The sequence below is a fragment of the Oncorhynchus tshawytscha genome, linkage group LG09 (genome assembly GCF_018296145.1).
Source record: "Oncorhynchus tshawytscha isolate Ot180627B linkage group LG09, Otsh_v2.0, whole genome shotgun sequence".
In the NCBI taxonomy this organism is placed as follows: domain Eukaryota; kingdom Metazoa; phylum Chordata; class Actinopteri; order Salmoniformes; family Salmonidae; genus Oncorhynchus; species Oncorhynchus tshawytscha.
The window spans coordinates 54649860-54794038 of NC_056437.1; the positions used below are offsets into that span (position 1 = coordinate 54649860).

At 43.6% G+C, this 144179-nt stretch overlaps 2 protein-coding genes across 7 annotated transcripts; both read right to left on the minus strand.

Moving 5' to 3' along the window:
• Positions 1-25419: 25419 nt before the first annotated feature.
• On the minus strand, positions 25420-60927 carry nsg2 (neuronal vesicle trafficking associated 2). Of its 3 annotated transcripts, none has more exons than XM_024432553.2 (5): positions 60713-60927; positions 60139-60306; positions 47811-47927; positions 27094-27204; positions 25420-26744 (listed from the first exon to the last, which is right to left on the minus strand). In XM_024432553.2, exons 2-5 carry the CDS (start codon positions 60265-60267, stop codon positions 26553-26555), a joined length of 549 nt encoding a protein of 182 aa, XP_024288321.1. In that variant the 5' UTR covers positions 60268-60306; positions 60713-60927; the 3' UTR covers positions 25420-26552. The 3 variants fall into 3 exon arrangements, with proteins under 3 accessions (XP_024288321.1, XP_024288322.1, XP_024288320.1); XM_024432554.1 differs by having other exon boundaries at positions 60139-60267; positions 60702-60927; XM_024432552.1 differs by having other exon boundaries at positions 60702-60926.
• Positions 60928-65321: 4394 nt separating this feature from the next.
• LOC112258285 (cytoplasmic polyadenylation element-binding protein 4) lies at positions 65322-93071 on the minus strand. Of its 4 annotated transcripts, none has more exons than XM_024432556.2 (11): positions 92972-93071; positions 92603-92673; positions 90598-91752; positions 83934-84024; positions 77830-77853; positions 75037-75207; positions 71708-71797; positions 71324-71442; positions 70945-71059; positions 70440-70621; positions 65322-69296 (listed from the first exon to the last, which is right to left on the minus strand). In XM_024432556.2, the coding sequence occupies exons 3-11, from the start codon at positions 91705-91707 to the stop codon at positions 69069-69071; spliced, it is 2130 nt and encodes a 709-aa protein (XP_024288324.1). In that variant the 5' UTR covers positions 91708-91752; positions 92603-92673; positions 92972-93071; the 3' UTR covers positions 65322-69068. The 4 variants fall into 4 exon arrangements, with proteins under 4 accessions (XP_024288324.1, XP_024288326.1, XP_024288325.1 ...); XM_024432558.2 differs by having other exon boundaries at positions 92617-92673; positions 92972-93066; XM_024432557.2 differs by having other exon boundaries at positions 92617-93038.
• Between the last annotated feature and the right edge of the window lie 51108 nt (positions 93072-144179).

Below are 144179 nucleotides of genomic sequence, written 5' to 3' on the forward strand. Positions count from 1 at the left end.
TCTTACGACTAGCTTGACTTTCACTGTTTGCTTAGTCTCTCTGTTACTTGGTGATATAAGGGCAATTCCATGGTAGCAGAGAAATGCTCATACTCTGATGTTTCACTTCAAAATGTTTGACTAAAGGATGACATTTAACAATTTCCACAGAAAATTTTACAAAAACACATTTACTTGAAGAATCAATCAAATTTCAGTCACATTTATTTATAAAGCCCTTTTAACATCAGCAGATGTCACAAAGTGCTTATACAGAAACCCTGCCTAAAACCCCAAAGAGCAAGCAATGCAGATGTAGAAGCACAGTGGCTAGGAAAAACTCCCTAGAAAGGCATGAACCTATGAAGAAACCTAGAGAGGAACCAGGCTCTGAGGGGAGGCCATTCCTCTTCTGGCTGTGCTGATAGAGATTATAAGAGTACATGACCATTTATGCTAGATTGTTCTTCAAGATGTTCAAACAATCATAGATGACCAGCAGGGTCAAATAACAATCACAGTGGTTATAGAGAGTGCAACAAGTCAGCACCTCAGGATTAAATGTCAGTTGGCTTTTCATAGTTGAGCATTCAGAGGTTGAGACAGCAGGTGTGTGTGAGAGAGGGGGGTCGAAACAGCAGGTCTGGGAATAAGGTAGCAGGTCCAGTGAATAGTTCAGGGTTCAATAGCCGCAGGCAGAACAACAGAAACTGGATCAGCGGCACCACCAGGAGGATTGGAGACGGGGACAGACAGGAGTCGCCAGGACAGGTATGCCTGAGGCATGGTCCAAGGGCTCAGGTCCTCCGGGAGGGGAGAGAGAGCGTAGAGAGAGAGAGAGAATTAGAGGGAGCATACTTAAGATCACACAGCACACCAGCTAAGGCAGGAGAATTACACCAGATAGGACAGACTGGCCCTAGCCCCCCGGCACATAGACTATTGCAGCATAGATACTGGGAACTGAGACACGGGGGGTCGAGGGACACTGTGGCCCTGTCAGGGCAAATCAGGCAGGATATAACCCCACCCACTATGCCAAAGCACAGACCCCACACCACCAGAGGGATATCAACAGTCCACCAACGTACTACCCTGAGACAAGGCGGAGTATAGCCCATGAAGATCTCCTCCACCACACGAGCCCAGTGCAGATGCAAAGTTTGGTAACAGAATTATGGCACCAACAGCACAAACCATCATTATGTTACCAAACTTTGCATATGCACTGTTCTTCTTCATGTAAATTGTGTTTTGTAAATTGTTAAAAGTTGTCCTTGTGCATAGGGTTGTATAGTTTAACTGTTCAATAAGTTTTGTTTTAGATACAGTACATTTTAAAGTAAAAACTCTGAGTCTCAGCATCACTCTGTTACCATTGGAATTACCCATCAATTCTATGGCTATCCTGTGACGGCCTACGTGTCCTGTCATAAGAATACAATTAATCAGAATGCAGTTTCTTAATCCACTGCAAAGTTTTATTGGCTTAGCATAGCATTGTATATGATTTATCCTGTGTTGGATACTCATTATTCAGAAGGCAACACTTAGTGTATTTTGCAGTATGTGTCATCAGTGACTGCAGTCAGTGTGTCAGCATACTCGGAGTTATTTAATATGATTGACATGACCACGGGATTATCCCATGACCCAGTTTCACGGTTAGCACTTAGTCTACTCTGTCTGTTTGCAATGAGATACATTGAAGTTGTTTTAACTGAATGTGCGCATACGCTAAATAGAATTAAGCTGGGGAATGAGCCATTAATTCAGTATGATCAAATTATGAATTACCACTATGAATATAGACTATTACTGGTAATTACATAAGCCTTAGTTACCAACCGGAAAATAGCTAACTGAAACATTTGCTCCTTTAAATTCTGTTGAAAACAAAAATTTGCATAAAACTCGCTTCCAATTAACAATACATTACAAGAAAGGTCCTATATAATGAACCGAGGTGTGTGATTTATATTTAGTTTCTGACGCAAAAAGTGTTGGCAAGCAGACACAAGCAGGCAGGCCGGCAGGCAGACACTAGAGGGAATGGATGGAATCACCATTACAGGTTTGTGTTGCACTCAGGCTCTGCACTAGGTACAGTATGTTTCAGCCGTCGAGACAGGGATTTACATGTCCTCGCCAGACACATTTTCTAAATAATTAAATGATTCTTCATGCTTTGAATATTGCATGTACCAAACTGAAGGGGGGTCCCCAAAGCACACCAGTGAAGAACTGTACAAAGCCTGATTTAAATGTCTCAAAATAAACTAGGCCAAACCTAAATTACACACAACCCTTAGGCTTCCTCAGGGGACCCAGCCAACTCTCCATTAAGAAAGACCAGAAGACTGAAGGAAGACTCACAGGTCAGAAAACTCTGTGTCCACAATGACAAACAGACTATCATTCTCTTGTTCGATATCCTACTCTAACACCATTAAACGGTCTAAAAGATGGCGGCATACTGTACTTTTGCCGTTTATCTTTACTTCATTGGCACAGAATGTATCCGCTACCATTTCTTATGATCGACAAGAACCTTTGAACATCAGTTCGGCAGTTACTAACCTCAATTCCAGCTTCAAATTTGACTTCTACTCATCTGCCCTGGGCTCTTTGTGTACCTCCGACCCAATCTTTGGGCTACCCAAAAGGAAATGCCAGCGAAAAAGAGGCAGGAGCATAAAAGAGGCAGGAACACCAAGCCATGCCTGAGAGCCCCCGCCACCCCAGAGAACTGGGTGATCCTTGCTCTCGAGGATGACATGAGTAAGGCAGACATCTTCAGTCATTTTCAGGAGAGCGGGCAACCTGGTGAGACTAAGGCAAAGGGAAAACTAGCCCCACTTCCCTCCATTCTATGGGCCACTCTATTAGTCACTTGAGAATAAGATAAACGGGCAACAGTCTATTACAGATTACAAGGGAAGTCCTAGCCGAGATCTTTCCAACAATGCCTCTCTATCAGACGAACTCAATGCATTTAATGCACTATTCGACAAAAATAACATCAAGCCATGCATGAAAGCCCCCGCTGTCCCAGAGGACTGGATGATATTGATCTTGAGGCCGACGTGAGGAAGAATTTTTAGCGGGCATCCTGGTGAGACTAAGGCGAAGGGAAAACTGGCCGCACTTCCCTCCATTCTATGGGAAACTGTTTGTCACTTTATCATAAAATGGGTGACCTCTGAACGCAGATTTGCTATCAATGGGACTCTCTTAACTGCAAATGTTCCCTGTTTTTCTGAAACAGGCTTTTGGAAAAGATACCCCCCATGGCTATCCAACTCGAAGGATATTGGATTCAGGGAAATCCAGAGGGGCAGGAATATGTCTCTTCATCAACAACAAATGGTGTGCAGACTGTAGTGCAGTAGAAGTCTCAACCTATTGTTCACCCATCTTGGAATATCTGACGGTCAAATGCAGACCCTTCTACCCTACCGAGAGATTTTTCATCTGTTATCAAAACTGCTGTATATATTCCACCTCAGGGCACCAACAAGCTGGGATTTAACAAACTGTATGAGGCTATAAACAAGCAGGAAACCATGCATCTGGAGGCTGCTTTTTAAGGGCTCCCAAGTGGCGCAGCATTCTAAGGCACTGCATCTCAGTGCTAGAGGAGAGAATTTGTTCTTAACTGACTTGCCTAGTTAAATAAAGGTACAAAAAAACAAAAAATTTTTTTTATTGTTGCCAGTGATTTTAATTTTGCATCACTAAGGCACGTGATACCCAACTACTATCAACACATCTCCTTCGCCACTAGGGGTGAACAGAAGCTCAAACAGGAAGTACCCGTGACATGCTCCAGGACAGTTTTGCTAGCCCTGACTGGAATTTGTTACGGGACTCTGGCAATAGCATCGGCGAGCAATCACCTTCGTCACCAGCTTAATGAGGAAATGCATCACTGACATTGTCCCAACAGTGAAGGTTCACTGCTTCCCCAATCAAAAGCCCTGAATTAACACCTACAGTACCAGTCAAAAGTTTGGACACACCTACTCATTCAATATTTTTACTATTTTCTACATTGTAGAATAATAGTGAAGACATCAAAACTAAGAAATAACACATATGAAATCATGTAGTAACCAAAAAAGTGTTGAGCAAATAAACATTTATTTTAGATTCTTCAAAGAGCCACCCTTTGACAACTTTGCACACTCTTGGTATTCTCTCAACCAGCTTCACCTGGAATGCTTTTCCAACAGTCTTGAAGGAGTTCCCACATATACTGAGCACTTGTTGGCTGCTTTTTCTTCACTCTGTGTTCCAACTCATCTCAAACCATCTCAATTGAGTTGAGATGGTTTGGTGATTGTGGAGGCCAGGTCCTCTGATGCAGAACTCCATCACTCTCCTTCTTGGTCAAATAGCCCTTACACAGCCTGGAGGTGTTTTGGGTCATTGTCTTGTACAAAAACAAATTATATTCCCACTAAGTGCAAACCAGATGGGATGGCGTATCGCTGCAGAATGCTGTGTTAGCTATGCTTGTTAAGTGTTCCTTGAATTCTAAATAAATCGCCAACATTGTCACCAGCAAAGCACCCCCACAACATCACACCTCCTCCTCCATGATTCACGGTGGGAATCACACATGCAGAGATCATCCGTTCACCTATTATGCATCTCACAAAGACATGGCGGTTGGAACCAAAAATCTCAAATTTGGACTTATTGGACCAAAGGACAGATTCCACCAGTCTAATGTCCATTACTCATGTTTCTTGGCCCAAGCAAGTATCTTCCTTTTATTGGTGTCCTTTAGTAGTGGTTTCTTTGCAGCAATTCAACCATGAAGGCATGATTTCAAGCAGTCTCCTCTGAACAGTTGACGTTGAGACGTGTCTGTTACTTGAACTCTGTGAAGCATTTATTTGGGCTGCAATTTCTAATGCACTTATCCTCTGCAGCAGAGGTAACTCTGGGTCTTCCATTCCTGTGGCGGTCTTCATGAGAGCCAGTTTCATCATAGCGCATGATTATTTTTGCAACTGCACTTGAAGAAACTGACCTTCATGTCTTGATGATGGGTAATGATGGGCTGTCGTTTCTCTTTGCTTATTTGAGCTGTTCTTGCCATAATATGGACTTGGTCTTTTACCAAAAAGGGATATCTTCTGTAAACCACCGCTACCTTGTCACAATACAACTGATTGGAAAGAAGAAAAGAAATTTCACAAATGAACTTTAAATGGAATGCATTCCAGGTGACTACCTCATGAAGCTGGTTGACAGAATGACAAGAGTGTGCAAAGCTGTCATCAAGGCAAAGGGTGACTACATGGAAGAATCTCAATCTCAAAAATAAAATATATTTCAATTTTTTTATTTGTTCAATACTTTTTTGGTTACTACATTATTCCATATGTGTTATTTCATAGTTTTAATGTCTTCCTATTATTCTGCAATGTATAAAATAGTAAAACAAATAAAGAAAAACCCTTGAATGAGCAGGTGTGTCCAGACTTTTGACTGGTATTGTATGTATTTACAATCTCTATATATTATATAATTCATGGATTGTTTTAAATGCTCATAAAATATGGTAAATACTTACTTCCTCACGTGGGACAATATGTGCTCTATCAGGTACAGATTGAGCTAACGCCAAAAGCAATGTAATTAACTTGTAAATAAATATTCATAACAGTCATGGAAAACTGTGCCCGATAAACCAGATGACTACATCCAACAAGAGTCAAAGGACAGAGGGATATACTGGCTAGAACCGTTTCATTGTGGATCTGGTAGGGCAAAAAGCATGGCCAATTTTATTGTTTCCCACCGATGTTATTTGTAAGGTTCTATTGTAGGTGAAAGGGCAACATGTTGTGTGGACTAAAACAGCATACAACCGAGTGTATCCCAAAGCATGACCAAATGAATTTGCCAGCTACAGTAATCCTGAGAAACATTGAGACATTCTTGGTTAAATGTTTTGGTCAAATTAATCAGTTAGCTCTCTACCTTTGATAAACAGCTAGTTAGCTATAGCTAGCTGTTAACTTGCTAGCTAGTTAGCTCCCATGCCAATTTCAACTCTTTCTAAGCTAATATCTAATGTCATACATTTGAAGTTATTTCAGAATGAACGTTTACTGACTAGAGCATCATGCTTTGTGACATTATGTTAGCTAGCTATCCCCAGTTAGATCATGTGTTTTCACTTATTGCATGTGCATGCTTGTTGCATTCTTCCTGGTGCACTCGTTCTTTCTTGAGCTGGATGCTCGTTCTTAAATAGTAATCTGTTCAAAACAGTGGCAGCATGTGCAGGAGTTGTCATTCGGTTTTTGAAATGCAAAAGTGAGATAGGTGTGTTTATGCTGTTGTTCAAATGCACAGATCACTTGATATATATTTTCAAAGAAACTACCGGTAGTTCGATAACTTAGCATCATATTTCTGTTATGATGTTTTGTTGACTCCAACCACCTCACGTCCCAGGTATTCAGACGGTCAGCGGCCGCCGCTGAGCTTTTCAAATTGAATAAGGTACTGGCATTGACCTGTATATACCTGCACTCTCCTGTTTCTTCAACCTGTCTCGTACTTCTTGTGTGTTGTTTTAAATTCTATTTTCTATTATTATCTACCATGTATTATTGTTATTACTGAATTGTTTCGAAAGAGCTTTCAAGGTAAAAATTTCACTGTACTGTTTTACACCTGTTGTAGCCTGTGCATGTGACAAAATTTGAAACTTAAAAATAGTAATAATAAAATAAAAAAATACTAAAACAAGAGTCAGGCAGCAGGGCTATGGGTAATCCAATTCTTACAGTTTCAGAGACCTGTTCCCTGTTTTCTATTTTTCAGTGGATGGAATGAATTTATTTGTCACAAATCAGTCCTTAAATAGAACAGAATAGAATCCTCTGTGGTGAACAGATCCCTGGTGACCTTTACACACATTTGTCAGCTCAACAAATGAGGCTTCAACTTTAACTGCCTCACAGAGGTCAGGACTGTTAAAAGTGTCAAAACTTAATAAAACATTAGCTGTGTCTGGGGGGTGGGGGGGGGTGCACATGTCTGTGTGTGTGTGTTTGTGCGTGTGTGTGCATGTCTGTGTTTTTGTGTGTGTGAGTGTGTGCATGTTATGTGTATGTGTTCTGTTTTGACCTTGTTTACTTAATGTCTCCCCTGGTGCTTGTGTCCCCCTGCCTGGGTGTCCAGCTGAGCTGCAGCCTTTCTCTGACAGCACGACAGCAGGTGGAGGAGATGAAGGTGTAGACACACAGTTTGCATCTCAAATGGCACCCTATTCCCTATGTAGGGCACTACTTTTGACCAGCTCCCACTGGTCAAAAGTAGTGCACTACATAGGGAATAGGGTGCCATTTGGGACAGAACCCCACAGATGGCGTACAGTGGGTAAGTCCTACACAACACTCCTCTAGCAATGCCTACGAGCAGCATACAATGTACCTGAATCATTGGCATCTCAGTCTGGAGCCACTCTGTCAAACAAGCAGTCTGACAATACACCTTGTTGAGATTACGCCACCCACTTTTCATATTCAGCCTGAAATATTGAAATCTGGAAATGGTGCTCTATGCGCTCTAAAAACTCACCAAGAAATCCTGAGGAAACGAGGAAAGAGTTTCTTTGAAAATGAAGTCTGTTCAATTAAAGATAAAGCAAATAAAAGAGAGAAGGAGGGAGAGGAAGGTGGGGGTACTATCGGCTAGCATTGAAAACAACCAATCAAAGCGTCAGTATTAAAATTGGTGTTTTAAACATGGCTGTTTCGGTGAGAAAATAAATGGCTGTTCATTTCCACGTGTCAACAGTAATTCACGAGGGTGCCAGTCAGTGCTAAGGCTGCATAGCCCTCTAGTATCTCCTGTCCTGCTCTCTTCAGAGATAGTAAAGACTGTCCACAAAGACAAAAGGCATGTCTCTAACAGTGACTTGACTAGTGCAGGGTTTATTGGGTTTGATAAACCTGGACAGCCTAACAATTGAGGCTATTTTCAATTATGAAAATCCCCATTTAGGAATCAATCTTTGATTGAGGTAAATATTGGTTCAATATTAACAATCAACCCTCTCTTAATAAATTAACGAAAATTGCTGAAAACATGTTTTTTCTTCGTCATTATGGGGTAATGTGTGTATATGGGTGTAACATTAACAAATGAAATACAAAAATATCTCATTCACATAAGAATTCACACCCCTGAGTCAATACATGTTAGAATCACCTTTAGCAATTATTACAGCTGTGTTGTTCTGGGTAAGTCTAAGAGTTTTGCACACCTCGATTGTAGAATATTTAGACATTATTCCTTTTGAAATTCTTAAAGACCTGCCAAATTGGTTGTTGATCATTGCTAGATAACCATTTTCAAGTCTTGCCATCGATTTTCAAGAATCTGTCACTTGGACACTCAGGAACACTCAGCAACTCCCGTGTAGATTTGGCCTTGTTTTGGGTTATTGTCCTGCTGAAAGGTGAATTCGTCTCCCAGTGTTTGGTGGAAAGCAGACTGAACCAGGTTTTACTTGAGGAGTTTGCCTGTGCTTAACTCCATTCCATGTATTTTGTATCCTGAAACCCCCCAGTCCTTATCGAATACAAGCATATCTATAACATGATGCAGCCAACGCTATGCTTGAAAATATGGAGAGTGGTACTCAGAAATGTGTTGTATTGGATTTGCCTCAATTATAACACTTTGTAATCAAGACATGAAGTTAATTGCTTTGCCACATTTTTTGCAGTATTACTTTAGTGCCTTGTTGCAAACAGGATGCATGTTTTGGAATATTTTTTATTTTGTACAGGCTTCCTTCTTGTCAATCTGTCAATTAGGTTAGTATTGTTGAGTAACTACAATGTTGTTTATCCATCCTGTTTTCTCCTATCACAGCCATTCAACTCTGTAACTGTTTTAAAGCCACCATTGGCAGTGAAATCCCTGAGCGGTTTCCTTCCTCTCCGTCAACAAGTTATGAAGGACGCCTGTATCTTTATAGTGACTTGGTGTATTGATGTACCATTCAAAGTGTCATAACTTCACCATGCTCAAAGGGATATTCAATGTCTGCTGGTTTTATTTTTTACCCATCTACCAACAGGATCCCTTCTTTGCGAGGCATTAGAAAACCTCCCTGTTCTTTGTGGTTGAATCTGTGTTTGAAATCCACTGAGAGACTGAGAGACCTTGCATGTAATTATATCTGTGGGGTAGAGAGAGGAAGTATTCATTCAAAAATCATGTTAAACACTATTATTGCACACAGTGAGTCCATGCAACTTAATGTGACTTGTTAAGCAAATTTTTTTCTCCTGAAATTATTTAGGCTTGCCATAAAAGGGTTGAGTATGTATTTACTCAAGACATTTCAGCGTTTCATTTTTTATTAATTTGTAAACATTTGACATTATGGGGTATTGTGTGTAGGCCAGTGACAAAAAAAACTCAATTTAATCCATTTTAAATTCAGGCTGTAACACAACAAAATGTGGATAAAGTCAAGTGGTATGAATACTTTCTGAAGACATGTAAAGGAATGTGCTGTATCTTGCTTGTATTGTCCCTGGAGTTATTCAATCATCCTGTTTACTGATATTGTTCAATGTTTGTGCAACAAATCTCTCCTGTTTCACGTTGCCTCTGCCCTATGAATATCTAATTGCATGTGTTTTCCCAGCTCCTGGTTGCGTTTTGATCTGAAATCTGAATCTTGACATTCAAGACGTGTCTGAGGTTTCCCGTTGTGAGCATATGGGGAGCAGAGAGCTCAGAGAAGAAGTGCTAATTAGAACAGTAGATATAATAACCCTGTCAGTCACTGACTCTCTGCAGAGACAAAACACACAGCCTCCCTGTGAGGCAGCAGTAACAAAGAACAGGTAAGGTATTACTGTACTGTATATCTGTACCTATAGTACAGCCCTGTGATATGCATGGTGTACAGTGGTGGAAAAAATACCCAATTGTCATACTTGAGTAAAAGTAAAGGTACCTTAATAGAAAATTACTCAAGTAAAAGTGAAAGTCAACCAGTAAAGTCCTTCTTGAGTAAAAGTTCAAAAGTATTTGGTTTTAAATATACTTAAGTATCAAAATAAATGTAACTGCAAAAATAGAGTTAAGTGTCAAAAGTAAAAGTATAAATAATTTAAAATTCCTTATATTAAGCAAACCAGACGGCACGATTTTGTTTTTTAATTTACGGATAGCCAGGGGCACACTCCAACACTCAGACATAATTTACAAAGAAAGCATTTGTGTTTAGTGAGTCTGACAGATCAGATGCAGATGCAGTAGGGTTAACCAGGGATTTTCTCTTTAAATGCGTGAATTAGACAATTTTCCTGTCCTGCTAAGCATTTAAAATGTAATCTTTTGGGTGTCAGGGAAAATGTGTGGAGTAGGAAGTACATTATTTTCTTTAGGAAAGTAGTGGAGTAAAAGTAAAAGTTGTCAAAAATATAAATAGTAAAGTAAAGTACAGATACCCCAAAAAACGACTTAAGTAGTACTTTAAAGTATTTTTACTTACGTACTTTACACCACTGATGGTATATCTCTGGATATCTGTTCCGTTTTGGTCTGAACTGTTTCAGGTATTCCCAGGTAGAATATGCTTATATGACCCTGTGATGCACATGTTGGACTAGCTCTGTATGCACTTTAACCATCATACTACCAACATATTTTACATTCTGTGTCACAGGTAACTTGGTGCGTGAGGGAAGAATCAGGCGCAGAGAGCATATAGTTCCACAGGAAGACGTGCACTTTTAATATCGCACAGAAAATAATGACCAAAAAAACGGCACGGAAAATGTGGACCAACCCAACACAACACAACACAACACAACACAACACAACACAACAGGGTACCAGGTCCACGAACACCAAAAAACCATACACACGTAACATATGAGTAATCCCGCACGAAACAAGGGCGGGTAAACGTACTATAAATAAGGAAGCCAATCAAGCACACAAATAGACAGGTGCAACTAATAAGACAAAACAAACAGACAACGAAAAAGGGATCGGTGGCGGCTAGTAGGCCGGTGACAACGACCGCCGAGCACCGCCCGAACAGGCAGCGGAGCCAACTTCGGTGGAAGTCATGACAGTACCCGAGGCGCAGCTCCCGTAGCGCGCCCCACCGGCCTCAAGGGCGACCCGGAGGGCGAAGCGCCGGGCGATCCGGGTGGAGGCGGTGGAAGTCTCTCAGGGGGGAAGGATCCAAAATGTCCCCCACCGGTACCCAGCACCTTTTTTTATTTTTTATTTCACCTTTATTTAACCAGGTAGGCTAGTTGAGAACAAGTTCTCATTTGCAACTGCGACCTGGCCAAGATAAAGCATAGCAGTGTGAGCAGACAACACAGAGTTACACATGGAATAAACAATTAACAAGTCAATAACAACAGTAGAAAACAAAGGGGGAGTCTATATACAATGTGTGCAAAAGGCATGAGGAGGTAGGCGAATAATTACAATTTTGATAGCTGATAGCTGATGTTTGAAGTTGGTGAGGGAGATAAAAGTCTCCAACTTCAGCGATTTTTGCAATTCGTTCCAGTCACAGGCAGCAGAGTACTGGAACGAAAGGCGGCCAAATGAGGTGTTGGCTTTAGGGATGATCAGTGAGATACACCTGCTGGAGCGCGTGCTACGGATGGGTGTTGGCATCGTGACCAGTGAACTGAGATAAGGCGGAGCTTTACCTAGCATGGACTTGTAGATGACCTGGAGCCAGTGGGTCTGGCGACGAATATGTAGCGAGGGCCAGCCGACCAGAGCATACAAGTCGCAGTGGTGGGTGGTATAAGGTGCTTTAGTGACAAAACGGATGGCACTGTGATAGACTGCATCCAGTTTGCTGAGTAGAGTGTTGGAAGCCATTTTGTAGATGACATCGCCGAAGTCGAGGATCGGTAGGATAGTCAGTTTTACTAGGGTAAGCTTGGCGGCGTGAGTGAAGGAGGCTTTGTTGCGGAATAGAAAGCCGACTCTTGATTTGATTTTCGATTGGAGATGTTTGATATGAGTCTGGAAGGAGAGTTTGCAGTCTAGCCAGACACCTAGGTACTTATAGATGTCCACATATTCAAGGTCGGAACCATCCAGGGTGGTGATGCTAGTCGGGCATGCGGGTGCAGGCAGCGATCAGTTGAATAGCATGCATTTGGTTTTACTAGCGTTTAAGAGCAGTTGGAGGCCACGGAAGGAGTGTTGTATGGCATTGAAGCTTGTTTGGAGGTTAGATAGCACAGTGTCCAATGACAGGCCGAAAGTATATAGAATGGTGTCGTCTGCGTAGAGGTGGATCAGGGAATCGCCCGCAGCAAGAGCAACATCATTGATATATACAGAGAAAAGAGTCGGCCCGAGAATTGAACCCTGTGGCACCCCCATAGAGACTGCCAGAGGACCGGACAGCATGCCCTCCGATTTGACACACTGAACTCTGTCTGCAAAGTAATTGGTGAACCAGGCAAGGCAGTCATCCGAAAACCGAGGCTACTGAGTCTGCCGATAAGAATATGGTGATTGACAGAGTCGAAAGCCTTGGCAAGGTCGATGAAGACGGCTGCACAGTACTGTCTTTTATCGATGGCGGTTATGATATCATTTAGTACCTTGAGCGTGGCTGAGGTGCACCCGTGACCGGCTCGGAAACCAGATTGCACAGCGGAGAAGGTACGGTGGGATTCGAGATGGTCAGTGACCTGTTTGTTGACTTGGCTTTCGAAGACCTTAGATAGGCAGGGCAGGATGGATATAGGTCTGTAACAGTTTGGGTCCAGGGTGTCTCCCCCTTTGAAGAGGGGGATGACTGCGGCAGCTTTCCAATCCTTGGGGATCTCAGACGATATGAAAGAGAGGTTGAACAGGCTGGTAATAGGGGTTGCGACAATGGCGGCGGATAGTTTCAGAAATAGGGGGTCCAGATTGTCAAGCCCAGCTGATTTGTACGGGTCCAGGTTTTGCAGCTCTTTCAGAACATCTGCTATCTGGATTTGGGTAAAGGAGAACCTGGAGAGGCTTGGGCGAGGAGCTGCCGGGGGCGGAGCTGTTGGCCGAGGTTGGAGTAGCCAGGCGGAAGGCATGGCCAGCCGTTGAGAAATGCTTATTGAAGTTTTCGATAATCATGGATTTATCGGTGGTGACCGTGTTACCTATCCTCAGTGCAGTGGGCAGCTGGGAGGAGGTGCTCTTGTTCTCCATGGACTTCACAGTGTCCCAGAACTTTTGGAGTTGGAGCTACAGGATGCAAACTTCTGCCTGAAGAAGCTGGCCTTAGCTTTCCTGACTGACTGCGTGTATTGGTTCCGGACTTCCCTGAACAGTTGCATATCACGGGACTATTCGATGCTATTGCAGTCCGCCACAGGATGTTTTTGTGCTGGTCGAGGGCAGTCAGGTCTGGGGTGAACCAAGGGCTGTATCTGTTCTTAGTTCTGCATTTTTTGAACGGAGCATGCTTATCTAAAATGGTGAGGAAGTTACTTTTAAAGAATGACCAGGCATCCTCAACTGACGGGATGAGGTCAATGTCCTTCCAGGATACCCGGCCAGGTCGATTAGAAAGGCCTGCTCACAGAAGTGTTTTAGGGAGCGTTTGACAGTGATGATGGGTGGTCGTTTGACTGCGGCTCCGTAGCGGATACAGGCAATGAGGCAGTGATCGCTGAGATCCTGGTTGAAGACAGCGGAGGTGTATTTGGAGGGCCAGTTGGTCAGGATGACGTCTATGAGGGTGCCCTTGTTTACAGATTTAGGGTTGTACCTGGTGGGTTCCTTGATGATTTGTGTGAGATTGAGGGCATCTAGCTTAGATTGTAGGACTGGCGGGGTGTTAAGCATATCCCAGTTTAGGTCACCTAACAGAACAAACTCTGAGGCTAGATGGGGGGCGATCAATTCACAAATGGTGTCCAGGGCACAGCTGGGAGCTGAGGGGGGTCGGTAGCAGGCGGCAACAGTGAGAGACTTATTTCTGGAGAGAGTAATTTTCAAAATTAGTAGTTCGAACTGTTTGGGTATGGACCTAGAAAGTATGACATTACTTTGCAGGCTCTCTCTGTAGTAGACTGCAACTCCTCCCCCTTTGGCAGTTCTATCTTGACGGAAGATGTTATAGTTGGGTATGGAAATCTCTGAATTTTTGGTGGCCTTCCTGAGCCAGGATTCAGACACAGCAAGGACATTAGGGTTAGCAGAGTGTGCTAGATCAGTGAGTAAAACAAACTTAGGGAGGAGGCTTCTGATGTTGACATGCATGAAACCAAGGCTTTTTCGATCACAGAAGTCAACAAATGAGGGTGCCTGGGGACATGCAGGGCCTGGGTTTACCTCCACATCACCCGCGGAACAGAGAAGGAGTAGTATGAGGGTGCGGCTAAAGGCTATCAAAACTGGTCGCCTAGAGCGTTGGGGACATAGAATAAGAGGAGCAGGTTTCTGGGCGTGGTAGAATATATTCAGGGCATAATGCGCAGACAGGGGTATGGTGGGGTGCGGGTACAGCGGAGGTAAGCCCAGGCACTGGGTGATGATGAGAGAGGTTGTATCTCTGGACATGCTGGTTGTAATGGGTGAGGTCACCGCATGTGTGGGAGGTGGGACAAAGGAGTTATCAGGGGTATGAAGAGTAGAACTAGGGGCTCCATTGTGAACTAAAACAATGACAACTAACCTGAACAACAGTATACAAGGCATATTGACATTTGAGAGAGACATACAGCGAGGCATACAGTAATCACAGGTGTTGAATTGGGAAAGCTAGCTAAAACAGTAGGTGAGACAACAGCTAATCAGCTAGCACAACAACAGCAGGTAGAATGGCGTTGACTAGGCAACGGGGCCGACAGATAAAACATAAACAAGCAGAATGGAGTACCGTGATTAATGGACAGTCCAGCGTGCATCAGCTATGTAGCCAAGTGATCAGTGTCCAGGGGGCAGCGGTGGATGGGGCAGGGAAGCTGGACTGGTGAGTGTTATCCAGGTTGAAAAAAAACTAACAATGACTAAATAGCTTGTAGCTAGTTAGCTGGTTAACTTCTGGAGGTACTTGAGTGTGTTCTAAAAAGTAAAAATAATAGCGATTCCGTATCACATTGGGCGAGGCAGGTTTCCGGAAAGGTATAAACAAATTAAAAATCAAAAAGAGATAGAAAGTAAATATGGGTCCAGTGAGTGTTTGGGACGCGGCGATTCAGACAGTTAGCAGGCCTGTGCTAACAAGCTAACAGTTCGTAGGCCCGGGCTAAACAAGGTAGCAGTTAGCGGACCGGAGCTAGACACGCTAGCAGTTAGCAGGCCGAATTAGCAAGCAGGGAGATAGCGAGGGCTAGAGAGTTAGCCTTTGGGGGACGTCGCGATGGGGTGAGTCTGTTTATTCCTCTTCATGCGGTGACATCGATAGACCGGTCGTGGGCCCGGGTATAGTAGCCCAGGAGTATGCTACGGTGGTAGTACAGGGGCTCTGGCCGGGCTAGCTTCGAGCTAAGTGGGTGGAAACGCTAGCCAGGAGTAATCATCCGGGGTTGCGGTTTAGCTAGATAGCTAGTTGGGAAGATCTAGCTGAAAAATGTTCCGTTTGCGGTGGGAATCCGGGGATGAATCCGGGGATGAAAAATAAATAGGTCCGTTATGCTCTGGTTAGAGTCGCGTTGTTCGAACTGGCGAGAGCTTTCCGAGCTAAAGGTTAGCTGATGACCGGTTAGCTGAAGACCGCTAGCATAGCTGGTGGTTAGCTGGCTAGCTTCAGTTGAGAGATTCCGGTTCCGAAGTAAATATAAATACTTTAGGAAAAATAGCTACATTGGGTGAGGCGGGTTGCAGGAGAGTATTTGGAAGCTTAGGTTTAGCAAAATGTTTTTAAAGAGATATGCAAAGAAAAATATGTAAAAAACGAAAAAGAAACGATATATACAAGGGACACGACGCGACAGGACGACTTACTGCTACGCCATCTTGGAGACAAGTCCTCTCCTCCGGACCGTACCCTTCCCAATCCACGAGGTACTGTAGGCCCCTCACCCAGCGTCTCGAGTCCTGAATGCCACGTACTGTGTACGCCGGGGACCCCTCGATGTCCAGAGGGGGTGGAGGGACCTCAGGCACCTCACCTTCCTGAAGGGGACCAGCCACCACCGGCCTGAGGAGAGACGCATGAAACAAGGAGTTAATACGATAATACCTAGGAAGCTGTAACCTGTAACACACCTCGTTTATTCTCCTCAGGACTTTAAATGGCCCCACACACTGCGGCCCCAGCTTCCGGCAGGGCAGGTGGAGGGGCAGGTGGAGGGTTGAGAGCCAGACCCCGTCCCCCGGTGCGAACACGGGGGCCTCACTGCGGTGCTGGTCAGCACTCCTCTTCTGCCGCCCCCCCGCCAGTCTCAGCGACTCCTGGACGGCTTTCCAGGTGTCCTTTGAGCACTGTACCCATTCCTCTACCGCAGGAGCCTCGGTCCGGCTCTGATGCCATGGGGCCAGGACCGGCTGGTAACCCAACACACACTGAAACGGGACATGTTTGTTGAGGAGTGGCGGAGGGAGTTCTGAGTGAGCTCAGCCCAAGGAACATACCTCGCCCATTCACCTGGCCGGTCCCGGCAATATGACCGCAGAAACCTGCCCACATCCTGGTTTACGTGCTCCACCTGCCCATTACTCTCGGGGTGAAAACCCGAGGTCAAGCTGACCGAGACCCCCAGTCTCTCCATAAACACCCTCCAAACTCCAAACGTGAATTGGGGGCCCCGATCAGAAACGATGTCCTCAGGCACCCCATAGTGCCGGAGACATGGGTAAACAGAGCCTCCGCTGTCTGCAGGGCCGTAGGGAGACCGGGCAACAGGATGAGTCGGCAGGACTTAGAAAACCCATCCACAACGAACAGGATTGTAGTACTTCCCTGGGACAGGGGAAGGTCGGTAAGAAAGTCCACCGATAAGTGTGTCCACGGCCGTTGTAGAACGGGAGGGGCTGTAACTTCCCTCTAGGCAAGTGTCGAGGAGCCTTGCTCTGAGCACACACTGAGCAGGAGGAGACATAAAATCTCACGTCCTTAGCCAACGTGGGCCACCAGTTTCTCCCCCTAAGACTCCGCTCTGTCCTCTCGATGCCAGGATGACCCGAGGAGGGTAGAGGATTAGTTTATCACGGAGCCCCCTTGGCACGTACTGAGCCCCTGCTGGACACTCAGGGGGGGCCGGCTCTAACCGTGATGCCCTCTCTATCTCCGCGTCCACCTCCCATACTACCGGTGCCACGAGACACGAAGGTGGAATGATGGGGGTCGGCTCAACGGACCGCTCCTCGGTATCATAGAGGGACAGCGCGTCGGCTTTGGTGTTTTGGGAGCCTGGCCGGTACGAGATGGTGAAACGAAACCGGGTAAAAAACATGACCCATCTAGCCTGACGCGGATTTAGACTCCTCGCTGCCCGGATATACTCGAGATTACGATGGTCAGTCCAGATGAGAAAAGGATATTTAGCCCTCTCAAGCCAATGTCTCCATACCTTCAGAGCCTTGACTACAGCCAACAACTCTCGGTCCCCCACGTCATAGTTTCGCTCCGCCGGACCGAGCTTCCTCAAAAAGAAGGCACAAGGGTGGAGCTTTGGAGGCACGCCCGAGCGCTGGGACAGCACGGCCTCGGACACGTCCAACTCCACTATGAATGCTAAAGAGTGGTCCGGATGCGCCAACACGGGCGCATTGGTGAACAGCTCCTTCAGACGACTGAAAGCTCTGCCCGCCTCTGCTGACCAACGCAAGCGCACCGGTCCTCCCTTCAGCAGTGAGGTAATGGGAGCAGCCACCTGACCAAAACCCTGGATATACCTCCGGTAGTAATTGGCAAACCCTAAAAACCGCTGCACCTCTTTCACCATGGTCGGAGTCAGCCAATTACGCACGGCTGTAACGCGGTCACACTCCATCACCACCCCAGAGGTGGAAATACGATAACCCAGGAAGGAAACGGCCTGTTTGAAGAACACACATTTCTCGGCCTTGCAATACAGGTTCATGCTCCAGCAGTCGCCCAAGTACCTTACGCACCAGAGACACGTGCGCCGCGCGTGTGGCAGAATAGATCAAGATGTCATCGATGTACACTACCACTCCCTGCCCGAGCAGGTCTTGGAGAATCTCGTCTACAAAGGATTGGAAGACGGCTGGAGCATTCTTCAACCCATATGGCATGACGCGGTACTCATAATGGCCAGATGTAGTACTAAATGCAGTTTTCCACTCATCTCCTCCCCGGATACGCACCAGATTATACCCACTCCTCAGGTCCAGTTTTGTGAAGAAGCGCGCCCCGTGAAATGATTCCACCGCCGTAGCGATGAGAGGTAGTGGGTAACTAAACCCCACTGTGATAGAATTTAGACCTTGATAATCAATGCACGGACGCAGACCTCCCTCGTTCTTCTTCACAAAAAAGAAGCTTGAGGAGACGGGTGATGCGAAGGGCCGAATGTACCCCTGTCCCAGTGATTCAGCAACATATGTCTCCATAGCTACTGTCTCCTCCTGGGACAATGGGTACACGTGACTCCTAGGAAGTGCAGCGTTCTCCAGGAGGTCTATCGCGCAGTCCCCTCAACGAAGGGGTGGTAATTGGGTCGCCTTCTTTTTACTGAATGCGATAGCCAAATCGGCATATTCAGAGGGAATGTGCACGGTGGAAACCTGGTCTGGACTCTCCACCGTAGTTGCACCAACGGCAACTCCTATACACCTGCCTGAACACTCCTCTGACCACCCTCAAAGAGCCCCCTGTCGCCAGGAAATCACCGGGTTGTGCTGAGCTAGGCAGGGAATTCCCAACACCACTGGAAACGCAGGTGAATCGATAAGGAACAGACTAATCCGCTCCTTATGACCCCCCTGCGTTACCATGTCCAGTGGCACCGTGGCCGCCCTGACCACTCCTGACCCTAATAGTCGGCTCTCCAAGGAGTGCACGGAGAAAGGTAGGTCTATCGACACCAGGGGAATCCCTAGCCTTAACGCGAGCCCACGATCCATGAAGTTCCCAGCTGCGCATGAATCAACTAGCGCCTTATGCTGTAGAGAGGGAGAAACCCCAGGAAAAGAGGTTAACACAAACATATGACCGACAGAAAGCTCTGGGTGAGTCTGGTGCTGACTCACCTGGGGTGACCGAGTAGTGCTACGCCTGCCTTCCCGACTCCCAGATGAGCTCCTCCAGCACCGGTCGGCCGTGTGTCCTCGCCGACCACAACTGGTGCAGGAGGAGACTTACTCCTCCGGTTCCCCCTCGATGCAGCCCCCCCTAACTCCATGGGGATAGGAGATGGAGGGCTGGGGGGTGGAAACAACAGGGCCTGTTCCAGACGCCTGCGGGCAGCCAGCAGGTTGTCAAGACGAATGGACATGTCTATAAGTTCATCCAAACTGAGGGTGGTGTCCCGACACATTAGCTCCCTGCGGACGTCCTCCCTGAGACTACAGCGGTAGTGGTCTATCAATGCCCTGTCGTTCCACCCCGCGGCCAAGGTCCTGAACTCCAGGGCAAAGTCCTGCGCGCTCCTCGTCTCCCATCGCAGGTGGAACAGCCGTTCACCCACCGCACGACCCTCTGGTGGGTGATCGAACACTGCTCGGAATCGGCGGGTGAACTCAGGGTAATGATCCCTCGCCGAGTCTGGGCCATTCCACACTGCGTTCGCCCACTCCAGGTCTCATCCCGTCAGATAGGAGACGAGGACGCTCACTCTCTCCTCCCCGGAGGGAGTAGGACGGATGGTCGCCAGGTATAGTTCTAGTTGGAGGAGGAACCCCCGACACCCAGGTGCTGGTGGAGGGGGTGCTGGAGATGAGGTGGGAAGGCCACTCCTCTCCCATCGGTCCATCCTCTCCATCATCAGATCCATGGCCGATGCGATACGGTGGAGAATGCTGGTGTGGTGGAGGACCCTCTCCTCCATCGACGGGAGAGGAGGTGCGGCTGCTCCTGCTGATTCCATTCCAAACGTGCAGGATTCTGTCACAGGTAACTTGGTGCGTGAAGGAAGAATCAGGCGCAGAGAGCATATAGTTCCACAGGAAGACGTGTACTCTTAATATCGCACAGAAAATAATGCCCAACAAAACAGGGCGCGGAAAATGTGGACCAACCCAACACAACAGGGTACCAGGTCCAGAGCACGATCACCAAAAAAAACATACACACGTAACATATGAGTAATCCCGCACGAAACAAGGGCGGGTAAACGTACTATAAATAAGGAAGCCAATCAAGCACACAAATAGACAGGTGCAACTAATAAGACAAAACAATCAGACAACGAAAAAGGGATCGGTGGCGGCTAGTAGGCCGGTGACGACGACCGCCGAACACCGCCCGAACAGGCAGGGGAGCCAACTTCGGTGGAAGTCGTGACATTCTGTGCATGGGTTACAAACTGACCCAAGAAGAAACTATTGGAAAAAGCAATAATCATTGCAAAATATCAACTTAATTCCTATCAAAATATAATTAGACGTGTACATAATATTATTTTAGCACAATTAGTCATTTGCATTTTCTGTCAAATGAAAATATACACTTTTCCCTTACATAATGTGCAGCTTTTTTTTCTCCAAAGTACAGTTGTGGCCAAAAGTTTTGAGAATGACACAAATATTAATTTCCACAAGGTTTGCTGCTTCAGTGTCTTTAGATATTTTTGTCAGGTGTTACTATGGAATACTGAAGTATAATTACAAGCATTTCATAAGTGTCAAAGGCTTTTATTGACAATTACATGAAGTTGATGCAAAGAGTCAATATTTGCAGTGTTGACCCTTCTTTTTCAAGACCTTTGCAATCTGCCCTGGCATGCTGTCAATTAACTTCAGGGCCACATCCTGACAGATGCCACATGCTTTACTGTTGGCATGACACAGGACTGATGGTAGCGCTCACCTTGTCTTGTCCGGACAAGCTTTTTTCCAGATGCCCCAAACAATCGGAAAGGGAATTCATCAGAGAAAATGACTTTACCCCAGTCCTCAGCAGTTCAATCCCTGTATCTTTTGCAAAATATCAGTCTGTCCCTGATGTTTTTCCTGGAGAGAAGTGGCTTCTTTGCTGCCCTTCCTGACACCAGGCCATCCTCTAAAAGTCTTTGCCTCACTGTGCGTGCAGATGCACTCACACCTGCCTGCTGCCATTCCTGAGCAAGCTCTGTACTGGTGATGCTCCGATCCCGCAGCTGAATCAACTTTAGGAGACGGTCCTTGTGCTTGCTGGACTTTCATGGGCACCCTGAAGCCTTATTCACAACAATTGAACCGCTCTACTTGAAGTTCTTGATGATCCGATAAACGGTTGATTTAGGTGCAATCTTACTGGCAGCAATATCCTTTCTAGTAACGCCCTTTTTGTGCAAAGCAATGATGACGGCACGTGTTTCCTTGCAGGTAACCATGATTGACAGAGGAAGAACAATGATTCCAAGCACCACCCTCCTTTTGAATTTTCCAGTCTGTTATTCAAACTAAATCAGCATGACAGAGTGATCTTCAGCCTTGTCCTCGTCAACACTCACACCTGTGTTAACGAGAGAATCACTGACATGATGTCAGCTGGTCCTTTTGTGGCAGGGCCGAAATGCAGTGGAAATGTTTTTGGGGGATTCAGTTCATTTGTATGGCAAAGAGGGACTTTGCAATTAATTGCAATTCATCTGATCCCTCTTCATAACATTCTGGAGTATATGCAAATTGCCATCATACAAACTGAGGCAGCAGACTTTGTGAAAATTAATATTTGTCAAAACTTTTGGCCACGACTGTGCAGTCCACATTAGTACTAAAAAGCTGATTTACCATAATTTCATTGTATTATTATTTAGTTTTTAGAATGTTGAAGTAAATATGAACTCTGCCATATTTATGTGGTAAAAATGACTGCAATTTAAAGGGGCGGTACACCAAAATTTGAAATATAAGTAATTTTATTGACAAAAAGTGTTTCATCCATTGATCCTGAGAAACAATGACCAAACATATGGCTTAGTTTTCTTTATTTACTTACCCCACAGTCAGCATACCCCACAGTCGCCGCTAGTGACACAATGGGATTGGTAGTACCTATGGCAGAATGATTCAGTAAGCATGGCCAAATCCTCAAAGTCACTTAAAAAATTTTGGTATAGCAAACAAAATATCTTAACAAATTGCACTTAGGGCCCAATTTTGGCCCGAGTTAAGAGCACATAAATGGAACGTAATTCCCTTTTCTACACTTTTGTCTCTATGCCTATTCTGACCTTGAACTTAAGCAATTAAATGAAAGTGTGGTGGAGGAGTGTCTACAAATAGGTTGTATTCTGACCTTGACTTAATACCACCGCCTTTACGCGGGAGGAAACTATGAAGAAGGTTTAGCGCAGAGTTTCCTAAACTCGGTCCTGGGGCCCCACCCTGGGTCGACATTTTGGTTTATGCCCTAGCACTACACAGATGATTCAAATAATCAAAGCTTGATGATGAGTTGGTTATTTGAACCAGCTGTGTGGTGCTAGGGCAAACACCAAAATGTGGACCCAGGGTGGGGCCCCAGGACCGAGTTTGGGAAACCCTGGTCTAGAGAACCTATCGGTTCCAAGTGGAAAAAGCATCTACTATATTTTTTCAGATATAAATAATACCATTCTCCATGCGCTGTAATTTACAACTTGATGAAAGCTATTGATATGAGCTACGTAAATGAATAATCCATTTGGATGAGGGAATTGTAAATATAAATGACATTTGCTTTAGATATATTTAACCTTATAATCCCTGGAGACAGATGTGAAACCAGACATATGGCAGCAAACTGAAGCATATTAACATATCAACGGCCTTGGGATGGGCACTCTCTTAATGTCTTAATTATAGGCTACCCGACATTCTCTGTATCCTATTTCTAACTTGTTAAATATTAACCACTGTCAGTATCGACTGTCAGTGGGCCTAATAACAACACAGATTCAAATGCCAATTTACTGTTAGTTACTTTCAGTTGTTATAGCCTACATGATCATTCCATTTAATTCCATTGTTTCGTTTAGCTTAATTTGCTTCCTCTTTAACACTGTCACGGCCATGTGGTTGTTGCTGAGGATCATTAGCAACAGTTGATAATATAAAAAAAGACATGTAGGCTAATTAAATTGTTATGGAGTGGAGCGCAGACCAAGCCGTAACAGTTTAAACACGACACATGGTGCCATACTGGGCTGTGTCATCACACAGTTCCATGGTTAGTGCAGGCAATTGACACCCTATTCTCCCTATTATAATTGTACATGTATATATGTACACTAATCTTCCAACATTACCATGGCTTAAAGAACTGAAGTCCATATCGATACAGAAACACAACACAATTATTCTGATTTATTAAGAGCAAGTTGATTGACAAAGTCATGAAAAGTTGGAAGAATTTAATAAACCACTTTTGGGATATCATTAAAAAAGCTCAGTGACCATAGGGTTCTTGGTCACCTCCCTGACCAAGGCCCTTCTCCCCCAATTTCTCAGTTTGGCCCGGGAGGCCAGTTCGAGGAAGAGTCTTGGTGGTTCCAAACTTCTTCCATTTCAAAATGGAGGCCACTGTGTTCTTGGGGACCTTTTTTGGCACCCTTCCCCAGATCTATGGCTCGTCACAATCCTGTCTCTGAGTTCTATGGACTATTCCTTCGACCTCATGGCTTGGTTTTTGCTCTGACATGCACTGTCAACTGTGGGACCTTATATTGACAGGTGTGTGCCTTTCCAAATCATGTCCAATCAATTGAATTTACCACAGGTGGACTTCAATCAAGTTGTAGAAACATCTCAAGGGTGATCAATGGAAACAGGATGCACCTTAGCTCTCATAGCAAAGGGTCTGAATACTTATTCAAATGTGATATTTAAGTTTTTTTATTTGCAAACATTTCTAAAAACCTGTTTTTGCTTTTTCATTATGGGGTATTGTGTGTAGATTGATAAGGGAAGAATAAATAAAAAAAATCAATTTTAGAATATGGCTGTAATGTAACAAAATGTGGAAAAAGTAAAGGGGTCTGAATACTTTCCGAATCACTGTAAATGTGATATTTCCGTTTTTTATATATTCGCAAACATGTATAAAAAAAACCTTTTTTTGCTGTCATTATGAGGTATTGTGCTGTCATTATGAGGTATTGTGCTGTCATTATGAGGTATTGTGCTGTCATTATGAGGTATTGTGCTGTCATTATGAGGTATTGTGCTGTCATTATGGGGTATTGTGCTGTCATTATGGGGTATTGTGCTGTCATTATGAGGTATTGTGCTGTCATTATGAGGTATTGTGCTGTCATTATGAGGTATTGTGCTGTCATTATGAGGTATTGTGCTGTCATTATGAGGTATTGTGCTGTCATTATGAGGTATTGTGCTGTCATTATGAGGTATTGTGCTGTCATTGTCATTATGAGGTATTGTGCTGTCATTATGAGGTATTGTGCTGTCATTATGAGGTGCTGTCATTATGGGGTATTGTGCTGTCATTATGGGGTATTGTGCTGTCATTATGGGGTGCTGTCATTATGGTTATGGGGTGTGCTGTCATTATGGGGTATTGTGCTGTCATTATGAGGTATTGTGCTGTCATTATGAGGTATTGTGCTGTCATTATGCTGTGCTGTCATTATGAGGGTATTGTGCTGTCATTATGAGGTATTGTGCTGTCATTATGAGGTATTGTGCTGTCATTATGGGGTATTGTGCTGTCATTATGGGGTATTGTGCTGTCATTATGAGGTATTGTGCTGTCATTATGAGGTATTGTGCTGTCATTATGAGGTATTGTGCTGTCATTATGAGGTATTGTGCTGTCATTATGAGGTATTGTGCTGTCATTATGAGGTATTGTGCTGTCATTATGAGGTATTGTGCTGTCATTATGAGGTATTGTGCTGTCATTATGAGGTATTGTGCTGTCATTATGAGGTATTGTGCTGTCATTATGAGGTATTGTGCTGTCATTATGAGGTATTGTGCTGTCATTATGAGGTATTGTGCTGTCATTATGAGGTATTGTGCTGTCATTATGAGGTATTGTGCTGTCATTATGAGGTATTGTGCTGTCATTATGAGGTATTGTGCTGTCATTATGAGGTATTGTGCTGTCATTATGGGGTATTGTGCTGTCATTATGAGGTATTGTGCTGTCATTATGGGGTATTGTGCTGTCATTATGAGGTATTGTGTGTAGATTGATGAGGGGGGAAAAAGTGAAACATTGACTTCAATTGAATCACACTACAACGCTGATCTTCGGCGCTACAGATTGAATCCAACCACTACTGTACAGATGTGGACCAGGATAATGAAGAGATTTGAAGTCCGGAACATTGAAAACAACAGGACAAATACTTTTTGTACAGGTCACAGCTTGCTTTATTTTTCATCTCAAACCTATGGGATGCACACTGAGAAACTACTCCAGGCTTTGCTACATATTATCTACCAAAATCACAATAATTCAAAAAGCGTTTTTTGACAACATAAAAAAAAAATGGTAACAGAACAAAACTACGCAGAGAAGCTTATCTAAAAATGTATCTAAACATTGCAGAACCATGAGTTTTAGCAAAGACAGTGATATGCACACTGTTCCCCATAATCTCCACGTCTTGGGTATTTATCCCTAGCTAGGTCCACATATTCATGTTGTGTACAGTATCTGGACTGTTTTCTAAAGCAAAACATAACTGGCAATAAGGCCATATTTTTTTCTCCCATTGAATTATTTTTAAAAACGTCATGAAACCTAGCTACAACAATGCACACACAGAAACTAGCATGAATGCATTGGGCTTTATACAGCTTGCCTCAATGACGGAACTATGACATACAGTACAGTACCTTGAAAAGTGTTCAGTTATCAAACCGTCATGATAGAGAATACTTAGCTAGCTTTGCTCAGATAATTCAGGAAATCTATGGTATACTGGTGTTCATGTTCAACTTCCATAGACGTACAAATCGATACTCACTTGGGAAAACCTTTTTTATAAGAATGTATTCCAGTATGATTATGCACAGAGTGACATAGATAAGCCTGGACTTGAATCAGAAACATGTTCCTAGTGTTTATCATTACATGCCTTCCACTACACACAGTCATGACACTACAGGAGGCCTAGCAGATAACAGGCGCACACATCTGAAAAATGAAGTTTGACTCTTGTTAGTAGCAGCTCAGAAAAACTGACTCTGAGTGGATTTCAACATTGACTCGTGCCTTTGTACAAACAGTTGTTTGATATCAAATACAAAACAGCAATAACAAGTTTAAAAAAATAGTGATGATAAATAATAAATACATAGAGGGATGAGAACAGAGACAGCCGGGAGAGAAGGGAGATTCAGATACGGGCAGGAAGGCGGGTGTGAGAGTACTCTGAGCCGAGCAAGACACTGGGGAGACAGACACTCCCTGTTAAAAGCTTGGAATGGAGACGGGCAGACGAGGTGGGGTTGGTGGGAGGGTTGGGCAGGCAGACTCAGTGCCCGTCTGTGTTGGGCGGCTTGGCGTCGTGTGGGGCAGCGCCAGCAGGGAGCCAGGGAGAGACGGAGCGAGAGGTGGTCTGCTTGGCCATGCTGTAGTGGCTGATCACCGTATAGAAGCGCCCTCGGGAGTTGGCATCCTGAGCAGTGTAGTAGGCCTCCAGAGAAGCAGGGATGCACCGCTTATGCTGCAGGGGGGAGAGAGGGAGAGAGTGGGGAGGGTTCAATATCATACTCTCTTCATTTACACACTGTTGCACAGCACTAAGGGCTTTTTCTGGTGAAGAGATTTTTTTTTCCTCTGGAGAGTGCAGTGGCTGTGTCTAAATTAGATCTACTTCAGCTAACATGCCTGTAGTCCACAGCAAAAACCTCTAAAGGTGACTGTACAGACAATTAACCAGTGTAGTTGTAACACTCTGTCCCAAATAGCACCCTATTCCCTATGCAGTGCACTACTTTTGACCAGGGAATATATGGCTCTAGTCAAAAGGAATACACTATATAGGGAATAGGGTGCCATTTGGGCCCACTCACCTTGTATATGAATCCGTCTGGGCAGCTGTGGTCGTAGGTAAACGCCTTGTACACCACCAGGAACACTATGCAGGCCAGGAAGGCCAAGGCCAGGACTATGAGGATAGTGACCTGCGAATGAGAGATACACACCATTCAATTTAATAGCTGCCGGCGAAGTCAGGTTTCCTGTCAACGCGGAGATCTAAAACATCTTAAAGCAAGGTTCTGTTATTTAATAGATTCGATGGAGTTTGACACTATAATATCGGTATATGTTCAAAAGAGCACTCAAACAACTACTACCATCATTTGTCTGGGGACAAGGTGAGAGAAAACAAGTCAATTTGCAGGATATAACTCATCATTTGTCTCCAGAAATGCCATCTGAGTAGAGGTAGAACGTGTTCATTGCCTGCTATATTAAGCCCAGTGTAGACGAACAGATTCAATAAACACCTTCACTAATTACATTTTTCACAACCCAGCAGCCAAATTGGTCACAAAATGCAGTTGAAGCAGACAGACGCTGGAAAAAAATAGCTCCATAACCACATTCCTAAAAAAGAATCCAATATGTCAGAATACATTACTTTCAATAGAGTGATCCAAATAAGTACATCTATATAACTACTTGATGTAGAAATTTGGTGCTTCAAATGTGTATTTCCCTGGTAGACAAGATGATTTTATAGTGGGAGATTAACATATAACAGGACCGATTTTCTCCTGTGTTCCTCCTGAATCTATGATTGGTTAATTAACATTATGCAAATGTGTGTCAAATGATAGCTGAGAGATGTTAGAATGGTTTTGCAATCTGATTACTTTAGAGAGGAGTGAAAGAACGTGTACACACGGCAAAGCTCTACCATAATATGTGGTGGTAGTACAGTTAAACTCTGGTTTAGTACAGTGTCAAATCAAGTGACCGAATGGCTATTTTCATCCTCACTTCCACAATTAATCATAATGCACCATAAAACCATTTCCCCGTTTCCAATGGCCTCCCTCCATATCGCCCATCACGCCACCTCGGCAGGATGCTAGGCTAGGGGATTTACATGTAGCTAGCGTGCTGATCAGCAGAGATCAGAGTGATTTGTAAAAAGGGGAGCACAGAGGCTAAATGACTATTGACTTAGGTGTTAATGTGAGGACACATGTTTGGTTCTGTCAGAATGTTCATTAAATTACATTTGCTTACCACACACCCTGAACATGTGAAATGGCTGCTTAAAGGGTATTAGGGCTTTAACGGCAGTTATCCATATGACGTATAAACACATTATTCCAGTACGGGAGTGTTTAAGCATTCAATTGATAGCTTTTAACCTAGATTTGTAGAGTATTGATAATATTGACAGAAGCATGTGGTCTATTAATATTAATGATGAACTTTTTACATTATTCATAAACTCAATGAACCCTAAACCTCACAGGATTTGGTTTAATGCCATAACACTAATTTGACATGCGTAGATATTGGATTTTCTTTATCTATCTATATGTCCATATCTACAGTACCAGTCAAAAGTTTGGACACACCTACTCTTTCAAGGGTTTTTCTTTATTTTTTACATTGCAGAAAAATAGTGAAGACATCAAAACTATGAAATAACATAATACGGAATCATGTAGTAACCAAAAAATGTGTTAAACAAATCTAAATATATTTTAGATTATAGATTCTTCAAAGTAGCCATCCATTGCCTTGACAGCTTTGCACAATCTTGGCATTCACTCATCCAGCTTAATGAGGTAGTCACCTGGAATGCATGTCAATTAACAGGTGTGCTTTGTTAAAAGTTAATTTGTGGAATGTCTTTCCTTCTTAATGCGTTTGAGCCAATCAGTTGTGTTGTGACAAAGTAGGGGTGGTATCTAGACGATAGCCCTATTTGGTAAAAAAACAAAACAATTCCATATTATGGCAAGAACCGCTCAAATAAGCAAAGAGAAACAACAGTCCATCATTACTTTAAGACATGAATGTCAGTCAATCCGGAAAATGTCAAGAACTTTGAAAGTTTCTTCATGTGCAGTGAGGACCGCCACAGGAAAGGAAGATCCAGAGTTACCTCTTCTGCAGAGGACACGTTCATTAGAATAACCAGCCTCAGAAATACAGCCTAAATAAACACTTCAGAGTTCAAGTTACAGACAGATCTCAACATCAACTGTTCAGAGGAGACTGCATGAATCAGGCCTTCATGGTCAAATTGCTGCAAAGAAACTACTACTAAAAGACACCAATAAGAAGAGACTTGCTTGGGCTAAGAAACACGAGCAATGGACATTAGACCGGTGGAAATCAGTCCTTTAGTCTGATGAGTCCAAATTTGAGATTTTTGGTTCCAACCGCCGTCTTTGTGAGACGCAGAGTAGGTGAACGGATGATCTCTGCATGTGTGGTTCCCACACATGGTGGGGGATGGTGTGATGGTAGGGGAGTGGTTTGCTGGTGACAGTGTTTGATTTATTTAGAATTCAAGGCACACTTAACAAGCATGGCTACCACGGCCATCTGCAGCGATACGCCATCCCATCTGGTTGCGCTTAGTGGGACTATCATTTGTTTTTCAACAGGACAATGACCCAACACGTAACATGATGTCTGACGAGTATACACTTGCAGGGCAAGGGGCGAGGGAGGGAGGAATTATTTTTAAATGGACCACCCTTGGCCATAAATTCATCACTCGTTCATTCCGCAATGATTGTGTTTTCAGCCACCGGTAGCTTCTGGTTGCTTTATATGCGCTTCAGTCAATTATGACTGCATGTCTACTTATATTAAATATATAATTACGAATATACACCTAATGTGTGATAGCTAGCATATTAATTAGAGAACTAATGTTAGCCTGCCTAGCTGGAACTTCTGAAGGAAAATGTTTTATTTCTACAATTTCCAAAAGATAACCAAACAAAAACATGTACTTTTTATGGGACATGTTTGTGCCGTCATGTGCATAAGTAGCACAACTTATTTGCATTTGTTTTTACTTACACGTGTATGTTGACTTCTGCAATGATGTTGTTTTTAAGGTTTCAGACTTTTCTCAGCGGATGTACAAATGTCCCAAATTGAATTATGGGGAGTTTCAGGCCCGGAGTGAATATAATTGTACACTTGCAAAGCCGACTAAAAACGAGGGCTGAGGGGCCTTACGTTGCAATCTTCCCTTGCTTGTCTAATAATTTGGACCACCCTCCAAGATGGCGACGGTTATTCTCCCAAGGGCATAAGGCGAGGGTAAGTGGACGAGGGTGTGTCTTTTAAGCATTTCAAATCAAATCAAACTTTATTTGTCACATGCGCCGAATACAACAAGTGTAGACTTTACCGTGAAATGCTTACTTACAAGCCCTTAACCAACAGTGCAGTTCAAGAAGAGTTAAGAAAATATTTATCAAGTAGACTAAAATAAAAAAGTAACACAATAAGAATAACAATAATGAGGTTATATACAGGGGGCACCGGTACCGAGTCAGAGTGCGGGGGTACAGGTTAGTTGAGATAATTTGTACATGTAGGTGAGGGTGACGTGACTATGCATAGATAATAAATAGCGAGTAGCAGTAGTGTACCAAAGGGATGGGGGGGGGGAAATCGATGTAAATTGTCTGGTGGCGATTTTATTAATTGTTCAGCAGTCTTATGGCTTGGGGGTAGAAACTGTTGAGAAGCCTCTTGGTCCTAGACATGGTGCTCCGGTACCGCTTGCCGTGCGGTAGCAGAGAAAACAGTCTATAACTTGGGTGACTGGAGTCTCCGACAATTTTCTGGGCTTTCCTCTGACACCGCCTATTATATAGGTCCTGGATGGCAGGAAGCTTGGCCCCAGTGATGTACTGGGCCTTTCGCACTACCCTTTGTAGTACCTTGCGGTCAGATGCCGAGCAGTTGCCACACCAGGCGGTGATGCAACCGGACAGGATGCTCTCGATGGTGCAGCTGTAGAACCTTTTGAGGATCTGGAGACCATTGCCAAATCTTTTCAGTCTCCTGAGGGGGAAAAGGTTTTGTCGTGCCCTCTTCACGACTGGCTTGATATGTTTGGACATGATAGTTCGGTGGTGATGTGGACAGCAAGGAACTTGAAACTCTCGACCTGCTCCACTACAGCCCCGTCGATGTGAATGGGGGCCTGTTCGGCCCGCCTTTTCCTGTAGTCCATGATCAGCTTTGCTCACATTGAGGGAGAGGATGTTGTCCTGGCACTACCCTGCCAGTTCTCTGACCTCCTCCCTATAGGCCGTCTCATCATGTTGTGTCGTCAGCAAACTTAATGATGGTGTTGGAGTCGTGCTTGGCCACGCAGTTGTGGGTGAACAGGGAGTACAGGAGGGGACTAAGTGCACACCCCCTGAAGGGCACCAGTGTTAAGGGTCAGAGTGGCAGACATGTTGTTGCCTATTCTTTAGCACCTGGGGGCGGCCCTTCAGGAAGTCCAGGAGCCAGTTGCAGAGGGAAGTGTTTAGTACCAGGGTCCTTAGGTTAGTGATGAGCTTTGAGGGCATTATGGTGTTGAACGCTGAGCTGTAGTCAATGAACAGCATTCTTACCATAAGTGTTCCTTTTGTCCAGGTGTGAAAGGGCAGTGTGGAGTGTAATAGAGATAGGATCATCTGTGGATCTGTGGGGCGGTATGCAAATTAGAGTGGGTCTAGTGTTTCTGGGATAATGGTGTTGATGTGACCTATGACCAGCCTTTCAAAGCATTTCATGGCTACAGACGTGAGTGCTACGGGTTGGTAGTCATTAGTTAGGCAGGTTACCATAGTGTTCTTGGGCACAGGGACTATTCTGGTCTGCTTGAAACATGTTGGTATTACAGACTCAGACAGGGAGAGGTTGAAAATGTCAGTGAAGACACTTGCCAGTTGGTCAGCGCATGCTCGGAGTACACGTCCTGGTAATCTGTCTGAATGTTGACCTGTTAACCTCTCTGGGATCGTTTGGGACGCTAGCGTACCACCTCGCCAACAGCCAGTGAAAGTGCAGGGCGCCAAATTCAAAACAACAGAAATCTCATAATTAAAATTCCTCAACCATACAAGTATTTTACTCCACTTTAAAGATACACTTTTCGTTAATCCAACCACAGTGTCCGATTTCAAAAAGGCTTTTCGGCGAAAGCAAAACATATCATTATGTTAGGTCAGCAACTAGTCACAGAAAGCATTCAGCCATTTTCCAACCAAAGAGAGGTGTCACAAAAAGCAGAAATATAGATTAAATTAATCACTAACCTTTGACGATCTTCATCAGATGACACTCCCAGGACTCAATGTTACACAATAAATGTATGTTTTGTTCGATCAAGTTCATATTTATATCCAAAAACCTCAGTTTACATTGGTGCCATGTTCAGAAATGCCTCCAAAACATCTGGAGAAATTGCAGAGAGCCACATCAAATAACATAAATACTCATCATAAACTTTGATGAAAGATACATGTTTTACATAGAATTAAAGATTTGAATTATAGAATTAAACTTGTTCTTAATGCAACCGCTGTGTCAGATTTCAAAAAAGCTTTACGGCAAAAGCACAATAATTCAATAATCTGAGAACAGCGTTCAGCCACAAAAGCAAGCCATACAGTTACCCGCCAAGTTGTGGAGTCAACAAAAGTCATAAATAGCATTATAAATCTTCACTTACCTTTGCTGATCTTCGTCGGAATGCACTCCCAGGACTCCCACAAGAAATGTTTGTTTTGTTCGATATTTATGTCCAAATACCTACGTTTTGTTCGCTCGTTTAGTTCACTATTCCAAAGGCACAATGCGCGAGCGCAAAATCCAGACAAAAAGTCAAAAGAGTTGCATTACAGTTTGTAGAAACATGTCAAACAATGTTTACAATCACAATATTTTTTATAATACATCTTCAATAATATTCCAACCGGACAATAGCGTATTCATTACAGAGGAAAAAGAAGGAACGGCACGCCCGCGTGACCGCGCAGTAAACAACTGATTGGCCACAGCCTAGTCCACTTGTTGAAACAGCTGTTATTCGAGCCCCTTCCACAAGTGCAATCTGGCCCCATAGACACAGCATATTGGATAGGCAATCACCTAAATGAAACTACACACCTCAGATGTCCTACTTCCTGGTTGGATTTGTCTCAGGTTTTCACCTGCCATATGAGTTCTGTTATACTCACAGACATCATTCAAACAGTTTTAGAAACTTCAGAGTGTTTTCTATCAAATATTACAATTAATATGCATATATAGCATCTGGGACAGAGTAGCAGGCAGTTTACTCTGGGCACGCTTTTCATCCAAACGTGAAAATGCTGCCCCCTATCCCAAACAGGCTAACTAACCTCCAGACAAGCTTCAATGCCACACAACTCTCCTTCTGTGGCCTCCAACTGCTCTTAAATGCAAGTAAAACTAAATGCATGCTCTTCAACCGATTGCTGCCCGCACCTACCACCCGTCCAGCATCACTACTCTGGACGGTTCTGACTTAGAATATGTGGACAACTACAGATACCTAGCTGTCTGGCTAGACTGTAAACTCTCCTTCCAGACTCACATTAAGCATCTCTAATCCACAATTAAATCTAGAATTGGCTTCCTATTTCGCAACAAAGCATCTTTCACTCATGCTGCCAAACATACCCTCATATAACTGACCATCCTACCCATCCTCGACTTCGGCGATATAATTTACAAAATAGCCTCCAACACTCTACTCAACAAATTGGATGCAGTCTATCACAGTGCCATTCGTTTTGTCACCAAAGCCCCATATACTACCCACCGATGTCACCTGTACGCTTTCGTTGGCTGGCCCTTGCTTCATACTCGTCGCCAAATCCACTGGCTCCAGGTCAAGTCTTTGCTAGGTAAAGCCCCGCCTTATCTCAGCTCACTGGTCACCATAGCAGCACCCACCCGTAGCACTCGCTCCAGCAGGTATATCTCACTGGTCACCCCCAAAGCCAATTCCTCCTTTGACCGCCTTTCCTTCCAGTTCTCTGCTGCCAATGATTGGAACAAACTTTAATAATCACTGAAGGTGGAGACTCATATCTTCCTCACTAGCTTTAAGCACCAGCTGTCAGAGCAGCTCACAGATCACTGCACATAGCCCATCTATAAATAGCCCATCTAACTACCTCATCCCCATACTGTATTTATTTATCTTGCTCCATTGCACCCCAGTATCTCTACTTGCACATTCATCTTCTGCACATCTACCATTCCAGTGTTTAATTGCTATATTGTAATTACTTCGCCACCATGCCCTATTTATTGCCTTACCTCCCTTATCTTACCTCATTTGCACACACTGTCTATAGACTTTTTTTCCTACTGTATTATTGACTGTATATTTGTTTATTCCATGTGTAACTCTGTGTTGTTGTATGTGTCAAACTGCTTTGCTTTATCTTGGCCGGGTCGCAGTTGTAAATGAGAATTTGTTCTCAACTATCTGACCTGGTTAAATAAAGGTGAAATATATATATTTAAATAGAGTTGGTTGAGAGAGGTCTTAGTGCCAGCTTCATTCTGTGGTGGTAAATTGACAGCTAGGAACTATATAAATGAGAACTCTCTTGGTAGATAGTGTGGTCTACAGTTTATCATAAGGTACTCTACCTCAGGCAAGCAATACCTCGAGACTTCTTTAATATTAGACATTGAGCAACAGCTGTTGACAAATAAACACACACACCCCCCACCTCTCGTCTTACCAGAGGTAGCGTCTCTGTTCTGCCAGTGCATGGAAAATCCTGCTAGCTCTATATTGTCCGTATCTTCGTTCAGCCACGTCTCGGTATAACATAAGATGTTCGTTTTTTTCTTCACGCAAAAGGTGGGAATCTGGGCCTGTTCCGGTGAAAGCAGGATATCCTTATGATGTCCAGAAGTTATTTTCGGTCACAAAAGACTGTAGCAGCAACTTTATGTACACAATAAGTAAAAAAATAAATTATACAAAACGCAAAAAAACTAACAAAACAGCACAATTGGTTGGGAGAATGTAAAACATCTGCCATGCTCTTCGGCGCCATCTTCTGGACAGCAGACTCTTGTCTCACAACGTACCCAAACCAGCTGTGCGCAAATGTATTTTGTCCCCCCACACAAAACGCGTTCAAGACACGCAGGTTAAATTTCAAAACAAACTCTGAACCAATTACATTAATTTGGGGACAGGTCGAAAAGCATTAAACATTTATGGCATTTTAGCTAGCTAGCTTGCAGTTCCTAGTTAATTTGTCTTATTTAGCTAGCTTGCTGATGATAGCTAATTTGTCCTAGGATATAAACATTGAGTTTTTATTTTACCTGAAATGCACAAGGTCCTCTACGCCGACAATTAATCCACCTATAAAACGGTCAACCGAATCGTTTCTAGTCATCTCTCCTCCTTCCGGGCTTTTTCTTCTTTGCACTTTATATGGCGATTGTCATCTCAGTTACCACGACGACCGACCAAACTCAGTTCATCTTCCAATCACCCACGTGGGTATAACCAATGAGGAGATGGCACATGGGTACCTGCTTCTATAAACCAATGAGGAGATGGGAGAGGCAGAATTTGCACCGCGATCAGCATCACAAAAAGAACCGACTTCTATTTTAGCCCTTGGCAACGCAGACGCTCGCGAGCAGTGTGGGTGCAATAATTGAGTAACGTACATGTTTAAATTTGTTTTGCGAATCGAGTGGTGTGGTCAGCATGTCAATGGGCTACTATTATGGTATTAAAGAAAGTCATTACACAGCCATATTAACAGAGAAAACATTTATTATCAATTCAGGAGAATAAGCCATTTAATGAGGCGACCAGTTCAGGAGTGGGTGTAATTAATGATCAGATTCAGAACATGACATCGAAACCAGTCCAATAATGTTAATGAACAGTAACACATACCCGTGTTTAAAATCAAAGAAAAAAAACAATCATTAGGATTTGGTCATCATAATTACCATATGAATAGCTTCACAACCTTGAAACGGTGTATATTTTTAACTAGTTCAATAAAATGTAATATGAATGTCAGAATTAATTAACAATAATAATTAACATACTGAACAATAACTAATTTATCTGTTTAGTTATTGCGTGTGTGTGTGGCCTATCAGTGGGAATCCTGGGGGTGTTTCTTCAGTTTGATAAGTTTATTGATGTCTGGGCTGATGGTTGACAGGGCAACTCGGAGGTCATGCTTGCTGTCCAGTTTGTTTCTGCTTTGTGCCGCTGTGCGCTTTGTTGATCAGATTCTCAATCTCGAAATCAGCATTGGGGAAACATGTCAATCCTCCTGTTGGAAATATGATTTGCCCAAACGGTAAGCTTCATCTTGAAGGCATCCACGTTGTCCATCTGTTCAAATTGATTGTGCCCCCATCCCTTGCTTTGACACATTGAGCGAATTCAGATTCTTTAAAAAATCCGCCAGGTAGTCAACCTTCGTGAACTACTCCTCTCAATCGAAATGGTCAGCCCGAGGTGGGTATGTGAAGTGGGTATGTGTGGGTATGAAGTGGGTATGTGTGGGGTGAGAACGTTATTGTTTTGGTCAGTGAGTATGTGCAGCACGAAAACCCTCTGAGTCCGAACGTAGCTAGCCATTTCATCACTGTGGACGTTCTGCACGTGCAAAATCAGCAACAATAAGCCGTACAGCGCACGCACGCCTGTGTGTAGCAGTAACGTTCTGTAAAGTCAGCAACAATAAGCGGTGCGGCGGTATCCTTTCAAAATAAATGTTGAGGTGCGGCGGTTACCGTTCAAAATAAAATCTATTTTTTATATATTCTTGCACAAGTCTTGCGACCCCTTCAAATCATTGACCCTCCAGTTGAGAATCACTGTTCTAGAGTACACTACAACATTCTATAGTAAGTACTACACATGATCAAGGGATACTACAGTGTGTAGTATACTATACAAGGGGAGGGTCTAATCCTGAATGCTGATGGGTTAAAACCGTATTCCAGTCAGTTTTTATTCCAGAAATTACCACCGGCTAAATCTATGACGTTGAAATGCTTATTTACTCTGTTCCATCTGACTGCGCAATCCACTGTCTCATCAGCCCAGCCAGGCAATTTATGAACTATAAAAAAAAAAAAGTCTTTACATTATCTCACATTTCTTTTAGACTAACATTTAGTTTTCAACAGTGGAGATTTATATAAACCTTGCTGTATGTCTCTCCGAAATTTGCAACATTGTTTCAATATTCAAATTCGATCACCAGCTGTCCCATAGTAATGAATGTGTCAGGAGTCAGGAGTCGGTATGAGACCGATAAGCAAGCAGCTTTTCTCAGCCAGTCGAAATTATGAATTAGCATCATTTTTATGGATATATACAAAGAACTATCAATAGAAAACATGTAAACGAAACAAAGTGCAGCTAGTTTGCAGTCTTTCCAGCTTCAGTTTGAAGTGATTGTGTTAGCTGTGTTGTTGGCTAGCTCCTCTGAACAACAGTGTCCTGACGAATGAGCACATTTTCTGCGCCAGGCGAAATCACACATCATTAGCTCATTGTTTTGGATGTATCCAAATAAATGTCACTAGAAAGCAGCTTAAACAAACGCAAATGCAGCTACTTTGCTGTTAATCTGGCTGCAATGTTTGATGTGACTGTAAATTAGCCGTAGTTGGCTACCTAGCAAGCAAGGGATAAGAATGTTGCCAGCCAGTATGGCAATGGAACATTTAGAACGAAAGACTGGGCCGCATCCCTAGATACAGAACAACACTGAACGACTGGGTCGCTTCTCTGGCAACCGAACTGGTATAACGAACGACCAGCCGGGTTGGGTAGCAACCCTAGATTTGTGTCAGGACTATATCTTGTGGAAGGATGAAAAAGTATAAATAAATGAATATGAAATATGAAAATATGCCAATCATTATTTAAATATGTTGGTAACCTGTTGTATAAAAAGGTTGACTTAGTCTCGGGCCTAACAACACCCGTGCCAATATATCCTCCAAACACCGGCTTCTTGGGCATTATCACTTAATTATTCTACAGAATTCTGGAGGAAGTACTGTAGTATTCTTCAGTAAACTGTAGTATTTTTTCGTGTGGTTATTGGCAGATGTGTGCTCCACGCTGACACTGGGTTAGTTGAGAATAGGATGACCTCTATTTTGCCTGGACTTGCTTGGACTGTAATGGGGATTACATTGGTGTGCAGTGACAGATGACCCTGTGCCATCAAATTGGCCCATTTGAAGTGCTGGTATTATTTCACTGGGATAGTCAGGTGTCTGGTATCTGTACCGCCATGACACCGTTTGTTTTGATCTGTATTTTGATTAAATACACACGGTTTCATTTTCGAAAGCTTTTTTCCGGCTAGTGGCAATGCCAAAGTGTATTTGTCCTTGTGCCAATTGTGGGCCTACATGAACATTCCCTTAGCACTTAACTCTTCAATGAGGTCAGGGAGGGACGTCATCAAATGAGGTCAAATTTGCCCCGAACATTGCAGCTCTAGTCTAGTTAGTGCAGACAGACATAGGCGAGACATTAGACCATCTGCTCGCCTCTCCTATGCCAGCACTGTTTCTCCGCCTGCATGTTAGTTTATTACTTTGCCCTGCTGCTGAGGCTCAAGGTTGATGTTTCTACTGCTGTTGTTGTTGTCGGCGTCATAATCTGACGTCAGTATAATCCATATAGACGTAGGCTCATAATCCCCCAGCAGCAGTGGGATTTATTCACTGGCTAAACATCCCTGGAGTGCAGCAGGGTGGATGTGTTAAGGTGCTACAGTAACAATACAGTCAGAGTGGTACAGTACAGAGAGGGTGTGTTCTTCAGCTGGCCACGTTGAGGAAACAAAAGACAATCCAAACAGATTAAGGAGTCAGACGTGATTGTGTCGCTCTCCCTGAGCTGAGCCCCACTGCAGATGTCCATACTGTGGATGGCTGGACATCTCAATGACTCCGTTAAACGCCCACAACAACTGCTTGTTTTAATTTTCTCACTCCCTTCTGTCTATCACCCCTAATCTCCTCTCCCCCACATGTTGTTCAGCAGTTCACTGAATCATCTGTGGCTTTTTGTGTAATTAGTTGCTGTTCAAATCTTGATTTATTGTAGGTTCCGAATGCAGGGGAAAATGTCAGCATATGGCTGCTATGTTTCTTCAGCACCATTTCTGTCACCATCAGACATATGGTTTTGCTATACAAGTGTCAGTTTTATCTACCCTTTCCTTCCTAACGCTCGCCCAGCCTTGTAATTCCAGTCTCCATCCCGTATGCTGTTAGAACGCCACCCTCACAGCAAGACCACTTTCCCAGCCATATGTTAGAGCGAAAACTCTTACAGTCGCTCCAGGGGGGAGATAGTGAGAGGCAGAGAGAAAGCTAGAGAGAATCTGTTCTTCTTCCTCTAGGACCAGGTTGGTGCTGACAGAACAATGGGAAGATAAGTCCTAAGTAAATCAATAGGCCCCTGATTGAGGAATAAAGGCCCATTGTCTGTGTGTCATATTCTTATTATGAGCCAGGCACAGAAAATAAACCATTTTCTTCTATTGTAAGCTAAATAACACGAAGAAAATCATCTTCGTCTGCCATTTTCACGACAATGACCAGATAACTGCATCTCCGAGTCTAAGGCTTCGTAAAATGGAGGGAGCTTTGTAAGACTGAGGGAACTACAACTGTCTTTTTTTTTCTTTTCTAGGATGTAATCATCTTAGATTTCCTGCCAATGCTCTTATAAAATGGTTTCAGAGGAGTGAGCAACATGGCAACCTGCAGGGGAATGCCCACTAGGGCATGGTACTGTAGTAGCTGAGGAAGGGAAGAGGAGGAGTGTCGCACAGGAGACGTGCCAGGGGAGAATGGATGTCCCATGCGGGTTGATTATCCTGTGGAGGTAACAATGTCTAGAACAACCACAAAGTACAAACATATTCTCTCTTGTTGAGATGTCATCTGACTCTCGGGTCAGCTCTAAACAGCCGCACGTACATCTTCAATGCAACAAAATCAGATTTCTGTACAGTACAATCTGTATGACAACTATGATACCGACAGTCAGGTCCATAATTATTGGCACCCTTGATAAAGATGAGCAAAAAAGGCTGTATACAAAACAATATACAAATACTGAGCTATAATGTATGCTCCAAGAAATGTGGAAATTATTATTTTATACTAATACAATTGCTCAGAGAAAGAGATTTTGTTTAACAAGTAAACAAATCTAAATACTGTAGCACCCCTTGCGAGGATAACGACACTGAGCCTTTTCTAAATTGTTTTATGAGTTGGCGAACACATTGGGAGGGATCTTAGACCATTGCTCCACACAGAAACTTTCCAGATCCTCGATATACTTCATCTGCTCTTATGGACTGCCCTCTTCAATTCAAAGGTTTTCTATGGGGTTCAACTCCAGAGACTGAGATGGTCATTGCAAAATGATAATTTTGTAGATTTGATTAGTGCTTGCGGTTATTGTCTTGCTGGAAGATCCACTTGCGGCCAAGTGTCAGCCTCCTGGCAGAGGCAACCAGGTTTTGGGCTAAAATGCTCGAGTACTTGGTAAAGTTCATGATGCCATTGACCTTAACAAGGGCCCCAGGACAAGTGGAAAGCAAAATAGCCCCATAACATTAAAGGTCCACCATAATATTTTACCGTAGGTATGAGTTACTTATCTGCATGCGCTTCTGTTTTTCAATACCAAACCCACCACTGGTGTGCGTGGCAAAAGAGCTCTAATTTCATGTCATCTGACCACAGCACCGCTTCCAATTCCAATTCGAAATGTAATTCCAATTCAAATTCAAATCCAAAGGCAGTGCTATGATCAGATGAAAATGCACACCAGTGGTGGGTTTGGTAAAAAGAGAAGAATATGCAGAAAAGTACCTCATAACTTGCATCTACAGGTCCTGTTCTCCAATGTCATAAAACATTCTTAGAAAAAGGCTCGGTGTCGTTATCCTCGCTAGGGGAGGATGCTAGAGTATTGAAAACGGGTGACAATAACATTGTCCCCAATCTTTTTTGTATTTTTTTGTATTACTTGTTAAACTAAATCTCGTTCTCTATTCTAAGAGTATAAAATAATATAATTTCCCAATTTTCCGAGCATACAATATAGCTCAGTACTTTGTGTTATTTATTTTATACAGTCTTTTTTGGTCATCTTTATCAAGGGTGCCAATAATTATGGACCTGACTGTATGTGCATAATGATCAACACACAATTACACTGACACACAAATGCCAATAGAATGCCACTTATCCATTAGAGAAAGGAAGCAGTGTCATGTTCAGTATGAGTTCATTTCTCATTATGTTAATGTTTCCCAATTAGGACAGGTCTCTCAGGAGATAGAACTTCAAGGGTGTGAAGGAACACACTGCCATGTCTAATAAGGACAGTCCCTGGCTCAAGATTATGAACTTAGGGACACGATCTCGATTTTTATTAGGGATAACACTCGGAAGACTTACTGTAGTGGCATCTATGAATATCAGCATGCACAGAGAAGAGGACGTGGAGTAAACCTCAGAGACCGGAGCTGAGCCTCATCTTCTTCCTGGCAGCATGGCACTCATTCAAAACGAGTGATGGCATTTTTTCTTCTTTTTTTTTTTTGCGATTAAATGAGTGGAATCCTGGCCATCTACCTGTTCTGAGTAAACACACCACTAATGAGGTTCAGAGGATATGCAAACAAAACCAATTTGATTAGCTAATAAGCAAGCATGTCAGAGACATAACGTTGCTGAGGAGAAAGGGGAGATATTAATGCTGATGTGTTCGGGGCTCGGGAAATCTACCCGACAACACCCCATAGGCTTGGTAAAGAACAACTAAACAGTCCTCAAACCTCCTCTTTTAACATCCCTTAGACATTAATATCTTCGGGTCACTCAGTCTCCAGCGTCTCACACACACACACACACACACCTCGTATGTGCTAGATGTAGGGAGAGGAGGAGCAGCTTGATGAGGAGATGAAGAGAGTTCCACATGGCCCTATGTGGACCCTGCCTGCCTGGCTGTGTGCTACCAAGTGCTTAGTTAATTGTACCTAATGCCTACTCCACTGAGTCACTGTCTGAGAGCATCATCGGCGGCACAACAACAAGGCTGGTGCTCCTGGGCAGTGGCTCCCCCGCCACGGTGCCAAGGGATCCTCAGGCCAGTTGGCCGAAATGTAATGATGTACATTACAGAGAGAAAGAGCAGAGATAGAGAGTAGAGGAGAAAGACGAACAGATATAAATCTAGAGAGATGGAGAGCCCAGCGAGTGTCATACTGTAATAACACACAGAGAGAATTGGGGAGGCGAGAGAGAGAGAAAAACAAAACCTGTTCTGTATCTGGAGCCACTAATTGATCCCCAAGCTCACCTTGCCAGGCCAGGAATGGAGGCCCCCTGAAGGTAGGTGCCCCGGGGCGCCAAATGCCGTAGTCTGATGGAGGAGAGCGCTCTGACAGAGCACAGCAGTCTATGAGAGTCCCACTGTTTTCGTCATGGTCTCACAACATGCACAGTGCTTATGGAAAGTGTCAGTCACACTAACCAGAAACAAACCACAGCATCCCTGACATGGACTGCTTGGATCACAAATAAGATACCTATATGCTACTTCCTCAATGTGAGCATCGTTCTATTCCCACATCATGGTAGATCAAATGTTCCAATCACTTCTGCAGGGAGTGAAAAACATGACAGAATGTAAACCTGGTAGAGTTGACGGAAAATTTAACTCATCCTGAAACTTTATACAGAATGTGTAATCATTAGGGACAAAGTTCATTGGATTTAATATTAGCTCTATATTCAGATGTAATGATTGTGAGGTATTGGAGGCAGCTGAGAGGTGGGATTAATCAGTGTTAGAACAGAGAAAAAGCCATCTGGCTCTATAAATCATCTCAGGCATTGTTCACACAAAAGCCCTTGTCCCCCATGGCACCTCAAATACGCTGTCCTTTTTGAAATGACAAATCACAAAAAGAAATTGCCCCTTTGGCGCACACACTACTAACCGTCTTTTGTTGTTATTTTTGGTCCAATGGAACAGTGAATAGGAGTCATAAATTAGCATATCGTATTTCCCATCTGTAGCCTGTTTGTATATGTGTGAGTGGCAATAATGGGGAAAGCAATTCATTGTAACACTTTCTCCACATGCTCAATCTTAGCTATCAAACAATGCCTCCTATCTACTCATGCCATAACCATTAAAAGTTTAACCTCCCCATGCAATGCCATGTTGATCCAATCAATGGCCAGCATTCACCATGAAGGTGTCTCTAATTGGCTACCACTAGGACCTGGCAGTGTTTCCATGGCTACAGGGTGAGTGGGTCAGAGGGTGAGTGTTTGTATTTACTCGCTGGTCTGCAGCACTCCTACTGTGCAAGTGACAGACTGACAAAATTGTAGAGGACTGGTGGTTGCTGCTGGCCAGAGGCCATAACATAGCTACTGACTGTATCAAAGGCTGATTCATACTGGCCATTGACATGCCTCAGTTGTGTGGCAGAGCTGAGGAAAGCATGTTAGTCAAATATGCACGTTGGGGACGCTGTGAGCTAGTGCATTACTTATTGTCAGTCTGAAGGGCTGTCTGAATACAGGGAGAATAGCCTCTGTTACATTCCCCAGTGTCTGTGTTGTTGTGAGTTTGTGTATATGTATGTGCGTATTTCAGGAAATGGCTTCCTGGATTCCAAAGCAGCTGATTGGTCGGCCCATCACTAATTGGAGCTCTGACCCCACCCTCTCGTCAGGGGATACAGCTGTCTACAATTACCGACTCCTTCTGCAGCTTGAAAAGCGAGTGTTCCTTTGTTTCGAGAGAGAGTGTCTTTGTATGTCCTGTGTTTTGTAGCCACTCCTGTAGAGGTACACCATAGTACCTAGTGTTTTTGGTTTATTCAAATTGTTCACTAAGTTTGGTGAATTATTTTGTTTAATTTATTCCCGGGGAAGGCACCTTGGGAGTGTTTAGGCAAGAGGACTGCTAGCATACATATACCCATAGTATTTACTATGTCTATGCACACTAGGTAAGACCTGGGCGGACCACCCCCTGTATTTTGGTTAGCGCGCGAGGTTGTGCTAAGAATAGGTAACCAGTGGGTAGGTAGGAGAGGAACTTTATTTTTTACTTCCTTTGCTTTGGTTCCATCCAGCCCCTTTTCCCCACCTTACCGTGTGAAGGAAGAATAAATTCCCTGTAAACTGTAATATTCTCTGTCATCCTTACCCACACCTACAATCACATACTTTTTTTTCACTCCCCAGGGAGTTGAGTTGTAGCAGCGTGTTGCGTTCCCCCCTCCTAGAGGCGTACGTAACAACCTCTACATGGAAATGATACGTTTCTTTGTAACATATTTAGAGTTCCACAGAGAATCCATGTAAATCAATGTGATGCCTCACAATCCAAAACATACACTCACTGGTCAGTTAATTAGGTCCACCACCACGTTGAGTTACGGTGGCCGTGACTTGCTATATAAAGCAGGCAGACAAACATCAAGGCATTCAGTAACTGTTCGATTGAATGTTAGAATTAGCAAAACAAGTAACCTAAGCGACCTTGAGCGTGGTATGATCGTCAGTGTCAGGCGTGCCGGATCCAGTAACTCAGGGTTTTTCACTAACGACAGTGTCTAGGGTTTACCAAGAATGGTGCGACAAACAAGAAACATCCAGTCAGCGGCAGTCCTGTAGGGCAGAAAAAGCTTGTTGATGAGAGAGGTCGAAGGAGAATGGCAAGAATTGTGCAAGCTAACAGGCGGGCCACAAACAGACAAATAACAGAGCAGTACAACAGTGGTGTGCAGAACGGCATCTCGGGAACGCACAACTTGCCAATCCTTTTCATGGATGGGCAATTGCAGCAGACGACCACACCGGGTTCCACTCCTATCAACTAAAAACAAGAAGAAGCAGCTCCAGTGGACATGCGATCACCAACACTGGGCAATTGAGGAGTGGCAAAACATTGCCTAGTCCGACGTATCCCGGTTCCTGTTGCGTCATGCTGATGAGTCAGGATTTGGCATAAGCAGCATGAGTCCATGGACCCATCCTGCCTGGTGTCAACGGTACAGGCTGGTGGCGTAATGGTGTGGGGAATGTTTTCCTGGTACACATTAGGTCCCTTGATACCAATTGAGCGACAAACGTTTCCAACCCCTTGTAGAACACATGCCAAAGAATTCAGGCTGTTCTGGAGGCAAAGGAGTGTACCACCCGGTACTAGATGAGTCTACCTAAAAAAACTGACCGGTGAGTGTACGTTGTCTCTTAATAAAGAGAACACCCACACCTGCACAAACAGTTTTTATAAATTGCGCTGCTTCGCATTGTATCCCGACTCTCTACTCCATCTCTCTCGGTGTCCACTGATAAAATGGCAGACAAAACAGCATCGGGGTCTAAACTAGCAGTATTGTTGAATATGTGGAGATCTCTCTGCAAGCCGAGACACCCAGCCAGCGCCTGTCCTTCATTCTCATTCTGCAGCCTGCCGGCTTCTCTAGAGGACGAGTCCCTTGACAGAGAGAGAGGCATCTCAGCTCAGATCTCTGCACTTTCAAGTCATTTTCTCTCTCCTCATGTGCACATGGGAAGAGCCTAGCTAGTGTTGCAGATGAACCAATTTTCCTGTGTGCGCGCATGTGTGCGTGCCTAACAAAAAATGACAAAATAATCACACACAGAACATTCTGTATGGCAGCATTATCCAACTGAAACAACTGTGTAGGTCACATGCTGTTTGTAGAACATCCGTGACCTCCAACCTGTTAGAACACGAACACTTCGGTGGAGTGGAGCATTACTTGCGACAGGCCTTTTTATCTTCAGATTTAGATTTCCTCAGAAGATAATTATAGGATAATTGCTTTGGATGAGTCTCTCTGGTTGTGTGGTGTGGGCAGGACTCTGGACGTGGCTGCTGCTGTGTGCTCTACTTGGCAGGTTGTGTGTGTCAAACATCCTGCCTCCCTGCCTGGAAAGAAAAGAGAGAGCAATAACCTGCACTCCGAGCCCCAGCAGCCTGCTTAAACCCCGTCCACCTATCCATCCACCCACTCATCCATCCATCCCTCAATCCGCCTCCCCACTTTAATTGAGTCCTTCTAATTCCCCCTTTTATTTCGACATGATATGTTAATATGTTCCGCTTTGCTGCATCAGATACCAAGAGACCTCCGTCTTCTTTTGTTTTGTGTGTTTAATGAGGGAGAACGTTCCTCCCCTGTTTCCCGGATAAAGTAACTAGGGGGAATTTGGCTGCGCTCATCAGGGAGCAATCGCACGGAGAACTTCATCCATCAACACAATCTGCACAGCTTTGGAGGGGATGTGCGAGCTTTCGACACAGATCCGTGTCTCTCTCCTCAGTCAGCGCTGGGCCAGGTTCATCAGTCACGCAAGGCAGGCAGCCCACCCCAAAAGTCCCTACAGCACACAAATCAGGCTGAGTAAAAAAAAAAGTCTCATTTGAATTCCCTTCCACCCAACAGAAGTTGATAGCTCACTGCGCCTTGCAGTCTGCAAGGGAGGGCCCTCCTTGTTTCCGGGTCATATGTCTCCGTCTCATCTGCCGGTGTGGGAGGGAAGGCCAGGCATGGTCGATCAAGCCTCTCCACTCTGCCACGGAGGGAGCAAGGCAGAAGATATCCGCCTCTCAGTCAGTCACAACCCCACTCAGACAAGCTTCACAGCCTCTGTTTGTGTTGAATATCTAATTCTCTTTCTTCTCTGCTGGCTCCTCAAATGACCTTAACGGCAAAGCCAAACTTCCCCTCTCTCTGCTCTCCTTTCTCCATCTCACATTAATTATAGTCAAACACTCTGCAGAACTCTCTCTTCCATCAAAATGTAACAGTACCAAATGGTTATAGCCTCACTCTCATCGACTGTATAAGGAATTGCAGCTCTTTGATTTGAGGTGTGGAGGGGACAATGACCACTGCTATTGACATTCATCAAGCAGAGGGTGTGTTAATTATGGATGAGGTCAATCCATTTCACTCTATGCTCTGGGTCTCCACTCACTGTTCGAGACAGAGCTGCTCTGGGTAAGATAGTAGTGCATCTTGGTTTGAATATCATCCTGGAAATCTAATTTGTATGTAAATAATGTGATAAATTCAGATGATACAGACAGAATTTACTCAGGTACTGTGGATCGCACACTGTAATATTCATACAGGCATTCAGTACAAGCTTGCTAGCTCAAGTATTAGAGACTCTCATGAGTTTATGCATGACTTCTGGCTACCATGACAACCAAATTACCATTTTGTTTCCCATAGAGCACCTAAGAAATTAAACTACCATCCGGATCCAATGAAGTTGATGCTTTCCCAAAGATAACTCCTCATCAGGAACGATGGTTATGTGCTTAGGACCAGAATTATAATACTGAAAACGCCAGCCGCAGCCAGGGGGGGCTGGTGGGAGGAGCTATAGGAGGATGGGCTCATTGTAATGGCTGGAATGGAATTCATGGAACTGAGTCAAACATGTGGTTTCCATATGGTTGATGTGTTGGATGCCGTTCCATGAATTCCATTCCAGACATTACAGTGAGCCCATCCTCCTATAGCTCCTCCCACCAGCTTCCTCCGGCAGCAACGTAGCTGTTTAGCACATCTTAGCACTGAGGGAATAGTTGGTACGTCTCAGTGAATGAAGAAATAAACTTCCCTAGTACCTTGATTCTCTCTGATACTCCATCAGTGAAGCTGATGGTGAACTCCTCCACCTTGGGCACCTTCAGCTTGGTTTTCTTCTGGTCCGTTTGGTACTCAGTCCGTGTCTTCACCACCACCTGCAGGGAGAGGAAAACAATACACAGTCAGTCGGTTACAGTGACACAGCACATCATCACTAATGGGTTGGCTGGACTTCGGTTAGACACAGCCATAAGCCATCATACCACAAAGTCTTACTGTTACGTCATCACTGTGTTATATATACAAAAGGGCAAAGGCAGAGAGGAAAACTAAAACCTCTGCCAAGCAACTGTCAGGGGGTGGCTATTTTAGGCACTGTCCCGTATGATGCCCGCCAATCAGAGCCAATCAACTCTCTTTTAACATGATGTAGAAGAACAGAGAGCTGGGTAAGCAGGGGTCTGTCCTAGTAATGTCACTCCGCTATTCTTCACTGAAATTGGCTCAGAATTGCAGTCAAAATACAGAGGGGGAGAGAGAGAGATACAAATGTGCAAGTGTGAGCCTCATTTGGCTGCTTGTATGAATGTTACACCTAAGGTGTCGGCAGAAAGTACTATGCAGTAAATGACTGATGAATTCAGCAGTTTGTACTGCTGGTTCCTTATCACTTCTACAGGCCACTGTACTGTTTCTCTCAGCTATTAGACACTATTCACCTGAACCTCTCTAACTTGACAAAAGCACAGGAACTGAGTGACGCTAGCACTTCCAGTAATGATGGATCAAGGAATATATTTCCAAAATAATTACGCCTTCCACAAACCCCTGGTACCTCCACTCTCCAACTCACAATCTGGAATGAATGGCATTATATTATCCTGAAGTCTCCAAGAGGAGACTCGGCTACTGCAATTACAGCCTCTCCGACTCCCTCCCGATCACTTTGACATTTAATTTTCCCCCCGAATTACCAGGCTGTCTGCACCCATTTTTCTCTCCATGCTCCCCTTTATTATTTGAGAGACCCTGTTATCATTACCACTGTCATTTCATTTCTCATTCATAGATAAAAGCAATGGTTAGGCTACCCTTGGGTGAGGACCTGCAGTTTCCCAGGTAGGTAATTCTAGTCAATGGAAGTACTAGGAGCTTCTCCTGAGTCATATAATCCAAAAAGGACTGTATTTGCATTATGATTTACATGGATCAAAATGGCTAATAATAAAGGATGGGCACGGTTATTCAAATATCCAAACGGACGTTAGTATTTGAATACTTGCAAGAGTATTCATTTTTTGAAGAGAAAAAAAAATCATAGACCTATTTTAACAATGAAAAGGCTTTATTGTCTCAATTAAATAAAAATGTTATGTGACATTGCTACACACAATAAAACAACAAACTTTTGAATATAGTTCTTATGACGTGGGCCCCATAAAAAGACAAGAGCTGTGTTCGAATACCCATACTAACAAATTGTATACTACATACATAATGAATATATACTACCTTCTATATACTATTAGTTCATTTTAGCATACTGTAAACGAACGGTATCCCTTTCAGTTGAGCGTACTAGCACTTCGCCTGTCTACCGGAAGTTGATGCTGATGCTATTGTACAATGTATAAAATAGTAAAAATAAAGAAAAACCCTTGTATGAGTAGGTGTCCTAAAACTTTTGACCAGTAGTGTATAAATATTTTTTTGGGGGGGGCTGTTTTTGCAGGTTATTTTGGCATTTATGTGTGTCACATATCAGTTTGCAAACAATGTAAAATAAGTATATACAGTTGAAGTCAGAAGTTTACAAACACCTCATTTAAACTCAGTTTTTTCACAATTCCTGACATTTAATCCTGGTAAAAATTCCCTGTCTTAGATCAGTTAGGATCACCACTTTATTTTAAGAATGTGAAATGTCAGAATAATAGTAGAGAGAATGATTTATTTCAGCTTTTATTTCTTTCATTTCTTTCAGGCCTCTTTGCTCACACACGCTTTTTCAGTTCTGCCCACAAATTGTCTATAGGATTGAGGTCAGGGCTTTGTGATGGCACTCCAATACCTTGACTTTGTTGTCCTTAAGCCAATTTTGCCACAAATTTGGAAGTATGCTTGGGGTCATTGTCCATTTGGAAGACCCATTTGCGACCAAGCTTTAACTTCCTGACTGATGTCTTGAGATGTTGCTTCAATATATCCACATAAAGGAAAATTATCTATGGTGCCATCTATTTTGTGAAGTGCACCAGTCCCTCCTGCAACAAAGCACTGCCACAATATGATACTGCCACCCCTGTGCTTCACGGTTGGGATGGTGTTCTTCAGCTTGCAAGCCTCCCCATTTTTCCTCCAAACATAACGATGGTCATTATGGCCAAACAGTTCTATGTTTGTTTCATCAGACCAGAGGACATTTCTCCATAAAGTACCATCTTTGTCCCCATGTGCAGCTGCCGTAGTCTGTTTTTTTATGGCGGTTTTGGAGCATGTGCCCCATGTGCTGAGCGGCCTTTCAGCTTATGTCGATGTAGGACCCGTTTTACTATAGATATTGATACTTTTGTGCCTGTTTCCTCCAGCATAATCACAATGTCATTTGCTGTTGTTCTGGGATTGATTTTCACTTTTCGCACTAAAGTACGTTCATCTCTAGGAGACAGAAAACAACTCCTTCCTGAGCGGTATGACGGCTGTAAGGTCCCATGGTGTTTAGAAATTGGAAATTGCTCCCAAGTATGAACCAGACTTGTGGAGGTCTACAATTTTTTTTCTGAGGTCTTGGCTGATTTCTTTTGATTTTCCCATGATGTCAAGCAAAGAGGCACTGAGTTTGAAGGTAGGCCTTAAAAAAGATCCACAAATACACCTCCAATTGACTCAAATGATGTCAATTAGCCTATCAGAAGCTTCTAAAGCCATGACATAATTTTCTGGAATTTTCCAAGCTGTTTAAAGGCGCAGTCAACTTAGCGTATGTAAACTTCTGACCCACTGGAATTGTGATACCGTGAATTATAAGTGAAATAATCTGTCTGTAAACAATTGTTGGAAAAATTACTTGTGTCATGCACAAAGTAGATGTCCTAACCAACTTGCCAAAACTATCATTTGTTAACAATACATTTGTGGAGTGGTTGAATAACTAGTTTTAATGACTCCAACCTAAGTGGATGTAAACTTCCGACTTCAACTGTATCATTGAGTTAATAAAGTCACATTCAAGCATGGTCTCTTTTTTGTTTTCTTGAGTAAGGCAGCTCCAAAATGCAGGTGTTTCAGACTAGATCAGTGCTTTCTGTGGTGGTGGGGCAAACCAGCAGAAAATACGGAGCGTTGCGCCGTGATTGGCTCAGTGTTCTGTCACTCATAGGTATACTACATCACCGCCAAGTCTAAGGGGAGACATCGAAAATTCGAGCCCCTTGGGTGCTGCCATAGAGTTACATTAGAAGAGCCAATCCAAGAAGGCTCAGGGTCATTGGCCACGGATAAAATGACGTCAAATCACGTTATAGGTACAGTAGCTTTGATTGGGCTGATCATGTCAACATCATACTTTCAAAACCTTAGCTAGCAGTCATCATCATGAATCAAGTCGACAATCTACTAGAAAATCATTTTTTATCCTTGTCATATGAAGAGAAATAATAAAGAGAAATTATAGATAAAACGTATCGGTGCTCAACGGCCATTGGACATAAATTCAACAATGAGTGATGGTCCCAAATTTGGTATTAAGGGGCTCTTTTTCAAGTTTAAAATGATAAACGTTCAACATTGGCCATGCGGTCAATGAAGCATGATTTGTGTCGCGCTCAAAACAACTTTTAACTCGGAACTGCGAAAACTTCACTTCAGTGAGTTCAAGACAACTGGAAAGTCGGAAATAAACAAGCTCCGACCCAGAAAATATGTTTTGAACGGTCACCCAACTCAACTTTCTAGAGCTACGACCTAAAGATCAATGACATCATTATTCAACCTTGTTTTTTTCAGAGTTCCCAGTTGTTTTGAAAGCACCATAAATCCAGAGAATGCCAGACTTTGATGACAAAATTTGCCCACGAAGGACCGCTGCACCACCTTCCTGTTCAAGTGAGCACAGCACAACAAGGTGTCCAAAAATGTATTGTATGCTGCTGCATAAATTATGTAATATGCCAGGGGGATATGTATACTTTAGCTATGAAAGTAATACTAAGTGTATGTTGTGTAGTAAGATGTTAGTAGCCCATGTGCCTCACCCTAATAATTTAGTAAATTTACCCCTCTTAATTTCACCTACTATTCTGACTTGGTGGTACATGTAGCCTATAACCTGTTTTAGAGAAATGTAATCAAAGATTTTAAGAGCTTTCATTGTCTGCTTTTACGCCCCCTTTAGTTATCCTATGGTTCTGACTTGGTGTACATTTGGTGTACAGGGAGAACACTGTAAGAACGGCCCATGTTTTGAATTCTGTCGCTGTACATTTCAAAAGTGCTAAACAAATAGTTATATTGACTACGTCCGTCCTAGCTCGCTCATTAATGTCTTAATTGAAATTACAGATTGCCTCTTATCCGCTTGTTGTCCCCTTATGCCATAGTTTGTACATCTCAATTGTCATTAGAAACCACATTTGCTTAAGCAAGTCAGCCATATCAGCTATGTTTTTTTTAAGGCAGTATATGAGGCTGAATTAACTGTTTTGCTGCCAGACAAGGCTCCGCTGATAGCCAGATGTAGCAGTGGTAAGAGGTTTGGACTGCTGTTGGGACGGTTTTATGTAGGCCCTAACAGTTTGTGGGCACCGTTTGTCACCGTTATATTGCAATTAATGCATTGTTTAGTGTTGTGTAGTGTAGTAGCTTTGCTGGCATTCATCCCACTTTTACTTAAATTTGCCCCACCAATATTTACATTTTAAAATCACCACTGGTGACGTCTTATTCTAAATCTACAATCTACACACACCAGCCCATAATGACAAAGCAAAAAACAGGTTCAGACCTTTTTTTCCCCCCATTGTTTTACTAATTAAAAAATAGCTTATTTACATAAGTATTCAGACCCTTTGCTATGAGACTCCAAATTGAGCTCAGGTGCCTCCTGTTTCCATTGATCATCCTTGAGATGTTTCTACAACAAATGATTGGACATCATGTGGAAAGGCACACACCTGTCTATATACGGTCCCAGGGTTGACAGTGCATGTCAGAACAAAAACCAAGCCATGAGGTCGAAGGAATTGTCCATAGAGCTCCGAGACAAGATTGTGTTGAGTCACAGATCTGGGGAAGGGTTTCAAAAAATGTCTGCAGCATTGAAGGTTCCCAAGAACACAGCGGATTTATCATTCATAAATTGAAGAAGTTTGAAATCACCAAGACTCTTCCTAGAGCTAGCTGCCCAGACAAACTGAGCAATCGGGGGAGATCACTCTGACAGAAATTCAGAGTTCCTCTGTGGAGATGGGATAACCTTCCAGAAGGACAACCATCTCTGCAGCACTCCACCAAGCAGGCCTTTATGGTAGAGTGGTTAGACAGAAGCCACTCCTCAGTAAAAGGTACATGACAGCCCGCTTGGAGTTTGCCAAAAGGCACCTAAAGACTCTCAGACCATGAGAAACCATGATTGAATTCTTTGGCCTGAATGCCAAGCTTCACGTCTGGGGGAAACCTGGCACCATCCCTACGGTGAAGCATGGTGATGGCAGCATCATGCTGTGTGGATGTTTTTCAGAGGGAGGGACTGGTAGATTAGCCAGGATCGAGGCAAAGACTAACAGAGCGAAGCACAGAGAGATCCTTAATGAAAACCTGCTTCAGAGCGCTCAGGACATCAGACTGGGGTGAAGGTTCACTTTCCAACAGGACAACGACCCTAAGCACACAGCCAAGACAACACAGAGTGGCCTCGGGACAAGTCTCTGAATGTCCTTGAGTGGCCCAGCCAGAGCCCGGACTTGAACCCGATCGAACATCTCTGGAGACACCTGAAAATAACTTTGCAGCAATGTTCCCCAATCCAACCTGACAGAGCTTGAGAGATTCTGTAGAGAAGACGCATGTCTGAAAATGTGGCCACAATCATAATGTGGACAAGTTCAGGACACATTAGAAATGCAGGTGTGCCAAGCTTGTACAGTGGTGTCATACACAAGAAGACTCGAGGATGTAATCGATGCCAAAAGTGCTTCAACAAAGAACTGAATAAAGGGTATACTTAAGTACATTTATGTTCTGTTTTTTTATTTTTAATACATTAGCAAAAATGTCTTAAACTATTTTTGCTTTGCCATAATGGGGTATTGTGTGTAGATTGATGAGGGGGGGGGGGAAAAACAACTTAATCAATGTAACCTAGCAAAATGTGGAAAACGTCAAGGGGTCTGATTACTTCCAGAAGACACTGTAGGTAGGGATAAAGTGACTAAGTAACGGGATAGATAATAAACAGTAGCAGATGCGTATGTGACGTGTCAAAAAAGTTAGTGCAAAAAAGGTCAATGCAGATAGTCCGGGCAGCTATTGGTTAACTATGTAACAAACTATTTAGCAGTCTTATGGCTTGGGGGTAGAAGCTGTTCAGGGTCCTGTTGGTTCCAGACTTTCTGCAACGGTACCGCTTGCCATGCGGTAGCAGAGAGAATAGTCTATGACTTGGGTGGCTGGGTCATCCTCTGATACCGCCTGGTATAGAGGTCCTGGATGGCAGGGAGCTTGGCCCCAGTGATATCCAGACAATGCCTGCCTGACTACCTCCAGAGGTGGGCAGGAAGATCTGATCACAATCAGATCACAATGAATCTTTTGATTGTCTACACTTGTCTAAAAATGTTGGCACAATCAGAATGTGGACAAGATCAGGACAAAGGTTGCATGTTAGAACCAGTTTTAAAAGGAGCTAGTGAGTTCTACTCTTCATATATTCAAAGACGACAAACCAAGTAGCCTATTCAAACCATCTGATTTCCTTGTGTTTCTTGAGCCATGTAATTTGCCATGTTCAGCAAACACAGGACCACTGTAAACACGTCATGAAATGAGCCTTAACTCTACTGTTTCAAATGTCAATAATTCCGCATTAAAAAACTAAATCTTTGGTATTTTCCAAGGCTGTATGCCCAATAGTCTTTATCATGCCCTACATTACTCTTCTCATATGTATATACTGTACTCTGTACCATCTACTGCATCTTGCCTATGCCGTTCAGGTATCAGTCATTCATATATTTGTATGTACAGTGGGGAGAGTATTTGATAACCTGCAAAATCGGCAGTGTTTCCTACTTACAAAGCATGTAGAGGTCTGTGATTTTTATCATAGGTACACTTCAACTGTGAGAGGCAGAATTTAAAACAAAAATCCAGAAAATCACATTGTATGATTTTTAAGTAATTAATTTGCATTTTATTGCATGACATAAATATTTGATCACCTACCAACCAGTAAGAATTCCGGCTCTCACAGACCTGTTAGTTTTTATTTAAGAATCCCTCCTGTTCTCCACTCATTACCTGTATTAACTGCACCTGTTTGAACTCGTTACCTGTATAAAAGACACCTGTACACACACTCAATCAAACAGACGCCAACCTCTCCACAATGGCCAAGACCAAAGAGCTGTGTGAGGACATCAGGGATAAAATTGTAGACCTGCACAAGGCTGGGATGGCCTACAGGACAATAGGCAAGCAGCTTGGTGAGAAGGCAACAACTGTTGGCGCAATTATTAGAAAATGGAACAATTCAAGATGACGGTCAATCACCCTCGGTCTGGGGCTCCATGCAAGATCTCACCTCATGGGGCATCAATGATCATGAGGAAGGTCAGGGATCAGCCCAGAACTACACGGCAGGACCTGGTCAATGACCTGAAGAGAGCTGGGACCACAGTCTCAAAGAAAAACATTAGTAACACACTATGCCGTCATGGATTCAAATCCTGCAGCGCACGCAAGGTCCCCCTGCTCAAGCCAGCGCATGTCCAGGCCCGTCTGACGTTTGCCAATGACCATCTGGATGATCCAGAGGAGGAATGGGAGAAGGTCATGTGGTCTGATGAGACAAAAATATAGCTTTTTGGTCTAAACTCCACTTGCTGTGTTTGGAGGAAGAAGGATGAGTACAACCCCAAGAACACCATCTCAACCGTGAAGCATGGAGGTGGAAACATCATTCTTTGGGGATGCTTTTCTGCAAAGGGGACAGGACGACTGCACCGTATTGAGGGGAGGATGGATGGGGCCATGTATCGTGAGATCTTGGCCAACAACCTCCTTCCCTCAGTAAGAGCATTGAAGATGGGTCGTGGCTGGGTCTTCCAGGATGACAACGACCCGAAACACACAGCCAGGGCAACTAAGGAGTGGCTCCGTAAGAAGCATCTCAAGGTCCTGGAGGGGCCTAGCCAGTTTCCAGACCTGAACCCAATAGAAAATATTTGGAGTGTGCTGAAAGTCCGTATTGCCCAGTGACAGCCCCGAAACCTGAAGGATCTGGAGAAGGCCTGTATGGAGGAGTGGGCCAAAATCCCTGCTGCAGTGTGTGCAAACCTGGTCAAGAACTACAGGAAACGTATGATCTCTGTAATTGCAAACAAAGGTTTCTGTACCAACTATTAAGTTCTGCTTTTCTGATGTATCAAATACTTATGTCATGCAATAAAATGCAAATTAATTACTTAAAAATCATACAATGTGATTTTCTGGATTTTTGTTTTAGATTCCGTCTCTCACCGTTGAAGTTTACCTATGATAAAAATTACAGACCACTACATGCTTTGTAAGTAGGAAAACCTGCAAAATTGGCAGTGTATCAAATACTTGTTCTCCCCACTGTACATATTCGTATTCATTCCTTTACACTTGTGTGTATAAGTTAGTTGTTGTGAAATTGTTAGGTTATATTACTTGTTAGATATTACTGCATGGTCGGAACTAGAAGCACAAGCATTTCGCTACACTCGCATTAACATCTGCTAACCATGTGTATGTGACAAATAAATTTGAAATTTGAAATTTTTTTCTATTTATCCAACCACCTTGGGGAAATCTACTGGCATGGCACCTAGTCCACTTCAACAACTCCATCTCCAAACAACCACAAAATATGTACTCATCTGACCCTCTACATGGTATATCTTAAAAACAAAACATTTAGAGGCGTGTATCAACCCATTGAGATGAGGAGTCAAAAAAGTTAGTGCAAAAAAGGTCAAAGCAGATAGTTAACCAATAGCTGCCCGGACTATGTAGCAAACTATTTAGCAGTCTTATGTCTTGGGGGTGTAAGCTGTTCAGGGTCCTGTTGGTTCCAGACTTGGTGCAACGGTACCACTTGCCATGCAGTAGCAGAGAGAACAGTCTATGACTTGGGTGGCTGGGTCATCCCCTGATACCGCCTGGTATAGAGGTTCTGGATGGCAGGGAGCTCGGCCCTAGTGATGTACAGGGCCGTATGCACTACCCTCTGTAGCGCCTTGCAGTCAGATGCCAAGCAGTTGCCATACCAAGAGATGATGCAGCCAGTTAAGATGCTCTCAATGGTGCAATACTTTTAGGGATAGGGCTTGGTCAAAAGTAGTGCACCAAATAAGGAATAGGCTGCCATTTGGGACGTATCCCATGACTTCCTGTCTGAATAATGCACATGAATCACTGCATCACTGCTACCAGGAGTAATGAGGTGAAACGGAAACTCCTAAGGAAGAATACCAAGATACAAAGCACCCAAATATGCTCTTTACGTTTGCTATATTCTTTTTGATGTTTTGATGTGTTCACTTTACTAAAAAGCACTGCAGTTATATATTGACTAATTTATACTGTACAGAGTAACATGGCATCCCTCATCCAAAAGGCTCTCAGATCTCTGGGCCAAGTGATAAGTCATCCAGTTCACTTTGGCAAACAGCAGCTTGTTCTTGAAAGAAGTGCAATAAAAAGGCCCGGCCTGGAGCCTCAATTCTTAAGATAATGATTTATTCAAAGTGCTGCATGTACCACTCTCCACTACACTCCGCAGGTCAACCATTTCTAGTCAAGCTCTGCTAGTTTCCCTGAAATCACTGTCCATCCAATCAAGATATTGGTGCCCCTGTAGGCGCATCCCCGGCCGTCCAGATGGGATCAAGGCTAATTCCTCCCCATTCCCTCAGCACTGGCCTACTGAGGATTGTGTTTATCAGGCACGTTTGTCTCACTGCTGCCCAGTAGCCCTGTGTAGCCCTGGTCCCACAGCCAGCAGTGGTTAGAACAATAAAAACATCTGTAGCTCACTGACAACTCCTCCCACACAGGATGACAGAATGGACTTAAACCCACAGTGTTCTTTTTGAAGGTACAATGTGTATATTATTCGGAGGGAGAGTAATGGTTGACTTTCCTTTTCGTCTATTTCAAACATCTTTTTTTTATACATCCATCTGAGAAATGTTTAAAGGTAATACAGGGACATTATTTTCATACAGCCAAGAAACTGAGAAAACATGGTACTGTAGCATCACCTCAGGCTTGGGAGACTTTTTACATACATGAGGGTGAAAATAGAATCTGCGTAAAGCAGAATGTGAACTGTTTCCACTGCTATGGCTTATCTGTATAGCCCAACGAAACCACCCTGTGCCCACTCTACTCACACCACTGCCCCCAGAGCTCTGAGAGCCTGCATGGACCACCTCTCAATCTCTGACAGGGATGAACTGGATACAAGAATGACCGTTCTTTGAGTGGAATCTGGAGACTGTAGCCTCATTTATATCCGGTTCTAATGTGTCCTGATCTTGTTCACAATTATGATTGTGGCCACATTTTCTTATCTGCTCCACTGTGTCCGCATCCCTCCCTATATGCAAGTTATTTGACATTCTTTCGTAATATTTATTTTGACACATATTGATGCCATAAGTCAATGATTTTAGAGGGTGGAATAACGATGATTAAAATGTTTTTACTGTCCAGATCCATCTACACTTGTAAGATATCCAGACACAATGCCTGCCTGACTACCTCCGGAGGTGGGCAGGAAGATCTGATCACAATCAGATCACAATGTATCTTTTGATTGTCTACACTTGTCTACAAATGTGGGCACAATCAGAATGTGGACAAGATCAGGACAAAGGTTGCATGTTAGAACCAGGTTTAAAAGGAGCTAGTGAGTTCTACTCTTCATATATTCAAAGACGACAAACCAAGTAGCCTATTCAAACCATCTGATTTCCTTGTGTTTCTTGAGCCATGTAATTTGCCCTGTTCAGCAAACACAGGACCACTGTAAACACGTCATGAAATGAGCCTTAACTCTACTGTTTCAAATGTCAATAATTCCGCATAAAAAAACTCAATCTTTGGTATTTTCCAAGGCTGTCTGCCCAATAGAGTCTTTACATGTTTTCTTTCTCCAACCACCTTGGGGAAATCTACTGGCATGGCACCTAGTCCACTTCAACAACTCCATCTCCAAACAACCACAAAATATGTACTTAGCTGACCCTCTGCATGGTAAATCTTAAAAATAAAAAATAAACATTTAGAGGCATTTATCAACCCATTGAAACTCCTGAATGGTGCTCCAATTCCTCCTCGGGGCGGGCATGGTTAAGACAGCAGAATCCAAGACGAGGGCTGAAGCACCACTCTGCAAAGGTGCCAGGGCTCTTCCCCTAATGTTTACTACAGAGGGTTCAGCCTGCATGGGGCCATGGGTTCTTCTGTGCTGCTGATCAAATAAGCCAAACAAAAGCCTTATGATAAGCTGGGAGCTGACAAATAAATCACAGAGGAGCATCATTTCAGCATATCAGCATTCACTCCTGAAGACAAACATGCATGAAATGACTTCAGTAGGTACTGTAGGCCTTGTGATAACACAACAAAGGATCTGTCCTTCACTCCTATGGAAAAAATAAATAATCTAAACTACTTTGATCATATGGAGCTGTTTTGATTGAAAATCGCTTCAAAGTAAGATTAAATTATGTGCATTATTAAACAATTAGAAATATCATCACTCATATCAATCACATTAACATATTCAGTTCAGTGAGGCAGCACTGGAAATGTAATAATCGAAACTGTTATATGGCTTTAGTCAATTCATGAATCATCTTGTGTAATAAGATGCAGCAGTCTGGTTCAAAAATAATTAGGGATGACATGTTTGCTGGTTTCCTAGAATGGATGATGTGCATCCCAGTTATAAACAACAAGGGCTTCTTTAATCTGCGCTTTAAACAAAGGAGGCAACAGGGCAATTGAGATGACAAAGAGATGGGTTTGCTGTTTTATTATGTAATGGCTTTGGCCATAAATCAAGGAGTGTGTGTGAATCAGAGGAAATCTCAGCAGACAGACAGTCCATTTTACCTTGTCTGGGGCTCCATACTGGAGATTACCGACATCCAGAGGGGTGATGAGCGGCACGTTTTGGAAGCCATCCTCCACACTGACCGGTTTAGCGCCTTTGTCTTGTAGATTACTCCCCAGTTTAACCATCTTTACCAATAGAAAAATAGTGCACTTCTCAAGCAGATGCTGTAAATATGACAGACACTGTTGGTTAATTGTACATGTCTAATTTATCAAACAATAAACATCTACTGAGCACGCAAATCAATGTGTTTTCTTTCAACATTAAATGACATACATCGGATTTGAATTTCAACTTTACAATTATACTTTTTTTTTTACAGTCTAATAAAACGCTCTTGAAACCCCGTTTTAATTTTCTAAATATTGGATAAATTAAATATTGGTGGTAACAAAAAAAAAGGTGGAAAATCGCATTTTCCAGCGCCATAGAGCAGGCGTCAAAATAAATTCTATATCCGTTCATAGGCTAACTGCATAGGGATGCACCTGCAGTAGCCTAGCCTAGACCATTCTTTTCGTCCAAAAACAAAAGAGCTCAAACTAAAACATCTACTTACGATGGACGCACTTGTATAAGTCCTTTTCGTTTCTTCGTCTGCTGTTTTGTTATATCAAAGACAGGATGCAAGGAGCAGATGCATGCAGGCAGACCGGGCAGAGTTGCAATCAAAGCTCAGCGATGCTGATGCAGGGAACTAGACAGCCCGATCGCTGCAGAGACTAGCGGGCTCCGTAGGCAACCCAGAACCCAATTCCAAACACTGCCTCCTCGCTTTATGCTTGCATCTGGCGCCGCTAGGGGGATTTTTGAATGAAATCGCACATTTGTTATGCCTGACTTGGAAAAAGACCACAAACCGCATTTAGTTGTGTTTTTTTTAGTCTTTATCGCCACCTAGAGACAAAGTTAGAACTGTGCCGTGTCTGTATATCTCCCTCTGCATAATAGTCTATCTACTGAAGGCTACATAGGCTTGGTAAAGAAGGACTAAAGTGCAAGACCGTAAAAAGGGGCATTATTGCACTTCAAAGTCCAAATTTGACAGATGTTTTGAGACATCAAAAGTGATTTAATGTCAAGAAAGGTCCACGTCCCAAGCCATCTGTTTTGTATATCCAGCCCCTATGCCACAATTAATGGAAAAGATAATCAGATGAGAAAGGCAATGATCTGTCCATCATCAAATATAAATCTAGTGCATTGAAAGTGTTAGCCTATGTTTTATCTGTCTGTACGTACGTTATATTAAAGGGCTGTATTGTCCACCTGGTTAATCTGGCCATCAATACCAAAATCTGTTTCACTAAACACCACAAGAGGGCGCAAATATAAATGAAAACATGCATCCATCCCATCAATCTACTGTTTGAACAAGTAAAACATGTGGAATTGGGAGCTGGGGGGGGGGGGGGAGACCTATGGGCGGGTTAGGGTTAGGGTTAGGTTTGTGCTTAGCATTACAGCTGTAGGGCCATTGCAATACCCTTTTAGGGTTCGGGTTTGCTGTTATTATTACAGCTTTAATGCTAACCTCAAACATAACCCTAACCCTAGCTCCATTTGTCCCTTACCTCGAGAAACAAACTTCTGCCCTCAGAATAGCCTCAATTCATCAGGGCATGGACTCTACAAGGTGTCCAAAGCATTCCACAGGACGCTGGCCCATGTTGACTCCAATACTTCCCACAGTTGTGTGAAGTTGGCTGGATGTTCTTTGGGTGGTGGACCATTCGTGATACATTCAGGAAACTGTTGAGCGTGAAAAACCCAGCAGCGTTGCAGTTCTTGACACAAACCGGTGCACATGGCTCCTACTACCATACCCCGTTCAAAGGCACTTATATAACTCTTTTGACCCGTTCACCCTCTGAATGGCACACATACACAATCCATGTCTCAATTGTCTCAAGGCTTAAAAATCCTTATTTGACCTGTATCCTCCCCTTCATCTACTCTGATTGAAGTGGATTTTTCAAGTGACATCAATAAGGGATTATAGCTTTCATCTGGATTAATCTAGTCAGTTTATGTCATGGAAAGAGCAGGTGTTCTCAATGTTTTGTACACTCAGTGTACTTGTTGTACTGTAGATAAAAATAGTGGATGCATCCAAGAGCCTTTAGAAAATAATTAAATAGACTTCATGAATCATTGTAAAAAGTATGGGAAATATAAGTAAAGTACAATTGAAAAGAAGTAGAATTGAAAGAGAGATTTCTTTTAATAATGACACTTGATGTGGTGTACAAATCCCCCCCCATTTTTTGACAATGTCTTAATTTTTCTAAACGCACATGCATGGTTCCGGACAAACTCCCTGGAAAGACATGTATAGCATTCTTGAGGAAGCTTGGAGTTACCGATGGCGACTTTCAGCTTGGACTGAGGTGCCGGAAGAGGAGAGAGACTTGGGGCTGTGGTCGGAACAGATGGAATTAGCATCCCAACAGGGGGATAGTGAGACAGTTGGTTACATACAAAGCCCAGGTTAGGATGACGACTTGGTGTCTCTGGACGGCTCCAGGAGTTTCTCGGATGAGGAAGAGGACTTGGTTCTGGGACAGCCACCTCCTCATGCTACGGGAGTAGCAGGGGAAAACATAGTTTACAATGCATCGTTCATAGAACTGCGTTGCAGGGTAGCTATGCGTCTGGAGGTGACCGAAGTCAAACACCACCGACCCCTGTTTCTGGATTTCATCGAAGAATTGACAACAACCTGGTCCAACCTACATTCAGCTCAGCTGTTGCTGCATGGGTGCGCCCCCTTCTGGAAAGGATGAAAGGGCCAGTGCTGGATCACACACCAGGGCATTGCTAATGCGAATCCTACGCTCCCTATCAAGCCCTGTTCAGTGCACTACTTTTGACCAGGGCACATAGGACCAAAAGGCACATAGGACCAAAACAGTGTTCAATAACAATAATCTAAGGAGATTTCAAATTCTTGTCCTAGAGTACTCTTTCTTATAAATGTACTACCTAAGGGACGATATGTCCAGGGCAGAGGCTTTTCCTTGCTATGAGTCTTACCAGACACCACGGCCTAGCTGTGCTTAATCCATATCCATATCCATGTCCATATCTCTGTGACCTGGTTGCTGGCTGCTACAGAGGCAGAGAGAGAAAGAGAGAGAGGCAGGCACCCGGTCACAGAATGGATTGGATCAGCAGAACCTTTGTCTCCACTGTCAGAGAGACAGGCGTGATGTCATCTGGATCTTTCATCCAAGTTTTTTGTCACTATTATTCTATACTGAACACAAATATAAATGCAACATGCAACAATTTCAAAGATTTGACTGAGCAACAGTTAATATAAGGAAATCAGTCAATTGAAAAAAAAATATTAGGCCCTAATCTATGGATTTCACGACTGGGCAGGGGTGCAACCTTGGGTGGGCCTGGGAGGGCATATAGGCCCACCCACTTGGGAGCCAGGCCCAGCCAATCAAAATTAGTTTTTCCTCACAAAAGGGCTTTATTACAGACATAAATAGTTCTCAGTTTTGTCAGCTGTCCAGGTGGCTGGTCTAAGACTATCCCGCAAGTGAAGAAGCCAGATGTGGAGGACCTGGGCTGGCATGGTTCCACGTGGTCTGTGGTTGTGAGGCCGGTTGGACGTACTGACAAATTCTCTAAATTGACGTTGGAGGCGGCTTATGGTAAAGAAATTACATTCAATTCTCTGGCAACAGCTCTGGTGGACAGTCCTGCAGTCAGCATGCCAATTGCACATTCCCTCAAAACTTGAGACATCTGTGGCATTGTGTTGTGTGACAAAACTGCACATTTCAGATTGGCCTTTTATTGTTCCTAGCACAAGGTGCACCTGGTTAATGATCATGCTGTTTAATCAGCTTCTTGATATGCCACACATGTCAGGTGGATGGATTATCTTGGCAAAGGAGAAATGCTCGCTTGCAGGGACATAAACAAATGTGTGCCCAAAATTTGATTTGAGAGAAATAAGCTTATTGTGCATATGGAACATTTCTGGGATCTTTTATTTCAGCTCATGAAACATGTGACCAACACTTTACATGTTGTGTTTATATTTTTGTTCAGTATATGTACACTTCCTGCAGCGGTATATCCATGCAATGCCATCCGAGAACAGGGTCGGGGTCCATATTGTCTGGAGCCCAACTACTGTTTTTGATGCTGCCTCACGAGGAAATGTTTTCCCAAATGCACCGCACAGCCCCAGGGACCTACAATTTTTCTCTTGCATTACCTATTTTGATGATAGCAAGGTAATTCATGGTTTTGCCTACATTGAAGGAAAATTGTATGGCTTTACACTTACTCATGCAATGTGAGTGCTGCTACTTACGGTACATAAGGTCCCAAAGTTAGTGAGCTAATGGTTTTTTTTCCAGGTTTGACACAGTACATTAGAGTGAATTCTGAGTGGTGCTTTATATTGGTAATGTACCAGTCAGCAGGCAGGTGGAGCTGCTGAGTCTGATGAATATGATCACGTACAGTATGTTTGTAGACTGACATTAATCACATTCTTTATCCCAGGACATTTCTGCAGGATTATCAATACCCTGACATGTGTGATGATACATCTATTTTGAATGACTGGTTTCATCAGCTACGGTTTGTATAAAGCAGGGGCGTCAAACTCATTCCATAGAGGGCCTCATGTCTGCTGGTTTTAAATTTTTCCTGTCAATTATGACCTAGACAACCAGGTAAGGGGAGTTCCTTAATAATCAATTACCTGAATTCATCAATCGAGTACAAGGGAGGAACAAAAACCTGCAGACACCCGGCCCTCCATGGAACACGTAGCATTATAGTGACATTCTTTGAAAGGATCCAGTAACGACTGGCATACAAACACACTGACTCTTAGCCTGGAAAAGGTAATAATGGTTGCAAAATAACTGCTCATAAAATATGAATGGTTAATCTGATACTGACATTTGCAAAAGCTGCTGGTGGTCGCCATTTTAACACCCTCTCTCGCTCACACACAGCATAACGTTCAAAACTCGTTGCGACCTTATTTTCTTGTATGCAGTAAAGATATCTGAATTCATTCAGAGGTTATCAGCCAGGGCCCAGCAATGGCTGCTGCCTAGCTTTATGAAAGCAGCAACCAATGAACATCTACAGAAAACGCAATACACTTAACTGTCCACACAAAGAAAAACACAATGGGCCTTGTCACAGTTAAGTTTTATTCATTCAACATTTCACATTACAAATATTTAAAAGTTATGCATACTGTTATAAATAGTTGGCTGCAAACAATTAAATAACATTAGATCTTTTTCATTTCACTAGCACTTTTACAGACCAACTCCTAGAAATATGGACATTTTGTATTACATAACTTAATTTGAAAGGAAAATACAAAAATAGTAACTTATAAAGTGAAATGACAATAAAAATTATGGTGATATCTTAAGTAAAAAAAAAAAATATTAATAAATACAACCTTCCCATACACAGTTAAAAACTATTGACATTTTGCCATTAAGTAACATCATTAACAGACCAATATTTAAATATTTATTTCCTTCAGAAAATGTGAACCATATATTGTGGAGCACAATATAGCAATTAGTAAAAACTAGACACTAACATATTAAAAGCTTCACCTCAAAAATATAACAAAAATCTGATCAAAATTATAAAAAATTATACATTCCAATTAAAAATATACCAATAAACAGCTAAATACATTATTGACCTAATAATTACAATGCAACCAATCACAGTAGCTTGAAATAAACAAATTAAGCAAATGAGCACAAAACCTTTAAATGTTTTAAAAAATAACTTCAATTATTTATATTAGTACAAATAGTTTGATTTCTTTTTCTTTTCTTTTTTACAAACACCAGCATGAAAAGGATTACAATAACAGTAGAAAATGACTGTGAAAAACATATTAACATCTTCTTTAAATGTCTGCAATTAAAAACGGCATTAAAGAATTACATTGCAAAGTCTTATTCTGGAAAAAAGTTCAAAAAAAGTATTGCACATAACAACTCGAAGTTAACTTGCAACATTTACCACATTCAAGTCTTAATGTTCCCCTTCCTCCAACTAGGTTGATTTGCCTCAACAGACAGTGGAGATGAGTTATCAAGTCTTTTCAACAGTGTCCTAAAAGATGCTCAAGTCTTGCACTGCTAAAATATATTTTAGAGTTTTTTTTCTTTCTTATTTTCTTGTATATTTTTCTGTGCATCCTGCAGAGGTCTGAGTATGGGGAAGGCAAAGAGATGAACACATGGGAGGGGAGTGAGGTGTGGGGGTGTCCTTAATAAATTAAAAGTTGTGAAACATCTGGTGCACTACAACAATTAATTTCAATAGCTAATTCATGTACTTCTTTTTTTTTATCATGCATGCTAAGGATTATAATAGGAGCTAGTTGGCAAGTTCAAGAATATACATTTTCCAATGTTAAAATATCTAAACACCAAACATCCATTCTTGTGATACGAGATTCAGCCTAATTATGAACCATCATTTGCATTCTCCTTATAATTGTTACATTCCAGCTATGGAGAGAGGAAACCAAAAACAATAGAAGTTACCATTTTCCAACTAGGGTAGCCATTTTTTTAAACATTCATTTTAAATGACAACGTTTTCTCACCATGCTGTTAAGATCAGATTTTTGTGAAACATTTAGTGTATGAGATCTAATACCTTAAGCAATACACTTTCATCATCCCTCTGCAGTTTTGAAGTCGCATCAACACAAGTGTGCACTTAGTTGTAAAGATTCCTCAGCACTGAAATGTATAATAAAAGCATAATTGAAAATAATATATTGAAATCACTCAACTTTTTTCTTTAAATTAAAATTTCCATATATGCAGATCTCTCAGTAACAAAAGTACAAAAGCTACCTTTCACAATGTGAAAAATTGAGGTATTGCAAAAAGGACTTTTCCCATTTGTGAAAAAATGTGCCTAAAATGACTGTTGAAAAAAATGTTTAGAAAAGTAGTGCATAATAAATGTTTATATGTGCATGACAAAATAATTTAGCTAGAAAACACTGTACCAAAAATCAGCAGGCCATGTATAAAATAATCTTTTTTCTCATTAACAGCAAATTCTTCAAAAAGGGTTTTTAACTTCTATAATGTTCACCCACCACACCCAAGCTAAATTCATGGTGCAGAACTGGTGCATTATCACACCATCAAGCCAACACAAGGATACGTATTTCACTAGTGTATTAAGTTATATTTTAGCACTTACTCCCTGACATATTTAACGCTAGTAGATTCAGATACCGTATGACTATATTAACCAGACCAACTGTGAGTCTTTGTTTACCTTTTTGTGTTACATTTCCAAACCTTTTGCAGATCTATCCAAGTTACACAACTGCCTAGCAAGAAGCTTCTCCATTTTGACCTTTGGAAATGAGCGGATTGACTGGTGAAAAGGCCTGGGTGCTTGTAAGCTCAATAAATCCAGTTGTTTTCACTAATGTTTTCCTGGATTTTGACTGCACTGTTATCTATTCAAGGCCAATCTTTGGTTTACTGGTGTCCATCTGGTCTTCTTAAGGAAAGGGTAGAAATTATATAAAAACGAGAATGAAAACTCTTAAGAAAAAAATAAATGAGCTAGTATTACTCACTACTGCACAGCCGTCTTTGCTTCCCTAACGAGTCTAGGTATAAACTATTTATTGCAGTCTTGAGTGAAAGAACTGCATGTGGGAAGCACATAGTAGAGCACATTACATGGAGGATCTTCATTTATGCTTAAAACACTGGCTGAGTTAGCTCGGCTGGCACAGGAAAAGAGGTCTGCTGTTCTAGCTATATCAATGACTCTAGGGGTAAATGTGTGTTGATGACAACCCCCAACTTTTCTAATTAATTTCTCTTTTCTTTTTAAGGGGGGTAAAAACAAAATAGGATTGTGGATAAAGGCTTGGGAGATTTGCACACCTGCATTAATAATAATAAATGAAAAAAAACAGGGCTTTCTGCTCACATGCAGCCCTGATGAGAACTAGACCCTAGCCCCTCCTCCTCTCCGAGCTAGCAAGACCACAGACACAGAGAGGGGGGTTCACTTATTATCCCGACACCGGCCAGCACTCAGGGCCTCTGGGACCTCCAACGCCATACATTCCTCAATAAGATGCTCTGTTCATTCTTACTACAACCCTGGTTGGATTACAAAAATAAGGAAGTGACAAAGCAGTGTCTAGAAAAGTGTGCCGTTTCCCTTTGATTGTGGTCCTAAGGGAAAGGTGGAGACCAGCTTCTTTTCTTTAACTTATTCGGCACATTAGCAGCTAAGCTTGAGGTATTAGTTTTTGCATGTCAAAATGGAGATCAAACTCAAACGCCTGTTGTGAAATCGATCTTGTCAAGTAACATCAAATATTAGCATGGTCTTAAACATTATTTCAAACATTTGATCTGTAGTCATTTCTTTTTCAAACCAATTGAGATTAAGCTTTGGTTAAACTACTGGGATTTTATACTGAATCATCTGCACTCTAAAGTAAATAAATAAGTGCACTCTTCTTTAGCGACACCTTTTATATTCACATTTGCTCTGAACTACAACTGAACATACTGCTTTAAAATTCATGGTCAATGACACGCCAAATTGGATAGCAGAGTGACAATTGAAAGCCCTTTTTTTTCTTCAAATGTCTATATGCACTAATAAAATATAAAATCAACTGAAGTAAAGAAAAGAATGGGATTTAAACATTTTCTTTTCCTTCCTTGACATATCGGGATATAATTCCAGTTTCTCATCTTTAAAATAAATATGAATTTAAAATTAAACATTTTTTTCAAATTAGAGCTAAAAAGTAACCAGCAACTGAAAAGTGCATTTATTTGTACAATGATTTGCGACTCCGACTCCCCCCTCTGCCTCTGCCTCTTACTCTGTGTGTCAGTCAGTTCCAGCGGAAGGAGATGTGCCTAGGCCGGTCCCCTCCTTCCTTTACCAGTGGCTTGTGGAACTCCCGGCCGGCGCGTGAGTGAATGGCCGCCCAGCAGTATTCACAGTAATACTGAAGACAGGTGACGTTGGCGCAGAAGAAGGGGGCAAACTTGCCCCCACACCGGGTTCCCTGACACTCATCACACAGCTGGTCGTCCAGGACGTATGGCTTCACTTCCACCTGTAGAGAGAGATAGAGAGAGGAGAGAACTCTGTTAGACACCCACTAGAGAATAAAGTTAGGATTCATTTACATTAATGTACACTACATCACCAATTAGTGAGGTCAGGCACTGATGTTGGGCGATTTCTGTACAGCACTTTGAGATATCAGCTGATGTACGAAGGGCTATATAAATAAATTTGATTTGATTTGATTGGGCCTGGCTTTCAGTCGGGGTTCCAACTCATCCACTACGATCTCAACAACCCATTTCTGTATGGACATCCCCAAACGATTGCCACAAAGTAGGAAGCACAGAATCGACTAGAATGTAATTGTATGCAGTAGCGTTAAGATTCCCTTCACTGGAACTAAGGGGCCTAGCCCCAGACAATTATTCCTCCTCCCCCAAACATTACAGTTGGCACAATGCATACGAGCAGGTAGCATTCTCCTGGCATCCGCGAAATCCAGATTCGTCCGTTGGGACTGCCAGATGGTGAAGCGTGATTCATCACTCCAGAGAACGCATTTCCACTGCTCCAGAGTCCAAAGTTGAAAGTCACCGAGGTCTTCAGTAAGGCCATTCTACTGACAATGTTTGTCTACGGAGACCGCATTGCTGTGTGTTCGATTTAATACACCTGTCAGCAATGGCTGTGGCTGAAATAGCCAAATCCACTCATTTGAAGGGTGTCCACATATGTTTGTATATTGCTATATAGTGCATCTTCAAAGATTTAACACACAACACATAATTGTACTGACAATTACGCACGTCATCCTTTTTACAAAAACGCTTTATCTACAAAAATTCTCAAGTCACTACAAAAATAGAGACATGTTGGCTTGGCACATACGAATGTGTGAACAATTATTCCAGTGTGACCGAGTGAAATAGCCAAATTCTTCTGCAGGTGGCAGCTGGTTAAAGGTACAAGGCATTTGTTTTCTGTCCTCGTACGCCCCAGTCAAAATGCCAACAAATATTTTGCTTTAATCTTTTAAGACCAGAACAATAAAGAACAATTTGTCCTTTTAAAAAAGGACAAATTGTTATCTGTTTTGTACAACATTTGTCCTTCCGCATATTTGTGTGTGTAATGCTGCATTTTCCTGAGAGAGAAGAGAAAAAGAAAAAAAAAAAAAGTCTTCACCAACCCGTTTATCGATTTCTCCATGCTGTAGTTGGACAAAACGAGCGCTGATAGCAGCAATGTAGCTCTGCTGATTAGAGAAGGCGACCCGCCCTGCTCCCTTGGGGTACTTGAGCTCGGGGTCTGTATCGATACCGGCGTAGCACACCCCTCCATACAGCCTGTCCATGATCATTGCTAGCTCCACTGTGAAAGGAGGGAAACACAGGTTACGAAAGGGTTCAAATGCAGCACAGTTCCAGGATCTAGCCTCAGATTTAATGTGACATTCCGAACTTGGCCATAATATTCCAAATAGCTGTACGAAATTCCCCCCATTACACACATGCTGATGTGATGAAATGCAACTCTCATCTAACCGGTTTTTAATATACCATAGAGGAGCTAGGGCTGCATCCCAAATTCCCTATGGGCCCCCTAGTCAAAAGTAGTGCACTATATGGTGCCATTTGGGACACACCCCAGGACTAAAGTGCCAATGGGAGTGTGGACTACGGTCAATAGGTTACCTGCACGGAGAGGGCGTGGCACCCCACCCACAAATATGGTCTTCCTGGGGTCCAGAGGCTGGGAGCCGTCCATCACAAAGTCACTGTCGTTCAGGTTCCAGGGGCGGATCTGGACCTGTTGCACACATACACAGGGAGACGTGTGTATCACAACATGTTACGTCTTAACGTTTGTCATGTCCACCATGTTACGCCAATTTCACAAAGAAGGGTGGCTGCTTGGTTATTCACTTGGTCAGCCACTAATCGAATGGGCTCACTAAATAATAAATGAGGCAGTAAAACGCTGCTGTGGCGCTGCATCTTGATAGCTTTCACAATAGCATGAGAGAAGGGGAGAGAAGATAATAGCAGATGGGTGATGTGGCAATCCGCTCACCGGCTTGTCTTTGATGGTGGGGCTGGACACACACAGGTAGAGCTTGCCGTCCTCTTCAATACAGGCCTCAATCAGGGCCTGCACAGAGCTCTCATCCTGGAACAGCAGGAAGGCATAACCTACAGAGCAAACAGAGGGACAAGGTCACTCAAACCACCTACACGGAACAATGTCACAGAGATTACAAGAGGACTTACCTCTACCATTTCATTCTCTGTCTGCTGCTGGAAATGACTGTCAATGGTAAGACCGCTCTGCTCACGAGTTTGTTTTAATATTTCAGACTATTTAGGCCTCAATAGTCAATTCTGATAGTACATTTTGATGGCAATGCTGTATGTGGCTGACGATAAGGGCAGTAGGTTGACTTAAAACGCGACTCACCTTTCGGGGGAAAGTAAGATTTGCTCTCTGCCTTGTGAGGCCAGTCCACAAAGAGGTGTCCAAAGCGACGGAAACTAGCAGTTATCTCATCTAAAAAGGCGAAAAAGAAAAACATTCAACTATTGCTTCACAGTGGTTATACTGTGATATGGTGCATGTGTGTAATATCAGATGCCTGTTCTTAGTGGTGTAGACTACAGGGATATATGTGAGTCCCTATTACGTTGGGTGTAGATTGTAACGGTAAACAAGGAGAATAAAGCAGAGCAGATGGTAGCATCAAGAAAACAAGCAGGGCCTCAGCTGTTCTCTAGTCCCCTGCCAGCAACACCAATCTGACACGAGATGTCCTCCACTCCTTATTCTAAAAGAAAATACACAGAGAATGTACTACAACTATGCCTACTTAAGAGCCAAAACCCTCAGGAAGCAATAAGAACCGGGCAGAAACTGAACAAAATAACACAAGATGTTGTGTTATGCAGTGAGAAAAATGACAAGAGGCTTTCAAATCAAATCAAATTTTATTTGTCACATACACATGGTTAGCAGATGTTAATGCGATTGTAGCGAAATGCTTCTGTATTGTCGGAACTAGAAGCACTAATAACCAACAAGTAATGTAACTAACAATTCCAAAACTACTGTCAAACACAGTGTAAGGGGATAAAGAATATGTACATAAGGATATGTGAATGAGTGATGGTACAGAGCAGCATAGGCAAGATACAGTAGATGGTATCGAGTACAGTATATACATATGAGATGAGTATGTAAACAAAGTGGCATAGTTAAAGTGGCTAGTGATACATGTATTACATAAGGATGCAGTCGATGATAGAGTACAGTATATACGTATGCATATGAGATGAATAATGTAGGGTAAGTAACATTATATAAGGTAGCATTGTTTAAAGTGGCTAGTGATATATTTACATCATTTCCCATCAATTCCCATTATTAAAGTGGCTGGAGTAGAGTCAGTGTCAGTGTGTTGACAGCAGCCACTCAATGTTAGTGGTGGCTGTTTAACAGTCTGATGGCCTTGAGATAGAAGCTGTTTTTCAGTCTCTCGGTCCCAGCTTTGATGCACCTGTACTGACCTCGCCTTCTGGATGATAGCGGGGTGAACAGGCAGTGGCTCGGGTGGTTGATGTCCTTGATGATCTTTATGGCCTTCCTGTAACATCGGGTGGTGTAGGTGTCCTGGAGGGCAGGTAGTTTGCCCCCGGGTGATGCGTTGTGCAGACCTCACTACCCTCTGGAGAGCCTTACGGTTGAGGGCGGAGCAGTTGCCGTACCAGGCGGTGATACAGCCCGCCAGGATGCTCTCGATTGTGCATCTGTAGAAGTTTGTGAGTGCTTTGGTGACAAGCCGAATTTCTTCAGCCTCCTGAGGTTGAAGAGGCGCTGCTGCGCCTTCTTCACGATGCTGTCTGTGTGAGTGGACCAATTCAGTTTGTCTGTGATGTGTATGCCGAGGAACTTAAAACTTGCTACCCTCTCCACTACTGTTCCATCGATGTGGATAGGGGGTGTTCCCTCTGCTGTTTCCTGAAGTCCACAATCATCTCCTTAGTTTTGTTGACGTTGAGTGTGAGGTTATTTTCCTGACACCACACTCCGAGGGCCCTCACCTCCTCCCTGTAGGCCGTCTCGTCGTTGTTGGTAATCAAGCCTACCACTGTTGTGTCGTCCGCAAACTTGATGATTGAGTTGGAGGCGTGCGTGGCCACGCAGTCGTGGGTGAACAGGGAGTACAGGAGAGGGCTCAGAACGCACCCTTGTGGGGCCCCAGTGTTGAGGATCAGCGGGGTGGAGATGTTGTTGCCTACCCTCACCACCTGGGGGCGGCCCGTCAGGAAGTCCAGTACCTAGTTGCACAGGGCGGGGTCGAGACCCAGGGTCTCGAGCTTGATGACGAGCTTGGAGGGTACTATGGTGTTGAACGCCGAGCTGTAGTCGATGAACAGCATTCTCACATAGGTATTCCTCTTGTCCAGATGGGTTAGGGCAGTGTGCAGTGTGGGTGAGATTGCATCGTCTGTGGACCTATTTGGGCGGTAAGCAAATTGGAGTGGGTCTAGGGTGTCAGGTAGGGTGGAGGTGATATGGTCCTTGACTAGTCTCTCAAAGCACTTCATGATGACGGAAGTGAGTGCTACGGGGCGGTAGTCGTTTAGCTCAGTTACCTTAGCTTTCTTGGAAACAGGAACAATGGTGGCCCTCTTGAAGCATGTGGGAACAGCAGACTGGTATAGGGATTGATTGAATATGTCCGTAAACACACCGGCCAGCTGGTCTGCGCATGCTCTGAGGGCGCGGCTGGGGATGCCGTCTGGGCCTGCCGTCTGGGCCTGCAGCCTTGCGAGGGTTAACACGTTTAAATGTCTTACTCACCTCGGCTGCAGTGAAGGAAAGTCCGCATGTTTTCGTTGCAGGCAGTGTCAGTGGCACTGTGTTGTCCTCAAAGCGGGCAAAAAAGTTATTTAGTCTGCCTGGGAGCAAGACATCCTGGTCCGTGACTGGGCTGGATTTCTTCTTGTAGTCCGTGATTGACTGTAGACCCTGCCATATGCCTCTTGTGTCTGAGCCGTTGAATTGAGATTCTACTTTGTCTCTGTACTGACGCTTAGCTTGTTTGATAGCCTTGCGGAGGGAATAGCTGCACTGTTTGTGTTCGGTCATGTTATCAGTCACCTTGCCCTGATTAAAAGCAGTGGTTCGCGCTTTCAGTTTCACGCGAATGCTGCCATCAATCCACGGTTTCTGGTTAGGGAATGTTTTAATCGTTGCTATGGGAACGACATCTTCAACGGACGTTCTAATGAACTCGCACACCGAATCAGCGTATTCGTCAATATTGTTATCTGACGCAATACGAAACATCTCCCGGTCCACGTGATGGAAGCAGTCTTGGGAGTGTGGAGTCAGCTTGGTCGGACCAGCGTTGGACAGACCTCAGCGTGGGAGCCTCTTGTTTTAGTTTCTGTCTGTAGGCAGGGATCAACAAAATGGAGTCGTGGTCAGCTTTTCCGAAAGGAGGGCGGGGCAGGGCCTTATATGCATTCACTACGCAGCGCTGCTCTTACGGCAGAAATTGGTCAAAGGGAGACATCTTTAACCTCCGTCGTGGAACCCTAGACTACAGCCCATGAAGACATGCACATTCTAGACCTCCACCCCATCAACCAGGTGTCCAGTCCAGTATCATCCTTGTGTTCACAGTTCATTGCCTCCACCTACGTAACCGTCGTCAGCAGTATTTCAGTGAAGCAGTTTATATTTTTTTGAAATTATAACATTTAAAATCAAATTTAAAAGGTTACCTTCATCAATATCAGGGGGGAGACCGCCAACGAAGACCTTGCGTGAGTAGCGCTCCACTCGCTCACCGTTCTGGTGGGGGAAGCAGTGGGGTGAGCCTAGGCCAGGCAGGCTCTGCTCGCCACGCTCGTCGTCAGGGAAACCATCCTCCATGGGGAACAGGGAAGAATGGACTGAGGAGAGGATCACAGACAACGCAGTCAGCCAATAACAGAGGATAGCATGACTAAACAACAACAAAAAGATCAACACTCATTGGGTTTATTTCCTAGGTGTATCATCAACCTGAGTTGAGTGGAGGGGGTATCATTGCATGGTTAGGTATGGTCTAGCAATTTTAGCTACAACAACGTGCCCATTTTCCAGTAGTTCATCTGACATGAATCATTGAGTGCCAGAAACAATGCTACAGTAAGGCCCTGCTGATCTGCGTTAACAGGGACTGAGGCAGGGATACTAATCAATCTCCCGCTCTCCACATCCGTCCCCAGCACAGAACTACACCAGCCACCCCTCCCCCATTTCAGCTCAAAACACACAGTCCACACACCCACATGAGCGCCTGCAGCCAAGCCCATGGCAGCAGCAGGGGCCGGGCAAGCCTAAAATATCGTTCCGGCAGGGTGTCCTGGAGCCACCCCAGCCTTATTCCTAACCAAGTGACGGAAACCAGAGCTGAGCAGCTTTCCGTGAGAGAGTTAGCCCCGAGTCTGTACACTGTGTGTATTGTGTCAAAATCTAATCAAATTTTATTGGTCACATACACATATTTAGCAGATGTCATTGCGGGTGTAGCGAAATGCTTGTGTTCCTAGCGCTGACAGTGAAGTAGTATCAAACAATTCACACAAAACAAAGTAAAATAATGTAATATAAAAATACAAAGTTCGGATACACCTACTCATTCAAGGGTTTCTTCATTTGAACTACTTTCTACATTGTAGAATAGTGAAGACATCAAAACTATGAAATAACATATGGGATCATGCAGTAACCAGAAATGCACATTCTTGGCTCTCTCAACGGGCTTCGTGAGGTAGTCACCTGGAATGCATGTCAATTAACAATTGTGCCTTGTTAAAAGTTAAATTCCTTCTTAATGCATTTGAGCCAATCAGTTGTGTTGTGACAAGGTAGAGGTGATATACAGAAGATGGACTTTTACCAAATAGGGTAAAAGTACATATGGCAAGAACAGCTCAAATAAGCAAAGAGAAACAGTCCATCATTACTTTAAGAGATGGTCAGTCAATGCTGAACATTTCAAGAACTTTGAAAGTTTATTCAGGTGCAGTTGCAAAAAACCATCAAGCGCTATGATGAAACTGGCTCTCTTGAGGACCGCCACAGGAAAGGAAGATCCAGAGTTAACTCTAATGAACATGTCCTCTGCAGTAGAGGTACCAGCCTCAGAAATACAGCCTAAATAAACACTTCAGAGTTCATGTTACAGACACATCTCAACATCAACTGTTCAGAGGAGACTGCATGAATCAGGCCTTCATGGTCAAATTACTGCAAAGAAACCACTACTCAAGGATACCAATAAGAAGAAGAGACTTGCTTGGGCCAAGAAACACGAGCAATGGACAATAGACTAGTGGAAATCGGTCCTTTGGTCTAATGAGTCCAAATTTGCGATTTTTGGTTCCAACCGTGTCTTTGTGAGACGCAGAGTAGGTGAATGAATGATCTCCGCATGTGTGGTTCCCACCGTGAAGCATGGAGGAGGTGGTGTGATGGCGTGGGGGTGCTTTGCTGGTGACACTGTCAGTGTTTTATTTAGAATTCAAGGCACACTTAACCAGCATGGCTACCACAGCATTCTGCAGCGATACTCCATCCCGTCTGCTTTGCGCTTAGTGGGACTATCATCTGTTTTTCAACAGGACAATGACCCAACACACCTCCAGGCTGTGTAAGGGCTATTTGAACAAGGAAAGTGATGGAGTGCTGCATCAGATGACCTGGCCTCCACAATCACCCGATCTTAACCCAATTGAAATGGTTTGGAATGAGTTGGACCGCAGAGTGAAGGAAAAGCAGCCAACAAATGATCAACATATGTGGGAAATCATTCAAGACTGTTGGAAAAGCATTCCAGGTGAAGCTGGTTGAGAGAATGCCAAGAGTGTGCAAGCTGTCAAGGTAACGGGTGGCTACTTTGAAAACTTTTTTGGTTACTACAAGATTCCATAGGTGTTATTTCATAGTTTGGATGTCTCCACTATTATTCTACAATGTAAAAAATACAAATAAAAACCCTTGAATGAGTAGGTTTGTCCAAACCTGACTGGTACTGTATAGACAATGTGGACACTATATGGATAGAATATGTAGTATACCTGAATACATGTGCACGTGAAGCAACAGTTAAATAGGATAGGCCTTGACTAGAATACACATATGAAGTGGGTAAAACAGTATGTAAACAGTATTTAAGTGACCAGTGTTCTATAGGGCAGCAGCCTCTAAGGTGCATGGTAGAGTAACTGGGTGGTAGCAGTCTAGTGACAGTGACTCAAGTACAGGGCACGCTACTGGGCGGGGGCCGGCTAGTGGTCACTGCTTGACGTGTGTATCTGTGTTTCTCGCTCTGTACACAAACAAATGTAATGCTGACAACCACAACACCACAGACCAACAATGACGCACAACATCTACATGCAAACACATACTGCCCCCCTTCATAAACACTGGACATGGATGCAAAAGACAGGGTCTTTCTATGCCAGTTTTGAAGGTAAAACCAAACAAACATAATCCACTTGAATAACCCAAAATAATTAATTTACCTCGTCTCCTCCCATAATTCCTTGCTGCATGTAAAAACAAGACAGGTGAACAAAGGGATGCATAGAACATCAACAGTTTCATTGAAATGCTCATTCTTTCAGTCACAACACATGCCCTTCTCCTTTGCAGTCAAATCCTACATGTTAATAGTGCTGGATTGCCTCCTCAGTGCCCAGCAGTACATGGCAGACAGAGCCAGAGGATGCCCTTGTGTCATGAGGATCCCACACCCACTCTCTTCCATGGGTCAGATGGCGAGCAGCTCTTCAGGAAGTCAGTGGAGGGGGGTTTTACACGCGTGTTCATTCCACAGAGTATCTACCAGCTGGTGTGAACGCCTCTCTAAGACTAGTACTCTCTGAATGGTATCTATGCAGGACCACCATCTGTACAGTTTGATCACTGTCTGACCATATGACCGAGCGATATAGGCTAACACTATGAGACTCAGGGAGAGACTCCATGGTGGATCACTGGGCTCTCAGTTGCACGTCGGCTTATGCATATCAAAATGCAGTTGAGGAAGCTGTATGTTATATTTTTTAAATTAACATGTCACTATCTTCAGGCAATAGGGTTTCATTCTCAAGTAAGAACACAAATGGGGAGCATAGTTCTTTCATTGCATAGCTAGGCAAATTAGAGGTCTGGCTGAATGCAAATAGCATAGCCTCTGGCCCTCTGTGGCCTTATCACATGTAAAATATATAAAATAATATCTTGCCTATGCAATGAAAGAACTAAGCTCCCCATTTGTGTTCTTACTTGAGAATGAAATCCATTGCCTAGGGATGGTGACATGTTCATTTAAAAAATATAACATACAGCTTCCTCAAATGTATTTTGATATGCATAAGCCGAAGTGCAACTGAGAGTCCAGTGATCCACCATGGAGTCTCTCCCTTAGTCTCAGAACATGATTTAAAAGCAGAAATTAGAATGACAAAGCTGTAAAACATTATCCTAAATATAAACCATCAACTTAGTGAATTCCACTGCTGTTAAATATGAGGGACTCCACATGAAATGTCCTTTATCACTAATGTTTAATAACACCCTTATTATTTGACTAAGTCAATATGTCTTTGTTGTAAATGTGTTGGCGCCAAACTTGTGGCAGTTGTGGAAAAAAAGAGTCAATAGCTGGAAGAGTTGCAGAGTAAATAGAAAGAAATGCCATTGTTGATTAGATGCTATTTCATTGATTAGGCTATTCTCTCTTGAACCATATGATCTATCTACTAGAAACTCATGGACAATGTGGTAGAATATAAAAAAATTAATACTATGACATTTTTGTTGTTGTACTACCACTTTTTTGCCCCAATTTCGTGATATCCAATTGGTAGTTACAGTCTTGTCTGATTGCTGCAACTCCCGTTACGGACTCGGGAGAGGCGAAGGTCGAGATCCTGCCAAAACGCACCGCTTCTTGACACACTGCTCACTCAACCCGGAAGCCAGCCGCACCAATGTGTCGGGGGAAAACACTGTCCAACTGGCAACCATGTCAGCATGCATGCGCCCGGCCCACCACAGGAGTCGCTAGAGCGGGATAGGACATCTCGGCCGACCAAACCCTCCCCTACCCCGGACCAAATTGTGCGCCGCCTTATGGTTCTCCAGGTCAGGCCGGGTGGCTGTGGATAGAACCAGGATCTGTTGTGACGCCTCAAGCACTGCGATGCAGTGCCTTAGACTGCTGCACCACTCAGGAGGCTTATGAATTTTTTTTTAAATTAAGTTATTCTAGTAAAAATTAAAACTTAAGTTACAATAAATGATCTGTTAATTACCAAAAAGATCCAAGATTGCAGTAGATTTGGTAAATTAGTCTACCGTAGGTTTCCAATCATATCACTATTCAATGAATCTGACATCCAGAGCAAAAAAAATAAAAAATAGATTCAGTTCTGGGGGAGACGTGTTAGAAAAGATACTAGAATGAGGAGCGGTAGGGGAACGAGGAGCTCCGCCCCCTCTTTTTTTGGAAGTTACAGGCAAGTCTACGGGCTAAATGTCCCCATCCCATCCAAAATTGAAATGATGATTACATCTGCGAAATTGTGATTTGTTGTAATTACCAGTGCTAAGAAATCTACGCACCTGGTTGCAATCCATAGTCTGTTGACAGATGCTACACCACCAGTAATTCTATGTGTATCTGTCCACAAGAGATCACTATTCAATAAATCCACATCAATCATTTAAAGAACTAATGGCATAAGAATCTTCCACAGAGCAGCAAACCCACACTGGTGCCTCAAGAGCACGCTAAGCACAAACATGACTACTGAATACGTTAACATATGGCTCGTTTCACCCTTCATCCATCCCTCCATCAGCATGGGTAAAGCCATCAGATCACTAGTGCTATAAAAGCATTTACATATCATTTATGGGCAAAGGACTATCTCCCCGTGGATGTGTGAATCCTAGGCGACCTAGTGAGAGGAAACAGAGTATAAATCATTAAGAGATTCAGTTACAAGCATACGCTGCAATACACAAACTGAGCCGTTACATTAGCCCACGTAGTCAGTCGCCCAGCCGCCTGCTCGCTGGCACCTCATACAATTTACACTGAGCCATTTGCGCACACCCTGTTCCTCCCATGACCTCCTGCCAAATGTACTTGAGTGTTGAACTGTGCCATGCTGGGATGCCTTGGTGAAGGGGATAATGAGGGAAAAAACTCGTAATAGTAAACCCATTGTGACTGGTGTGGACCGGAGCCATGTATTTAGAGAGTTGGGCCATTGAGGTTTCAGCGTTGATGCATTTACATGACACTCAACATTCTATGGCAGCCATGTCAACACCCCATAAGCATTACATGGAGAATATTTAATGTCTAGAATTGGAACAATTTTTTGCTTTGTTTGTTTGACCAACTCTCTATATACATGGCTCCTGTGTGGACCAGATGAGAGTGCCGTGATTGGTGAAATCCGTTCCGTCACACAAAGTCTCTAAGCCCCTCCCCTCCCTCCACCTATTCAATCAAAGAGAGAGAACAGGCTGGTGGACAGGCTCAGCAGTCAATGGTGACACAGAGCCAACACACCATTTTGTAACTTCTCAGAGAACAGAGTGCTCTTTTTAGTCGCAGAGGACAATGCTGGAATCGATTCAAAGCCACTTCTACAGTCCATTTTTCCCCTCTTTCCTTTTAATCTGTTCTACAAAGGTCCACGTTTGACGGTCAGATCATTCTTTTCAATTAGGGATAGGCGGGCCGGGGCGCTGCTTTGGTACCCTTGGAGCTCACCCAAAGCGACCCAGTAAGGTCAGGACACAGCCGGAGTAGGGCCTGCATCTGTGTGGATCTTTCTAATGTAGAAACACATTGCCCTGGAGACAGTGGCAAGGAACTGCTGCTGCTCACAAGGCGAATGATGCATCATAATGATGTTTTTCTCTGCCTTCTGTAGCTGGCACGCAGCACTGGGAGCGTCATTCCAATAATCAGCAAAGGCACAAACTAGATTGGAGAACATCTGAGAGGCAAAGAGCCTGAAGTAATGAGCTGTTGTGTGTGACAAAGTTGACTTTCACTGTGTGGTTTAACAGCTCAGTACAGAGGTGTAAAAATGAATACACGCTACGGAAGACAAACGTTAGAAACCCATGCCTAAGCTACTCCCTCTAACCAACCGTGACCCAGTCTGTCCTTTCCCAAACAAAACTAAGAGTAGCCTAGGTGTAACGTAGAGCGTCCTCACTGACTGACAACAGGAACGTTCCGGTTTGCAATGTTTGCGTCACAAACCAGACGGACAGACTATAGAGACCGTCGCAAGCGTTTAATTTACATGCCCCATAAAATACTATTTTTTTTAACTCTGCGAAATCAACAAACCCTTCACTAGCTGCAGCTATGAAAATACATCCCACACAACCAGCACCTAACCTCAAACATGACCTCTAAAACGCCTCACTTTACATCATTATAAATCGATTCAAAATGCAGACAGTTTTATTAGTGGTGGAGTCCCTTTCCTCCACGTCACATCCTGGATCAGCCTGACTAATCCTGAGGAAGCCTTGCATCAGAGAGGGCCTGTCAGCACACCCAGCACAAGTGCTCCATGGCTGGGCCAGGGAAAGAGGCACCTGTGGAGGTCCACTCCATCAGAGGTGCTGGCAATTATGGGTCAGTGTAGCTGCTGCTAACACCAGCCTGCTGCGCCACGGCATTGTACGTGTGCAGCCGCACAGCTCTAATGGACCTAAGTTGGGGAGCTGCTCAAAATCCATCTGCAACGACCTCAAATGGGGAACTACAGGCAACTATGAAGGAAGAGTTGGGAAGGAAAACCTAGTCCCGTCAGTGATTATCTCTGCATGTCTGTTCCATTTGACTTCACACCTGAAATTATGGGACTTTCGTACCTTATACATTGCAAAGTTGAGAGGTCTAGTGGGGACCGTGGCATTACAACATAACGGTTTAATTAGAGGAAGGAATCGATGCAAACACGTTTGTTTTCCATTGTAAATTAGCATCTGCTGCTGATGGAGCTTACGAGCCTATGAGCTTATGAGCCGCTCTGACCTGGATCTGTGTGTGGTGTGTGAATGTGTATGGGTAAGTAGGCACCTGAGCTGAGCCGTGAGAGAAACAACCACCCCCACTATCAGCTCGGGGGGGGGGGTTACATTTTTATTAATTTGGGGACCGTTTGGAAGTTGTCAGATGCGATGAGAGCTTCTCGGAGTGAGCTCCTCTTCCTATAGCAAAAGTGACTGCTGTCCCCGTTAAGAAAGTATCAACTTCACACTGTATATCTAAAAATGACCATACTAATTGTTTCAAGTAAAACTACCAAATCTATTACTCATGGTGAACCTGGACAATTGAAATAAAATATAAGCCCCGATTAGGTTTATTTATTTTTATCTAACTAGGCAAGTCGGTTAAGAACAAATTCTTATTTACAATGACGACCTACCCCGGCCAAACCCTGACGACACTGGGACAATTGTGTGCCGCCCTATGGGACTCCCAATCACGGCCGGTTGTGATACAGGCTGGAATCGAACCAGGGTCTGTAGTGACGGCTCTAGCACTGAGATGCAGTGCCTTAAGACAGCTGCGTCACACGGGAGGAAGTTGGGCTGTAGCCAGATGAGAGTTGTCTCTCCGGTGGTAGCTTAGGCTACTTTCATTCCAGTGAAACATTTTCAACAGCGCATTTGATAAAAAACTAACCTAGCAAATTTCAGTGGCTCTCACTCAATGAATAAAGCCTAATATTGCGAAAGCCATTTTAAAAACATTTGAATGCTGAAAGTGACAGATCAGGAATAGACCTCAATTTCCACCCTCTGTAGAATGGCCTAGCCTAGAATTTTGAAGTGCGCATTGGCTATAGTTGTATTAAAAAGACGCAGAAATCGCACCACCATTTCCTGGTTGCTCAAATTTTAATAGGTTGCCTAATTTCAGTTTGTGATAAAACAAGCAGTCATTCTGTAGAGAATCATTGTACCATCTAAACCACTGTGAAATATATTTTCCATAACCCAAAATAATGTATATTCAGCTGTTTGAAACTGGTGTACAAAACCAAAAGACAAAATAAAATTGATCAGAAAAGGAAGCACAGAAATAGCACACTTCTTCGACTTGCTTTCAACAGGAATGAAAGATCTATAACTCAAATTTCTATGTGAATCTGGTCAGGTGTAGCTTTAATGGAATAGACTACAATGTTGTTGTTTTTTCAGCTCAGATTTACTCAAGTGGCAATGGCATACAACCCGGCATAGCTTATAGGCCTAGGGGTTTTATTTATTTACATAATTATTATGTACTTACCGGACCGAGGTCCCCGTACACGAATGTGTACCATTACACCACTACTGCACAATCATAAGTCCATTTGCAATCTCAGTAGAATAGCCTACATAAGCCTCCACACCTTACTTCCTAGTCTACTCTAGGGCCACAAAGGAAAACTCAAAATCAGTTGTTTGACATGGCTGTCCTCGATGACCTTGCAGCAGATTTGGGAGGACAAAGGTTCTAAGATACGGCCGTTAACAGCAATTTTGTGACCGGACATGCGATCCTGGTGTTGTGCGATTGTCATCTTACCTTTCAGGGTATCTTGCTCAGCCCTCATGATGTCAATGAGAGAGTTCTCCAGGGAGTGCATGTTGAAGCCATCAAAGGATCTGGTGCGCTCCTGTGTAAAAGATAGATGAGAGTTCTGCTTTAGAGGGATGGAGCCGCCGCTGGTTAAATGTTACATTTGTTGGCCTATATTCGGAGTCCGACGCCATGAAGTTTCCATTATGCTTTCATCACACACACACACACACACACTTCATGCATGGAATACAGAATACTATGAATAAAGTAAATGCAATCGTGACCGTTTATTTTTTGCTGCAGAGTTAATTATTTTATAGCTTTCTCTTATAGAAGTAAATCTGTATCTACACATTTTCATTGCAAGTATTATTCAGTACAGAATGCAGGTCGTCGGCTCAAAAACATGCTCACTGTGCACGCAGAGGAAGCTCAGGCAAGCAATGACTGAGATGAACTTTAAAACACAAGACCATGAAAAGGGGCTGACACCGCGACCAAACTGGAAATGTTCAATTCTTTTAGTCAGTCGGGCACGACGTGGCAGTGCGATAGAGCGCTCATAACCTAAACCAAACACGCTCTTAAACCAGCAGTTCAACTTGTATACAAAAACAATATGGAGGCCTACTACTAAAACAAGGCAGCCTTTCACTCGCTGTCCTTGACTTGAAGATTTTCAATGGACACTCAACACTTCCCATGACAATGGTAGTCGCGACTCATTTCTAAGAATTACTTGAGCAGCAAGCAGGTTAAACCCCTCTACTGAATGGCATACCAGAGGCCAGCCAGGAATAACACAAGACCTACCTGATGATAATGTGAGGCTTGTTGCGCAAGAGCTGGAAATGATTCACAGTATCCTTCAACCCAGGCCAGACAAGATCTGGCTGTCATATGACAGGAGAAGCACTAGTATGAAGGCTCATGTGGTTTTCGGGACATGGTCACGTCTCACATGTTTTGGAATCATATACCAGGATTTCAATACCGTTTAATGAAATAATCCATGCTTTGAATAAAACGTACGCGACAGCCTATCACCTTCAGGTAAAATACACATGCTAGGTGGTGGGAATTGAAGCAGACGTTTAATGCTCCATGGCCACCATTTAAAGTGATAACATTAACAACCATGGCCTTGACAGGGACAACCAAACTATTACCAGCAGGCTGGTGCTCCAGTAGACCGTGGTTTACCAGAGATTAATACAAAAATACTCATTACAAATGAAATTCTCCACAAAATCTAGGTTCTAGTACAGTACTAAGTAACGAGATGCCATAAAGGTGCGACATTGTGCAAGATCCTGTAAAACCCTTCCGCCACTACGACGCACAAACATGGCTGCTGTTGTTGTTGCTAAGCATCTGAATGAATTGGCAACCGTAGTGATTAACTATCTGTTCTGCCCTCCTTTCTCACGCACCTCCTCCCATCTGATAAACAGGCAACAACACTCATCCCTGGAAGCTTAGAGGGCCCAGGATATGTACTTAGGCGCACACAAACAGCCCTTAAGAGCACACATGGCATGGGCCAGCTGAACCTGCCTGGCCCTCAGTGTCTATCTCACAGCCTCAGAAGTTTGGTTAATCTCCAAGGTACACAGATAGAAAGGTGCACGGGTCAGATAAGGCACTTCCTTAACAAGCTCAACAATAACCTTTGGAGAAAGAAAAAAAAAATGTATAAAATAAAAAGTCAGGCTTCAGGCGTCCGCATGCTTCCCAGCCGAAACAGTTTCAGAAGAGTTTTTTTCATATATAATGGAGACATTGACATTTTTGTTAGTTCTTTCTGCCGTTTGGGCAAACAAAATGTTCTCCCAGAAGCCAGCAGAAGTTCGGGAGCCTAAGTCCACACCCCTTTGCCTGTGATTATTGAACAATCCCTACAGTTGACCAAAGTCTTTGTTATCATTCAACGAGAGACGACTTGTATTCATGCACATTTTTTCATTGAGAAATACTGCAGCAAACATCTTAGAAAATGAGTCTTTTTACATTCTAAGATCCCCTCTGCAAAAACTTTAAATGAATGACAGATTAGATTAATTCGGACTATTTTGAGGTAGTGTGTACTGGCAACGGCGTCTCAAAATAAGCAAACAGTACTATTGCCATTTTTTCCAAAAGGTCTTAAGGGAGTATGCCAGCACACACTTTCAGTTCGCCTAACGAACTTCGGCTAGCCGCCAGCCAAACTGAAGCATGACGACGCCTTTAGTCCACATAATAGGAGAGTTGCACATATACAGGAAAGTAATCAAAGAATTCCCCCGACCCCAACTATGAGGAAAAAAAGTTGCACCTTACAGAAACAAAAGAATCGAGGGAAACAGTGAGGGAGAGACCAAACCGGTGTAACAAAGGAAACTGAAGGATACCAAACCAGTGTAACCCATTTGTATTATAATATCTCTCTCCAGGCAGAGAGCCTGTGTCTGGGAGCTTGAAGCTAGGGCCAAACTATCCAATGTGAAGAACACTGCTAAAATAGGCCTTGATGATACACCCTGAGCGGAATGATTAAGTATGGCATGCTAAGGGTGTTTCTGCTACAACATTAATCTACAATGTCACAGCTATACTAATGAAAAAGGGAATGGAACGGGGGGAGGGAGGTAGGTAGGTATAAGGGGCCCAGCTTTGACACTTGATTTTTGTGTTGCTGGTCAGAGTATTTCAAAGCCTTGCACATTAAAACACCCTCAAGCCCATTAATCCAGCCTCAGAGCCTGGTTAGGGAGGCAGGGGGTGCAGACTGGTCCCACGGGGGACCCAGATCTACTTTGGTGATAAAGTAATTAATGAACAGCAACAGAGCCTAATCAGAGAAGGGGTGTTAAATGCCTGTGACACTTCTGACATTTTCTCTATCGCTCTCATTTCTTTTATCTCTCTCATTACAACACACAAGATGCTTCCTGTTTCAAAACGACATTCAAGGGTAGGAGAAGGGCGAATAGTACACAACACAATTATGCGCTACTCACTGATGGTTATTTCATTATTCCATGGATATTTGCAGAATTTAACACCATAGGATCATCCCATAATTGTCTGATGTCCTCAAAATGTTAATAGCTGGAAGTGTTCTGGCCATAAACGAGGTGTTGAATGACAATTAATGAATGAGGCTCGTTACTACAGCAGTAGAACAAAAGATTCAATCTGGAACTGACCTCAGAACAGCAGTCAGTCACACAGTCCACACGATCAAAAACATATTCCCATTAGTACACTTAACTGATACAACAGTGATGTGAACAACAAGACATCCTGCCACATTGTGACCCAATGGACAGCAGACTAATTTGAATGTTTGTAAAAAAAAATAAAAAAACAATTTTTTTTTAAAATTTTGACCTTTATTTTACTAGGCAAGTCAGTTAAGAACAAATTCTTATTTTCAATGACGGCCTAGGAACAGTGGGTTAACTGCCTGCTCAGGGGCAGAACAACAGATTTGTACCTTGTCAGCTCGGAGATTCGAACTTGCAACCTTTCGGTTACTAGTCCAATGCTCTAACCACTAGGCTACCCTGCCGCCCCACAATGCCTTATAGATTGTAACACAAAGCAGCAAGGTCTACTATAAACTAATGACTTATGGGTATTTCAATCATACCTATTCAATCAGGATTTATGAATCTCTTTAAAATTAGAAAATATTAAATTCATTCAAGATTCAAAACGTTCAGTCTTGTATACAAGGACAATGCAATCCCCATCCAATAAGGTCCTTGTGCACAGCCCAATGTCCCCATAATTATATTAGGGCATCAATGTTCAATAAAATAAAAAAAATGTATATGATAACCTCAATTCTGATTTGGAGCTGTTATACATTCAAGCAAATGTATGTCCTTCATTTAAACTAGCTAACCAGAATACCATAACCTACCTCTACTAACAACTTCCCACGTAGATTGCTAATGTAGCCCTTTGGGTGCCTGCCCAGCCCCAAATCCAAAAGGCATGTTACCGGGCAGCAGGCCCTGTTCCTCCCAGTCACGGAAGGCTGTAGAGCAGCTTACACAAGGCTAAGAGGAAGTTTGGGTTTTAGAAAGTGAAAAACCTGCTTTGTCTCAGTGCAGAGAGGCCTAATAACACAGCTCTAGTACCACACCCAAAGGCAGTATAGTAGGGACCAGGGCCCTTCACACAAACTGTCTCCTATGTACAATCTTTGAAATAATATCATGAGATGATACTGGTGTGTATGTGTTCGTCCACGTTGTATAATATTATCATGACATCCCTCTCTGGGAGGCACAGTCACTAATCCCTGAAAGATGACACTGGACCTAGGCAACAGACGACTATTTGTCATGGGCACCTGCACCCAATAACAAAAGCTACTCTAATACAGAAACAAACAGAGTACAGTGGCCTAGCCAGCAAAACAAACAGCCTTCCTACAGTAGTCTAGGTCTCCCAGTACAGAACTGATCTGTGATCAGCAGCACAGCCCAAGGCCATCACAGGATGCACGTCACATCTAAATAAACAGGAGGGGCCTTTTGTTTTTAGCACCATTGTCTCTTGACAAACCTTTTGTTGCCTGTTTTTGTTCTCCCGAGTGGGAGCAGCATCTCCCTTCTCTTATTTTCTCCCTAAGATGCTAGTTAGCCTAATCATGAACGCCTCACCTGTGTCAGCTTGCATGGAACCCGTACTCTCCTACCCCAACAGACAGCCTCTGCCTTCACACCAAACATTAGATATTCTAGGTGGAGACACAGGAGGCATATGGAAACCTACAGCGCCATTAAGCTTTGACTAAGAGATGGGCATCACATCACTTGTATCAATGTAACTATTTAAGTCCCTAAGGAATACACCTAAACAATTACTGAAGGCTACAAATAGACATCCAGTGTTGATTAACATAACCAAGGGTTTCTATGAAAATGTGCTGCTACAGTACCAAGGTATTTTTACACAATATTACTTGAGTAATGTAGCCTAAATGTGGTGTAAGCTTGATGGCTGTAGGTTACGCTAAAAAGGGAAATTGGTGACAGCCTATATGCTGCTGCAATCTATTATTTTAAAACAGGCAAGTGGTTAAAAATGAATAGGGAGTGAACAAACAGGGGACAAAATGACTGCAAAAGGACACCGCAATCACCCACATGTTGCCTCTGTGATAAAATGGAAACTATGTGGAGCCATTTGGAAATGCCTGGCAGTCACAAGAGAAAGGCATGTGATCCATGGAAATGGACTTGTGTTCACCATCGCTGTCCACTTTAAGCTGAAAACATTGCTTGGTCAGGGACAGAGACAAACAGGAAACCTAGTTATTATGTAGTAATGTCCTTACTACAAAAATCTGTGTTTCCCCTAAATTAATTTAGTGGCGGTGACCAAGATGCGCTTTTAATTGGATAGTCGTTGGCTCAATAAGTCTATGGGAACAGCTAGCATGTCATTGCGCTAACGCTAGTAGCAATGCATTCACCCCCACCAACCTTGCCACCACTGCTGAAAAAAATCCTAGGGGAAACACTCAAAATAGAACACAACCATGAGAGTTAGCCTAGTGTGACTAAACATGATTGCACAGTAGAAATGGAATAAATCAACAGCACTTCCAAACAGCTAACCTTAGCCTACTATACTGCATTTAGATTCAAAACAGATCCCTCAGTCCAGTCACACAAAAGTAGCCTGTCCTTTCTCTACTCAACCGTTGAATATACTTCATTTCCAATGGATTTTAAGACCACAACTTCATTCTGATAGTCTCTATTCAACGATCTGCATTCTGAACTGCCGATCAGGCCAACCTAACGTGTGAGAATATTCATCCTCTTGAAAAGACAAATTGAAGTATTTACAGCCTGCGTCAGGAAGCTAAAACCCCCAATCTAACCCTCTACCCCCAATGCATTTAGAAGGCAGTGTGTCATAATCGAGCTAGCCTGAGCAACACGGTGATTCTAAACCAACAAGGGCACAGCACTGCTGTGTGATATAGTAACATAGTAGCTAGGCTATTAGCAATATGTAACATGGTCGGTATGGCATCATGGCTGATGAAGCACTTCTGGCGGGGGGTTGGGGAGATCCTCAAAGCCTTCAATCAGGCCTTCCAGCACATATTTATATCTGCCCAACCCCCGCAACCACCCTCACCCCACAGACACCCCTGTGCTTGATCAATAAAATAACCTCCATGCCCTTTCCATCAATCCTATCAGTGTTCTCTGCACATAACACTGTTGTCTAAGTCATCTTAATTGTGCGCTATCAAATTGCATTAAAAATGAGACTGCATTATAAAGACGGCGTAGACCGGTAGTCTTGGGTTATTATTAGCCCTGTAATCTTAAAATCACTATTCCACAGGAAGATGGGTAATTGATGATCCATCCATTTCTCTACTGCGTGTTCTATGGATGAAGAAAAATATATCATAGCTTCTCTCTCTCATATACGTGGCACCCATCACTGCAGTGGCAAAGCTATGTTAGTCATAAGGGGCCTCTGGCAATTAAAGCATAGGACTAACATTAATATTGTGACAAATTCATCATATAACGGAGAGTAGGGCCTTTGGGTACATAAAATACAATTACATCTCACTGAGTGGCTCTAAGTATGATTACAGAATTAAGAGGTATAAAAGCGGTGGGAATTATTCACTGACCTGGAAGGGGAAGATGTTCTCACTCCTGCTCACACTCTCGTCCATCCAGGACTTGGGGTTGAAGCCAGGGCTGGTGCGGGAGTACTTCTGCGACGGCACGTGGTTGTTGGGGAAGGTCTTCTTCAGCGGGGAGATTGAGTTCAGGGGAGTCATGCCTCCGTTGAGGCCTCGACGGTACTCACGCCCCTGGGAGCCTCCCCAGCCACCATAGCCCCCACCGGGGCTCCAGGAGGTGGAGGAGGGGGAGGGAGAAGGGCTTTGGTAGCTACCCCAAGGTGACGGGGGCTTATTCAGGTTATTGGATAAATGCGGCAACTGGCTAAAGGCAGCATTCCTATGGGGGAAGGGAGGAGGGTGGGGGCTGGCCGGGGACCTTCGGTGCTGTTGGTGCTGGTTGTGGGGATGCTGAAAGTGGGGGTGTGGGGGATGGTGCTGGGAGATGGGTCCAATCTGGGGAGAGAAGTTTCCCCCGAAGCCTGGGCTGACGTGGTGGGAGAAATTCTGGAACAGGAGGGGCCCGTTGTTAGCAGAGGCAGCTGGGTTAAAGAAGCTGACATCCTCGTTGATGATGGTGGAAGGGGTCTGGGAAATAGCAGCTGACCAGTTGTTGAAGCCAGTCAGGGACGAGGAGGTACTGGACTGGCACGGAGTCCCAAGACCTGATGTCTCTTGGTAGTCGAAGCCTGTCAGTACTGGGGACTCGAGGCGCAGCTTCTCTTTTCCATTGCTACCCTCAGAGAGGCCGCCCTCCACCTTGTTCTCCTCTGACCTCGCCTTCTCTAACTCAGATACGATTCCAGACTCCGGGTGGCCAGGGGATAGTAGCTGTTTTTCTTGCGTTTCTTGCATTTCCTGTTGCTGGGCTTTGGGCTTTTCTGACCCAAGAATTTCATCTTGCATGCTGCTGTGGGCAGCTGTGGCTGAAAACAGCCAAGGTGACCCATTGTTACTGCCATTGCCAGCTGTGGTACTGTTTATAAAAGCACCAGGGCTTTGAGACGCATTCTGATGATGGTGTGGAGGTTGCAGATGTGGATGAATTCTGACTGGGAAAGCAGACTTGTTGCCAGTGTTATTTTGCACTAAGACTCCAAACCCGTAATCCCCCATTTGTTTTCCCACACACAATATCTGCTATCCCTTGATCTTCAGGTCCTAAAGAGGGGGGGGAAACAAAATACACCCGTTATCATTTCAATGTTTGTAAATGAGAATCAGGCTGACAGAGAAATCAGACAGGACATTGATAGCACTCTAGCTTTCTCATTTTCTGCTGCTAATGTGATGATGCCTTATTGCTTATCGAAAAGCAGTTAGCTAGCTATACTCAGCTAACGTCTGTCGAGAATAGCTGTCAATGTAACAACCTTACTAACGAGACATGTTTCTCTGCCACATCAGTTCCCTGTAGTTAACTATTTTGTTTGCATGCTAGCTGTTTAGCTAGCTAGCAAGATATTTAACTAAAGGCTCATGACGTTGCCACAGTCAGCATATGCTACGCGCTAGCAGCTAGCCAATTTGCTAGCAACTCGGATAGCTAGCCTACCTAGCTAGTAAACGTTAGCCTGCTATTTCGGAAAGTCGACAGTTGATCCAACATTTATAAGGACAACTAACTTAATAATAGCTAGCATTTTTGTCGATAACAGGCGCAATTAGCTTTCTAGTTGCAATAGTATTATTCAAGAGTATTTGGAAAATGTATCTAGCTAGGTAAATTCAGAACGAAAACATGACAGACAAGCGACCTTGCGTGACAGCTGTCAAAGCCTATTCCCTGTGTGGGTGCGATTTGGACTCGACCCTTTATTAATTACATACAACTTATGACGTATCTAGCTAACGCGTTAGCAATCTCTTTATTTATATAGTTTCTGGTGGTTTTAGGCAAAATATGAAACGGTTATTATCAAGTCGATAGTCGTAGATGCTAGCTAGCTAACTTCTGAATAATCTGGCTAAAGCGACGCTGCAAACATCGATCATAAAATCCCCTTTTCACCTTTTGGTCGCTACCTTTGATCCAAGCGATGACTCGATCCGTCCTGTAGTTAACCTGCAACCTCGATGTGTCTGATGAAATAACGAAAAGAAAGTTTATGACTCAAGCGATATGGTCCTTCTATGCCTTTCGCTCATACAGTAGCTATGGCTAAACAGCTTTTTTCTCTCTCTCGCTCTCTCTCTCCTGACGTGTCCTGCCTGATCAATGACACAACCCTCTCTGGAGAGCGCTAACCTTGACTGCATAAAAAATAATTACGTCATTGAATTAAATATATACAACTAATTCAATACTAGTTAAGTGTAGTGGCTTATTCGGTCGGTTTCATTGTTAAAATTATTTCAAATGTTCCTCTAGTCAACTGACTTGTTCTGCGTTTCTTCGCCGTAGCTCTACCTCTCCTCAGAACCGACCGTGGCCAAATGACAAGGTTCTCATCCGCAAGACACTTCCGGTTAGAGCTCTGCCCCCTCCTTAAAGCCCTCCCGCGAATGGCTAAGAGCCTCGCGTCAATTCGTGACACCACCCACACCTCGTGAGACCTCGTCGTGTAATTGGTCATATAAAAAGTAGCCTCACCCATTTTTTCCAAATAAGGCGCACATGCGAAAGATGTGTCCGCCTTTTAAGGTCTTTAAACGTGATATGCATATTCTCTTCACGCCAAGTCTCCACCTTGTAGGGTTGAATCGTGAGAGATGAGATCCAGCTGAAATTGCATTCCATGCACGGTATCTTATGCAACCATGTCATGAGCCTCCTACAGAAAGATTGAAAAAGGTGAATGGTATGGATCCTGAGCAGAATTAAAGCATTGACCAGGCTGTAGTTATGATGATATAGTGACAGTCCTACCTTACTTGTAGATGCATATACACAGGGTACAAAACATTAGGAACACCTGCTCTTTCCATGACACTGACCAGGTGAAAGTGATAATCCCTCATTGATGTCAACAGTTAAATCCACTTCAATCGGTGTAGATGAATGGGAGGAGACAGGTTAAAGAAGGCTTGAGACATGGATTGTGTATTTGTGCCATTCAGAGGGTGAACGGGCAACAGAAAATATTTAAGTGCTTTTGAACGGGGTATGGTAGTAGGTGCCAGGCGCACCGGTTTGAGTGTCAAGAACTGCAACGCTGCTGGGTTTTTCACGCTCAGCAGTTTCCCGTGTGTATCAAGAATGGTCCACCACCCAAAGGACATCCAGACATCTTGACACAACTGTGGGGAAGCATTGGAGTCAACATGGGCCAGCATCCCTGTGGAACGCTTCGACACCTTGTTGTCCAGTGGTCATCAGCCGGTCAATCTTCAAGGCATCCCTAATAGATCATCAAACTTTTCTGTAGAAATGCCAATGATAAAGCCCTGTACACTGGGTAGGCAAAGTGTTCCTATTTTTGGGACCATTTCATTTGTCTGAAAAGACCAACTCTGCCTACCTGGCGGACCGGGAGATCTGTGGCCAAATTGAGTGTGCCTACTGTGCCAATCAGACAGCTTAAAACACCGTGCCTACAGCTTCTACGACCCCTGCCACAGCAAAGTTTGATACTATCCTACTTGAGATTTCATCGTTTTTAAACCATGACCAGAGTGGGACTGTCAAAGAATACAGCAAAGAGCTGCTGTTATCAGTTAGTTTATGTTTAGGTTGTTTAGGTTTTTTTCCAACACTGTCAACACTGTTTTATTCATCACTATTACAAAAGATAAAAAGCGTGTCTCTCTATGTCCACACGCGTTGCAGTTGGAATGAATGATTGAATGAATATCGAAGAATATTTCACTTTCTCTGGTCATAGGAACAAAATTCATTTGTGCATGATGCTTGTGCGACTAGAGTTTCGCCATCAGGTCTCTGGTCAGTCTCAGCAGAAGAAAGGAAGGAGAGAGCAGGGACCATGAGAGGCTGACCCTCTTCTACTCTCTCCCTCCCTCTGAGACGAATGTCGTGTTCAAAACAACTGGGAACTCTGGGAAAAAATAAGATCTGCCTGGGAAAAATCTTTTTGAACGGTCATCCAACTCGGAATTCCAAGTCGGAAACTCTGGCATCTTTCTAGGGGTGCGTTCGTAAATTCAATTCGGCGATCTACTCCGATTTTAGAGCACTGTCGTCTGTGTGCCAGAACGCAGAATAACTGAGGAATTTATGAACTCTCAACACCCTTTGAATATGGCCGGTGTCAGTAAACGTCGGCAAAAAAAGAGGAATTAAATTGTTGCCAGTAGTACAGTTAGTCACCAACGCTCTGGATAACATGAAAACAGCCTAACCAGCTCTGCTAGGGCGAGTAAAATTGTCAGAGTGAGGTGTTCTCGCATATGTGTCTGGAAGTAGCTCTGAACGCTTCCAGAGCGAAACGCTCTGAATTTACGAGTGCACTCTGGCACTCCAGATTGAATTTATGAACACACCCTAGATCTCCAACCTGATGATCACTGATGTCATGATTTGACCTCGTTTTTTCCCCCCGAGTTCCCAGTTGTCTTGAAAGCACCATGACCAGCAAAAAAGCTAATTGTTGTCAAATTATTTCAATGTATCCTGAGCTGTGCCTTGCAAGTGCTACACCAACTGATCTATTATGTTATCAAAGCTCAAGTTTTTAAATATAAGATATGGTCTGAGAAGAACGATATTGGCAGGCCAGGCATATAGCCAATGTGTTGTGATAATGTATTAGGCCTACAGCACAAACCTCATTCCTGCAGAACTGTTAAATTTAAGATGTGTAAAAAAAAAACATCTGAGCGGTAGATCTCGGCTTGAATTTTGACTGGGAAAGTGATCTTGACCCAGAAAAGGCAATGCCCCGACGAATTGAGGCTTTTCTGAGGGCAATATTCAACATGGAAAAGAGAGCATGCTCTTCTGATCTTAGATATATTCACCATCAAACACTCACAGACAACCAGGATCATGTGATGTGCCTTAAATGAGCATGCAGCCCTTTAACTGCAGGCCATAGGCATGGAAGCTTGGGATGCAAATATCTTCTTCAACTTCCTGAAATTCTTCCTATCTCTGTGGTTTTGAAAGGCAAGTTGGTGGTGATGGGGCAGATTGTGACAGCGAGGGAAAGGCCTGCTGTCTGTGGCAGTGGTGATGGCACCTGCTTGCTCTCTTCTCTCCATTTTTGGGCATGCAGGATCAATCTCATTACCAGTGGGCTGTGAAATGATGGGTCAGGGAGCACCGAGGTAGAGCCTCTGCTCTGAACAGCTGTGTCACAGACAGAGATCTAATTAAACCAAGCTGCTACCTAGTCTTCTATTCTCTCACCCACTAATCAAGCTCTTCCTGCCTGATGATTTTCCTGGGCTGCTTGGGTCACAACTAACTGATATTCTCTAATTTTCCTTTTCATGAAACAAATAAAAAATAAATGTCCCATTTTATTTTTTAAAAGTGTGATTGTGGTGTACTGGGGGTTCTACAGAGTGATTTAACCGCATGCTGGTGGTGGCCATGGCTACTAGAGCATGAGAGCCCATTTTAGAATGTTCCGTCTCATTTCTATTTGACCTCATACTTCACTCAGTGAGACATGTCCCTTCACCTGTTGATAACAGCTTTGACTGAATTTAATTCAAATGTGTGTGTTATTATCTGCCTGTGCTGCCATTGTTGTGTTTGACAAGCCAACGGAATTCAAATACAATGAGGCGTTTGTTTGCAGTGGATTCCAATACTCCGCGTTATAATGCAGCGTTAGGCGCCATTTAAAGATATGTTATAAAGGCTTTGTATAATTGCAGCCAGTAGTTTTGAATGTAACGCTCACGAACCAAAACGGGTCCCTAAATATTGTGTACAACGTCGTTGTTCTTTATCCTCTATAGCATGTGCCCCCCAAAAAGACAACCTATGTAGGGTGTGTATGTTGGGCTCACCCCGCAACCTCATTGGACAATACTTTGCTGATCTGATCCCACTTTAATCTTGTAACCTCTTTGGACATCCTTCCACCTGCCAATCAACATTGTACATCAAGTTCGGTTGACAGCCAAATCAATCAACAGCTGCGGTGGTGCCCACATTGGATTACCCCATAACGTGGAATTTGTGTGTGAAAGTTTAGAAACACAAAAGGTGGATTACATGGAATTAGTTCATTTTGATGGATGGTTGACACAAAATAAAGGTAGGCTGATAGTGTCTGAAATCAAACTTACAAGCTCTAACCAACTGTGAAATGTCTAAAAGGAATTAGGTGAACAATAGGTAAGTAAAGAAATAAAAACAACAGTAAAAAGACAGTGAAAAATAATAGTAGCGAGGCTTTATACAGTAGTGAGGCTATACAGAGGCACCGGTTAGTCGGGCTGATTGAGGTAGTATGTACATGTAGATATGGTTAAAGTGACTGTGCATATATGATAAACAGAGAGTAGCAGTAGTGTAAAAGAGGGGTTGGCGGGTGGTGGGTGGCGGGTGGTGGGACACATTGCAGATTAGCCCGGTTAGCCAATGTGTGGGAGCAGTGGTTGGTCGGGCTAATTGAGGTAGTATGTACATGAATGTATAGTTAAAGTGACTATGCATGTATGATAAACAGAGAGTAGCAGCGTAAAAGAGAGGTTGGGGGGGCACACAATGCAAATAGTCCAGGTAGCCATTTGATTACCTGTTCGGGAGTCTTATGGCTTGGGGGTAAAAACTGTCGAGAAGCCTTTTTGTCCTAGACTTGGCACTCCGGTACCGCTTGCCATGCGGTAGTAGAGAGTACAGTCTATGACTGGGGTGGCTGGGGTCTTTGACAATTTTTAGGACCTTCCTCTGACACCGCCTGGTGTAGAGGTCCTGGATGGCAGGCATCTTAGCCCCAGTGATGTACTGGGCCATACGCACTAACCTCTGTAGTGCCTTGCGGTCGGAGGCCGAGAAGTTGCTGTACCAGGCAGTGATGCCATACCAGGCATTTTCTGGTTTGCAGAGCAATGCATTTACAGGGAAATGAAACTACCACAAGGTCGTTCTTTCAGTTATTTTATATTTTCAATAATACTGTCCCCAACAACAACATACCACACGTACACAAAATAAATAGCACAATGTTGAGGTTTTCTAAAAGCACAAATGTTACAATAAGCCAATTAGCATCAAAATAATACTGAGGTCTAATAGATCAAACTTCTCATTTCTGATGTTTTTTGTAACTTATGATGCATGGATTTGATCAATTTATTCAATTTATTTCTGCTGTTATCAAAACAGCTAATGGTAAGCCATGCAGCCACTTGAAAACTTGCTTCAGAGTGCGCGTTCACTACATGACAGGAACAAGCACGGTGTGTCTTGACGGCAGGTTAGAATGTAAGGATGGCCTTTTTCCACTGGGAAAAAGACTGTAGATTGTTCATTTTTCATGTACGAGCCATACATTTATACGTCGAGAATTTATACATTTATACGTCCAAAACGGGAGGTCGTTAAAAATACTGAGGTTGTTTTCAATCTTCGGGAACATCTCTTTTAACAGCTCAAGATCAAATCATTCTGCCATGACATTACATTTGTCATGTCCCTTTAAATGGTGTTCATTCACTTCAGCCAACATTTCAGGATGTCTGTAAAGGAGTAAAAGGGAACCACTCTGTTTCCCTGGGTGCTGCTGTTCTCAGAACTGTGGCAGAGCAGCTTTTTTACACTGAGTAAATGCTTATTTATGGCCCATAGTTTTTCCAGTTCTGAGACAGATAGCAGCCTAATGCTTACACAGTAGTAATTACATAGTGTCAGTTAATGTAGACCAGTGTTTCCCAAACTTGGTCCTCGGGACTCCAAGGGGTGCACGTTTTGGTCTATCAAAGCTTGATGATTAGTTGATCATTTGAATCAGCTGTGTAGTGCTAGGGCAAAAATCAAAACAGGCACCCCTTGCGGTCCTGAGGACCGAGTTTGGGAAACTCTGATGTAGACAGTAGACACCTCCATAGCTCTCTGTCCTATACCCGTTGTTTTCCCATTTTCTCTCCAATTCAGCAAACATGGTCCTCGGGATATTTTATCATTCACCTTGACAATAGGGGGAAGAGCCAGAGGAAGGGACCATTTGATATACTGTACATATTTTTCTCGCAGAGTGGGGTGAAGCTGTTGAAGTGTAGGCAAATAGAATACAGATGAATAGAAGAACTGGTCTTTACTGCCCCCCCCAACTCATCTTCCTTCCCATGCAACCCAGGGAAATACCATCCATATTTAAAAGAGAGAGCAGATTGGCAGATGATAATAGCTTTTAAACTACGTAACCTACTGTATTTCCTATCAGGATGTGCATTTGTTTGTCCACCGTAGCATGTAAACCAATCGCAGATCCAGCCATGTTTTGTGTCTGTTTTTTCCCGTGTATATATCCCAATAGTGCCGCGGAGGCTATGAATAAAACATTGAATCCATTAAAACATTTATCACCCCTACCTAAGGCATAATTATGGTGCGATTTCTCCTAGAGGGCTGAGAATAGACTGTAACAAAGCCACATTATGTTGCGTAATGCCATTGTATTGCGCCATATAAAATATTCAAGCCGTGTACATACGCCAAACAAAACAATCTGGGAAAGCTACTGGGTGCCTGGCCTTGTGTTCACAGCAGTCATCTGTCCTCATGAGGGCAAGGCAGGAGGATCAACAAAGGCATCATTTATGTGTTGTGTATATACTATAAACATGGTGTTTTTTTCAGCAACATGTGCTTAACACCACTGCTATGTAAGTGCCAGACGCCCAACCTAAATTTACACTAGCATGTTCCACTATATTTCTAGACTGCCTGCTTATATTTGACACTTAATCCATTCCTTATCGCCGTAGTTTGTTTGAAAGGAATGGAATATAGTCATGGACTATGTTCCAGTACAGCAGGCCAGGGATTTTTCATATTGTTCTCTGTGTATTTGTCCTAGTGCATTTTTCCCCAGGGATGAAATACTAATTAAGCCAAAGAGGTCTGGCCAGTGGAATATATCAGTGTTTGAGGGAGGAATGTTGGATGGTGGATGTCAGAAAGGTCTTACTGATTTCATTAGTCCTTTGGGTACTGTAAGGAATAAATTACAATGGACCAGCTGTGTGTGTGTAACAATTGAGATCCTCCCTCTACCAGCACTGGGTCCACTTTCCTTTTGGGGCAGCTCTCCACTGTTGATGAGCTTGGCCTGTTGACAGGGAACATCTGACAGTGGCCAGAGCTAGTGACATAGCTTACAGCGAGGGAGAATGATCAAAATGGCTACCTTGGCATCATCTCACTCACACTACCAATCCACCTAGAACGACCTCTCTTTCCTCTCACCCCTCTCTCTCACCTCACTCCCCTCTCTCCACCTACATGTATCTCTCTCACGTAATGCTGACGCGGCCTAAATAATGGAGCTTTGGAAGCAGAAGTGCTGAGTAAGACCGACCTGAGCCATCCTTCACCCCGGCAGAGATGCATAGTGGGGCCTCATCAATAATGTAAAGTCCTCCGCCATGCTGTATTTGAGGGGACATAGCCTACAGTTTATGGTTCCACCTCTACTCAGCTGACGGATGGAGTTTCAAGATGAACCTCATCAGTTGATGCCCTGTCAGCCCATGGACAATGTAATGTCTATGTGTCAGCCACTCGTGATACAGTGGCTTCCCATGTGAAAGAACCTGACTCTTTTTCAACAGAATCTAAACAGTGTTTTACATTTGAAGGAGAGTGAAAAAGAGTTGCGCCAGTCACTAAACTGTTATCTACTTGTCCCAGGAGTGCTTGAGACCATCATCATCATAAAATCTTGAAAGCCTGAGGAGGGAAGATACTTATGTTTTTGACTCCCTCTCTCGCTCTCTTTCCGAGCTCATATTCTTCTGTCTGAATTACTGCTCCAGATGTTCGTTTCTTGGTGTCCCCATAAACTTCCTGTGTTTTAGCACCAGACAAAAGAGAACTAAGATGTATTCCCTGAGGCTTGGCATAGCCCCATTCTTTTCTTCACTGCTTTCAGTATACAGTAGCCTACTTGAGTCTGGGCAACTGGCTTGGCTATGCATGAGGTAAACTGTATCTGTACCTAGTCCAGGTTGGGTTTCAGCCTTCCAGGTCATACATGATCATACGTTTACTGTAGCTTTAATGTATGGTTCAATCCAATATTCCAAAGTGGGTGCCGGTGCTTACAGAATAAATAATTGAAGACAGAGTTAATACAAATGGAAGGCCATTGATCCTCGAGTCATAGTTCAGTTTTATTTTCTGTTTCCTGGGAACATTATGATTAGCACCACAGTGTTTTTATGATGTGAAGAGGACTGTTGACCTTTTAATCAGGACCAGAGCGAGGCTGAGCTTTAGTAAAGAGATTGATTTCCCCTCAGGGCCCCCGAGGCACTGTTATGTTTATTGACCTCAGTTTGCAGAGTTCACAACCTGGCGGATTGATAGTTGGTCCCATTGATTGAAGTATAACACATAGATTATTAATCAGTTTAAATCTCTCTCTCTGACTCTCCTCCCAGCCCTGCCTGGGATCCTCCCAGCCTCCCAATACAACGGGACTGCTGCCTAGGTAACAACGATGGAACCAAAGGAGAGGCCCTGCAGTGTGCACTGTGCATGAAAAAGAGCTGTCCCCGGCCCCACCTATACACTGCACCACCATGCAGGATCAATATCATACAAAATCCATGAGGAAACCATTTAGCATATCCTTTGATCATCACTTATGACGCCCTTTAATAACCTCTTGATATTATGGTTTCATGGGCAGGGAAAGGGAACGCCGATGACTACATCTTTCTGCTTGTCTTTCTCTTTTTCTCCATCTCTCCATTCAGAACGCAGGCCTAGGCAGGGGACAGATGGCATGATGCAACATATCAGATCAGCAATCTGCAATCCCACAAAACATTTACACCACCACTCCACCCCCCTCCAAGGCTAGCATGACAGACCCAGCCCTGTGCTGCCTGCCTGGGACAACACGCCCTGCTAGTCTCCCATTACCAGTTACCTTCACAGAAACACTACGTACAGGACATCCCTGCATGTGTCGACTCCAATACTGTCTGTCCTCTTAGAGACGCCACGGAGCAACATGATGGTGTTGGAGGAAAGGAATGGAATGGAGCGAATAGGTACTTGTGGGAGAGAAAAGGCTTCGAGATCTTGGTTTATACGTATATCTGCTCTATTTTGGATGAGTTTGATGCATCTGTTTATGTGTGCCTCTAACCTTTGAAGCCATAGACATATACATGCACACGTTTACCGGTCATCAATACTCTGAGACCATTCTAAACCTTTATGAATTCAGTTTAAACCTGTGTAGCTAGCTATGATCAATACTACCCTCCATTGAACTTCTCTTTCATCTGCATTCATTGAGCTCCTCCTTTTTTGGGGGATGGGAGAGCTGTTTGGGGGAGGGAGTGAAGGGATGTGGCACAGTTTTTTGGGAAACATGTTCTTTCAGCTTCCACTCGCCAGGTCTGGCTGGGTCACTGGCAGGCCATTCTGCTACAGGCCAACATGGGACCTGATTAGATTGATTTCTGTCATTCGCTGTCTATAATTCTTTATTGACACATAAACAATTGCTATGCAATGTATAGCACTTTCAGGCTCTAACCTTCACAGTAACTCACAGACATTATTGAACAACCGTCCCACAAACATTGCAACAACACAAACATTAGCGTTTGTCCATTGAATGATGACAGTCTCTGGCATGGACCAATCTTTGTCGTGTATTATTTAGCTTTTTTCCCGTAAATATCTGTTATGGTACTGTATTTTATCGCTTAAACAATTAAGAGCAAATCTAAAAAAACATAATTTTATGCAAAAGGTAAGACATTTTCTAAGGAATCCTGGTTAAGCACCGTATTTATTTTTCCGTTACCTGATTTTGATTCAGCCAGGCATTGAGAAGGGGTCCTCTGTCCTTGTGCTCATGGCAACGGCTGAGCCCGAGTGTGTTGCATCTTGCAGTGTGTGAGCATTGAAAGGTGTGGACGACAGCACACATCACTGTCACACCAAGCGCTCCTTCGGGCCATCTTGTGCAAGGCCACGGCCCATTCCCCATAGCAAGGCCAGCGCAGCAGCACACCCTGAGACAAAGCTGTATTGTATGTGCACGTGACCAATTAACCTTGACTTGATAGGGGATATCAGCTAATATACTACACAGAGGCAGACATAGACGCTGTATACCAGAGGCATGCTAGTCTAGATGGCACTAGTAAGTCATCTCCCAAGCGCAACTTTTGTGTATGTCTTTTTATGTAAACGACAACTCTCTGTGCTGGTTGCCAAGTCAACCATTGCCCCATTATCCTTTAAGTTATCTTCTTCCTTCACATCCAATAGGAGTGCTGCAACATCTCTCAATACAAAGTCCACTTGAATCTCTGTCCGGTTCTATTTCAAGCCAAAACATTACCATTGATCAGGGTTTAAGCCAGCTCAGCCTTCCTTAGGAGAGGCCAGGTCAGAGCACATTCAGACTGTTTACCTGCCTACCCAGTGGGGGAGAGAATTCAGATAACTGTTGGAGTATACAGTGCCTTGCGAAAGTATTCGGCCCCCTTGAACTTTGCGACCTTTTGCTACATTTCAGGCTTCAAACATAAAGATATAAAACTGTATTTTTTTGTGAAGAATCAACAACAAGTGGGACACAATCATGAGGTGGAACGACATTTATTGGATATTTCAAACTTTTTTAACAAATCAAAAACTGAAAAATTGGGCGTGCAAAATTATTCAGCCCCTTTACTTTCAGTGCAGCAAACTCTCTCCAGAAGTTCAGTGAGGATCTCTGAATGATCCAATGTTGACCTAAATGACTAATGATGATAAATACAATCCACCTGTGTGTAATCAAGTCTCCATATAAATGCACCTGCACTGTGATAGTCTCAGAGGTCCGTTAAAAGCGCAGAGAGCATCATGAAGAACAAGGAACACACCAGGCAGGTCCGAGATACTGTTGTGAAGAAGTTTAAAGCCGGATTTGGATACAAAAAGATTTCCCAAGCTTTAAACATCCCAAGGAGCACTGTGCAAGCGATAATATTGAAATGGAAGGAGTATCAGACCACTGCAAATCTACCAAGACCTGCCGTCCCTCTAAACTTTCAGCTCATACAAGGAGAAGACTGATCAGAGATGCAGCCAAGAGGCCCATGATCACTCTGGATGAACTGCAGAGATCTACAGCTGAGGTGGGAGACTCTGTCCATAGGACAACAATCAGTCGTATATTGCACAAATCTGGCCTTTATGGAAGAGTGGCAAGAAGAAAGCTATTTCTTAAAGATATCCATAAAAAGTGTTGTTTAAAGTTTGCCACAAGCCACCTGGGAGACACACCAAACATGTGGAAGAAGGTGCTCTGGTCAGATGAAACCAAAATTGAACTTTTTGGCAACAATGCAAAACGTTATGTTTGGCGTAAAAGCAACATAGCTCATCACCCTGAACACACCATCCCCACTGTCAAACATGGTGGTGGCAGCATCATGGTTTGGGCCTGCTTTTCTTCAGCAGGGACAGGGAAGATGGTTAAAATTGATGGGAAGATGGATGGAGCCAAATACAGGATCATTCTTGAAGAAAACCTGATGCAGTCTGCAAAAGACCTGAGACTGGGACGGAGATTTGTCTTCTAACAAGACAATGATCCAAAACATAAAGCAAAATCTACAATGGAATGGTTCAAAAATAAACATATCCAGGTGTTAGAATGGCCAAGTCAAAGTCCAGACCTGAATCCAATCGAGAATCTGTGGAAAGAACTGAAAACTGCTGTTCACAAATGCTCTCCATCCAACCTCACTGAGCTCGAGCTGTTTTGCAAGGAGGAATGGGAAAGAATTTCAGTCTCTCGATGTGCAAAACTGATAGAGACATACCCCAAGCGACTTACAGCTGTAATCGCAGCAAAAGGTGGCGCTACAAAGTATTAACTTAAGGGGGCTGAATAATTTTGCATGCCCAATTTTTCAGTTTTTGATTTGTTAAAAAGGTTTGAAATATCCAATAAATGTCGTTACACTTCATGATTGTGTCCCACTTGTTGTTGATTCTTCACAAAAAAATACAGTTTTATATCTTTATGTTTGAAGCCTGAAATGTGGCAAAAGGTCGCAAAGTTCAAGGGGGCCGAATACTTTGGCAAGGCACTGTATATGGAGTGTTTTCCTAGGCGACCGGCCCACTGCCATGCTAACCTTTTGTGAGATGTACCTATATTGCTGCTGTAAAACATTTCCACTATATGTGGATTGCAAAGGATGGATGCCATGGTATTGTACGAATGTCCTGCTTGGTACAGGGAATACATGTATTGTCTTTGGGCACTATATTACAGAGCAATTACATAAGAATGAATTGTTAAAAAGTGTTGTTTTGCGTATGATAAAAAAGACTGCATTCCAAGCAAAAATATATAGTACTGGATCACTTGCAGTGGAGGATGATACTATGCAAGCTGTCATGGTCCCTGTCCCCATAGGTTGAGTTGTCATAGACCAGTCGAGAGCAGTGTTGTTGTTTTTTTTATCTCATGGAGCGAATGCCCGGCAAATGCAGTGAAATCAAATTCCTGCTGGAAGGTCATTTGTTCAGCTGCCCACAGAAGCGAGGAGGCAGAAGGCACTCTGCCAGTGGGGATAATGTAACAGCCAGGACATCACATTGGGGTGGCAGGTAGCCTAGTGGTTAGAGCTTTTGGTCAGTAACTGAAAGGTTGCTGGATTGAATCCCCGAGCTGACAAGGTAAAAATCTGTTGTTCTGCCCCTGAACATGGCAGTTAACTCATTGTTCCCCGGTAGGCTCTCATTGTAAATAAGATTGTGTTGTCTGTCTTGCCTAGTTATTTAACTGTCTTGCCTAGTTAAATAAAGGTTAAAAAAATAACATCACATCACTGCATGCCTGGCTGAACGGGCCCTGCACAAACACACACTCCCAAGCCCTGCCCCCTCCTCCTACAGTACACCCTGGCCACCAGCCCCCTCCTCCTACAGTACACTCTGTCCACCAGCCCCATCCTCCTACAGTACACTCTGTCCACCAGCCCCCTCCTCCTGCAGTACACTCTGTCCACCAGCCCCCTCCTTCTACAGTACACTCTGTCCACCAGCCCCCTCCTCCTGCAGTACACTCTGTCCACCAGCCCCCTCCTCCTACAGTACACTCTGTCCACCAGCCCCCTCCTCCTACAGTACACTCTGTCCACCAGCCCCCTCCTCCTACAGTACACTCTGTCCACCAGCCCCCTCCTCCTACAGTATAATACACGCTGACGGCACAGACATAAAGACTACTTTTAAACACCTCCAAGTGTCCCACTCTCCTTTCCAGCTGCACCACCACAATACATTGAAATGCATGGCATGGTCCGGTATTTTGAAATCAGTCAGACTGACACGGAATAAGCAATCAGAGTATTTTACGATACAGTTGCAGCTCAAGTTGGTGTTTGAAGGCCCAACGGTTTCTCTGTCAAGGATTTCCAGTTAGTTCATCCCACCCCTTGTGAGAGGAGTTACTCTTCCACATTAGTAACCCCCCCGGGGTAGGTCTGCCAAAGGGTTTAAGAGCACAAAGGTCAGACCAGAGCAGGGTGAAAAGGGCTGGTGCATAGCGGTCCTACTCAGCCTTGAACAAGCACCACTACCGCTTCTAGAGCAGCTACGTTTTTTTTCCAAATGCAGAAAAAGAAAGAACACAAACTGTTTTGGCAAGTGCACCCAACAGGATTCTCTGAGGTTGCTCTAGTGTGCAATTAAATCACAAAGCTAGTCTGCTCTTTGGCTCAGCAGCACTGGCATTGAGGAGGAGGAGTAGAAAGACAAGAAAACTCCTCTGTTAGCTGCTTGCTCTTTTTTTCAGTTTACTCTTTAAGATTTACCAGACTAGATATTTATTTATATATATTTTAAATTTAACTAGGCAAGTCAGTTAAGAACAAATTCTAATTTACAATGACGGCCTAGGAACAGTGGGTTAACTGCCTTGTTCAGGGGCAGAACAATAGATTTTTACCCTGTCAGCTGGGGAATTCAATCTAGCAACCTTTCGGTTACTGGCCCAACGCTCTAGCCACTAGGCCACATGCTGCCCCATATAGCTGCTACAGATAAGGAGTCTGATTCAGATGCTGTAATTGGCGCCAGGAATCATCATTATAAAGACAGCCTTCTCCCTTGCCTGAATGCCACTGATCTTTTATGGGTAGGGGGTGCCATAGCACCCCAAGATGCGGTGACCCCGTCGTTCCGCCGCTGCACCCCTCGTCTCAGTGGGGGTGGGATACCCACTCTACCTGAATCATCCACAGCAAGCAGCCCCAGATAGCCACACAACAGGAACGTGTCATAACCCTGGTGATAACACAAGACCCAATGCACTCCCATCTTTCATTTTTTTTTATTTCACCTTTATTTAACCAGGTAAGCTAGTTGAGAAAAAGTTCTCATTTACAACTGCGACCTGGCCAAGATAAAGCAAAGCAGTGCGACACAAACAACAACACAGAGTTACACATGGAATAAACAAACGTACAGTCAATAACACAATAGAAAAAAAGAAAGTCTATATACATTGTGTGCAAATGGAGGTAAGCAAAAAATAGGCCATAATAGCGATGTAATTACAATTTAGCAAATTAACACTGGAGTGATAGATGTGCAGATGATGATGTGAGAGTAGAAATACTGGTGTGGAAAAGAGCAGAAAAGTAAATAAAAACAATATGGGGATGAGGTAGGTAGATTGGATTGGCTATTTACAGATGGGCTATGTACAGCTGCAGCGATCAGTTAGCTGCTCAGATAGCTGATGTTTAAAGTTAGTGAGGGAAGTATAAGTCTCCAGTTTCAGTGATTTTTGCAATTCGTTCCAGTCATTGGCAGCAGAGAACTGGAAGGAAAGGTGGCCAAAGGAGGTGTTGGCTTTGGGGATGACCAGTGAGATATACCTGCTGGAGCGCGTGTTACGGGTGGGTGTTGTTATCGTGACCAGTGAGCTGAGATAAGGCGGGGCTTTACCTAGCAAAGTCTTATAGATGACCTGGAGCCAGTGGGTCTGGCGAAGAATATGTAGCGAGGGCCAGCCGACTAGAGCATACAGGTCGCAGTGGTGGGTGGTGTATGGGGCTTTGGTGACAAAACGGATGGCACTGTGATAGACTGCATCCAGTGTGCAGAGTAGAGTGTTGGAGGCTATTTTGTAGATGACATCGCTGAAGTCGAGGATCGGTAGGATAGTCAGTTTTACAAGGCTTTGTTTGGCGGCGTGGGTTAAGGAAGGCTTTGTTGCGAAATAGGGAGCCGATTCTAGATTTAATTCTGGATTGGAGATGCTTAATATGTCTGGAAGGAGACTTTACAGTCTAGCCAGACACCTAGGTATTTGTAGTTGTCCACTTATTCTAAGTTGGAACCGTCCAGAGTATTGATGCTAGATGGGCGGGCGGGTGCAGGCAGCAAACGGTGGAAAAGCATGAATTTAGTTTTAATAGCGTTTGAGAGCAGTCGGAGGCCAAGGAGTGGAGTGTTGTATGGCAGTGAAGCTCGTTTGGAGGTTTGTTAACACAGTATCCAAGGAAGGGCCAGATGTATACAGAATGGTATCGTCTGTGTAAAGGTGGATCAGGGAATCACCCGCAGCAAGAGCAACATCATTGATAGATACAGAGAAAAGAGTCGGCCCGAGAATTGAACCCTGTGGTATCCCCATAGAGACTTCCAGAGGTCCGGACAACAGGCCCTCCGATTTGACACACTGAACTCTGTCTGAGAAGTAGTTGGTGAACCAGGCGAGGCAGTCATTTGAGAAACCAAGGCTATTGAGTCTGCCGATAAGAATACGGTGACTGAAAGAGTCGAAAGCCTTGGCCAGGTCGATGAAGACGGAGAAGCTGGGGAGGCTTGGGCAAGTAGCTGCGGGGGTGCGGAGTTGTTGGCCGGGGTTGGGGTAGCCAGGAGGCTAGCATGGCCAGACGTAGAGAAATGCTTATTGAAATTCTCAATTATCATGGATTTATCGGTGGTGATGGTGTTACCTAGCCTCAGCCTCTTAACGATTAACTTTGTTACATTCAGGTCCAAGTTCCCATCTCACGCTCAGGTGTCATTTATCGTCCGCAAATTAGGAAATATATTTTGTGTGTCATAGAGTGCCGTGCTCAGGTTCTCTCTCTTTCCTTTAGTCTGTTACTCTACTCTTTCTAGAAGTAGAGAGGAGGCTAAGGGCTACTTGAGCTGGGGATGTTTACCCTCCAGCTCTGCCCTGAAAAGGGTTCCAGTCTGCTCCTCCAGCCCCCGACCGAGCAACCTGGACTACGGGGTAGACATAACATAATAAAGGTAATTGATATGATATGTTACATTTCGTGTGGTATGTATTAATTTGTCCATCATCCATTTTGAGTGATATGTTATGAATTACAATTCGTACAATACGTAATGGATTGCAATTTTGCAAAAAGTATTATAGTGTATGTTACGAATTCCAATTTGTTGTGGCAAACGTTAGGTGGCTAATGTTAACGTTAGCTAGGTGGATAACATTAGCTACGCTAGGGGTTAAGGTTAGGGTTAAGGTTAGGGTTAGGAGTTAGGTTAAAGGGTTAGCTAACATGCTAAGTAGTTGCAAAGTAAAAAATCATTTGTAAGTAGTTGCAAATTAGCTAAAATGCTAAAGTTGTCCGTGATGATATTCAAACACACAACCTTTGGGTTTCTAGACGTTCACGTTATACGCCCACCCGCCCACCCATTAACCTCGACCAAGCACCCTAATTTCGTTATTGCCTGAAGTAACCTTCTGTCTTATGTAACTATACCAAACATAACATATTATACTAATTTGAGTGTCCCGGATGTTACGTTTAGTGTATGAGACCAGGCTGGACAGAGCTGCTTTGCCCGGCACAGACCAGCCCTCTGTCCTGGCATGGAGTGGGGCTCCTGTCTCACACCCTGACCACTTTTAACCTCACGGGCCCGGTTTCAGGGCAACGCCTCATAGACCACACTGTTGAGAAGAAACTGCACAGTCACTCTCAACAACGGGGCCATTTTGTTTCAGGTGCCGTGGCCTGCCGGTGTAGTGTATCAAGCCCAGAACTGAATTACCCATACAGGAAGAAGTCTGGCTTTTTCCCAGGGCTGGATTCAGCTGACAGTCAAAAAGCTTTTTTCCCTTCTTTTCTCTCTCAGTCAATGCATCAGCACAAGGTCAGACTTAAAATGAAGGTTGAATGCAGCAGGGTTCTGTGGTTTGGTGTGCTGCCTGACATGCAGCAGATTTAGCTGAGTGCATATAGGCTACAGTACAGTTCGCTCTGTAAAGCCGATTTCCGGATAGAGAAATCACTGATGCCACTGAAGCGCTCAAAACTGTCCGTCCCTATACCCAGAGTCCTCTCTTGCTGTCCCTTGCCGTGCCACATAAACAATGCATTATGGCTCTGTGGGTGACGAAGAAAACACTAATTACCATGACAACGTGATGGAGCAGTGTGGCAGTGCAGTGTTCTGTGCACGGCTTCTCATGGTGACTCATTGCAGAATCATACTCAGGCAGTGTGCTGCTCCTTCGCCAAGCTATTCCTCACGAGGTCATGCAAGCGTGTGTCCATGTATACCCAAAAGCCACCGCCACCGCCAATGGTGCCTGTACTCCCTCTCCATGGCAACAGCGATGATTGCATTGCAGCCTACACGTGAAGGCTGTGGGGTAGAAGCAATGGAGAGCACATTCATACAGAGGGAAGACAGGCATCTCCATGCGCTAGTGGGAGTGAGGGACACCATCTTGTGCTGTGGAAAGGATTGGGAACACAGCTGGCAAGGCGAGGTGAGTGGGTTATCTACATGAAGGCACCAAACATTAGTCTCTACAACATGCCAGAACATATGGGTGGTTTAATCAGATGAATGATTACTTATTCTTTAGTATTACAATGAGTGATCGACATTTAGGCTCAAAAACAGCTCCCCAAAATCACCCAACAGACTGCAACACAGACACGATCGAGATGGAGAAAAAGCATATGATATAAATCCTATGCATCTCAAGCAGTGGATAGTCTAAAATGGTTGCCAAGCACTCTAGTTGCTTTAGAGCCTACAGCATCCATTTGGCGTGACAGTGTGTTTAAGTGGGTCTGTGGGTCTGTTTGTGAGTGTGTGTGTGTGTGTGTGTGTCAGAGGTATCCTGGACCCTGTCATAGAAATGGCACTGCTGGTGCTCTGAGGTGCGTTAGACAGATGGAGCTTGTGATAGGTCACATCTGGCGGTGGGGGAGGAGTGGAGAGAGTCTTTATAGTCATTTACAAGGTAAGAGTACTCAAGTAGAGAATCTAGGTTAAAAACTGGGATATAAAAAAGATTAGATAGGAAAGTATGAATACTTTCTATTTTATTCACACACATTGGTCAGTGTGTGTGATTACAGTATACACCGAGTATACAAAACATTAAGAACACCTAATGTCAGACTGACCAGGTGAATCCAGGTGAAAAGAGAATAAAAACAGGTTAAATAAGGATTTTTAAGCCTTGAGACAATTGAGACATGGAGGGTGAGTGGGCAGACAAAATATTTGAGTGCCTTTGAACAGGGTATGGTGGTACACTCTTAGAAAAAAAGGTGCTATCCAGAACCTAAAAGAGTTATTTGGCTGTCCCCATAGGAAAACCCTTTGAAGAACCCTTTTTGGTTCCAGATAGAACCCTTTCAGCTCCAGGTAGAACCCTTTACACAGAGAGTTCTACCTGAAACTCAAAAGAGGTCTACCTGGAACCAAAAAGGGTTCTAGCTGGACCCAAAAAGGGTTTTCCTATGAGAACAGCCGAAGAACCCTTTTGGAACCCTTTTTTCTAAGAGTGCAGGTGCCAGGCACACTGATTTAAGTGTGTTAAGAAAAAACTGGCGCTGGAGGTGATGGCTGCAATTTAATTGGCTCTTAACCAACCTTGCTGTTTTGTTCGCTTTTTCGCAGTGTTTAACTTATTTTGTGTACAGTGTTGCTGCTATCGACTCTTATGACCGGAAAGAGCTTCTGGGACATCGAATACTCACCTTGAATTGGACAAATCATTTTTCTTTAATGATTCATATGGGAAGGATATACTCCAAGCTCCCGAACAGGCCCTCATCCCCGTCATTCGCTCGAGAAAGGAACTGAGATTTCGCAGAAAGAGATCGAGGTGCCTTGTGAGGATCAGACGACAAGTGGCTAATCTGCCTTTGCCATCCGTACTGCTAGCTAATGTTCAATCGCTAGAAAATAAATGGGACGAACAGAAAGCACGTATATCCTACCAACGGGACATTAAAAACTGTAATGTCTTACGTTTCACCGAGTCATGGCTGAACTACGACATTAATAACATACAGCTGGCGGGTTATAAACTCTATCGGGGGCCTATGCATATTTGTAAACAACAGCTGGTGCACGATATCTAAGGAAGTCTCAAGGTTTTGCTCGCCTGAGGTAGAGTATCTCATGATAAGCTGTAGACCACACTAACTACCTAGATTGTTTTCACCTGTATTTTTCTTGCAAACTATTACAGACTACAAAGGGAAGCACAGTCAAGAGCTGCCCAGTGACAAGAGCCAACTATTACTTCTATGCTCGCTTCGAGGCAAGTAACAATGAAACATGCATGAGAGCATCAGCTGTTCCTTTAAACAGGTCAACCAACGTTCACAAGGCCGCAGGGCCAGACGGATTACCAGGACGTGTACTCCGAGCATGCGCTGACCAACTGGCAAGTGTTTTCACTGACATTTTCAACCTCTCCCTGTCTGAGTCTGTAATACCAACGTTTCAAGCAGACCACCATAGTCCCTGTGCCCAAGAACACTAAGGTAACCTGCCTAACTAATGACTACCGACCCGTAGCACTCACATCTGTAGCCATTAAATGCTTTGAAAGGCTGGTCATGGCTCCCATCAACACCATTATCCCAGAAACCCTAGACCCACTCCAATTTGCATACCGCCCCAACAGATCCGCAGATGATGCAATCTCTATTGCACTCCACACTGCCCTTTCACACCTGGACAAAAGGAACACCTATGTAAGAATGCTATTCATTAACTACAGCTCAGCGTTCAACACCATGGTGCTCTCAAAGCTCATCACTAAGCTAAGGACCCTGGGACTAAACACCTCCCTCTGCAACTGGATTCTGGACTTCCTAACAGGCCGCCCCCAGGTGGTAAGGGTAGGTAACAACACATCTGCCACGCTGATCATCAACACTGGGGCCCCTCAGGGGTGTGTGCTCGGGCCCCTCAGAGATGTGTGCTCAGTCCCCTCCCGTTCACTCGTGACTGCCCAGCCAGGCACGACTCCAACAACATCATTAAGTTTGCCAATGACACATCAGTGGTAGGCCTGATCATCATCAACGATGAGACAGCCTATAGGGAGGAGGTCAGAGACCTGACCGTGTGGTGCAAGGACAACAATCTCTCCCTCAATGTGATCAAAACAAAGGAGATGATCGTGGACAACAGGAAAAGGAGGACCGAGCACGGCCCCATTCTTATCGATGGGGCTGTTGTGGAACAGGTTGAGAGCTTCAAGTTCCTTGGCGTCCACATCACCAACAAACTAACATGGTCCAAGCACACCAAGACTGTGACGAAGAGGGCACGACAAACCTATTCCCCCTCAGGAGACTGAAAAGATTTGGCATGGGGCCTCAGATTCTCAAAAGGTTTTAGAGTCGCACAATCAAGAGCATCATGACGGGTTGCATCACTGCCTGGTATGGCAACTGCGCGACCTCCGACTGCAAGGCACTACAGAGGGTAGTGCGTACAGCCCAGTACATCACCAGGGCCAAGCATCCTGCCATCCAGGACCTTTATACCGGGCGGTGTCTGAGGAAGGGCCTAAAAATTGTCAAAGACTCCAGCCACCCTAGTCATTGACTGTTCTCTTTGCTAACGCACGGGAAGCAGTACCGGAGCGCCAAGTCTAGGTCCAAAAGGCTTCTAAACAGCTTCTACCCCCAAGCCATAAGACTCCTGAACATCTAATCAAATGGCTACCGAGACTGCTCTTTGCTACCGCAAGGGAAGCAGTACCAGAGCGCCAAGGCTAGGTCCAAGAGGCTTCTAAACAGCTTCTACCCCCAAGCCATAAAACTCCTGAACATCTAATCAAATGGCTACCCAGACTATTTGCATTAACCCCCCTCCCCCCCTTATACGCTGCTGCCACTCTCTGTTATTATCTATGCATAGTCACTTTAATAACTCTACCTACATGTACATATTACCTGAAGTACCTCGCCATCGGTGCCCCGCACATTGACTCTGTACCGGTACCCCCAGTATATAACCCCGCTATTGTTATTTATTGCTGCTCTCTTATTATTTGTTATTCTTAACTCGTACTTTTTGGGGGTATTTTCTTAAAACTGCATTGTTGGTTAAGGGCTTGTAAGTAAGCATTTCACTGTATTTCACTGTTCGACACAGGTGACAAATTTGATTTGATTTGAAGAGCTGCTTAGCTGCTGGGTTTTTCACGTTCAACCGTTTCTCGTGTGTATCAAAAAGGGTCCACTACTCAAAGGACATCCAGCCAACTTGACACAACTGTGGGAAGCATTGGGGTCAACATGGGTCAACAACAGTCCATACCCTGACGAATTGAGGCTGTTCTGAGGGCAAACGGGGTGGGGTGTAACTCAATATTAGGAAGGTATTTGTTTGTGTTGCCACGTGTGTGTGTGTGTGTGTGTGTGTGTGTGTGTGTGTGTGTGTGTGTGTGTGTGTGTGTGTGTGTGTGTGTGTGTGTGTGTGTGTGTGTGTGTGCGTGTGTGTGTGTGTGTGTGCACGTGACAACCAACAACCCTGTGGATCTGTGCGACGGTTGATCTGTGTTGGTTGGTATCTGTGGGTGTGTAGCTGTTGCATGTGATCTGGCTTCTCTCATGACCGGATTAGGAACAATGAGCTCCATACAGAGGCTGGAGAGGCAGCACAGCCCCAGGAATGGGTGCTCCAGCACCTCCACCATCCACTGCCCAGCCTGCCCTGCGTTATCGCCAGGGCCCTCGCACCTCTTGCAACACACCATATGACCTATCCCATTTCAATGCCAACCCCTCCATTTCCCCCCCACACACTACAGCATCCCTCTGTGCCCCCTTCCCGGCCTCCATCTCCCCCACACACTACACCATCCCTCTGTGCCCCCTTCCCGGCCTCCATGTCCCCCTACACACTACCACATTCCTCAGTGGACCCACCCCCCTCCTCCATCTCACTCTCACTACTTTCACTACCCTACCCAAATCAAATGCCCACATCAACCCTTGTATGCCCCATATCTGAACTCATCCAACCCCTCCATTTCCCCCGCATCATCATGCCCCACTTTTCCATACCCACATCATACCCTCCTTCCCTCCACCCCAGGCTCCTGTTTGAAGCTGGCTTGATTTTGATGAGCCCCCTCTCCATTTCCAGGCCAGTGTCTGTTTACTCCCCACAATAGTAGCTACAGATGTAGGATCTTAATTTGAGCAGGTTTGCTACAGCAGTTAAATAATCCTGCAGCAACAGGAAATGTGAATTATGTGGATTATAATTAATGGAATATTTTTGTAGGGGTAAATCAAGTCTGACATTTTCAAGTGGAAATTAAGCTTTAGAAGCCTTTTTAAACATCAAATACACTACACGTTTGCATTTCCTGCCGTGCAGAAAAATTCTCAGCAACAAAAGAATGATCAAATTAAGATCCAAATGAAGAGCCTACATCTGTACCTGCCATGATCACAATGAATAATAGGATGTTTGGATTCTAAAGAACAATACCGACTTAACCCTGTTAAAATCTAGGACAGCAATGTTTTGTTTTGAACACATTTCTCCCTTTACTTTACTCAGAACTGGCCATACAACGGCGCAGAGTGACCTCAGCCCTGTGTGACTGGAGAGAGAGAGAGGAGACCTGGCTGGTCTCCAGTTACCGTTATCGCGGAGACAACAAGGATCTCAAGGTTAAGCCATGACCTGCTCCTTGTCATCGAATGCCGTACCTAGCTAATCCTACTTCCGCCCAACTGACCCCTCTTCCTCCTCCTCTAACACCCCCCCCCATCCACCTCTGTAGGGTAGTTGTCTGTTTAGAAGGTAAGTGTGTCATGTTTAGCTATGGGATATAGGGGTGGCTTTGCTGGGGTGGCCTACCTTCATGCCACTCTATCCGTGTGGCGTACCTTCACAGAACTATTGGGACAGCGGTGTGTCCGCCTGTGCTGCGTACCTTCACAGAACTATGGGGACAGCAGTGTGTCTGTCTGTTTGGCATACCTCACAGAACTATGGGGACAGCAGTGTGTCTGTCTGTGTGGCATACCTCACAGAACTATTGGGACAGCAGTTTGTCTGTCTGTGTGGCGTACCTCACAGAAGTATGGGGACAGCAGTGTGTCGGTCTGTGTGGCATACCTCACAGAACTATGGGGACAGCAGTGTGTCTGTCTGTGTGGCAGTCCACACAGAACTATGGGGTCAGCAGTGTGTCTGTCTGTGTGGCATGCGGCAGGGTAGCCTAGTGGTTAGAGCATTGGACTAGTAACCAGAAGGTTGCAAGTTCAAACCCCTGAGCTGACAAGGTACAAATCTGTCATTCTGCCCCTAAACAGGCAGTTAACCCACTGGTCCTAGGCCGTCATTGAAAATAAGAATTTGTTCTTAACTGACTTGCCTAGTTAAATAAAGGTAAAAATAAATAAATACCTCACAGAACTATGGAGACAGCTGTGTGGCATACCTCACAGAACTATGGGGACAGCAGTGTGTCGGTCTGTGTGGCATACCTTCACAGAGCTGTCCGTGTGGCCGTAGGAACAGCTGTTGTTTATGGTGCTCCAGTGGTTTGTTTTCTTCAGACTCCATTAGGTACCCAGACACTCTAGAGCAGCGGGGAGAGCCAGCATGCAGTGCTCAGGAATTAGACGGTCACTGATGCTGAACCTTGTCACCATCCTACCGCCTCTCTCTTTCCCGCTGTCTCTTTATTGCTCTCCCTACAGTCTCTCAGGTCCTGGTGGGTGCACAGGAACATAAACAGATGCACAGAGAGACACAGACAGACACAAGTACAGACACAACGACACACTCACACAGACACACACAGACATGCACACATTCAAACGACATGAGCACAAAGGCTCTCACTCAGACACAGAGAGAGAGAGAGAGAGAGAGAGAGAGAGAGAGAGAGAGAGAGACACACAAACAGGGGATTGTTGTGTGGAGCCCAGAGGCTGAGCTCCAGTGCAGCCGACCCAGTCCACCCGACACAGAGCAGCTGCACATGGTGAGCCCATGTGACTTACTTTCGGCCATGTGAGTCTCTCTCTCTCCCTCTCCACTTCTCTCCCTCTCCACTTCTCTCCCTTTCTCTCAGAAGCCTGCAGTGTGACAAGCCGGTGCTCACGGAAATCCACAGTGTTGTGGGATTCCTTCCTGCTGGATTATGTCACTTCATCTACAGTTATGTCTCTCTATGTTTCACCAGCTCTACAATACAGATTTTTCTATGACATTAACTATGTTTCCATCCACAGTTTTAATGCGAGTAAAGTCATACCGTATTTTTTTTTAAATCCCGACAAGTGTGATGGAAACAAATGAATTATGCCACAATTGCGGTGGAAACTCAATGACATGCTAAATTGTACAACCACTACGACCTTGGAAAGCATAGAGAGTTTATAGGCCGATTAAATAATAATTTATGATGGCCTTCATGGTGGTTAAGTGATGGACGGTGATGAGTTTGACGCAAATTCCCAATAAATATTGAGGGTGCCATAGCTCATCGTATAACCTACCCTGTCCACTTGATCAGCGAACTGTTGTTTAGACAGCACGCACCAAAACCAGATTGAGAAAGTTTGCTATTTATCCCAACCCATTGAACTTCTGCTTTTTATTCGGTACATGGAAACGTCCGTGTTATTTATGTGTTATTTATGTACACTATGTCATCACGCACAGCATGTTATCCTCAACAAGTCCGTTTTGAAGGGTTCAGAACTCTGTGGTACAGATTTTTAGAATATTCGCGTGAAAATCTGTCGCCAACTGGATGGAAACCTAACTATTTATTTGGCCCTGTCTGTTGGGTGCATTGTCAACCATTATCTCGTTACATGGCGAATTGACCACATAGTTATCCTAGTTCCATTGGTGAATACACCACAGTTCTATGATTATGTAGGCATGTGTATAAAAGGTTACGTTACTGCAGATGGAGAAACACTGTTCTCTGGGGGCTGGTGACCCCCAGGAGGAACTCCATGCGCTGATTACGGCACTCTTCACTCAATGGAAATTTGGGGATTGTGTAAGAGAAACACGTACCACCCAGCTGGCCAGTCTCTCATCCCTCCATGGCTTATAAAAGACATGGTTATCGGTTTACGTCTCGTGTAATTCTATGTTATCCACCCCCTACTGTGTGGACTGTATCTATCTACACATGCAAATGCATAATAGCTAGCACTGTTCCGAATTTTCACTCACTTAGTTAGCTAGCTAGCTACCCTTCCCCCAACACTCAGAGCGCTCACTGACACCCACACACACAAACACACACACACACATACTGTAAACACATGCGCAATAACAGACACACACACAAATACACATGCACAATGAAATACACACACACACACACAGCTGATTACAGGCGCATAGTCCCAAGCGGATTATACCATACTTTACACTCACCCACACAAACGTACTAGCTTTTTGCTAACAGAAACACACGTGGTAGCCAGATGAGAGAAATTTGGACATCTCTGCACAAATCTTGTTCTGTAATTCATTCAGCAAAACAGAAGAGTTTGGGTCAGGTGACAATGTGACACACAGCCATGCCTAACCTCTCACCAGACACATGACTTTGGAGGGATCTGGAGCGCATGAATAACTAGACTGCATCATTGTCACACTTCGTCTCGTCTTTGAGTCTTTATAAATCTATATGAGTGTACAGTATGTATATATGAGTGTTCAATATGTATACATGAGTGTACAGTATGTCTATATTAGTATACACTATGTCTATATGAGTGTACAGTATGTATATATGAGTGTACAGTATGTATACATGAGTGTACAGTATGTATACATGAGTGTACAGTATGTATACATGAGTGTACAGTATGTATACATGAGTGTACAGTATGTATATATGAGTGTACAGTATGTCTATATGAGTATACAGTATGTATATATGAGTGTACAGTATGTATACATGACTGTACAATATGTATATAAGTATACAGTATGTATACATGAGTGTACAGTATGTCTATATGAGTATACAGTATGTATATATGAGTATAGAGTGTGTATATATGAGTGTACAGTATGTATATATGAGTGTACAGTATGTATATATGAGTGTACAGTATGTATATATGAATGTACAGTATGTCAATATTAGTCTTCATGAGTGTATGTCTATGAGAGTAAGTCAAACTCATTATCCAAATCATTAGTTCAGCCAGTTAAACAACAATACTGTAGATCATATGCCATAAGGCAATCTTAGTCATAAACGTGTCCACTCTAACAGTATACAAGCAAAGAAATTCCATAATGATTTACATACACAAGTTAGTCATGCTCATACACAATTAGAGGACGTGCCATCCTGTTTTATCTAAAGAGCCTGGAAAAAGTCCATTAAATGTGATTAGGAACATCACAGCCTCTGTCACATCTGCATGTCAAACACAGCAAGGGGACGGCCCTTCAGCAGGCACTGTATGGCAGCTTTGTTCACAAGCCGACTCAGAATCTCTCACTTCTTAGTTTTGGGTGGACTAAAGAGATCATTTGTGGCCTAATTAGCCACCCAGAGACACCAAGCCCTGCACATACAGTACGTCACCATGCTGACTGCCCAAACAGAGTGCAGGGCAGAGATACAACACAAGGACAGAGGGCTAGTGCAGTGTGCAGAGGAGAGATAGTCATGTGAGGAACACAAGGCGTGGGGGGCCTATAGCACTGCTGTGTGAGTGTCAGTCATAGTCCACTGTTAATCTAATCTGCAGGGCTGTTTTCCTTCATTCTCACCAGTTAACAAATGCACCTCTTACTCTGTTCTGTTCCAGCGTTTACATAACCAACCCATGCTAAGCACTTGGCCAAACAGAACAACAACACATGTGACCTGGTCATGTACAGGACAGTGGGGTGGGAAACACTAGAAATGTGACCAATCGTTGGTCTTGATAGTAATAGATGCATTTTTGCTAGTCAAACGTCCGTGAAATTGCTGAACATTCTTCAGATTTCCCCCCGGCTAGATCCATTAATCACGCACCTTGATCAGAGAGGGAGGTAAGGGCGAGCCAGCATGTTTCAAAGGTTGAAGAGGCTAGACATTCAACTCAGCGGAGTGTCTTTCCTGCATGACAACAGTGGGGCTGATAGGGCAGATTGATAAAGGCCTCACACACTTCTGTGGAATGAGAAGGAGGGCACACCCTTATCTATAACCCCCCTCTCTCCCCTGCCATAAACAGAGACCTTCTCCACATGAGCTCTGTCAATGTGTTTTTAACCAACTTCTCTGATTTGTGGTGAAAGTCCGTAGCTATCATTTTATAGCACTGTCTGCAATACTGTTAGGGAGAATCTGAATATACTGAAAATATACAGTCCCCATGCATTGAAAATATGCATTTTCAGAGGATATTCTTGAGTTCCGCACTGTTTTTGCACGTTGTTCTTGGGCACGTGTCTTGCTTTCAGTCTGTGTGTGTGTTGAGGTCATAGGAGCCTGTGTGTTTGTACATCCCCCCCGTCAATCAGTCTGTGTGTGTGTGTGTAGGTCATAGGAGCCTGTGTGTTTGTACATCCCCCCCCCCGTCAATCAGTCTGTGTGTGTGTGTGTAGGTCATAGGAGCCTGTGTGTTTGTACATCCCCCCGTCGAATCAGTCTGTGTGTGTGTGTGTGTAGGTCATAGGAGCCTGTGTGTTTGTACATCCCCCTGTCAATCAGTCTGTGTGTGTGTTGAGGTCATAGGAGCCTGTGTGTTTGTACATCCCCCCCCCGTCAATCAGTCTGTGTGTGTTTGTGTAGGTCATAGGAGCCTGTGTGTTTGTACATCCCCCCCGTCAATCAGTCTGTGTGTGTGTGTAGGTCATAGGAGCCTGTGTGTTTGTACATCCCCCCCGTCAATCAGTTTGTGTGTGTGTGTAGGTCATAGGAGCCTGTGTGTTTGTACATCCCCCCGTCAATCAGTCTGTGTGTGTGTGTAGGTCATAGGAGCCTGTGTGTTTGTACATCCCCCCCGTCAATCAGTCTGTGTGTGTGTGTGAGGTCATAGGAGCCTGTGTGTTTGTACATCCCCCCGTGTCTGTGTGTGTGTGTGTGTGTGTGTGTGTGTGTGTGTAGGTCATAGGAGCCCGTGTGTTTGTACATCCCCCGGCAATCAGTCTGTGTGTGTGCGTGTGTAGGTCATAGGAGCCCGTGTGTTTGTACATCCCCCCCGTCAATCAGTCTGTGTGTGTGTGTAGGTCATAGGAGCCTGTGTGTTTGTACATCCCCCTGTCAATCAGTCTGTGTGTGTGTGTAGGTCATAGGAGCCTGTGTGTTTGTACATCCCCCCCCGTCAATCAGTCTGTGTGTGTGTGTAGGTCATAGGAGCCTGTGTGTTTGTACATCCCCCCCGTCAATCAGTCTGTTTGTGCAGCCAGTTACAGTATGTACACAGCACTGTTTGTGTTAGTAGGAGTAGGAGTGAGTGGGTTGTATCTGTTTGACAGAGTCTGAGGGCATAGCCTATGTGTTGGAGGCCTGACTGCCTCTACCCTGTAAGGCAGGGAAGCAGGTTCTGTGCTGTGTGACTGATAGGAATCCCCTCCCTCCCTACTGCTGTTGGGATTGGTCAGAGCTGCAGTAGGAGGAGGTCACACGGCTCTCCCTGTAAGACCTAATTGATTGAGACCGATAACTTCCAGTAATTCAGCTGATTAAACCTTTCACTCTCAAGGCTGGCAAGAGATGAACAACCTAGCGGGGCGGGAGGTCATTGGCCAGCCAGGAACAGCCTGAGGGGTAGAGATGCCTACTGTTTTGTTTGGGCCTTTTTTTTCTCGAGAGCCGATAGTGCTGATACTTGCTTTTCACATTCCATCGTAGAGCACATGGTTGAGTGGAGACATGAAACTATGTGGCAGTTCAGTTCCACCCAACCCTCCAGCTGCTAGCTGCCATGTTGAAGGGTTCCATTCAATCTACCCATGTCACCTTTGATGAAAGTAGTTAAAAGAGTCCATTAATAAGCCGTTTCATCCCAGCGGTCACAACAGTGAAGAAGAAAAATGTTTGTACTTTACAGCCTCTACAGAAGTTAAAGTTGTACATAATTAACAAATAAATCCCGTATTCTGCATTGTTAAGGTGTCTTGTATGATTCAGGCAAGTTTCATATGATTTCTCAAAATGGTCAAGACCACAAGCATAAATCTCCAAGGTGTACTTTTACAGACGGTTTGACACCAGAAGTCTGTATTCAAACAACTTCAAAAACGAATTGTTGAAATGTTGAAATATTTTCTTTGTAAATATAATGTTTAAAGGGTCTAGTTTATATATGTGCCTTCATTTTCAATACATTGAATCCATGATGCCTGTTGTATATGAAAATATCTTAGCGGTCACATTTGTGACCGATGGGAAAATGCAGTGAGTCTATTTATTTTTTCAGTAGATTGAAGTTTAGTCGGGATATGGATATACTTGATTCAAGACGATCTTTCAGATGATTTTACCATTATCCATTAGCCTTTAAATATATTTAAAACAGAGGTATTGTAAAATGTAATTTTGTTATTTCAAGGGGAGAATTGGCCATGAATTAGTGTAATAACTTATTGAATATATATATTGAATGTCAAAAAGTTTGTTTAGTGTCTCTTACACAATGGTATAACTGGTTTATGTGAGTTGCTGAATAGTCACTCGGGTAGATCTGTTTTTTCAGAGAATTTGGACATAACTGCAGGTGTAAACCTGGTTCGTTTTAGTATTTGGGCTGAGATATGCAGATGTAGATCTGGTTTATATTAGTTTTGGGACTCAGTCAAAGGTGTAGACCTGGTTTGTAGGAGTACTGGAGCTGAGGTGCAGGGATAGACCTGGTATACAGTTTATGAGTATTCAGGCTTGGACACATTAAGACCTGGCTTTGTTGACTAATTGGGTTCAAGCACAGGTGCAGACTTCATAGGTACGTAACTTGGAGCTGAAGTACAGGTGTCGACCTGATTTGTATGAATCTTGGGGCTGAAATGCAGGAGTACTCCTATTTTTATGACAATTGGTGCTGACAGACCTGTAGCAGTAGACCTGTTTTGTTTGAATCCATATTGAGTTTGACGTGCAGGTGGACACCTGGTCTGTAAGAATATTGGGGCTAAAGTACAAGTGTAGACCTGGTTTGTATGAATGTTGCAGCTAGTCCTGGAAGCTACGGCACTGGGGTAAACCTCTTCTATATGAGTGTGCCCATGGATTTACCTGGTTTATACAGTATGAGTAATGGGGTTTAGGGATACACAAGGCTCATACAGGTAATGGGTCTGGATGAACGTCTATTACCCATTCAAATAAATTCTGACAACTCTGACCTGTTCACCGGACGTGCTACCTTGTCACTCTCTCTCTCGCTCTCACTCTCCCCCCCCCCTCCCCTCTCTCTACCGCACCTGCTGTCTCGACCTCTGAATACTCGGCTATGAAAAGCCAACTGACATTTACTCCTGAGGTGCTGACTTGTTGCACCCTCTACAACCACTGTGATTAGTATTTGACCCTGCTGGTCATCTATGATTGTTTGAACATCTTGACTCTTATAATCTCTATCAGCACAGCCAGAAGAGGACTGGTCACCCTTCAGATCCTGGTTCCTCTCTAGGTTCATGCCTTTCTAGGGAGTTTTTCCTAGACACCGTGCTTCTATATCTGCATTGCTTGCTCTTTGGGGTTTTAGGCAGGGTTTCTGTATAAGCACTTTGTGACATCTGCTGATGTAAAAAGGGCTTTATAAATACATCTGATTTGATGACTAAGATATGTAAATAACAGGGTTTGAATGTGCAGAAAATAGCTGGATATAGGTTACTGTTGGTTACTTGGAATACAGGCCAAAGGAAAGTGGGTAACAGGGCTGAGATAGGCAATTCAAATGAAAAGTAACATGTATTGGCAAAATAACTGGGGTCTATGAGTAACAAATAGGGCATTTAGGGCTAGGTTGTGGGTGTATCGGTATTGTATCCGTTTTAGGGTATTGCCATGTGGGTGTAGGGTTAGGGCATGGGAGTAACAGGGCTGGGGTGTGTGGGTAATTGGGTTTAGGTGTGTGGGTAAGTGGGCTGAGGTATATAGATATTGGGGTTGAGGAATAGAGGTGAGTGTCTATTAATTGTATCATAGGCAGAGCGCTGTATGTTTTTTAAAGCAACATGTATTACATGTTAGGATTACTAATGGCATAAGATTTGCATAGTGGCATGTCTGTCTGGAACAAATGGTGCTACCTCACCGGGATTCACTTTGGTCTTAAACTTAATGATCAAACATCCATAAATTGCTATTTGAACAAACAAAAGCAGAATGCACAGGAGCTAGTTCAGATGGCAAGTCCTTCTACAGAAAAGTACCAGCCAGGAAGACCCTGTCATAGCGTATTTACACATAAAGTAGCACAGGGACAGGGAAGGTCTGCTATAGGCTAAATGGATTGTGCTGTGGAGACTTTGATGTGCATAGGGTGTGGTACAGGGGGCTAGCGCCCACCCCAACCAACCCCACCCCATCCGACCCTTTCAAAGTCCAAGACCAGTCCAGGACCAGCCCAGGTCAACCCCGCCCCATCTCATCTAACCCACCCCATCCTATCCCAGCCCGGTTTGGCACAGTTATCAGACAGGATGCATGTGAGAGCCATAAATAGAGGCACAGAGCTGCAGATCTCAGATCCCAGCCAAGCGGCCCAAGATTACACCTGCTGAGAGAGAGAGAGAGAGAGAGAGAGAGAGAGAGAGAGAGAGAGAGAGAGAGAGAGAGAGAGAGAGAGAGAGAGAGCGAGCTACCCTCTTCATAATATTCTCTCTCTGTTTCTGTCTTGTTCACAGATCATTAGATCTGCCATATTGAGGATATCCTGTACTGGAACATTGTTAGTTCCCATGTAGAAGCTGATATACAAACCACATCCTGATCCTCTACTGTTTTTATGTCATTTAGACCATCACCGTGGGTTTATCCAGCTCCTCTCTGTGTGACACAGTGTTACCTCATCATTGCTGGCTAGATTAGCTTTTCACATAAATCCTCTCTATAATTGATCATGGGAAACCTCTGTAGAGGAACTGTATTAATGAATCAGTCATGTGAAAGATGAATGTGATATAGCATGAGAGTTTTAGCCTGAGAGAGACAGAGATTTTACAGGGACAAAGGAAAAGAGAAGAAGGGGTAAGTCCACTCTCTTTAACCTTATTCTTGAACCATTTGTTATTTCCACGAACGAACAAACGCACACACCCACACCTTTGTTTTACTATCCTTGTGGGGACCAAAGAATAAAAAACATATTTCCCCTAACCCCAAACCCATAACCTTAACCCAAAACACTAACTCTAACCCTAATTGTAGCCCTAAACCTAATCCCTAAGCCTAAAATAGCCTTTTCCGGCAAAATCCGGAACTTTTGTCCCCACTTTATGAATTGTCGTTGTTTTACTATCCTTGTGTGGACTTGTGGTCCCCAACATAGCTGGGGAGGGGTCAGACGTATCCTTCTGCCTGCCTTTATCACAATCAAAGGCCAGCGAGGAACAGGGGGAGCTACAGGAAGTGTGTTTCTTTGGAGATTAGTTGCCATGGTCTGTGGTGGTACGAATAGGGAATTTAAAGCCCTGCTCTCTCTCTCTCTCTCTCTCTCTCTCTCTCTCTCTCTCTCTCTCTCTCTCTGCTCTCTAGAACAACAAGCTCTAACTACAGTCTAACTGTAGCCTGCCAATATGATGGGAGCCTGAGAATAGCACAGTGCCGTTCTACCATTCTACCGGCCATGACCGTCGTGTGCCCGAGGAGGGCTACACTCATGTGGTAATCAGACCTTGCATGTGCACCGGATCTCTACTAGTATTCATAGCCTATATTTAGAATCCTAATGGATGGAAAATGGGGGCATGAAAGGATTACGCTTCTAATCAACTGAGATTTGAACATTTCTCAGAATGAGTTGCTCCTGAGCTCCTGCTGGATAATGCTGAATGGATAATGCATGGGATACCTGAATGGAAGCAATTTTATAGCTATAGCTGACCCTGCAGGAAATGCTCTGAATAGAATATGACTTGATATGAGATATATCAAATTCACCATGGTTTATTGGTGACTAGCACCTGTTCCCAATGCCTATATCAGACAATATGGCCTTAGGCTGGCCATCATCTGATTCAGCCAAATATGCATGCTCCGTATTTTAACTGGGTCTGGAGGGCACAATGGATTGTCACAGTATCACAGGACAGGAGTCTGGCAGGGGTACCACTCAGTCTGCAGGCTGACTGCCTGGGATCCCATAAGCCAGAGGCAGGCAGCATATTGAGCTCTTCTCATTAAAGTGTCACCATGAGCTTACAATCTGGGCATTTTGGGCTTGCATCCATCACACCCACCCCCACCCCCACACACACCCACTTCTACATGAATCTCTCCCCGTCCCAACCAGGGCACAATACTGTCTCATGTGGAGGCAACAGAGACTAACAAGCACGCATGCACAAACGCAAGTACACACACACACACACAGAGAGAGAGCACAACACAGTTGGTGTCTTAATTAGCTTTGGATTAGGGTACAGCATGTGCAGGAACAGAAAAATAAAGGGGAGAGGAGAGGGGAGAGGAGACTGGGGAATGTGGGAAGTGTGGCGTGGTTTTGGTGGGGAATCGGCTGTTTGTTTCCATTTGGTCAGGCAATGTCGGGGAAGCTACTCTGAAAATGTAGCTTACCAAGCTACCAAGTACTTCACACTGGAAGAAGCTAAGCTACACTAAAGCTACTCTTAAGAAGAATATATTTTAGGCCAACTTAATAACATGTTCCGGAACTTTGGCAACTACTGAGTCATTTTTAAATCTCCCGCTTCGGGCTGGATGTGTAGTTCATTCATGCATAATCTATGAGCAGAATTACTGTTTTACCTCAGTTAGCCACAAAATCCCTAGTTTGAAAGTGATTGTTTTTTCTGGAAGCCATGCTGTGCCATTTTCCCCCACGTGGGCAGGCCCCCTAGCAATTCAAATTCTAGCCAATGAACTTCAGCCTCTCGCATTTTGAGTGACTGCTAGCAAGATACACACAGCATAGCGCGAGAGAGAGCAATGACCAAATAAGGCCATCTTCTGTCTACCACCCCTACCTTGTCACAACACAACTGATTGGCTCAAACGCATTAAGAAGGAAAGAAATTCCACAAATGAACTTTTAACAAGGCACACCTGTTAATTGAAATGCATTCCAGGTGACTTCCTCATGAAGCTGGTTGAGAGAATGCCAAGAGTGTGCAAAGCTGTCATCAAGGCAACGGGTGGCTTCTTTGAAGAATTTAATATTTAAAATGTATTTAGATTTGTTGAACACTTTTTTTGGTTACTACATTATTCCATATGTGTTATTTCATAGTTGTGATGTCTTCACTGTTATTCGACAATGTAGAAAATAGTAAAAATAAAGAAAAACCCTTGAATGAGTAGGTGTGTCCAAATTTTTGACTGGTACCATATGTAACTAGTATGCAATTATCGGGGACTACTTGCTTGTGCGCGCTACTTTCAGAACTACTGGCTAAAAGGTATACACAACTGACGGAGAATCTCTTTAACTGAAGTTACTTAGAAAAAGTAGTTCATTACATCCAAACTACTTTCTGAAAAATCAGCATAGCTAAATCTGAAATGTCATAGACTACAAATTGCAAGAACAGTTCCATCTGGAGTCAGATGTTAACAGAATGTGTCATTTAGCCTATTAAGCGCAGTTGAATTAGACACACAAACTATTTTTAAAGTGAGAATTAGGTTGGTCTGATGCTGAAAAGGACATTCTTGCCTACTTCACCCATATTTATTTTTTTGCAAAAGATGGTAATGTGTAGTTCCAGTAGTTAGCAACACCACTACGTGGCAAACAAAAGTTATTAACTACTGAAAACACGACCAAGGTTTGGATTTAGTTCAACTACCACCAATCTACTGCAAAATGAAATTATTTTACCAGTAGATTACTAGAACTAAATGTTGTTCACTACTCCCCAACACTGTGGGCAGGTCCCAACAAGGTATGGTTGTTCAAACTGGACTGGGCAGGAGGAGGAGCAGGAGAACAGGACATGCCTCAGCACACATGTCAGTGTTGGAGAAACCTAGCCCTGGCATTGGTTAGATTGGTGACCCTTGACCTCCCAAGCTGTATGGACATGTCATCTCTTCCTGCCTCCACAGGCTTTTCAATAATTAATCCACTCCCACTTATCATTACTTTATTGGACACAGAGGGAAAGAGGCAGGGTTCTCAAGTTGCCCCCTACTGAAAAAAAACACACACAATCACAGATCACGGCCTGCCTGTAATGTCAACCCCCACACTAGCATAGAAACACACACACACACACAGAGTTACTTAAACAAAGACACACACACACACACCGGCAAACACATACACACTCATGCGCACAGATATACACAAACAAAGACAGTACACACACACCTGCCCGCACTTTGTAAACTCCATCGGCCTCGGCACGCCAACTCAATTGAATTACTGTTATCATACACCCCCGGCTGGGAGTGAGGTCCAGTCTGCCCGCCATGAACCATGCCCCATATGTCTGGCCTTCACTGGAGTACATACACAAGACCAAACACACACACAGAAATATGCAGGGCCAATAAACACACACACACACACCAACACACACACACACACACACACCCACAACCAAAAACAGAGACAAACACAAGCACCACCACTGCCTCCCATTATGGCAATCACTTACAGGCCATATTGATTCCCCTCGAGCTCTGAGTCATAGTTTGGGCAGGAGAGATGTTACCCAGCTAACAATTCTAGGGAGAGTGTACGTTTTTGTAATGTTACCCATAATGTTCCACTAATGTTTGAGTGTCCAATTTTCCGTTAGTTAAGGGAACATTCTATATATGTTAGCAAAAACCTTCTGAGAACCTTTTTAGCGTGTTTTGGCGTTAGAGGGGGGAGAACATTCCCTTAATGTCAAAGAGAACATACCCAGAACATGGATACCATGTTCTCAGAATATACAATATTAATGTTCTAGACACATTTCATGGGACGTTGCAAAAACATTTCTATCCAAGTTTCCTTACACACCACGCCTATTGCCGTGCCAATCAAGACCCTGATTGGGAAACTACTGATCCATTCACAGCTCTTTGTCTGTTGGCAAGGTTATGGATACTCACAAACACAGCACTTTTAGCAAAACCGCACGCTGTTTCTACATCATTTCAACAACATAAAAATCTATGTGATGACGTCGAATTCACCGACGTAAGGGAATTTCATGTTTTCTTCGCCCAACTTTCAATCTAGATTCAAAGACATGGTGACAATTTTTTGTTGATTTCACGTTGAATTCACATTAGTTGACAATTCAACCAAATGTAAAATCAAAACTAGGTGTTGAAATTACATCTGTGCCCAGTGGGAGTGTTTCCAACTTGCATATTTGACACACTTGATATACCTGATTGCATTGTGCATTTTCATTTACACAGTAGTTATTATTCAACATTCCTCACCTGGGATTTGAACTCAAAACCTCTTGGTTCACCGTACACCAATTGTCCTGCTACGAAACTATGTATGTGCCTTGTATCGGTTTATCTAAATATTCTAATCATTGATTTGATTGACTTATTTCAGTAATTTAAGGGCTTTCAGTATAGTTGTCTAATGTTGGTGGGGCATGATAACCTGATACTTCTGAATCCCTATCATCAATACAAGTTTACATTGAATGTTCTTTTAACAGAACTGAGATTTACTTCAAAGTTCATTCACCCTATTGCTTACAGCCTTACACCTATCAAGTTGTTTCAGATCTACACAAGGACCTAGGGAGGACGGGGGTAGGGTTTCATCTGGACAGGACAGGGCCTAACTATACTGAACCAAAACATAAATTTAACATGTAAAGTGTTGGTCCCATGTTTCACAAGCTGAAATAAAAGATCCCCGAAATGTTCCATACACACAAAAAGCTTATTTCTCTCAAATTTTGTGCACAGATTTGTTTACATCCCAGCCATTGTGAGTATTTCTCCTTTGCCAAGATAATTCATACACCTGACAGGTGGGGCATATCGAGAAGCTGATTAAACAGGATGATCATTACACAGGAGCTCAAGGTGCTGGGGACAATAAAAGGCCACTCTAAAATTAGCAGTTTTGTCAGACAACACAATGCCACAGATGTCTTAAGTCTTAAGGGAGCGTGCAATTGGTATGCTGACTGCAGGAATGTCCACCAGAGCTGTTGACAGATAATTTAATGATAATTTCTCTACCATAAGCCGCCTCCAACGTCATTTTAGAGAATTTGGCAGTTCATCCAACCAGCCTCACAACTGCAGACCATGTGTAACCACGTCAGCCCAGGACCTCCACATCCGTCTTCTTCACCTGAGACCATCATCTGAGACCAGCTACACGGACAGCTGATGAAACTCTGGGTTTGCACATCCAAAGAATGTCTGCACAAACTGTCAGAAACCTCAGGGAAGCTCATCTGCGAGCTTGATGTCCTCACCAGGGTCTTGACCTGAATTCAGTTTGGCGTCGTAACAGACTTCAGTGGGAAAATGCTTACTTTCGATGGCCACTGGCAGGCTGGTGAAGTGTGCTCTTTACGAATGAATTCTGGTTACAACTGTACCGGGCAGATGGTAGACAGCGTGTATGGCATCGTGTGGGCGAGCGGTTTGCTGATGTCAATGTCAATGTGCCCCATGATGGTGTTGGGGTTACGGTATGGGCAGGCATAAGTTACGGACAACGAACACAATTTTATTTTATCGATGGCAATTTGAATGCAGAGATACTGTGACGTGATCCTTTGGGATGCTCTGGATCGACGTGTACGACAGCATGTTTCAGTTCCCGCTACTATCCAGCAACTTCGCACAGCCATTGAAGTGGAGTGTGACAACATTCCACAGGCCACAATTAACAGCTTGATCAACACTATGCGAAGGTGTGTCGCACTGCATGAGGCAAATGGTGGTTAAACCAGATACTGACTTGTTTTCTGATCCACTCGCCAACCTTTTTTTTAAGGTATCTGTGACAAATAGATACGTATCTGGGGAAGGTCCTTTCTTGTTTCAGCGTGACAATAGTCCCATGCACAAAGCAAGGTCCATACAGAAATAGTTTGTCGAGATCGGTGTGGAAGAACTTGACTGGCTTGCACAGAGCCCTGACCTCAACCCCATACAATGTATTGTGTATATATATATATATACAGTGCCTTGCGGAAGTATTCGGCCCCCTTGAACTTTGCGACCTTTTGCCACATTTCAGGCTTCTAACATAAAGATATAAAACTGTATTTTTTTGTGAAGAATCAACAACAAGTGGGACACAATCATGAAGTGGAACGACATTTATTGGATATTTCAAACTTTTTTAACAAATCAAAAACTGAAAAATTGGGCGTGCAAAATTATTCAGCCCCTTTACTTTCAGTGCAGCAAACTCTCTCCAGAAGTTCAGTGAGGATCTCTGAATGATCCAATGTTGACCTAAATGACTAATGATGATAAATACAATCCACCTGTGTGTAATCAAGTCTCCATATAAATGCACCTGCACTGTGATAGTCTCAGAGGTCCGTTAAAAGCGCAGAGAGCATCATGAAGAACAAGGAACACACCAGGCAGGTCCGAGATACTGTTGTGAAGAAGTTTAAAGCCGGATTTGGATACAAAAAGATTTCCCAAGCTTTAAACATCCCAAGGAGCACTGTGCAAGTGATAATATTGAAATGGAAGGAGTATCAGACCACTGCAAATCTACCAAGACCTGGCCGTCCCTCTAAACTTTCAGCTCATACAAGGAGAAGACTGATCAGAGATGCAGCCAAGAGGCCCATGATCACTCTGGATGAACTGCAGAGATCTACAGCTGAGGTGGGAGACTCTGTCCATAGGACAACAATCAGTCGTATATTGCACAAATCTGGCCTTTATGGAAGAGTGGCAAGAAGAAAGCCATTTCTTAAAGATATCCATAAAAAGTGTTGTTTAAAGTTTGCCACAAGCCACCTGGGAGACACACCAAACATGTGGAAGAAGGTGCTCTGGTCAGATGAAACCAAAATGTAACTTTTTGGCAACAATGCAAAACGTTATGTTTGGCGTAAAAGCAACACAGCTCATCACCCTGAACACACCATCCCCACTGTCAAACATGGTGGTGGCAGCATCATGGTTTGGGCCTGCTTTTCTTCAGCAGGGACAGGGAAGATGGTTAAAATTGATGGGAAGATGGATGGAGCCAAATACAGGACCATTCTGGAAGAAAACCTGATGGAGTCTGCAAAAGACCTGAGACTGGGACGGAGATTTGTCTTCTAACAAGACAATGATCCAAAACATAAAGCAAAATCTACAATGGAATGGTTCAAAAATAAACATATCCAGGTGTTAGAATGGCCAAGTCAAAGTCCAGACCTGAATCCAATCGAGAATCTGTGGAAAGAACTGAAAACTGCTGTTCACAAATGCTCTCCATCCAACCTCACTGAGCTCGAGTTGTTTTGCAAGGAGGAATGGGAAAAATTTCAGTCTCTCGATGTGCAAAACTGATAGAGACATACCCCAAGCGACTTACAGCTGTAATTGCAGCAAAAGGTGGCGCTACAAAGTATTAACTTAAGGGGGCTGAATAATTTTGCACGCCCAATTTTTCAGTTTTTGATTTGTTAAAAAGTTTGAAATATCCAATAAATGTCGTTCCACTTCATGATTGTGTCCCACTTGTTGTTGATTCTTCACAAAAAATACAGTTTTATATCTTTGTTTGAAGCCTGAAATGTGGCAAAAGGTCACAAAGTTCAAGTGGGTGAATACTTTCGCAAGGCACTGTATATATATATATCTTTGTCAGGTGAATGCTGTATATAAAAGTACCATTTATGTAGTATATAAAATGTAATATGTAAATTATATTTATAAGTAACAACAACAAAAAAGCTAATTTAAAAAAAGTGAGAGTAGGGTGATTCTCCTAGTTGTCCTCGAATGCCCTAACCACTGTTCCAATAAGGGATATTTCTAGGTCATGTGCTTGTTGGGCCAGTATAGTTAGGCCCTGTCCAAAATAATCCATAACCCCTCCTCCCTAGGCACTTATGTAGATGAAACAACGTGATGGGTGTAAGCAAAAGGGTGAATGCACTTTTCCGTAAATGTCAGCTCTGTTTAAAAGTACACTCAAGAAAAAATATGTTATTCAGGAGTATCATTTAAACAGGTTAACATGCCCCACCAACATTAGACAACTATACAGAAAGACCATAAACTGCTAAAATAAGTAAATCAAATCGATGATGAGAATAGTCAAATTAACCAATACCTGACACATGGTGGCGTAGCGGGAAGATCAGTGTACCGTGACCCAAGTGGTTGTGAGATCCCAGGTGAGGACATGTTGAATAATAATTACTGTATAAATGGATCAGTGGTTAACCAATCAGGGCCTTGATGGGCTTGGCAACAGTAACAAGGTGTGACGTGTAATTAAAATGTGTAATTAAACTTTTTTGGGGGGGCGTTTCTTTGGGAATGTCTTGACAACTGATACGCAGAAATGCTCTTGCAGCGTTCCCATGAAACGTGCATAGAACTTTAACATATTTTGTTCTGAGAACATGGCAACAATGCTCCGTGTACGTGTTTTGGTGTGACATGGATATTCTACTAACCACCAGAAAACTGGACACATGAATGCTCTTGCAACGTTCCCATGAAACGTGTCTAGAACATGCATATCTTAAATTGGTAACATGGTAACCACGTTCTGGGTAAGTTCTATTTTACATGAAGGGAATAGTCTCTTGGAAACATTCTTTGCACATCCACTGGAACGTTCCTATTAAAACGTTGGTTAATAACCTAATGAGACTCTTAAGGGAATGTCCTCTAAAATTGTGGGGAGGTTTGTTGTTAGCTGGGTAGATCCCAGGCTATTGATTTGTTCACTGTGGAAATTGCTGCCCTGCGTTACGCTGTTATTTTCCTTCTGTTCTGTTTCATTCTGGCAGGTTTTTGTTGCTAGGCAAATGGAAGAGGAGATTAATGAAACCAGCCAGGCTTGTGTATTGAAAACAAAAACACCAGTCCACTGCATTACAGAGGCAGGCAGAGAGGGCTGGAAGCAGAGGAAAACCCAACTGAATAATGAACCAACACACTCGGACCTAAGAGGCTGAAAAAGATGAGAGCGTACTGAAATACAGTAGCTGGTTTAAACACACCTTATTCTTCCAGCCTCATAGACCATTTGACGTCATAAGAACATGCTTTTAATTGGAACCACTGACACGTTTCTGAGCCCACAATTATGGACACTGAACAAAAATAATAACACAACATGTAAAGTGTTGGTCCCATGTTTCATGAGCTGAAATAAAAAATATATCACTGTTAGGGAGCATTTCTCCTTTGCTAAGATAATCCATCCACCTGACAGGTGTGGCATATCAAGAAGCTGATTAAACAGCATCATCATTAAACAGGTGCACCTTGTGCTGGGGACAATAAAAGGCCACAAAAAAAATAGGCGCACAACACAATGCCACAGATGTCTCAGGTTTTGAGGGAGCACGCAATTGGCATGCTGACGGCAGGAATGTCCACCAGAGCTGTTGCCAGATAATTGAATGTTCATTTTTTGACCATAAGCTGACTGCCACGTTGTTTTAGAGAATTTTGCAGTGCGTCCAACCAGCCTCACATCCGCATACCATGTGTATCCACGCCAGCGCAGGACGTGTGAAGAAAAAAAATCATTCTGGTTGGCTGGGTGTGGCTCCCTAGTGGGTGGGCCTGTCTGCCAAGTGGGTGGAACTATGCCTTCCCAGGCCCACCCATGACTGCACCCCTGCCCAGTCATGTGAAATCCATAGAATAGGGTCTAATGAATTTATTTAATTTGACTGATTTCCTTATGTGAAATGTAATTCAAATCTTTGAAATTGTTGCATGTTGCATTTATACTTCTGTTCAGTATAAATGTGGAGCCTGAATCATTTTAGCGGATCTACTGAGGCAGATCTGCACAGTGTTAGCAGCAGTGCTAAGAGGGCAGGAGAGGGAAGGAGAAGAGAAGAGAGAGAGAGAAGACACACTGGGGCTTTCCCCAGAGCCGCTCTGTTCTGAGCCAAGGAGAAGGGGTTTCCATGGCAGCCACGCTACATCCCACACCGCCCTCACCACGCTCCGCATGGGGGCACAGCCTTCACTACACCATAAAAAAAGGTGCTATCTAGAACCTTAAAGAATTCTTTAGCTGTCCCCATAGGAGAACCCTTTTTGGTTCCATGTATAACCCTTTTGGTTTCAGGTAGAACTCATTTGGGTTCTACCTTCCCCTCTGTGGAAAGGGTTCTACCTGGAACCAAAAAGGGTTCTCCTATGGGGACAGCCAAAGAAACTTTTCGGAAAAAGTTTCCCCCCCCATGAACATGGCAGCCACAGAGAGATTACCCACGCCCCCTAAAATCACTCATGTCTTATCGATGCTGCCGTATGCTAAGTCTTATACACAGACTATGCCAGGGCAGTCTGAAATCTGAATCATGCCCTGCTAGCTGGCAATGGTTCCTTTATTTCACCATGCAAGGGAGAGACATTCTCTGACTCTTATCTATTAAAAGGGTGTGCCTTGTGCCCCCCAAATTCCCAGGGTCCTATCCACAAACTGAAGCTTCTTTATGCTCTCCTGTGTTTATTGGACTATGTGAATCGTGGAGAGACGGGAGTAATTGGAGAGCCCATCCCCCCTCTCACTGGTTCTAATGTACATGTACCATTAGTATTTTGTCATTTGATAACCCCACCCATTTTATTTGCTGCTAATTAGACAGTTGATGAGCTTTGCATGCTTGGTGATGTCTGCCAGACAGAGATTGACTTCTGGCTGATAATGTTTCACGATGCCAGGGATTTCTTTGCATAACGATGCATAATGCGTGTCTTCGCTTGTTCTACATTAAACAACTACTAAATCAGTCATTTGACAAATAGTCACTTATGTCAGAGCTAAGTCAAAGATGGTCCACATAATGAACAGGATTGATAGAAATCTATCAATCCATGCTGACACATAATTCATATCAGTACTTGCAAAGCGGTTTAATACCGGAGTGTACAGACGGTGATATGGAGTCACTTTGTGTCTTACAAGTCGATGGCGTTTAAGTAACAGAGAATGACTCAGCTGTTACCTACAACTAGACCCACAGATCCAGAACATAAAACTTCCTACAGTGCAGTAGAACCACCCATCACTCTTATCCACCCTCCTGACTGTCTCCACCATCCTGACTCCTGAGTGGCTGAAACAGAAGCAAGGGGGAAGGGCCACGAGACAACCTTGAAAAGGGATCATGGTTAGGGACCAATCCTATTGGTGTGACAGACCAGTGGCACGCACAAGCATGCTTTAAGCCCTCACCCCAGGGAGCTGTGACACCAGCTGCAGGACCAGACCTGCAGTGCTGATCCAATGCACACCCATCCCATCCCAAGCATCAGTGGATCGGGAGTAGCTGGACCTAGTGTGAAAGATCTAGACAAGCAACACGTTGATAGCTTCCCATATCAAAGTTACCCATTTGTACATGAACACCTCTTTGATTGATACAATGCTGAAGCATCAATCATTTCCTCTCCCAATGCTCTCTGCCCCCTCTATCTCTCTCTCTCTTTATAGCATCCTTCTACATTTTTATCTACCTTTCTTTCTCATTCTAAAAAAAATAGACAAGGCAGGCATGTATGATTGACCAAGCCTCTGTTTTAGCTAATCAATCTGAGAGGTAGGAAGGCATAACAGGCTTACGAGAAAAGGCAGGAGAGGGGGGGGGGGAGTGGAGGTCAAACAGAAGAAGGGGCAGATGCTTGGGCCTCAGATGCCGTGAGCAAATAATTATCCTGATGATATTTGTAGATTGCGGCACGACGCAGAGGAGAGAGAATCAGGATTTGGGGAATACCTCACAACACAGAGAGAGGGAGAGAGGGGAGGAGAGAGAGTGGCTTTTAATTGCAGAGGGATATGCTGCCTGCCTCCCACACTCTCTCTCTCTGTTCCTCTTACTCTCGCTCTCCTGCTTTCTCTATCCCCATTTCTCCCGCTTCGTCATACATAGCGTGAGAAAGTGGATCCTCGCTCCCGTGTTTGTAGTGGAGTCATGTCCTCCATAAAAACTCCTCCATTGATCCACACTAACACGTTCATTTTCTGTGTAAAAATAGAGATCTTTCGGGAAGCTAGCTTGCATTAGCATGGAATGTGCATTAAATACAGACAAGGAAACTGCTTTGAATTCACACCGGCACCCATCTGCAGGCTTTACACACAGACTGGAGAGTACAGAGATGCAACACAGAGAAAGCATGCAAAGCTCGTCAACTGTCTAATTAGCGGCAAATAAAATGGGTGGGGAGATCAATAGACAGAGAGAGAGAGATATATACTGAGTGTAGAAAAAAATTAAGAACACCATCCCCCCCTACAAGCTGCCGAAAGTGTTCCACAGGGATGCTGTGGGATATCCAAGGGATATCCTTGCCTGTGAAGCCCTTTTTGTGCAAAGCAATGATGACGGCACGTGTTTCCTTGCAGGTAACCATGGATGACAGAGGAAGAACAATGATTCCAAGCACCACCCTCCTTTTGAAGCTTCCATTCTGTTATTTGAACCCAATCAGCATGACAGAGTGATCTGCAGCCTTGTCCTCGTCAACACGCACATCTGTGCTAACGAGAGAATCACTGACATGATGTCAGCTGGTCCTATTGTGGCATGGCTGAAATGCAGTGCAAATGTTTTTTGGGGATTCAGTTGCATGGCAAAGAGGGACTTTGCAATTAATTGCAATTCATCTGATCACTCTTCATAACATTCTGGAGTATATGCAAATTGCCATCATAAAAACTGAAGCAGCAGACTTTGTGAAAATTAATATTTGTGTTATTCTCAAAACTTTTGGACACGACTGTACAACCCTTCAAATGAGTGGAATCGGCTATTTCAGCCATGCCCGTTGCTGACAGGGGTACAAAATCGAGCACACATCCATGCATTCTCCATAGACAAACATTGTCAGTAGAATAGCGTTACTGAAGAGCTCAGCGACTTTCAACGTGGCACAGTCATAGGACGCCCCTTTTCCAACAAGTAAGTTCGTCAAATTTGACATTTCTGCCCTGCAAGAGTTGCCCCGGTCAACTGTAAGTGCTATTATTGTGAAGTGGAAATGTCTAAGAGCAACAATGGCTCAGCTGCAAAATGGTAGGCCACACAAGCTCACAGAACAGGACAGCCGAGTGCTGAAGTGCATACCAGGTAAAAATTGTCTGTCCTCGGTTACAATGCTCACTACCGAATTAGCATCAGCACAACAACTGTTCATTGGGAGATTCATGAAATGGGTTTCCATGGCCGAGCAGCCGCACACAAGCCGAAAATCACCATGTGCAATGCCAAGCGTCGGCTGGAGTGGTGTAAAGGTTGCCGCCATTGAACTCTGGAGCAGTGGAAACGCGTTCTCTGGAGTGATGAATCACACTTCACCATCTGGCAGTCCGAAAGACTAATCTTGGTTTGGAGGATGCCAGGAGAACACTACCTGCCTGAATGCATAGTGCCAACTGTAAAGTTTGTTGGAGGAGGAATAATGTTCTGGACTGTTTTTTATGGTTCAGCCTAGGCCCCTCAGTTCCAGTGAAGGGAAGAGACGATTCTGTGCTTCTAATTTTGTGCCAACAATTTGGGGACGGTCCTTTCCTATTTCAGCATGGCAATAACCCCGTTCACAAAGCGAATCCATACAGAAATGGTTTGTCGAGATCAGTATAGAAGAACTTGACTGGCCTGCACAGAGCCCTGATCTCAACCCCATCGAAAACCTTTGGGATTAATTGGAATGCAGACTGTGAGCCAGACCTAATCGCCCAGCAAGTCCCTGCAGCAATGATCCAACATATAATGGAAAGCCTTCCCTGAAGAGTGGAGGCTGTTATAGCAGCAAAGGGGTGACCAACTCTATGATAATGCCCATGATTTTGCAATGAGATGTTCGACGAGCAGGTGCCCACATACTTTTGGTCATGTATTGTATATAGAGCTAGAGAGGAAGAGAGAGACACCGTTTTAAATATTTCATACAGCGCTGAATTCCTATTAAAATAAGCCTATCAAAAAACAAAAGCCGGCTCTTTGTTTCGAAGGGGGCTTGATCTCTCTCAAGAATATGGCAAGATGAAAAGAGATTTGGGAACTTTTGCTTCGGTACAAGAACCTTCCGGCCCCTTTGTGTGTTATCCTGCCTGCCCGCCCACCTATGACACATGTCCTCAAATGGGACCGATTCTCATTACATTTGCCACGGCGTGACACATTGATCGATTGAGGTTTCATAAATGTGAGGAAGATGACGATACTCTGGTGGTGCTGATTTGACCTGGTTTTCATGAATTCCTGAGATGTCTTTCTTGTTTGAGAGCATCACACTTCACAGGCATATTTAGAATTGTTTAAGGAACCTATTTCTATTCAGATCCTATTGAATTATAGGTCATACTGCAGAAAGTTCCATTAGAACATGACTCTTTACAACTGAAAGAGACTTATCTCTCTCCTCTGCGTTCTCTGAGTAATGAGTGAGTGGGTAAGATGATGTGTAAAGTAGAGCAGGGAGTGAGCAGTGAGACACATGCCCTCTAGTGGCCGACGACGGCCTCCAGCTCTGTCAAGGACGTTTCCTCCGTGCCTGCCTGACACCTGCAGAGGCTCAACCTGTCTGTTTCCTCAGTCTGTCTGTCTCCACAGCCAAATCACAAATACACACAATACTAAACTCACAAATTATGCATCTGGTGAGGAGAGCAGCCTCAGGCAAGCATATGGCCCAGGCCTGCTAACCAGCCAGGCAGACCTGCACATCTGGGTTTTGGGTTTGGTTTTTTCAATGTCACTTACAATCTCCATTTTATTGAGATTCACCATTTTGTTTGGGTTTCACACTTTGCAAAGGGAAGAAGGAGCATGAGTTGATTCCAGCTGCAAGGGGACTGGCAACCTGGTGGGATAAGACAATGACATGTTCGTATTCTGAAGGCACACCAGCCTATCAGGCCCCAACGTTTCAGACTGACAGTCTCTCCTGTGACTGAGTGATGACTGTAATGTCTAATTGAATTAGCATGCATTTGCAAACATGGTTTGCAGATGTGAGTGAAGGTTTGCAGCAGACAACGTGGATAATCTCTGTCCCCACGATGATTAGCATAATTGGAGACTAACGGCATCAAATAAAACGACTTGGCTGCCAGACAACAGAGGAACCCCTGCAGAGGTTTAAGAGACAGCTGTGAGGTATAGTAAAACACACACATTCACACATGCATGCACACAAACAGACACACATTTTGCATAAAAAGCACTTCATGCAGATGTACACATTGTGTATACATTTTCAATGAACAGAGGGAAGATTTCATAGTTGGTTATTCACATTCAGTAAGAAAAGCCTAGTTAATGTAACAGGATGCACCACCCCTGGGTAGAGAACAGACGTTCCTCAAAATAAACTTTTATTGTTGGTTTAATGTCACCTCAATTTTGCTGTTTGATTAGAGTGTCTAGTGCACCAATGTGTGAATGTGAGTGCTGTAAAACAAAGATGAGGGACATGTCACATCATTTCCTCTCCCCTTAGTGGCTTGCCTTAAGATGACAGTGACTTAATATTTCACAGTCTCCCGTGCGCATAACACACACGCTCGTGCTTCAAGCAGTGCAGCTCATCTATGAGGAAAACAAATGGGAGCGATTCTCTGGAGGCATGAATAAAACAACACATAGAATTCAATCTAGCACTTCAGCAGGATGCAGAGGACAATTTTCATATCAAACAAAACCATTCACACCTGGGTTGGGAAGGGGTGGGCAATCCGCAAATCAGATATTCATCCCCTTGATATTTACTTAATATCTCTGTAATGTCCGGCAGGAATGCATAAGATCATGTGACACTAGATGATGTCATCAGCTGCAGTTGCCATGACAGAATACTCTTCTATCTGTGGAAGCCATTTTCCTCCAGCCCTATACTGTTCATCTATATTACAGAGCTATTATAACCCTGTCAGGGTGCTGGAAGGATGGAGCATTCAGACAGTAATTAGTGTTATTCTAGTGTGTGTGTGTGTGTGTGTGTGTGTGTGTGTGTGTGTGTGTGTCAGGAGATGGCGACTGGAATCTGCTGCCATCCATCCACCATGATCTCCTCCTCCTCCTCCTTCTCCTCCGCGTTGCCTTGGATCTGCGTCATTTTTAAAGGCAACAATTTAATACGTCAAGGCTGTTAGCCCTCATTATTGTACATGGATCTGTTTTACAATGACATAAATCATCCATTCTATTTTTCAAGCATCAATCTAAAAAGGTAATTGTGCTTTTGTGAACTTCCAAATTCACCCCTCCCAACCTAATTTCAATTGTAGTAGAGGAAAAATAAATGAGCGCCAATAGATTGTACGAAGGGTTATCATGGCAATTAACACGGCAGTTGCAGTGCATTCAGAAAGTATTCAGATCCCTTGACTTTTTCCAATTGTTGTTACGTTACAGCCTTATTCTAAAACTGATTAAATCAGGGGTTTTCCCCTCATCAATCTACACACAATACCCCATAATGACAAAGCAAAAACAGGTTTTTAGAAATGTATCACATTTACATCCTCGGGTCTTCTTGGGTATGACACTACATGTTTGGTACACCTGTATTTGGGGAGTTTGTCCCATTCTTCTCTGCAGATCCTCTCAAGCTCTGTCAGGTTGGATGGGGAGCGTCGCTGCACAGCTATTTTCAGGTCTCTCCAGAGATGTTAGATCGGGTTCAAGTCTGGGCACCGGCTGGGCCACTCAAGTACATTCAGAGACTTGTCCCGAAGCCTGTGTCCTGAGTTGTATTGGCTGTGTGCTTAGGGTCGTTGTCCTGTTCATCTTTCCCTTGATCCTGACTAGTCTCACAGTCCCTGCCACTGAAAAACATTCCCCCATCATGAAGCTGATACCACCATGCTTCACAGTAGGAATGGTACCAGTTTGCCTCCAGACGTGACGCTTGGCATTCAGTCCAAAGAGTTCCAACTTGGTTTCATCAGACCAGAGAATTTTGTTTCTCATGGTCTGAGAGTCCTTCCTTTAGGTGCCTTTTGGTAAACTCCAAGTGGGCTGTCATGTGCCTTTTACTGAGGAGTGGCTTCTGTCTGGCCACTCTACCATAAAGGCCTGATTGGTGGAGTGCTGCAGAAATGGTTGTCCTTCTGGAAGGTTCTCCCATCTCCACAGAGGATCTCTGGAGCTCTGTCAGATTGACCATTGGGTTCTTGGTCACCTCCCTGACCAAGGCCCTTCTCCCCCGATTTCTCAGTTCGGCCATCTCTAGGAAGAGTCTTGGTGGTTCCAAACTTCTCCCATTTAAGAATTATGGAAGCCACTGTGTTCTTGGGGACCTTAAATGCTGCAGACATGTTTTGGTACCCTTCCCCAGATCTGTGCCTTGACACAATCCTGTCTTGGAGCTCTACAGACAAATCTTTCGACTTCATGGATTGGTTTTTGTTCTGACATTAACTATCAACTGTGGGACCTTATATAGACAGGTATGTGCCTTTCCAAATAATTTCCAGTCAATTGAATTTACCACAGGTGGACTCCAATCAAGTTGTAGAAACATCCCAGGGATGATCAATTTCGAGTCTCTTAGCAAAGGGTCTGAATACTTATTTACATAAGTTTCTTTCTGTTTTTTTGCCCAAAAAAATCTAAAAAACTGTTTTCACTTTGTCATTATGGGGTATTGTGTGTAGATTAATGAGAAAAAATATTTCATCAATTTTAGAATAAGGCTGTGATGTAACAAAATTTGTAAAAAGTCAAGAGGTCTGAAAACTTTCCGAATGCACTGTACATCTTGCTCTTGCTATGGGATGTCTCGGGATGCATTCTGTACAAGGCATACCATTTTAACCTGCCATTTTCAATCAGTAGAATATGTGTTCACTGATTTAGTTTAGTTTATTAATTTGACCATTTTAAAAACAAGCTTACATGAAACTTGAAAAAGACATACAAGTACATGAGTCAAATCATCAAGGATAACACACAACAATGTCTGGGCCTTATTTCCATTGTGATCCTCTTCCAGTAGTATATTTGCTGGTTTAGAGACAGTCAGCAGGTCCTAATCAGGGCCACACACATCTGGGTAGTGCTGTTTGTTGCTAGATGATGCAGCTTTAAGACAGTGACACATTGAGTCAGCTACCATGCCCCCCTGCAATCTCAAAATGGTTTCGCTACAACTGGCTCCATCTGAGCAGAAAGAGAAGGAGCCATAATTCAGAGCTTTCCTGAAGCCTGCCTTATATCTATGGCCTTACTGCTATTAGTCCATGGAAACACATTGAATAATACATTCAGCGACAACAATAAAACAACACTTCTTCAAAAAAAGCCTATTCAAATTGTATTCGTTTTCACTAATTATTTACAGCACAATCACGTGTGACCTTCTCACAAGTCCTGTGAATCATGTGGGTGTCATAGTGGGGTCCATAGTGGGCTCACATTAGCTTGTATCTCAAACCGTTCTGAATTTATAGAGTTTTAGTAAAAAAAATATATAATTGACAGGGACCGAAGGGACCGACTTCAGACGAGTCCTGTAAAGCTTGTGGCCGTCGTAGAGCAAAACAGAGAAACACAGCCCATTCAAAAACCTGGAAATCTCTAGCTTAATCAGAGGAATTTTGATGGATAAAATGACAATTTAAATACAAATCTAAACAATGATTCCATTGCCTCTAGGGGATTCTAGTCTCTTGAGCCTCTAGTTGGAGGATAAACAAAAGGAGTCTTCACTGCTCAACCCTGTAGTACCCAAACTTTACCGCACATCAAATCTCACTTGACCTTCTGCTGGATGGCAGAGTGAGCATCAGACTTTTTGAAAAATACATTATTTTCTCTCGCTATTATTTTTTTTACTGCAAAATACTTACAGTTGTAGTCGGAAGTTCACCTTAACGAAATACATTTAAACTCAGTTTTTCACAATTCCTAGTAAAAA

Bases quoted from the DNA above. Each gene is read 5' to 3' on its own strand.
- nsg2 (XM_024432553.2), bottom strand. From the start codon at position 60,267: ATGGTTAAACTGGGGAGTAATCTACAAGACAAAGGCGCTAAACCGGTC. The intron at 47,928-60,138 runs GTAAAATGGACT...CTCTCCCTGCAG, and splicing joins AGTATGGAGCCCCAGACAAG to GTGGTGGTGAAGACACGGAC. The intron at 27,205-47,810 runs GTACTAGGGAAG...TCTCATTCGCAG, and splicing joins GAGTATCAGAGAGAATCAAG to GTCACTATCCTCATAGTCCT.
- LOC112258285 (XM_024432556.2), bottom strand. From the start codon at position 91,707: ATGGGGGATTACGGGTTTGGAGTCTTAGTGCAAAATAACACTGGCAAC. The intron at 71,443-71,707 runs GTGAGTCGCGTT...TTTGCTCTGTAG, and splicing joins ATCTTACTTTCCCCCGAAAG to GTTATGCCTTCCTGCTGTTC. The intron at 71,060-71,323 runs GTGAGCGGATTG...TGTGTGCAACAG, and splicing joins CCACCATCAAAGACAAGCCG to GTCCAGATCCGCCCCTGGAA.